At 47.5% G+C, this 139,372-nt stretch overlaps 4 protein-coding genes, 2 long non-coding RNA genes, 1 other non-coding gene and 1 pseudogene across 11 annotated transcripts; 4 read left to right on the top strand and 4 right to left on the bottom strand.

Moving 5' to 3' along the window:
- The first annotated feature begins 27,209 nt into the window (after positions 1–27,209).
- On the top strand, positions 27,210–30,671 carry LOC107973904 (uncharacterized). Its single transcript, XR_001716417.2, has 2 exons — positions 27,210–27,760; positions 30,421–30,671. It is a non-coding gene; the product is annotated as an uncharacterized LOC107973904 (long non-coding RNA).
- Positions 30,672–45,236: 14,565 nt separating this feature from the next.
- On the bottom strand, positions 45,237–46,432 carry LOC107973901 (basic proline-rich protein). Its single transcript, XM_016950393.2, has one exon. The coding sequence runs from the start codon at positions 46,324–46,326 to the stop codon at positions 45,892–45,894; it is 435 nt and encodes a 144-aa protein (XP_016805882.1). The 5' UTR covers positions 46,327–46,432; the 3' UTR covers positions 45,237–45,891.
- On the top strand, positions 46,318–78,318 carry BMP8B (bone morphogenetic protein 8b). The gene is made up of 7 exons (XM_016959777.4): positions 46,318–47,257; positions 60,415–60,604; positions 60,998–61,146; positions 70,680–70,874; positions 71,724–71,803; positions 72,328–72,438; positions 74,932–78,318. Exons 1-7 carry the CDS (start codon positions 46,924–46,926, stop codon positions 75,079–75,081), a joined length of 1,209 nt encoding a protein of 402 aa, XP_016815266.2. The 5' UTR covers positions 46,318–46,923; the 3' UTR covers positions 75,082–78,318.
- Positions 58,583–61,796, bottom strand: LOC134807216 (uncharacterized). The gene is made up of 2 exons (XR_010147067.1): positions 61,490–61,796; positions 58,583–61,377 (listed from the first exon to the last, which is right to left on the bottom strand). It is a non-coding gene; the product is annotated as an uncharacterized LOC134807216 (long non-coding RNA).
- On the top strand, positions 64,129–65,928 carry OXCT2 (3-oxoacid CoA-transferase 2). The gene is given in 1 exon segment (NM_001319874.1): positions 64,129–65,928. A coding segment is annotated over 1 exon segment (1,554 nt). The 5' UTR covers positions 64,129–64,195; the 3' UTR covers positions 65,750–65,928.
- On the bottom strand, positions 71,601–96,654 carry PPIE (peptidylprolyl isomerase E). 5 transcript variants are annotated; one of them, XM_016959782.4, is made up of 10 exons: positions 96,544–96,640; positions 95,216–95,314; positions 94,070–94,113; positions 93,558–93,584; positions 92,188–92,269; positions 91,561–91,661; positions 89,986–90,109; positions 86,420–86,605; positions 82,454–82,596; positions 71,601–71,826 (listed from the first exon to the last, which is right to left on the bottom strand). In XM_016959782.4, exons 1-10 carry the CDS (start codon positions 96,572–96,574, stop codon positions 71,773–71,775), a joined length of 891 nt encoding a protein of 296 aa, XP_016815271.1. In that variant the 5' UTR covers positions 96,575–96,640; the 3' UTR covers positions 71,601–71,772. The 5 variants fall into 5 exon arrangements, with proteins under 5 accessions (XP_016815271.1, XP_054537633.1, XP_063638310.1 ...); XM_054681658.2 differs by having other exon boundaries at positions 96,552–96,593; XM_063782240.1 differs by lacking the exon at positions 71,601–71,826 and adding an exon at positions 72,862–72,996.
- Positions 96,655–111,843: 15,189 nt separating this feature from the next.
- Positions 111,844–111,905, top strand: LOC112207107 (U7 small nuclear RNA). The gene has a single exon (XR_002941578.1). It is a non-coding gene; the product is annotated as a U7 small nuclear RNA (small nuclear RNA).
- A 4,873-nt stretch (positions 111,906–116,778) lies between these two features.
- LOC134807215 (coiled-coil domain-containing protein 25-like) lies at positions 116,779–117,509 on the bottom strand (annotated as a pseudogene).
- Positions 117,510–139,372: the final 21,863 nt, after the last annotated feature.

The raw sequence follows: 139,372 nt of genomic DNA on the forward strand, positions 1-139,372 counted from the left end.
AGTTTGGTGGACTGTAGTACTAATGGCCAGAAACGGTGCCTCGGGCTTCAGCTGCCACCCACCTAGGCTTCAGCTGTTAAGTTCTGTTTGTTTCAATGATATGATTTCTTCCATGGGTCAGCTCATTTGCTTGAACTGTTTTCTTCCCTTGAAATGTCCTTTCCCCTGCTCTTTACCTAGTGAACTCCTGCACATCCTTCAAGGCCCAGATCTGACGTCCTCTCCTTAGAAAAAGCTTCTTTGACTCCTCTAGGGAGACTTAATTTCTCCTCCTAGCAGTTAATACGTAATAGTGTTAACATTAGCTGGTGCTTAGGTAGTCCTATGAGCTAGGCACTGCTTTAAGCACTTTTACACATATTAACTCATTTAATCCTCACAAAGCCCTATGAGGTAGTTTTGTCATTGTTCTTGTTGTCTCTGTCTTACAACTGAGGAAACTGAGTAGAGCAGTTAGGTGACTTTCCCAAGGGCAAGCTGGGATTTGAAAATAGGTGGGTGGCTCCAGAGTCTGTTCTGGCTCATTATTTTGCCACAGCTCATAGCACCTGTTATTTATCTCTTATTCCCACTGGAAAGTAAATTCTGCCAGGATCTGAGTACTATTTTAAGATGATTGCAGAACATATAGTGGGCACCCAATGTATATCGGTAATTTCTGCAAGACACACCTCCCTGTCTAAACATAGACATGGCTTCTCTTTATTGAGTGCTTCTGTGTGTCAGGCATTATATCAAGCACATGCATATGTTATAATGATTCCTTAAAACAAACGGACAAGATAATCTGTTATCACCATTTTATAAACACAGCTTAATGAACAGTGGTTGGCACGGAGTAAACATGCAAATATTTGCTGAGTACCAGAGATAAAGCTTGGTGAGGGCAGCGATTTTTGTCTGTTGTTCACTGCTTTATCCCTGGCACCTACAAGGGCCTGCTGCTTAAAAGCACTTATTTGTGTTTTTGTTTTTTTACTTGAAGTCAGCCTTTTATTTTTATCCAGATTTATTGAGATATAATTGACAGATAAAATTATATATATTTAAACTATATAAAGTGATGATTTTATATATATATATGTATGTGTGTATCTATCTATTTATCTATCTATCCATCTATCTATCTATCTATCCATCTATCTATCTATACCACCATCAAGTTAGTTAACACATCCCATAAACATTTGTTGAGCTAGGATTTGAAGCCAGTTTGGGCTGACTCCAAACTCAATGCTCTAACCACAACCCTCTACTTCTGCAAGGGCATTTCTTTAGGGTTTTTGAATGTACAAATTTAGGGTTTTTGAATGTACAAATTATTTATATCCCATCTACTTCTAAGAAAGAATCAAAGGAAGAAAAGGTTAAAAAAAAAAAAGAAAAGACTGAAGAACTAACTCTTGTACAAAGATGTTTATGGCAAGAATCATGGTTACAAATGAAACAACTCAAACTAACTTAAGTAAAAAGGTGGATTTATGATTGGGTTAATGAGGTGTCTCATCAAATTCAAGGGCAGGAAAGTATCTAGGCTCCAGCCACAACTTGTACTACCCAATCTGAGGCTTTAGAGACTCTCTTTTCTCTGCAAATCAGCTCACTCCTCTCTCACTGTAAACAGGCTTTCTCTACATGGCAGGAGACAGGGCTGCTAGTAGCGCCTGTGTTTCACCTCTTATGGCCTTGACAACTGGGGACAGATTGTGCGGATGTTTTCTCTGGTTCTAAGTTCAAAAGCCCTAGGACACCCCGTACCCATTAGAATGGCTGCTATAAAACAAAACAAAACAAATAAACCCAGAAGATAACAAGTGTTGGCAAGAATGTGAAAAAATTGGAACCCTTTGCACTGTTGGTGAGAATGTAAAATAGTGCAGCTGCTGTGGAAAATGGTATGGCAGTTCCTCAGAAAATTAAAAAGGGAACTGCCATATGATCCAGCAGTCCCCCCTCTGGGGATATATCCCAAAGACCTGAAAGCAGGGTCTCAGGGAGATACACCCTTGTTCTGCATAGCAGTGTTCTTTACAATAGCCAAGGGGTAGAAGCAGCCCAGTTGTCCATCAAGAGTGAATCTAGGCCGGGTGTGGTGGTGCACACCTGTAATCCCAGCACTTTGGGAGGCTGAGGCGGGTGGATCACCTGGGGTCAGGAGTTCGAGACCAGTCTGGCCAACATAGTGAAACCCTGTCTCTACTAGAAATACAAAAATCAGCTGGGTGTGGTGGTGCAGGCCTGTAATCCCAGCTACTTGGGAGGCTGAGGCAGGAGAATCACTCGAACCCAGGAGGTGGAGGTTGCAATGAACCGAGATCACGCCACTGTGCTCCAGCCTGGGTGACAGAGTGAGACTACATCTCAAAAAAAAAAAAGGGGGAATCTAAGGGCTGCACGCGGTGGCTTGTGCCTGTTATCCCAGCACTTTGGGAGGCCAAGGCAGGAGGATCGCTTGAGCCCAGGAGTTCAAGACCAGCCTGGGCAACACAGTGAGAGCCCATCTCTACAAAAAATAAACAGATTAGCTGGGTGTGATGGTGTGTGCCTGTAGTCCCAACTACTTAAGAGGCTGAGGTGGGAGGATCACTTAAGCCCAAGAGGTCAAGGCTGCAGTGAGCTGTGATTGTGTCACCGCACTCCAGATCCTGGGTGACAGAATGAGACAGACCCTATCTCAAAAATAAATAAGAGTGAGTGGATAAACAAAATGTAAGTACATATGATGGAATATTCACCCTTAGCAAGGAAGGAAGTTCTGACGCATGCTACAACTTTGAGGACATTATGCTGCATGAAAGCCAGTCAGGCCGGGCGCAGTGGCTCATGCCACATTGGGAGGCTGAGGTGGGAGGATTGCTTGAGCCTGGAGTTTTGAGACCAGCCTGGGCAACAGAATGAGACCCACCTCTACAAAAATAAAAGAATTATTACCCAGCACTCGGGGATGAGAGGTGAGATGATTGCTTGAGCCCGGGAGGGCAAGGCTGCAGTGAGCCTTGGCGCCACTGCACTCCAGCGTGGGCAGCAAAGCAAAAAAAAAAAAAGCCAGTCACCAAAAGACAAATATGGTATAGTTCCACTTACATGAGGTATCTAGAATAGTCAAATTCATAGAAACGGTATGGTGTTGGCTGGGGGTGGAGGGAAGGGTAAATGGAGAAGTTTAATGGGATAGAGTTTCAGTTTTGTAAGATGCAAAAGTTCTGGAAATTAGTTGCACAACAATGTGAATATGCTTAACACCACTGAACTATACGCTTAAAACTACTTAATACACTTTCATACTGTAATACACTTAACATTACTGAACTATACGCTTAAAAGTGAATTTTACCACCATTTTTTTAAAAAAGTAAAAGTCCCAGGAAAGGGATCCTTTAGCCCAGCTTGAGTCTAGTGCTTATCCTGAGGCCCATCAGCCAGTCTGGAGATGGATTCCTGAAAGGACAGGACAGTTCCCATGGAAAGGATGGAGTGGAGGTGGAGTGATTCCCAGAGGAGAAGGGTGAGCGGGTTGGTGGGAGGGGAGGGCACCTGGGCAGACAAGCATTTGTGTCCACTGTGGAGTTGCTGTCTGCTAGTCAGTAAGACACTTGGTTTTCTAGCAGCAGGGCTGAGCTTAACTAAGTCCATATGCCTTCTGGGTGGTACTTGTCATTATCTTCATCATGAGATATCTGTAGTAGTCGTTCCTTAGAAATTTATGGCCCAGTATGGTTTTAACAAAACTACATATCTTGTTAGTATTTGCCAAAAACATTTGAGGTCGTTTCTACAAATGAAGAAACAGACAGTATTTCAGTGACTTAACACAGGGTTGGTGTTAGTTCAGTTGTAAGGGATTAAAAGCCAGTTTAAACTAATTTAGGTATAAAAGATGATTTGTTGGCTTATGGAATCTAAAAGTCAAACAACTGAGCTTCTCCTGAAAGGACAGGCAAGGTGCAGCTGGGCCTCAGGAACAATTGCTCCCAAGGACTCAGACACTACCAGCACTGCCTCATCTCTTCTTAGCGTGCCGATTTCACGTTTCTCTCCATGCAAACCAGCTTTCTTCACGTGGTCATTGGAAGTTGCCACACCTCACATCTTACAGCTTTTCTTCACTGAAAAGAAGTGGACCAAATCCCAAGTTTAAAAGCCCCAGGAAAAGACGCAATTGAGTAGAGCTGAATTCTGTTGTCTACCCTCGGATTAAGAAGGACAGCGCACCATCTAAGAACATGGCCCTCCCTGTAGAACAGTATGATAGAATGAAGCCAGGGAACACGAGAGTTTTCAGGAAGAGGGCAGGGATGGGATTGGTGCTGAGTAGACCAAATAATAGGTGTCCATAGCAGTGACACAGAGTAGGTGGCAGATGAGAGAAGTCCAGGTCCTCTGACTACAACCCTGACTAGCGCACCGTAACTACCGAGTACTTCCCATGCAAAAGGAAGGCCCTATCTCTGCAAGAACCGTGCATGGTGCATTATCAAGTGTGAGGCTGGGGTCAGACTCTGAGTCACCAGAAGTGAAGTGACAAACGACCTGAAAGCAAGGCATAAAGGAAAACCATTTAAGTCTGTGCTTTCTGCCTGAGCCTCCTTGTTAATATGAAGGGGATCGAGGTATAAAGACTTTTTATATTTTTGAGACAGGGTCTCACTCTATCACCCAGGTTGGAGTGCAGTGGCACTCCTGGGCGCAGGTGATCCTCCCATCTCAGCCTAGGGAGGTTGGGACCACAGGCACCTGCCACCATGCCCAGCTAATCTTGTTTTTTTTTGTAGAAATGAGGTTTTGCCATGTTGCCCAGGCTGGTCTTGACCTCCTGGTCTCAAGCGATGCTCCCGTCTTGACCTCCCAAAGTGCTGGGATTACAGGTGTGAGCCACTGTGTCCGGCTCCAAGGTATAAAGACTTACATAGAAGTTATTTGTGGATTCAAAAATGTCTCTGTGTCTTGCTGGATCTGCATAATGAAGTCAAGTTGCTTGGAGACTGGTGGGTTCCTGATGGCAGACAAAAGCGTCAGCTTACTCTCTCTGAACTTTGGCAGTCAGACTCTTCAAGTGCTTTTTAGAAACTACCTTCTTTTTTTTTTTTTTTTTTTTTGAGATGGACTCTTTCTCTGTTGCCCAGGCTGGAGTGCAATGGCGCGATCTCGGTTCACTGCAACCTCCGGCTAATTTTTGTACTTTTAGTAGAGATGGGGTTTCGCCATGTTGGCCAGGCTGGTTTCGAACTCCTGAAATCTCAGGTGATCCACCCCTCTTGGCCTCCCAAAATGCTGGGATTATAGGCGTGAGCCACCATGCCCGGCAAAACTACCTTCTTACTACATTCGTGGCTTTCTGTTGTTTTAAATATCAGCATGTAAAGGGTGCAGAGAATTCGGTGATCATGTTTCAGTTGTTTTCAAACTTGTTTTTAGCTGTGGATCCTTTTTTTTTTTCCCCTTCTCCCAAGTCATACATGAATTGCAATATATAATATATACTGAACTAGAATGGCTTCAGGTCTGGGTAGGGTGCACGGTCTTCTGGTCCCTCTGATTTAGTGCCCACCCCCTTCCCCCCGCCAACTATGGGACACACTTTGAAAATCTCTGATCCAGATTAGCCACATAATTGAGCAGACAGAGAAATTGAGTCACCAACAGCAACACAAAGAGTTAGTAAGTAGCAGAGCTATGCCTGGAACCCTGGTCTCCTGGTTTAGCAGTAGTGTTCTTTTTACTGGATTATGCCACTTCTAGTTATTTTGAATTAAAAAATAGTTGTATTTTTCATCAGGTACATGGTAAGTTGAACCAGTTCTGGACTAATATGAAGGCAAGTAGAGGACTTTAGGAGTCAAACAGCTTTATAATTAGGAATACCTGTTAATTCAACAGACTTAAATGAGTGCTTATCATTCACTATTCTAGGTGCTGGAGATATATCAGTGAACGAGACAGTTCCTGTCTTCAGAGAGCTGGAGTCTTGCATGCTATCCCAGTGAATATGATAAATGCTGGAATAGAGTCGTTTAGGGAATACACAAGATTTTACCTGACTCATTCTAGAAGAGTCTGGGAAGGCTTTCCTGAGGAAATGGCATCTGAAAAAACATGAGGCCTGGCACCATGGCTCACGCCTGTAATCCCAGCACTTTGGGAGGCTGAGGTGAGGGGATCGTTTGAGGTCAGGAGTTCGAGACCAGGCATGGTGGCATGTGCCTGTAGTCCCAGCAACTCACGAGGCTGAGGCAGGGGGATTGCTTGAGCCCAGGAGGCAGAGGTTGCAGTGAGCCAAAATCAGCCACTGCACTCCAGCTTGGGCAACAGAGTGAGACTCCATCTCAAACAAACAAACAAACAAACAAAAAACCTGAGAATAATGGGCAGGAGCCAGGTAGGAGAGTGTTCGGGGAAAAGGCAGGAGGGGTCTGCAGGACCCAGGTCATAGAGGACCCTGTAAACCATGAATCCTGAGAAAACATCAGACGTGCTTCCTGGAGAGATCACTCTGGTGCAATGCAGAGAATGGATTGGCTGCAGACAGCCTAGAGGCAGGGGACAGTTTAGATATTTAGCAGGTAGCATTTATAGGACTTGATGAAATGTTGGAGGTGAAGGAAGGGAAGGGGTCAGGAATGAGGCTGAGGTTTCTGACTTGAACAGTTGATTAGACAGTGGCCAAGTCCTTTGGCCAAGATAAGAACACTGGAGGAAGAGCAGGTTTGGGTTGAGGATGAGTTCAGTTTGAGACTTGTGGAGTTTGAGGCATCTGTAGAGAATCCTCATGGAACTGGATATTCGAGTTGAGCCCAGATTGCACTCTGGGCTGGAGATAGGGATCTCAGAGTCATCAGTATTGACGGTATTTGAAGCCGTGGAAGATGAGGTCACTCGAGCAGGGGGTGTAGTGAGAAGAGAAACAATCTAGAGCAGAGCCTTGAACATTGACAGAGCATTTTACAGAGCTTTGAGAAGGGAGTGGTCTGCAGGGAAGTGTGTAGGGGCCATGCACAATAAGGAATGAGAAGTATCCATTGGTTCTTAGTGATGACATCAGTGGTAACCTTGGTAAAAGAAGGGTCAGCTGAGGGTTAGAAAATGGAAGCCATATTCCAGTGGTTTGAGGAGTGAATGGGAGGAGAGAAAGTGGTGAGTGTCTAAGTTAGGAAAGGAAGGAGAGGGGGTTGCTAAAGGGAGGCTTGGGGTTGAAGCAGGTTTTTTTTTTTTTTTTTCCCCCTTTCTAAGAGACTTTCACATTTTAAAATGCTAATTGGAAGGAGCTAGTCATTCTAAATACTAGAAAATGGTTTTCTCCTTTTGTGAAGGATTTGGAAGACCATTTTTCTTAATATAATACAGCTCTTCCTTGACACTGTCTGCAGGTGGGGTTACCAAGTCATCCTGTTTGGCTTGGGATTTACTAGTCTTAGCACTGAAAGTCTCATGTCCTGAGAAACCCCTCAGTGGGGGCAAACCAAGATGATCAGTCACCCTTTGTAGAGACCTCCTTCCAGAAGGATTAGGTAAGGCACAGTCTGCAGTTGCAGAGACTGTGATTTAGCTTTTCTCTGAAGATTTAGAGGAGTACCTACCTCTGAAAATAGACCTGCTGCAAATAATAGAAGAAAATGTAGGTGATACCTGATTGAAGTTTCAGTAGGATTCAAAAGATGGTACATAATTCACTTAGAACCAGCAATCCTACAATTGGAATAATCTGGGATAAGAAGAGATTAGGAGGAGATTAAAGACATGGCTGCTGAATTAAAAACTGCATGGAAGCAACGAATGCCAGGTCCAACACAGAAGATCAATTTAGTAAAGAAAACAAACTTCAGATGGTCTCCCAGAACACAGGAAACTGATAAAAGACATGAAAATAAGATAAAAGAGGAGCTATGGAGGGCAGAACAATGAAAGATGAATTTTGATAATTCAACTGAGTGGACTCATGATTAATAGTGAATAATAAGAGTGAGGACATGTTGAGTGCTTGCTCTGTGGCAAGCCCTTTCAAACCCTTTACATGTGTGAACTCATTTAATCCTCATAACAACACTGAAGGATGGGTACTGCTATCCTCCCCCTCCACCCCATTTTCCATATGGCAAAACTGAAACACAGATTAGTAAGACAACGTGTGCAAGTTTATGCAGGCAGGAGATGGGGAACTGGTGAACTCAGGTGGTCTGGCCCCAAAGTCTTTGCTCTGAAGTGCTGCGCTGTGCTGCCTCAGTATAACATTGAAATTAAATTGTTCAGTCATTCATTCAAGTGTTTTTTTGGTGTCTACTAAGTGCCAGGCTTAGCTCTGCTGCTGGGAAAATACAGACAGGGTTTCTGCCCAAATGCAGCTTACATTCTCATAGGGAGAAAGAAAATAATGCAAGTAACAAGCAATAAAGAAAATTTCAGTATGAAGTCCTATGAAAAATGGAAAAACAGGGTAGAGAGTGATTGGGGGGTGTGTGTGTGTGTGCGTGTGTGTGTGTGTGTGTGTGTGTGCTGAGGTGGGCGTTCTCACTCTGTCACCCAGGCTGGAGTGCGGTGGCGTGATCTCGGCTCACTGCAACCTCTGTTGCCTTTCAGGTTCAAGCAATTCTCCTGCCTCAGCCTCCTGAGTAGCTGGGATTACAGGTGCCTGCCACCACGCCCGGATAATTTTTGTATTTTTAGTGGAGATGGGGTTTTGCCATGTTGGCCAGACTGGTCTCAAACTCCTAACCTCAGGTAATTCGCCCACCTTGGCCTCCCAAAGTCCTGGGATTACAGGTGTGAGCCACCATGCCCAGCCTGAGGTGGGGGTTCTACTCCAGATGGGTTGCTCAGGGAAGATCCTCTGAGGAGGTGGCATCACCTGAGTCTGGAATGATGTGGAGTTGGTCATACAAGAAGATGGAGCAAAGGGAGCAGCAAATGCAGAGGCCCTGAGATAGGAATTGGGCTGGGCATATTTACAAGCTAGAAAGAAGGCTAGTGTGGCTACAGAAGAGTGAATGACAGGGTGATTTGTAAAAGACAAAGTCAGAGAAGTAGCCAGGCACTAGATAAGGACTTTGGATTTTATTTTATTTATTTTTTAATTTTTAAAATTTTTTTGAGACAGAGTCTCAACTCTGTCACCCAGGCTGGAGTCCAGTGGCACAATCTCAGCTCACTGCAACTTCCACCTCTTGGGTTTAAGTGGTTCTCCTGCCTCAGCCTCCCGAGTAGCTGGGACTACAGGCAGCTGCCACCACGCCCAGCTAATTTGTTTTTGTATTTTCAGTAGAGGCAGGGTTTCACCATGTTGGCCAGGCTGGTCTCGAACTCTTGACCTCAAATGATCCACCCACCTCGGGCGCCCAAAGTGCTGGGATTACAGGCGAGAGCCATTGCGCCAGGCCTGGATTTTATTCTAATTGCAAAGGAAGGAGTTAAAGAGTTTTCTGGCTGGTTTGTTCGTTTAGCGAGGGGAGGAATATGATCTGATTTACACGCTAAAAGATAAGTCTGGCTGCTCTGTGAAAATAGACTGTAAAGGCATAACAAGGATGTGGACTGTGGAAGCAGGAAAAAGGTTAACGGGATGTTCTGGCTGGAACCAGCGCCTGGAGCTCGAAGTTTTGAGCTGTCTCTCTGCCTTGGGGCATCCCCTCCCCATCTTATCTTATCACATTCACTGATTTATCTTCCTGTGGAAAAAGGAATCAGAGATCATAACTTCATAAAGGAATGACTACCCTGCCTCCTAGCTTATTAGACCAGCGGAGGGCCAGCCAGGCCAATCACACTCCTCCCAGGAATTTCAAATTGCAGCTCAGTCCTAGCTGGGTACACTTGAACAGAGAAATACAAGAACTGTGTTTGGTCATACACACGAAATAACTATTTGTTGTTATGAATGGGTGCACTACAAAACAGAGAAGGCTGATCTTCAGAGAAGGAGAAAAGCAGACAATGCAGGAGGGAAGCCCAGATGAGGAAAGGAGAGAGAGATTCCTGTTGACTTCCCAGTTCCTCGGTCCTGACCCTCCTGAGGCCTAGTGTGCTTCCTTGGGTTCCTGAGATACCTCTATTTCCTTGTAAAAATTTCCATTTTCGCCTAAGTGCATTTCATTTATGTTTACCCCCAAGGCTCCTTGTTCCAGGGTGTGCACTTTCCGGGCTCCTGGCCTCGACGGCCACATTGCTCTCATCTGGGGCTGGTGGAGCCCTTGCTTCCCCACAGCCTCACCAGCTGGGGGCCTTGTTGCCTTGTTTTTTCTAGTTTTATGGGCCTATGAGGTTATCTTAAAGGTAACTGAATTTGCATTTATTTCCTGGTCAGACTATTATTTTCCTAAGATAACTTTATATTCATGTTGTTTACATTTTAAGTGCTTTCTGGGTAGAATTCAGTTTCAAACTTAAATACTCAATTCAGTTTATTGGATAATAAACGTATCTTTTTTTTTTCTTTTTTTGGTTTTTGGTTTTGCATTTTCCCACATTCTCTTTCTTTCCTTTGTTTTGTTTTTATTTTTGTTTTTGTTTGAGACAAGGTCTCACTCTGTCACTCAGGCTGGAGTGCAGTGGCACGATCTTGGCTCACTGCAACCTCCGTCTCCCGGGCTCAAGTGATCCTCCCACCTCAGCCTCCCGAGTAGCTGGGACTACATGTGCCACAATGCCTGGCTAATTTTTGTATTTTTTTGTAGAAACAGAGTTTTGCCATGTTGCCCAGTCTCGAACTCCTGAGCTCAAGCGATCCTCCTGCCTTAGCCTCCCAAAGCGCTGGGATTACAGACGTGAGCTACCTCGCCCGGCCTCTTTCCTTTTTATATTCTACAGAAGATAAAATAGAAATGAATTCATTCATCAAGCATCCTTTGAGTTTTTACTGTGTATCAGCCCTGAGTATATGAAGATGAACATGTCATGGTCCCCTTCCCTCACTTTGCCCACCTTAGAGAAATCGGTTTCCTGGACCCTCCTCTGCTCTTGGGCTGCAAGCCCTCCCTGAATGATCTCATCTACTCTCAGGCTTTGGCTCCCACCTGTTCTGCAGGATGAGCAGGCTTTTTTGTTTGTTTTTTAATGATATGTGACTATTATCCCGTGCCCTTTGTCTTCAGTGCTTGCATGTTCAGTTTGACCCATGGGAAATTCCCCTCAGATATTTCTGTTACTATCAGAAATACCTTGGTGCTGTCCACAGGTATAGCTTGAGTTAAACTGGCTCACACACTAAAAAGCGTCTTCGCATGCACCTGTGGGACAGGGGTGGCTCTTCAGGAGCCAGCAGAGCTTACCCAGAAGCAACTCAGCAGCGCTGAATCTACTTGGACCTTTGGCCTGTGGACTGCCCTGCACGGCCCTGGCAGGAGTGAGGCTGCCTGTCCCAGAAGTGACACATGGGTACTCCTCGGAAGAGTCGATGTGGCTTCTATTCACTGTCAAAGAGGGAAGTGAGTAAGGAAGGGTGCTAGGAGGGTGGTTTAAGTGCCCAACAGCTGCATTTAGGAGAGACTTTTGGTCTCACATCACAGAGTATGAGCCAAAAAAGGAAACCCATGTCCTTGGCCACATGTTCTCCCAGCAGTTTTCAGATTGGAGCCTGTGTGTACTGATCACTCTCAAGTTCTGCCCTAGGTTCCAGACCTTCGTTCTGGATGTCCCATGCACACTTCAGACTCACCATGTCCAAGACAGGACACATTACCGTCCCACCATTCCCCAAACCACCCCCTCCTCACTATCCACAGTCCTGATTGTAATAGTCTCACTGCCAGCCCCATCACCCAAGCCAAAATCCTCGCCTCTTCCTCAACCCTTTCTGGGACCCCTCCCTTTCCTTCTTTGATAACCACCTGGTCACAAAGTCTTAACCATCTGTATTGGCTTCCTATTGTTGATGTAACAAATGCCATTGACCCTTAAACAACAAGGGTTTGAAGTGCATGGGTCCACTTAGACACAGATTTTTTTCAACCGCAGATCACAAATACAGTGTTTGCAGGATGCGAGGCCTGTGTATACAGTGGATTCCACATGTACCTGCCATTACTTCAGGACTTGAGTATATGGATTTTGGCATACTTAGGGGGTCCTGGAAACAATCCCCCACAGATAGTGAGGGACAACTCTTAACCACAAACTTTATGGCTTAACACAACACAAATTTAGGATCGTTCTTACAGGTGTGGTGATCAGAAATCTGAAACGAGTTTTGTGCACTAAACTTAAGCTGTCGGCGGGGTCAGTTCCTCTGGAGGCTCTGGGGGAGAGTCCACTCCCCGTCCTCCAGCTTTTCCAGGTGGCCTGCATTCCTCGGCTTATAGCCACATCACTTGGATCTCTGTGTCTGCCGTCATGTTGCCTTCCTCCTACTCACTGTTGTGGAGGACCCCTGTGATTACATTGGGCCCCTGGATAACCTAAAATAATCTCCTCATCTCTAGATCATTAATTTAGTCACATCTGCAAGGTCCCTTTTGTCATTTAAAATGACAGTCACAGGTTCTGGGGATTAGGATGTGGACATCTTCCACACCATCCTGACCACTTACCATTCCTGAACTCACCTGTTCCAGCTGTCATTGCTCTTCAGGCCAGGTCATCTCCCTTCTAGGCTGTTCAAACAGCCTCCTAATTGGTCTCCACCTCTGGTCCTACCCCCTTCAACCCATGATCCTTCTAATAGCATCTTCTGTGTCTCTTTCTTGATTCTGAGTTTGTACTGACTCCCTGTTATCATCAGGATCCTCCAGTCTGAGTGCCTTAGATGGTGTGTGAGGTCTTCTGAGGTCTTTATCCTGCTCACTCCTTCAGCCAAATCCCCCACCTGCCATCACAAAGCTATTTTCCATGCTTCAAGACAGAGAATAGTGTGGCTTTTAGAGCTCCTGAGGCTTTTAGAGCTTCTTTTTTTTTGAGACAGAGTCTCGCTCTGTTGCCCAGGCTGGAGTGCAGTGGTGTGATCTCGGCTCACTGCAACCTCCACTTCCCAGGTTCAAGCAATTCTCCTGCCTCAGCCTCCTGAGTAGCTGGGACTACAGGCACATGCCACCAGGCCTGGCTAATTTTTGTTAGTAGAGACAGGGTTTCACCATGTTGGCCAGGCTGGTCTCGAACTCCTGAACTCCCGAACTTCCAAAGTGATCCACCTGCCTTGGCCTCCCAAAGTGCTGGGATTACAGGCGTAAGCCACCGTGCCCAGCCTTGAGGCCACACATCTCAGGCTTGGGTCTCAGCTTGCCAAACTGGAATTCTTGGGCCAGTAACTTAACATGCCTGTGCCTTGGTTTCTTCTTTTTCTTTCTTTCTTTCTTTCTTTTTTTTCTTTCTTTTTCTTTCTTTCTCTCTCTCTCCCTCTTTCTTTCTTTCTCTCTCTCTCCCTCTTTCTTTCTTTTTCTTTTTTTGAGACAGGATCTCACTCTGTCACCCAGGCTGGAGTGCAGTGGCAAGATCTTGGCTCACTGCAGCCTCAACCTCCCGGACTCAAGCAATCCTCCCACCTCAGCCCCCCAAGTAACTGGGACTACAGGCACGCACCACCAAGCCCGGATAATTTTTGTATTTTTTGTAGAGAAAGGGTTTTGCCATGTTGCCCAGGCTGGTCTCCAACTCCTGAGCTCAAGCAATCTGCCCGCCTCAGCCTCCCAAAGTGCTGGGATTACGGGCATGAGCCACCGCGCCCAGCACCGTGTGCCTCAGTTTCATCTTTTAAAAGTCCCACAAAAGTTGTGATGATTAAATTAATACTTTAAAAGTATCTATTAAAACAGTGCTTGAGCCCGGTGCGGTGGCTCACGCCTGTAATCCTAGCACTTTGGGAGGCCAAGGCGGGCAGGTTGCTTGAGCCCACGAATTCAAGACCAGCCTGGGCAACAGGACGAAACCCTGTCTCTACTAAAAACACAAAAATTAGTCAGACTTGGTGGCATGTGCCTGTAGTCCCAGCTACTCGGGAGGCTGAGGTGGGAGGATCACTTGAGCCCAAGAGGTCAAGGCTGCAGTGAGCTATGATTGCACCACTGCACTCTAGACTGGGGACACTTTGAAACACAATGTCAAAAAAATAAAAATAAAATAAATAAATGAAACAAACAAACAGTGCTTTGCACATCATTAGCTTTTCCTTCTTTAGTCCTTGTTCTTTCAGTCTCATTGATGCTGCCCGGAGTGCTCTCCCCCAGCCCACCTTCTCGTTTCCCTAGAAATTGTTATCCATCCCTTCCAGGCCTAGCTCAAGCATCATCTCCTCTGCACTGGCCTCCAAGCTGTCCCCCACACCACAGCCAGGTGAGTCCGCTGCTTTCTTCACTGCAGCCTTAAACTCCATCACCCCTAACCAGAGATCCTACTACACTGGATTTTCAATTATTTGATTATGTGTAATAGGAAAACATCTTGAAATACTAGTATTTGTCCGTTTCTTTTCCACACTTCCTTGTATGTGACCCTTTCCCTCGTCAGCCAGAGGCATTCCATTGCCTCAAGAATTAGTATTTTTATAGTAGGAATGCACAAAGGAAGGGGAAAAAACAACATTTAGTTTTTCAACTTCCAAACTAGACCTCAATGTGGTCACCCGCATGAATAATTTTGAAAGCCAAGTGCTCAGCTTTATGGAGAGAAAGGATTTTGAGAACCCAAAGAATGACCCTGAAGGAGGCAGAGTGTAAAGTTAATGCCTTAGAAGTGAGCTGGAAGGAGCCTAGAGGCGTGTCTGCCCCATCCTGCTCACAGGGAGGCTCGTTAGGGATAGCTCATGCTTGGAATAGGGACACGAGTTGATTTTGGAAGAGATCAGAGTGGCCTGAGATGGAAGCAAAGATGTGGAGAGGAGCAAAGTCAGCCTCAAGAGATGCCCAGCAGCAGGGCCGGTGCATTACGGCAGCCGAGCAATACCAGTAAGCATCCGTGGCCTCCAGTTAGCACAGCCGTCACCCGAGCTGAGAAGCCACAGTCACCGTCCTGCTCCTCACTTGCTGGGAAATTTTTCTTTTTCTTTTTCTTTTTTTTTTGAGCCCGAGTCTTGCTCTGTCACCCAGGCTGGAGTGCAGTGGCACGATCTCAGCTCACTGCAACCTCTGCCTCCCAGGTTCAAGCGATTCTTCTGCCTCAGTCTCCCAAGCAGCTGGGATTACAGGCACGCACCACCTCACCCAGCTAAATTTTTTTTTTCTTTTTTTTTTTAGTAGAGATGGGATTTCACCATGTTGGCCAGGCTGGTCTCAAACTCCTGGCCTCAGATGATCCGCCTGCCTTGGCCTCCCAAAGTGTTGGGATTACAGGCACCAGCCAAGTTTTTCTTTTGTCAGCTGCACACTGTTGCCCTTCAATCACCCAGCAGAGGTGATGCCCGCCCATGCCTGGCCCCTTCAGAACCATTTCCTGTGGACACTCACTTTTTCTTTTCTTTTCTTTTCCTTTCTTCTCTTCTCTTTTCTTTCTTCCCCCTCCCCTCCCCTCCCCTTCCCTTCTCTTTTCTTTCTTTTCTTTTCTTTTTTTGAGACAGAGTCTCGTTCTGTCACCCAGGCTGGAGTGTGATGGCACCATCTTGGCTCACTGCAATCTCCACCTCCCAGGTTCAAGGATTCTCCTGCCTCAGCATCCAAGTAGCTGGGATTACAGGTGCATGCCACTATGCCCAGCTATTTTTTGTATTTTTAGTAGAGACAGGGTTTCTCTATGTTGACCAGGCTGGTCTTGAACTCCTGACCTCACCCGCCTCAGCATCCCAAAGTGGTGGGATTACAGGCATGAGCCACTGCGCCTGGCCTGGACACTCACTTTTCATAACAGCTCAGGAGTCTTGTAAACTTCATGAAGAGTGGGATCTTGACACTGTCAATGCTGTGGGAAACAAAGTCTCCAGCACCTGAGTTTGGGAGAAACCAGACATGGAGACGATCCGTTTCACATGACCAGATGCCAAAGCCAGACTGAGCCTCTGCGGAGGCAGCAAGCACTGAGTTGGATTCATCTCTGTATCCTGAGTACATGGCTGGTACTTGGTGATTACTGTATTGAGAGAATGAATGAAAATCACAGTCTAGTGAGGAAAACAGACACATAAACAATTTTAAGACACCCTAAGTGCTGTGACAAGGGACTATAGCAATCACAGAGTGAACAGAAGAGGAAAAGGGCCCAGCAACACTGGGGATCTCCTGCAGCGACACCAGGACTAGCACACTGGTCTCTTTGCTGCCCAGGGCACCATTGGAGTAGATGCCCCTGGGGATGCCTGCCCAGCCCATAGGCTCTCCCTCGGCACCACGGGACTGGTCCCTGGCGGCCCCTCAGCCATGGGCTGTGGGTGCATGACCCAAATTGGGCAATGGGTTCCCTGTCCCATGATCTTGCTGTTGAGATTCAGAGAAGCCAGTGTGCTTCCTCTGGTTACTTGACCTGAGACCTGAGAGCCAGCCATGTATGGCCATGAGAGAACTGGGGGAAGTCGCGCTGCTAAGAGGTATAAGAGTGAAGCAGACATGCAGAAAGAGGGTAGATAGGAGACAGTGAGGCCCAGAGACGGAGAGGAGCTTCCGGGCTTCTCATTCTTCAGATCCTGGTTCTCAGGCCTCTTGAGGTCTGGCTGCCCCTACCCTTGGGTTCCATGTGCCATCTCTGAAGACGTGATTGAAAGCTCTCAGCTGGAGCTTACCTGAGTGAATTTCTGTTCTGTGCCACTGATTCTTGGTTAGCATTGTTCCCACTGATGGTCACCATCACGCTCAAGATCACAGCAGACATTTCCATAGCCCTCACCACGTGCAAGACTGTTCTGAGAGCTTTACATGTAACGACCCATTAAATCCTCGTAATAGTCCCATGAGGTAGGACAACTATCATCCCCATTTTTACATTTTCTTCTTCTTTTGTCCTCGTTTTTCAATAAAGAGATGGAGCTAAAGAGAAGATAAGTAGTAACTTGTTCATGGACATACAGCTAATAAGTGTATGAGCTCATATTCAGCATTGCAGTTTTATCACATTTTATTGAGCAAAAGTTTGTACATATTTTTTAATTGGAAGAATGCAGTTCTAAATGCCAAGCACCAAGAGGGCCCTGAGTGAGTCCCTTCTCCTGTCTAGGCTCAGGATCCTTGCCAGAAGCATGAGGCCAGGTGGGCTGGGAAGCAGCCTGCTCAGCCCGCCCAACACATTTTGCCTCTCACTTTCCCGGGCCTGGCAGCGGAAGCGCGGGAAGGAGCTGCTGGGCCAGGTACAGGGCTTGGCGGCAAAGTGGGTTGTGCAGCGGGAGGCCAGAGCCGCGCCCTGGCACCTGGCAGGCAGCCCAGCCCCACCGTTGAGAAAATACCTACAACAAAGGCATCCTCCCACCAACAAAGGCGTCTTCCCACCAACAAAGGCGTCCTCCCACCACACTGGCCGCCTCTCCTTGTCCCTGCAACTCCTTGGCTGAGGAATCTGACTTCTGGGCCAGGCCAGGTTGGGTCCTTACATGGCCTCAGGAGGCTACAGAGAGGCCTTGGGGCCCAGCCGGGAACACCTTCCTTGGCTCTCCTGGGTGGGCGTCCCAGAGAGTGGTCCTGGTTCACTCCACATTGCATAGACTCCAGGCCAACTGCCACCCGGGCACGGTGCTGCACTTCCTGAGCCTCCGAACACTGCCATCCTCCTCCATGATGTCCGAGGCAGGTGGCTTCACAGATCTAGGTCCTGGAATCCCCCCAGCCAGGAGCTCCCCTTCAGAGCAGTGGCTTGTCTTATGTGCACTCTGGACACAGGTGTGTCTGTGGTGAACAAGAAATGGCCCTGCAAAGGAATTTGGACATAATCCACAATGGGCGTTTGGGAGAGTCAGTCTGGACTGGGGCCTGGGAGAATGAAAAGTCAGGAGCCCCTGAGACTCCAAGAGTGTTGGCGTGGGTCTTGGCGGACGTATCTTAAGCAAAGCACTAGAAGCTCCTCTGAGAGGTCCAGCCTCCTGAGGTGGTAGCCCATGGCCAATTCCATCCCTCCTTCTCCTGAGCAACACCTGAAGGCCATGGGTTTGGGGAAAAGACCAGCTCGCTGCAACTCTTTCATTCAAATAGCAACTGGCCCTGGAGCTCCAGGCCAACATCAAGCCTTGCTCCACCCCTGCGCTTTAGGGACTGTTGCCATCAGGGCACTGCCAACCTACGTGGTGCTCATGATGACTCAGAAAAAGAAGCTGTTTCCTCTAGGCTGATACAGCCCTGCTCCAGCCCCCAGCAGTGCCAAGTGGAGCAGGGTGTGGACTGGCCTTCAACCCCGCTCGCCTCTCCTCTATATGGTCTTGGGCAGACCCATCCTGCACTGTCTTATGCAGGTGCAATGCCTATTAGGATAATCCCAAACATGACCCTGGGCCCCTGATCCCCAGGCCAAACCCCACCCCCTGAACTGGATATTCCCTGGGCTGACAAAAGGAGTTCGGCCAGGGAAGGCTCCTCTTCATTGGCCCAAACCAGCTTCAGACAGCGGGGCAAGGATGTAGGAGCCCTCTTCCCAGCAGAACCCCCGGCCCTGGAGTGGCCCCAGATGAGGGAGCTCCCATCTGTGTGGGTAGCCCCGAGGCTATCCGGAGGGCAGGATGCTGCGCAGGGGAGGAACGGACCTCCATTATGTGATTCTGGGTGGAAGGTAAACAAACCCTGGTTAGGCAGAGGTGGCACAAGCCCACAGCCTTGGGCTCAGCCTTCTGTCTCCCAAGCTCACTGCTCAGTGCCCAGTCCCAGGAAGCCCACAGGCTCTAGGCCTAGTCTGCCTCAATTTCCATTTGTTCCGCCCCCTCATGCACCTCAGGGCCCAGGGTGGCACCAGTGCCCACCACAGAACCAGGCTCAGAGCACACGTGGCACAAATGCTCATGGGATGAATGACTGACTAAAAGAATCATCCAGGCTGGGTGGGCATGGTGGCTCAAGCCTGTAATCCCAGCACTTTGGGAGGCCAAGGCAGGAGGACCACTTGAGTCCAGGAGTTCAAGACCAGCCTGGGCAACATAGCAAGACCCTATCTCTACAAAAAAATTAAAAATCAGCCAGGTGTGGTGGTGGATGCTTGTAGTCCAGATACTTGGGAAGCTGAGCCCAAGAGGTCAAGTCTGCAGGGAGCCATGATTGCACCACTGCACTCCAGCTTGGGCGACAGAGCAAGACCCTGTCTACAAAAAAGAATCATCCAAAGGAAGAGGGCGCTCCTGAGGCAGGTGTGGGCATGGGCACCATAGCCCGTAGCCGCAGCTCCTCCACTCCTGGCTTGGGCCTCTAAGCCTCACTTCCTCTCCCGTAGAACACTCATGAGACACACCTGCCTCGTGTGGGCCTGGGCAGCTTGCTATTACTAATAAAACAGCAGCAACACAGGACGGCTTCACTTCCTGAAACTCCCTCTGTCACGTGCTTTGCATGAATCCTCATACCGTCTCACCAGGGGCGCTCTCCCCGGTTCACCAGTGACTTGGTGACAGCCAGCGTTGCTCAGGAAGCGGCAGCCGTGTCCTTTCTGTGTGCAGTGGGGTGTGGGTTGTGTGGAGCCGCGGTGTCTGTGGAGTTCACAGGCTGGGGTCGGAATCCATGGCCCCCATCACCGCTGCCATCCCCCAGGTGCTGGGGTGACCTGATCCAGGGTTGGGGTCTAAGCTGCTGTGGTGTTGGAGTCTTGGGCTCTGGCCCACGTCCGCCTCTGATTGGTTCTACCACCTGAGCTGGTCACTGTCCCTCCATGGGCCTCAGCTTACCCTATGGTAAAGTGAGAACTAGGAGGTCAGACTCCTTGATCACCAAGATCTCTGACCACAGCCAAGGTTGAGGGAAGCGCAGGAAAACGTGGGTCCCGTTCAAATTCCCGGCCTCTCTCTGCCCCCTGGTGGACACAAACAGCCTAGCATCTCGGGGGAGATGACGGTGGGAACCAAGTGGTTCCCAGGGACTTGAGGGCTGGCTTGTGACCTCTGCTAAGACTCTCACCGCTGAGTCACAGTCCCCATCTGTTAGATGGGGGTGACAATAGAACCAACACTATTAGGATGTTTTGAGGATTAAGTGCTGTGACAAATGGGAAACACTTGCTACTGAGCCACGCACAAAGTGCCCAATAAATGTTAGTCATCACTCTCACCCCGCCTTCTCCCTAACCTCCATATCCCATCAGTCACCAAGTGCTGCTGCTTCTTGCCCCTCTCGCACCCCCTGCATCCCTAGATGAGGTCACATCATCTCCCTCCTGGATTCCTCCAAGGTTCACCACCTTCTCCCCAACCCCTCCAGCCATCCTGTGCCCCCACTCAGGGACCTCAGCTGTCCACTCCACAAGCCCAGACCTGAAAATGCCCCACTGTAGTCAATTGTCCAAGTGCCTCAGCCCTGTCCTCAGGGACCCTGCCCCACCCCCAATCAGCCTTGGTCACCCTGCGCCTTTCTGTTCCCTGTATTCTGACCACACTCAGCTCCCAGCACCCTCTACTCAGGCCCAGTGCCTGCCTCCCAGGCAAGTCCAATTAAGGGATGCCTGATTAGTCTTTGCTTCCTTCCCCCTCCCCTAGCTCTGCAGGAGCCCAGAACCTCCCTAGGCCTCAGTTTCCTTATCTGCCAAATTGGACTGCAGGAGGATGAAAAGAGAGAATATGCTGAAGTACCTGGCCTAGAGTAGCCACTCCACAGAGGCAGGTGCCTGCAGCTGGGATGGAGGGTTCAGCTCTGTCACAGCATATCAGGAAATCATAACCTGCCATTTAGAAGGTGAGGGGTGAGATATAAAGAGAGCTCCAAGGCCCTACTGCAGACCCAACCCTGGCAGTAGTGTGCTCTGAGCAGTGAGTACAGACGCGACCTCCAGGCACAGCACAGAGCTGAGTTAGCCTCCTCCATGTGATCTCTCTCTCTCCATCCGCTGCAGGACCAGGTGTTCTCCACCTGGCTCAGTGGCTCCAGGGAGCAGGACAGGGACTAAAGTGCTGACAGCCCTGACTGTGATTTAGGAGGAGGGAGGCACATGAAATGAGGCAGACCCCTTCTGAACCTCTGTCAGGGCTGGGGTCAGAGATACAGACTGGAGTCCTAAGGGCCTGTACCCAAAGTCTGGGAGCCAAAGAGGGGGAGCCCTCAGTGGTCCTCCAGTTTATTTGGGGAAACTGAGGTGGGAATTGGGAAAATAAGTTCCTTAGGGTTACACAGAGCCTTCATTAACTCAACACATTTTTTCTTCTACTTAATATTTTGGCTAAGTAATATATTCGCGTCATTCAAGAAATCAACTATTTCTTCAAAGAATTGATATCCCTTAAGAAGTCTCAGCTGGGCACGGTGGCTCACACCTGTAATCCTAATAATTTCGGAGGCCAAGGCGGGAGGATTACTTGAGTCCATGAGTTCAAGACCAGCCTGGGCAATATAGTGAGACCTTGTCTCTAAAAAATGAGCAAAAAATTAGCCAGGTGTGGTGGCATGTGCCTGTAGTCCCAACTACTCAGGAGGCTGAGGTGGAAGGATCGCTGGACCCTGGGAGGTCAAGACTGTAGAGAGCCACAATCGTGTCACCACACTCCAGCCTGGGCAACAGTGAGCCCTTGTCTCAAAATAAACAAAGTCTCCCTGCTACTTCTACTTCTATCTTTATTCCATTGTCCACCTCATCCATCCACTGTAAGTCAATTTTATTAGTTTCCTAGGTGTCTATTTCATATAAATAAAGCAAGTATCAAATTTTATTCCACCCTTTTACTCAAAGGAGAGTATACTCTGTTCTGCATCTTGCCTTTTTCATTTAACAATGTATTTTATAGCTTATGTCAGTCCATAAAGAGCTTTCTTGTCTTGTGTGTGTGTGGAGTTTGTTTGTTTGTCAGCTGCCTAGTATTCCATGGTGAGGATGTTCTGTAGTTAATTTCACCAGTCCCTTCCTTAGTAATAGACATTTGAATTGTTTCCAGACTGACGCTATCACAAACCATCCTGTGATGAATAACCTTATGCACACAGGGCTGATGACTGGGCAGAATATCAGAGCATGCTGCACTAGTTTTTGAGTTTTTTGTTTGTTTTTTTGAAGACGGGTCTAACTCTAAATAAGAGTCTGATCTGCTGACCTAGGAGTTGTGCCATCTCATTGGCTGTGGTAGCTAAAGGAAAGGAGAGACTTTTTTTTTTTTTTTTTTTTTTTGAGACAGTCTCACTCTGTCGCCAGGCTGGAGTGCAGTGGCGCGATCTCGGCTCACTGCAACCTCCGCCTCCCAGGTTCAAGGGATTCTTCTGCCTCAGCCTCCTGAGTAGCGGGGACTACAGGCACGCACCACCATGCCCAGCTAATTTTTGTAGTTTTAGTAGAGACGGGGTTTCACCATGTTGGCCTGGATGGTCTCGATCTCTTGACTTCGTGATCCGCCTGCCTCGGCCTCTCAAAGTGCTGGGATTACAGGCGTGAGTCACGGCGCCCGGCCAAAAGGATAGACTTCTAATCATTGTCTCTAGAGCATGGTATCCTGTTGATAAGGAGCATAACTCATAGTATTATAGGGAACCAGGAGTCCGTGTATACACTCGCTGGGACTGTCCTCTTCACCCAGGGACCAAGCAAGGGAAACATGATCCAAGAGGCAGTGTCATTGTCAATAATTATAGATTATAGGTGAGCCAGAAAGCAACCCTCTTCCCTAATAAAAAGATATTCTGGTAGGGTGTAGTGGCTCACGCCTATAATCCCAGCACTGTGGGAAGCTGAGGCGGGCGGATCACTTGAGGTCAGGAGTTCGAGACCAGCCTGGCCAACATGGTGAAACCTTGTCTCTACTATAAATACAAAAAAATTAGCCGGGTGTGGTGGCGCATGCCTGTAATCCCAGCTACTCGGAAGGCTGAGGCAGGAGGCAGGGATGCCTCCAAGTCCCTTGAACCTGGGAGGCAGAGGTTGCAGTGAACCAAGATTTTGCCATTGCACCCAGCCTGGGCAAGAGAGCAAGACTCCATCTCAAAAAAAAAAAAAAAAAAAAAGAATTGGTGGGGGCCGGGCGCAGTGGCTCACACCTGTAATCCCAGCACTTTGGGAGGCCGAGGCAGGTGGACCACCTGGGGTCAGGAGTTTGAGACCAGCCTGACCAACAAGGTGAAACCCCGTCTCTACTAAAAATACAAAAATTAGCTGGGCATAATGGCCTGTAGTCCCAGCTACTCGGGAGGCTGAGACAGGAGAATTGCTTGAACCCGGGAGGTGGAGGTTGCGGTGAGCTGAGATCCTGACACTGCACTCCAGCCTGGGCGACAGAGCGAGACTCCATCTCAAAAAAAAAAAAAAAAATATATATATATATATACACACACACACACACACACACACACATATATACACACACACATATATATACACACATATATATACACACATATATATATACACACACATATATATACACACACACACACATATATATATATATACACACACATATATATATATTCCATGGCCCACTCTCCCCAACATACAAACGTATGCCTCCAAGTCCCTTGGGGTGGTGTTGCGGGTCCATATGGTGGCTGTACAGACAGTGGGTTGCAGCACAGCTGAAGAACTGACCTGGCATCTTTTCAGCAAGCAGTGAACACACGAGTCCCCCTCCTCCAGGGATGGGCAGTTGCATGGCAGTCATGCTCAGGTGCCCTGATCTACTTAGTGGCCTATGTGAATAGTTACAGGACCTGCTCACTGTTACAGGATGATAAGCCTTGAAGTTTGGCACACTTAGCAAGGACTGACAGGAACACTCAGCACCCATGGCAGACTACCTTTCCTAACAGAGACATAGAGATTCTGCGAGGTCTAACTCACACATACTTGAATTCCAAGGATACAAGTGGAGGACAGAAATGAGGCAGAAGTGATAAGTTGAAGAGCACGGCCAAGAATTTTCCAAAACAGGTAAAAATCATCAAACCACAGTTAAACAAGAAGACTTTTGGAGGCTGGTGCAGTGGCTCACACCTGTAATCCCAGCACTTTGGGAGGCTGAGGAGGGCGGAACATGAGGTCAGGAGATCGAGACCATCCCGGCTAACACCGTGAAACCCCGTCTCTACTAAAAATACAAAAAAATTAGCCGGGCTTGGTGGCGGGCGCCTGTAGTCCCAGCTACTCGGGAGGCTGAGGCAGAAGAATGGCGTGAACCAATGGGAGAAGAATGGGAGAACCAATGACGTGAAGAATGGGAGGCGGAGCTTGCAGTGAGCTGAAATCGCGCCACTGCACTCGAGCCTGGGCAACAGAGTGAGACTCCATCTCAAAAAATAAATAAATAAATAAATATAAATATAAATAAGTTAGCCACGCGTGGTGGACACGCATGTGGTTCCAGTTACTTCAGAGGCTGAGGCAAGAAGATCACTTGAGCCCAGGAGGGAAATGCTGCAGTGAGCCGGTGTTTGAGCCACTGCACTCCATCCTGGTCAATGGAGTGAGACCCTATCTCAAACAACAACAACAACAACAAATTGCTGGGCATGGTGGCTCATACCTGTAATCCTAGCACTTTGGGAGGCCGAGGCAGTCGGATCACTTGAGTCCAGGAGTTTGAGACCACCCTGGGCAATATGGTGAAACCCCGTCTCTACTAAAAATATAAAAATTAGCCATGCGTGGTGGCACGTGCCTATGGTCCCAGCTACTCAGGAGGCTGAGGCACAAGAATCGTTTGAACCCGGGAGGTGGAGGTTGCAGTGAACCAAGGTCTCTCCACTGCACTCCAGCCTGGGCAACAGAGCGAAACTCTGTCAAAAATAAAAGAAAAAAGAAAAAGAAAGAAGAAAGGAAAGAAAGAAGGAAGGAAGGAAGGAAGGAAGAAAGGAAGGAAGGAAAGAAGCCTTATGAATTATAACAGGATTAAAAGAAAAGTATACCTATGCACATCAGAGTAAAATGGCCAAAAACCAAAGACAATTTTTTCTTTTTTGATACAGGGTCTCACTCTGTTGCCCAGGCTGGAGTGCAGTGGTACAGCCGTGGCTCACTGCAGCCTCCACCTCCCAGACTCATGTGATCCTCCCACCTCAGCCTCCTGAGTAGCTGGGACTACAGGCACATGCTGCCACGCCTGGCTAATTTTTTTTGTGTTCCACACCCGGCTAATTTTTTTGTATTTTTTGTACAGACAGGTTTTCAACATGTTGCCCAGGCTGATCTTGAACTCCTGGGCACAAGCCATCCACCTGCCTCAGCCTCCCAAAGTGCTGAGATTACAGGCATGAGCCACCACGCCTGGCTGGATGAAATTTTAAAAGCAGTCAGAGAAAAGGGCAGTTTTACCTTCAAAGGAAGACTAGACTAACAGCTGACTTTTCAACAAAAATGATGCAAGCCAGGAGACACTGAATAATATGCAGTTGTCCCTCAGTATGTGTGGGGGATTTGTTTCAGAACAGATTTTATATAAGGGACTTGATCATCCATGGATACCAAACTCTTGATATGTTGCCCAGACTGGCCTCAAACTCCTGGGCTCAAATCATCCTCTACCTCAGCCTCCCAGAGTGCTGGGATTATAGGCATGAACCACTACACCCAGATTGTATTGTGTTTTTTATTTATATTATTTTTTATTGTTGTATTGTTATTTTTTAAAATTATTTTTCCCCAACTTTTTTTTTTTTTTTTTTTGAGGTGGAATCTTGCTCTGTCGCCCAGGCTGGAGTGCAGTGGTGCGATCTTGGTTCACTGCAACCTCCACCTCCCTGGTTCAAGCAATTCTCCTGCCTCTGTCTCCCGAGGAGCTGGGATTACAGGCGCCCGCCACCACCCCCAGCTAATTTTTGTAGTTTTAGTAGTGACAAGGTTTCACCATGTTGGCCAGGCTGGTCTCAAACTCCTGACCTCAGGGGATCTGCCCACCTTGGCCTACCAAAGTGTTGGCATTACAGGTGTGAACCACTGTGCCTGGCCTCCCCAAATATTTTGGATCCATAGTTGGTTGAATCTGTAGATGCAGAATCCCGGTAGAGAAGGCCAATGTACTCAAAGGGCTTAAAGAAAATCGCTGCCTGTCTAGAACTCTATACTCGGCAAAAACATCCTTTAAAAATTAAGGTAACATAAGGCTTTTTCAGACAAAAAATTAAAAAGATAGTTCTTTCCAGCAGCCCTATATTGAAGGAAATACCATAGGGTGCTTTTCTGTCGGAAAGAAAATAACCCCAGATGGAAGCTCAAAAATGTAAGAACGACTAAAAAACAATGAAAATGGCTGGCTGCAGTGGCTCACACCTGTAACCCCAGCACTTTGGGAGGCCGAGGCGGGTGGATCACCTGAGGCCAGGATTTCGAGACCAGCCTGGCCAACATGGTGAAACCCCGTCTCTACTAAAAATACAAAAATTAGCCGGGCATGGTGGTGGACGCCTGTAATCCCAGTTACCCAGGAGGCTGAGGCAGGAGAATCACTGGAACCCAGGAGGCGGAGGCTGCAGTGAGCCGAGATCACGCCACTGCACTCCAGCCTGGGCAACACAGCAAGACTCCATCTCAACAACAACAAAAAATAGATCTAGATGTGTATGTGTCTGAACACACACGTTGACGTATTTCCTTGTTCTGTCTGCTGAGACTGCCTGGAATCAGTGGCACTCTGGCAGCACTGAACATCTTTGGCGCCCATTATAGATGGCATTCTTAGTGCTGGACTAGGGCTCCTTGTAGAAACGGCTGACTGCAGGGCTGGAGCAAGAAATGTACAAGATGAACCTAGAATATCTTGCTGTGCCAGGAAATAAATAAATGCTCAAAGAATTATGAAGACACACTAAAGGGCGCAGCTGCCAACTTGAAGCATCTTCCACTGGCCAAATCTAAGATAGTATGACCTTCAAAATAGGTATCAAGTAATGGATTGTAGTTCATTGAGAAAAATAGGAATCCACGTGTTTATATAATATAAATAGATAAATGAATAAATACATTGGGGAGAATGGAAAGCTCTATTTTGTCATAGAATAAGAATATTAACTAATAAATGTAGAAAAATGTTGAAATTAGAAAAATCTTGGCCTAGAACAGTGGTTCACACCTGTAATCCCAGCACTTTGGGAGGCCAAGGTGGGTGGATCACCTGAGGTCAGGAGTTCGAGACCAGCCTGACCAATATGGTGAAACCCCATCTCTAGTAAAAATACAAAAATTAGCTGGCTGTGGTGGTGGGTGCATGTAATCCCAGCTACTGGGGAGGCTGAGGCAGGAAGACTGCTTGAACCCGGGAGGCAGAGGTTGCAGTGAGCCGAGATTGTGCGACTGCACTCCAGCCTGGGCAACAGAGTGAGACTCTGTCTCAAAAAATAAAAATAAAAATAAAAAAAAGAAAAATCTTCACTTGGCAACCATCGTAGTAATAATTGATTTAGGTTGAAACTGGGTGAAGAAACTTTGATATGGAACAGGATATTTTTATAGTCTCAGAACATCTCCCCACGAAATATTTATTCATTACTCATCACTTAACAAGTATTAAATACTGTTAACTTTCCAGTGGAGAAACCTGGCAGACATCATCTTAGCCAAGTGGTAAACATTAACATCAGCAGTAATGGGACAAGTTGACATTGTGTGACTCCTAATATGGTACACTGAGAAGAACATCGCATCGTTTCTGTGGTATTCCTACCAAAGATGCATAAATCATGAGGAAACAGCAGACAAATCCAAACTGAAGACAACCTACAAAGTCATTGACCTGTATTTTTCAAAAATCATGGCCAGAGAAGGGAAGCCTGAAGAATTGTTCTAGGATAAATTAGACTGAAGAGACTCCTTGGAGGCGACTGAATTGGATCCTGGGCCTGTAAAGGTAATTTGGGGGACAATTAGTGTAATTTGTTGTTGTTGTTGCTTGCTTTTTAGGGTTTTTTGAGACAGGAACTCACTCTGTCACCCAGGCTTGAGTGCAGTGGCGTGATCTCGGCTTACTGCAACCTCTGCTTCCTGGGCTCAAGCGATCCTCCCATCTCAGCCTCCCAAGTAGCTGGGACTACAGGTGTGCACCACCACGTCCAGCTAATTTTTCTGTATTCTTTGTAGAGACAAGGTTTTACCACGTCTCCCAGGTTGGTCTTGAACTCCTAGGCTTAAGTGATCCGCCTGCCTTGGCCTCCCAAAGTGCTGGGCTTACAGGCATAAGTCACCACGCCCAGCCAATTGGTGTAATTTGAATGGAGTTAATGCATTAGTTTATATGGTTAAATAGTAGTATTTTATCAGTATTAATTTTCTGGTTCTGATTTTGTAAGGGTAATGTAGGAGAGTGTAATTTTTTTTTTAAATACATACTGAAGTATTAAGAGTAATGGGGCATAATATATACAATTTACTTTCAAATGGGTTGGAAAAATTACATATACTAATATATATTATATATAAGGGATAGATAGAATAAAGCAAATGAGTAATCTAAGGGAAGAGTGTATGGATGGTCTTAGAACTATTTCAAAACTTCTGCAAGTTTGAAATTATTTCAAACTAAAACGTTTATAAGAAAGTGAATCAATAAAAAAGACATATTATGCAAATACCAACCAAACAATGCTGTTATAACTATATTAATATCAGAAAAAGTAGACTTTAAGGCAAAAATAATTATTAGAAATAAAGAGAGCCGGGTGCAGTGGCTCACACTTGTAATCCCAGCACTTTGGGAGGCCGAGGCCGGCGGATCACGAGGTCAGGAGATTGAGACCATCCTGGCTAACACAGTGAAACCCCTGTCTCTACTAAAAATACAAAAAAGTTAGCCAGGCGAGGTGGCGGGTGCCTGTAGTCCCAGCTACTCTGGAGGCTGAGGCAGGAGAATGGCGTGAACCCGGAAGGCGGAGCCTGCAGTGAGCCGAGATTGCGCCACTGCACTCCAGCCTGGGCGACAGAGCAAGACTCCGTCCCCCTCAAAAAAAAAAAAAAAAAAAAAAGAAAGAAAGAGAGACGGCCGGGCGAGGTGGCTCACGCTTGTAATCCCAGCACTTTGGGAGGCCGAGGCGGGTGGATCACGAGGTCAGGAGTTCCAGACCAGCCCAGCCAACACAGTGAAACTCTGTCTCTGCTAAAAATACAAAAATTAGCTGGGCGTGGTGGTGGGCACCTGTAATCCCAGCTACTCAGGAGGCTGAGGCAGAAGAATCGCTTGAACCCGGGAGGTGGAGGTTGCAGTGAGCCGAGATCACGCCACTGCACTCCAGCCTGGGCGACAGAGCTAGACCCCCTCTCAAAAATAAATAAATAAATAAATAAATAAATAAATAAATAAATAAAGAGAGACACTTCATTAAAAAAAGTTCAACCCATCAAAAGATGAACTAATTCTAAGCCAAGCATGGTGGCATGTGCTGTAGTTCCAGCTACTCCAGAGGCTGAGTTGGGACGATCCCTTGAGCTCAGAAATAAGACCAGATCAGCCTAGGCAGGGAGACATCATCTCTAAAAAAAGTAAAATTAAAAAAAGATAAAATAACTCTAAACTTAGATTCTCCAACAACATAGCCTCAAAATACTTAAAGCAAAAACTGACAGAACTCAAAAAAGAAATAGACAAATTCAAAACCACAATGGGAAATTTTAACATACTTCTCAATAATGGGTCAAAAAATTAGCCAGGTGTGGTGGCACATGCCTGTAGTCCCAGCTGCCCAGGAGGCTGAGGTGGGAGGATTGCTTAAGCTTGGGAAGTCGAGGCTGTGGTGAGTCATGACCACACCACTGCGCTCTAGCTTGGGTGACAGAGCAAGACTCTCAATAAAAAAGAAAGAAGAAAGGAAGGAAGGAAAGAAAGAAAAGGAAAGGAAAGAGGGAAAAAGGGACACAAAAAAAGAAATGTCAGAAATGAAAAGGGAGAAATCACTATAGATCCTACAGATGATGGTAACTCATACATTTCTGGTAGAATTGTAAATGCGTACTAGCATTCTAGAAATCAGTTTGGTATTGTTTACTAAAGTTGAAGGTATACATATCCTGTCACCCAAAGTTTTATTCTTAGGTGTACAGCCAAGAGACACATATGCACTTTTGGGGAAAAAAACCCTCAAATATTTATTAATAGTACAATGTATAAGTGAAAAATACTATGCAGCAATGAAAACAAACTACTGTTTTATGCAATAGCATGGATGATGCTCACAAACCTATTATTGAGTAAAACAAAACAAAAAAAAACTTACCCCCCAAAATATATACTGTATGATTCTACTTACATAAAGTTCAAAAATAGAAAAAAAATAGTGTTTGGTATTTGAAGTCAGGGAAATCAACAAGAGGTGACAAAACACTTATCCTCAGGACTAGCAAGAACAGAAAAGTGTTATTACTCCTAAGCCTAAAGGAACAAGGGGAGAAGATGTCGCTAGAATCCTACATAAGAGATGACACCTGGATGGACTTATGACCTTTAAGTAGAGGACAGGGAGGGATCTGGGGAAATGAATACCCTGATCTCTTTTTCCTCCCATGCTTGTCTTCTGCCAGTGCTCCCCGTTGGTCAAGCCCAATCAGAAGCTGGAGAGTAGGAAGTCCATTTCCTGCAGCTTATAAAGGTTGGCTTCCAGGAACACAGAACAAGATGGAGAAGAATAAATAATGGATCTGGAGGAGAAAACAGAGAACACTGGAGTAGTATTAAATCTGGAAGAAAAATTATTGGATTGTCTAATAAATTTTACAAAAAATGTAGTTATTTGATAACAAAAGTAAACCATATAATAAACTTTTAAATTTTTCCAAGGTATTATTGACTCCTGAAACTTGGCCAGATGGTGCTTGCAAAATTCTATGGGTTCAGGTAAAAAAAGATTACTACAATTAAGCAAATTAATTAAATATGACATTCAAATTAATCATCTTGGCCAGGCACAATGACTCACACCTATAATCCCAGCACTTTGGGAGGCTGAGGCAGGAGGATCGCTTGAGCCTAGGGTTTGAGACCAGACTGGGCAATAGAGTGAGACCTCATATCTACAAAAAGTTTAAAAATTAGCTGAGTGTGCTGGTGCATGCCTGTGATTCAGGACTCAGGTGATGCCACCTCCTCAGAGGACCTTCCCTGAGCAACCCATCTGGAGTAGAACCCCCACCTCAAGCTGGGCGTGGTGACTCAGGCCTGTAATCCCAGCACTTTGGGAGCCAAAAGCAGGCAGATCACTTGAGGTTAAGAGTTCGAGGCCAGCCTGGCCAACATGGCGAAACCCAGTCTCTCCTAAAAATACAAAAATTAACTGGGTGTGGTGACGTGTGCCTGTAGTCTCAGCAACTCAGGAGGGTGAGGCAGAAGAATCGCTTAAACCCGGGAGGCAGAGGTTGCAGTGACCCAAGATTGCACCACAGCACTCTAGCACTCTGTTGCACTCCAGGCAACAGAGCAAGACTCCGTTTAAAAAAAAAAAAATCTTCAGAGCAATGGAAAGGTATCAAAGGATTGCTTGTTGGGGAGAAGTATAACCTTATTTGCGTTTGAAAACAAGTACCCCTGCAACCATCTCCTAACTCTTCTCCCTCCACACAGTCTCATCTCCTGCCAATGAATAGTGCAAAGTTCCAGAGAAGCCTGGAGGGATGGAATTCTGAGCACAGAAGGAGCATCTTTCAGCAGTGAGAAGGAAAGGAGGATTAGGCAGCTATAACATTAGGTGATCTGCTGAGAGCGAGGAGCTAGAAGGGAAGCTTGAAGTCTGAGGACAGTGCAACTAAACATCAAAATGCACTGGAATTGTCTAACGGCATTGAGGTTGGTGACTGAATTTATAGTGTTACTTACACTCCCAGTAGTTCTTAAAAAATGCTTCCTGGCCTGGCTGTAAGCATAAAGGAGATGCATAGTTAGGTTCATCTAGAGTTTGGAGGGTTTGTTTTGTTTTGTTTCTTGAAACAGAGTCAGGCCGGGCACGGTTGCTCATGCCTGTAATCCCAGCACTTTGGGAGGCCGAGGCGGGCAGATCATGAGGTCAGGAGATCGAGAGCATCCTGGCTAATGCAGTGAAACCCCGTCTGTAATAAAAATACAAAAAATTAGCCGGGCGAGGTGGCAGGTGCCTGTAGTCCCAGCTACTCCGGAGGCTGAGGCAGGAGAATGGCGTGAACCCGGGAGGCGGAGCTTGCAGTGAACCGAAATCGCACCACTGCACTCCAGTCTGGGTGACAGAGCAAGACCCCGTCTCAAAAAAAAAAAAAAAAAAAAATAGAAACAGTCTCGCTCTGTTGTCCAGGCTGGAATGCAGTGGTGCAATCATAGCTCACTGCAGCCTCGATCCCCAGGGCTCAAGAGATCCTCCCACCTCAGCCTCCTGAGTAGCTGGGACTACAGGTTCACACCACTATACCTGGCTATTTTTTTTTTTCCCCAGTACAGGCAAGGTCTCTTTGTGTTGCTCAGGCTGGCCTCGAACTCCTGAGTTCAAGTGATCCTCCCGCGTTGGCCTCGGTGCTGGGATTACAGGCGTGAGCCACCATGCCTGAACATGTTTGGAGTTTTGATAGGTTGGTGCTGAGGACAAAGGGAGAGCCAAGGATTTTAGGATGTTTGCTAGGAAGTGATTGAAATGATGGAACATGACATTTAAGCTGGTTAAAGAGGAAAATGGAGGCAGAAATGAGTTGATGGATAGGCAGAAATTGAAGGAGGTCTTGAGGAGGCCTAGAAAGAGAAGTGGCTTGATTGGTGGAGCAAGCAAGCAGGAAAGACATGAATTTGTGGGCCCAACGGTAGTCCGGGGCTTTGACTAGTTGCAGAGGGTTGTCAGGGACATCGGGGCACGGTGAAGTGGGGAAGGATGGCATTGTGATGGGGAGATAAGGAACTGAAAAGCCGGGGGTAGGAGGGGCAGAACCATGGACAATGGTCCTGGACCTTTCTTTGTAGATTAAAACTTTTCAGATGATCTTGGCAGCACTTGTGTGGGGAATGTGTGGAAGAACGAGATTTCACGTTTTGTTTATATTAAAATTTTGGAGACTCATGTTCACCCTGGAGTGGACACTTTTTTTTTTTTTTTTTGAGACAGACCCTTGCCCAGGTTGGCGTGCAGTGGCGCGATCTAGGCTCACTGCAACCTCCGCCTCCCGGGTTCAAGTGATTCTCCTGCCTCAGCCTCCCAAGTAGCTGGGATTACAGATGTGCACTACCACGCCCAGCTAATTTTTGTATTATTAGTAGAGATGGAGTTTCACCATGTTGGCCAGGCTGGTCTCAAACTCCTGACCTCAGGTGATCCACCCGCCTCAGCCTCCCAAAGTGCTGGGATTACAGGCGTAAGCCACCGCGCCTGGCTGGAGTGGACACAACATTTAAATGTATTACAATTATGAGGCCAGGCGCAGTGGCTCACGCCTGTAATCCCGGTACTTTGGGGAGGCTGAGGCAGGTAGATCACTTGAGGTCGGGAGTTTGAGGCCAGCCTGGCTAACATGGCAAAACCCTGTCTCTATTAAAAATACAAAAACTAGCCGGGTGTGGGTGGCACGCATCTGTAATCCCAGCTACTCAGGAGGCTGAGGCATGAGAATCGCTTGAACCCAGGAGGCAAAGGTTGTAGTGAGCCGAGATTGTGCCACTGCACTCCAGCCTGGATGACAGCGAGTCTCCATCTCAAAAATAATAATCATAATAAATAAATAAATATATTACAATTAGGCCCTAGATGTCAAAAGGTCTTTTCAGGACACAAAAGCACTGAAGTGCACAGCCCCTGTAAACTGGCCAGAACCAGTCCGTGGTCGGTGGTCTTACTATCAGGAGAAAATTATTGATATCAGTCTCTTGTCCAGTCCAAGCTGTAGTTATGGCTTGTGGAAACAGTCGTCAGTTAGTGGATGTGCTGCAATTATTTTAATATTGCTTATCTCAAGGCCAGTGCTTATTGTTCTGCTATAGAAAACAAAAAACCTTGTGGCTGTTAGAACTTAGTTTATTCTTTAAGTGTAGGGGGTGGGTGACTTAACCCTTGCCTGGCCTGGCCTGTATCTTTTTTTTTTTTTTTTTTAAATGGAATCTCACTCTGTTGCCCAGGCTGGAGTGCAATGGCGTGATCTTGGCTCACCGCAACCTTCGCCTCCCAGGTTCAAGTGATCTTCCTGCCTCAGCCTCCCAAGTAGCTGGGATTACAGATGCGCACTACCATGCCCGGCTAATTTTTGTATTTTTAGTAGAGACAGGGTTTTGCCATGTTGGCCAGGCTGGTCTCAAACTCCTGACCTCAAGTGATCTGCCCGCCTCAGCCTCCCCAAAGTGCTGGGATTACAGGCGTAAGCCACCGCGCCCAGCCTATAATTTTGTATCTTATTGCCACGAAAGTCTGTTCTGTCAGTCTTATGCTCTCTATTTTAACATCAATGCTGGTCAGCTGTTGTGTCTAAACTACAAAGGGGACTTCCTGTCCTGCCATGGCTGGAACTCCATTCCTAAGTTTTTTCTGGTGTCCCCTTGGCCAAGGGGGGGGGGTCCATTCAGTTGGTGGGGGACTTAGGATTTTATTTTTAGTTTACAGTAGGTAACTTTTGGTGGAGAAGGACGTCATAAAGAAATTTGAGAAATATTTACTTCTGAATAGTGGAAAAACTACATTAAAGTTGGTGGGGCACAGCTTAGCTGGGTTTTAGCAGCACTTACAGACAAATTTATATATTTAAGTACATTTAGTGGAAAACAATACATGTAAAAATAAACAAGCCCCCAAGAGAATGCCAATGAAAAGGAGCAAAATACCGCCACATGTTACAACATAGATTAATCCTCAATAACATTAAGTGCACAAAATGCCACATATTGTGGCAAGCCCCTGCCCACACCTGCCTTGGGAGGCCCTCTTCCTTTGGAAGACGGTTTTACTCATTCATTGCGTAAATCAATTTTTGTGAAATGTCCAGGAAAGGCAAATCTATATATAAAGTAGATTAGTGGTTGCCTAAGGCTGGGGGCAGGAAAGGGGATAAACTGTAAATGGGTGTGATATTTCTTTTTTGGGTGATTGAAATATTCTAAAATTGTATTTTGATGATGGTTGCATAACTTTGTAACTGTACTAAAAATCATTGAATAGTACCCTTAAAGCAGGTGAATTTTATGGTGTGTAAATTATACCTCAATAAAACTGTTAAGGTGACCATTCAGTTTGAGTTGGTGAAAAAAGAGCAATAAAACAAATGCCTAAGCAGAAAGAAAGGACATAATAAAGTCAGAAACCAAAGAAAGAGAACAAATAAAAGGAAAAATATTTTAAGTTTTTAAGAAAAATTAATAAAATACATAAGGCTGTTGAGTTTATTTATCCAGAGGTGAGATAATTATCCCAGGGACTATGAGTTCATTTACAGCTTAAGTAAACAACTCTGGTTTCCAGTAACAGACATGTCATCTAAGCTTGCAGTCATTACATTCTTCACTGATGACAGGACTTGCCATCCCCATTCTAGGATCTGCCTTCTGTTGAGTGGCTAGTACCCATCCCATCCAAGCACTTTGCATGTATTATCTCCTTGCCTCCTCACAATTGCCCAAAGAGGTGGGAATTATAATCATTCCTATGTAACCGGTGGGAACTGGGGCTCAGAGGGATGGGTGCCTTGGCAGAGGTCACACAGTGTTGGGGTCATCTCCCCCCGGGTGCTAGGCTGCCGGTGTCCACCAGGGGGCAGAGAGAGGCTGGGAATTTGGACGAGCCCCACGTTTTCCTGCGCTTCCTTAGCCTTGGCTGTGGTCAGAGATCTTGGTGATCAAGGAGTCTGACCCCCTAGTTCTCACTTTACCATAGGGTAAGCTGAGGCCCATGGAGGGACAGTGACCGGCTCAGGTGGTAGAACCAATCAGAGGCGGACGTGGGCCAGAGCCCAAGACTCCAACACCCCAGCAGCTTAGACCCCAACCCTGGATCAGGTCACCCCAGCACCTGGGGGGTGGCAGCGGCGACGGGGGCCATGGATTCCGACCCCAGCCTGTGAACTCCACAGACACCGCGGCTCCACACAACCCACACCCCACTGCACACAGAAAGGATACGGCTGACGCTTCCTGAGCAAGGCTGGTTGTCACCAAGTCACTGGTGAACCGGGGAGAGCGCCCCTGGTGAGATGGTGTGAGGATTCATGCAAAGCACGTGACAGAGGGAGTTTCCGGAAGTGAAGCTGTCCTGTGGTTGCTGCTGTTTTATTAGTAATAGCAAGCTGCCCAGGCCCACACGAGGCAAGTGTGTCTCATGCGTGTTTTACAGGAGAGGAAGTGAGGCTCAGAGGTCCAAGCCAGGAGTGGAGGAGCTGCGACTCCAGGCTGCGGTGCCCATGCCCACATCTGCCTCTGGAGGCCCTCTTCCTTTGGAAGATGGTTTTACTCACTCATTGCGTGAGCATGGGCCCTGGGTAATGCTGTTACCCCAGCTCTCTAGGCAGGTACAATTATGATCCCATCCAACACACAAGGAGTCAGAGGCCCAGAGAGGTTCCAGGTCACACGGCCCATGTGGAGCTTTGATGTGAACCCCTGTCTGTGTGACTGCAAAGCAGATGCTCTTTTTTTTTTTTTTTTCCCCAGACGGAGTCTTGCTCTGTCACCCAGGCTGGAGTGCAGTGGCACCATCCACTGCAACCTCCTCCTCTAGGGTTCAAGCAATTCTCCTGCCTCACCCTCCCAAGTAGCTGGTGTTACAGGCATGCACCACCATGCCTGGCTAATTTTTGTATTTTTAGTAGAGACGGGGTTTTGCCATGTTGGCCAGGCTGGTCTTGAACTCCTGACCTCGTGATCCACCCGCCTCGGCCTCCCAAAGTGCTGGGATTACAGATGTGAGCCACCATGCCTGGCCAGAGCAGGTGGTCTTGACTTAACCTTTGCTTCACCCTCAACCATCCACCACCCTTTACCACAGGAGGGGTAGAAGGAATGAATAAAGGCTTCAGGTCACTAGGATGTGTCCATGTGCATGGTTATTGGACTATAAGATGTCAGAGGTGCTCTGTACCTACGCCTGCACTCTGCTTGGTCCATTCTAGAGAGTGATTTGAGTACAAATGTCAAGGCCGAGCTTGTCTAACCCGAGGCTCACATGCCACATGCAGCCCAGGACAGCTTTGAATGCGGCCCAACACAAATTCAGAAACTTCCTTAAAGACCATGAGGTTTTTTTGCAATTTTTTTCTAAGCTCATCAGCTATCATTAGTGTTAGTGTATTTTATGTGTGGCCCAAGACAATTCTTCTTCCAATGTGGCCAAGGGAAGCCAAAAGATTGGACACCGCTGGTAGGCATTACTCTTGGTCTTTTTTTTTTTTTGATATAGGGTCTTGCTTTGTCACTCAGGCTGGGGGGCAGTGGCATGATCATAGCTCACCATAATCTTGAACTCCTGGGTTCAAGCGATCCTCCCAGCTCAGCCTCCCTACAGTCAGGTCCCACCATGCCCAGCTAATTAAAAAAATATTTTTTTTTTGTAGAGATGGAGCTTTGCTATGTTGCCCAAGCTGTTCTCGAATTCCTGGCCTCAAGTGATCCTCCCACCTCAGCCTTCCAAAGCACTGGGATTACAGCACTTAAAAAAATTATGAGTCAAGCACAGTGGTCGACACCTGTCATCTCAGCATTTTGGGAGGTTGAGGCAGGAGGATTGCTTGAGCTCAGGAATTCAAGACCAGCCTGGGCAACATAGTAAGACCTCATCTCTACTAAAAATAAAATTAAAAAAAAAATTAGCCAGGCCTGATGACATAGCTGTAGTCCCATCAGGAGGCTGAGGCGGGAGGATTGCTTTAGCCTGGGAGATAGAGGCTGCAATAAGCTATGATTGCACTCCAGCCTGGGTGACAGAGTGAGACTCTGTCTCAGAAAAAATTATAGCAAAATATATAATTACAATTTTAACTATTTTGGGGTGTACAGTTCACGGCATTAAGTTCATTCACATTGTCTGCAGCCATCACCTTGTCCATTTCTAGAACTCTTTCACCTCTCCAAACTGAAACTGTGTATCTATTAAACAGTAAGTCCCCATTCTCCCCTTTCTCTAGCCACTGGCAACCACCATTCTATACTTTCTGTCTCTATGAATATAACTACTTTAAGTACCTCACATGAGTGGAATCATACAATATTTGTCTGGCTTCTTTTATTTAGTATAATGTCTTCGGGGTTCATCCATGTTGTAGTGTGTGTCAGATTTTCATTTCTTAAGGCTGAATAATATTCTCTTGTATAGCCATACAATATGTATTTCTCCATTCATCTGTTGATGGACATTTAGGCTGTTTCTACCTTTTGGCTACTGTCAAAAATGCTGCTATGAACATGGATGTGTAAATATTTGTTCTTTTTGATTCCCTCCCTTCCATTCTTGTAAGGCAAATCTATAGAGAAAGTATCTATATATAGTATACCCAATGGTGAAACTGCTGGATCTTATAGTAATTCTATATTTAATTTTTTTTTGAGACAGAGTCTCACTCTGTCGCCCAGGCTGGAGTGCAGTGGCACGATCTCAGCTCACTGCAACCACCGCCTCCCAGGTTCAAGTGATTCTCTTGCCTCAGCCTCCCAAGTAGCTGGGATTACAGGCATATGCCACCATGCCCAGCTAATTTTTTTTGTATTTTTAGTAGAGATGGGGTTTTGCCATGTTGGCCAGGCTGGTTTCGAACTCCTGACCTCAGGTGATCCACCCACCTCAGCCTCCCAAAGTGCTGGGATTACAAGCATGAGTCACTGCACCCGGCCCTATATTTAATTTTTTGAGGAGCTGCCATCCTGTTTTCCACAGCAGCTGCACTATTTTACGTTCCCACCAGCAATGCACAAGGGTTCCAATTTTTCCACGTTCTCACCAACACTTGTTACTTTCTGTTTTTTAAAAAAATAATAGCCATCCTAATGATTATGAAGAGGTATCATTGTGGTTTTCATTTGCATTTCCCTAATAATTAGTGAGATTAAACATCTTTTTATATGCTTATTGGCCATCTGTAGATCTTTTTTTGGAGGATTTTTTAAGTATTTTGCCTATTTAAAACTGAGTTGTTTATTTTATTGTTGTTGAGTTGTATGAGGTTTTAAAATATATATTCTGAAAAAACTAAACATATATATTCTGGATATTAATCACTTATCAGATATATGATTTGCAACTATTTTCTCCCATTCTGTGGGTTGCCTTTCACTCTGTTGATATTGTAATTTACAAGGCGGGCGGATCACAAGGTCAGGAGATCGAGACCATCCTGGCTAACCCAGTGAAACCCTGTCTCTACTAAAAATCCAAAAAAAAAAAAAAAAAATTAGCTGGGGGTGGTGGCAGGCACCTGTAGTCCCAGCTACTCGGGAGGCTGAGGCAGGAGAATCATTTGAACCTGGGGGGCAGAGGTTGCAGTGAGCCGAGATCACGCCACTGCAGTCCAGCCTGGCAAAAGAGCAAGACTCTGTCTCAAAAGAAAAAGAAAACAAAAAATGGGTCCCTAAAAACAGTGAACTATGTGTGCTTTTCTTAGGCAGCGCAAGTTGGAGGAGGCCCTGCTGTTTTGGGGCCAGTTCATGGATGATTTGCAGGCCTTGGTAGACTAGTTGTACAAGTTGAAGCTGCAGCTGGCTGAGAACCAGGCTGTGTATGGGGACTTTGACCTAGGCATGAACTTCAAGGATGCCCCTACAATGAGGGGTGGACTCGGCTACATGGAGGGAAGGGCTGCTTGGTTGCATACTTAAGTGCGCCTTCTGCTCTGTTAACCCTCTAGGGGAGAAAGGACGCCATGAAAGATCCTGTATGCTGCTGGTCAGAGAGGAGGCTCCTTACTCTGTGTGTTTAAACAAATTGTTGCTGGGATTCTGCATTGCTCACAAAGATTTTACCAAAATTGTTTTGATTTGATTCAGATTTGGCAATGTGTAAATTTCACTTTGAGGTTCCCTCCACTCCCACCCCTGCCCCACCCTCAATCTATTCTCATTTGGTTCACAAAATACTTTTTTTTTTTTTTTTGAGACAGAGTTTCACTCAGTCACCCAGGCTGGAGTGTAGTGGTGCAATCTTGGCTCACTGCAACCTCCGCCTCTCGGGTTCAGGCAATTCTCCTGCCTCAGCCTCCCAAGTAGCTGGGACTACAGGCACATGCTATCATCCCCGACTAATTTTTATATTTTTAGTAGAGACAGGGTGTCATCATGTTGGCCAGGCTGGTCTCGAACTCCTGACCTCAAGTGATCTTCCTGCCTCAGCCTTCCACAGTGCTGGGATTACAGGTGCATCACAAAATAAATTTAATTTCAGGTAGAAATCTTCAAAAAATACCCATTTCCACTGGTTTCTAAAATAAGTGTGAGAACTCTGAAACCACTTTTAAACCATACACAACAATATTTAGTGTACTCTGGGCCTGTCATGTTGTGCTACATAATGTCCTCCTGTTTCAGTAGGATGCATTCTGATGCAATGAATCCATCTTTATCTCTGCTAATGTTCTTTATGTTGAAGTCTAGTTTACCTGATATTAATATAGCCACTCCAGGCTTATTTCTTCTTTTTTTGCATATCTTTTTCAACTCATTTACTTTCAACCTATCTGTGTTTTTATATTTACAGAACATCTCTTATAGAGAGCATGTCATTTGTTCTTGCCTTTTTTTCATTAACTCATCTGACAACTTCTGACTTTTTTAAAAAACAGGGTCTTGTTGTGTTGCCCAGGCTGGCCTGAACTCCTGGGCTCAAGTGATTCTCCCAACTCTCTCTCCCAAGTAGCTGAGATTATAGGCACATGCCACCTCATCCATATTCTGACTTTTTTGTTTGTTTGTTTTGTTTTTGTTAAGATGGAGTCTTGCTCTGTTGCCCATTCTGGAGTGCAGTGGTGTGATCTTGGCTCACTGCAACCTCCGCCTCCTGGGTTCAAGTGATTCTCCTGTCTCAGCCTCCCAAGTAGCTGGGACTACAAATGCAAGCCACCATGCCCAGCTAATTTTTGTATTTTTTGTAGAGATGGGGTTTCAGGCTGGTCTCGAACTCTTGATTTCCGGTGATCTGCCCCCCGTGGCCTCCCAAAGTGCTGAGATTACAGGAGTGAGCCACCATGCCTGGCCCGTCTTCTGACTTTTTTTGTTTTTGAGACGGAGTCTCGCTCTGTCGCCCAGGCTGGAGTGCAGTGGCCAGATCTTGGCTCACTATAAGCTCCGCCTCCCGGGTTCACGCCATTCTCCTGCCTCAGCCTCCCGAGTAGCTGGGACTATAGGCACCCACCACCACGCCCGGCTAATTTTTTGTACTTTAAGTAGAGACGGGGTTTCACCATGTTAGTCAGGATGGTCTCGATCTCCTGACCTCGTGATCTGCCCACCTCGGCCTCCCAAAGCGCTGGGATTACAGGCGTGAGCCACCGCGCCTGGCCCTGACTTTTAATTGAAGCATTTAGTCTACTAACAGAAGGTGACCTGACCCATTGACTAAAGACTCCCCCATGAAGACAGGACTGCCTTGTTATGTTTATTTGTTTCTTTATGACGTGTAAGCACACCCTGGGAACATGATGAACTGGAATTTTCCCAGCAGCACCCAGCCGGAAAGGCAAGTGAGACACCCTTTGGGCCCTCAGCAGTCATTTAATGAGGCGTTACAATGCACCAACCTCATGGTGGCCTCTGGAGCTGACACAGGCATGACCTAGGACCTCACTATAGGATCCTGTAATATAATTAAAAGGTCCTCAGATCACAAATGCAAAGGTTAAATGTGTCGCTGTTAACATGAGATAATCTCCATTCCTGTAGCATGTTTCTCTTTCTTTCCTTCCTTCTTTTCTTTTCTTGTCCCTCCCTCCCTCCCTCCCTCCCCTCCTCCCTTCCTTCCTTTCTCCCTTCCTTCCTTCCTTTTTTTTTTTTTTTTTTTTGAGACAGAGTCTCACTCTGTCACTCAGGCTGGAGTGCAGAGGCACGATCTCGGCTCACTGCAACCTCCGCCTTCCGGGTTCAAGCAATTCTCCTGGCTCAGCCTTCCAAGTATCTGGGATTACAGGCACCACCACCATGCCCAGCTAGTTTTTGTATTTTTAGTAGATACGGGGTTTCACCATGTTGGCCAGGCTGGTTTCGAACTCCTGCCCTCAGGTGATCTGCCCGCCTCAGCCTCCCAAAGTGCTGGGATTACAGGCATTAGCCACTGCGCTCAGCCTTTCCTGTAGTATCTTTCTTATGGAAGCTTTTCTCTGCTTTTTAAAATTGTTTCTTTTCATATTCTATATGCAGTAGGTATTAGCAGTCATGAATTTAACCTTATGGTTTCAGTCATGAAGATTCATGGATTTGCATTTGTTGCTGGTGTGCAAGAGAGCCGGTCACACAGCGAGAGAGTGAGCCCCAACTGGCCACTGACTCCTCACTTTAACACAGCTTGGTGCTTCTGTTCTTCATCCCCGTGAAATAATGAGCACTTCTCAATGGAAGCACTTCTTAATGAGTTCATGAAGTTTGCGAGATCCGTTCCTTGAAGCTGTTGAGAGACTATTGTTTTCAGAGGCTATTTCAGAGAAACAGAGGCTACTCTGTTTCACACATACTTACTGAAACCCTAAATGCAAGCCTCACACTGGGATCCAAAGGTAAATTAAGATGATGGTCCCTGCCTGCAGAAGCTCTCAGCCTAGTGCAGGGAACAAACATGTGAATACATGCCCTTTTATTTTGTAAAAGGAGTGGTTGAGAGAGTGAGGAAGGAAGAAATGGCTCTGCTCATGAAGGTGAAGAGGGCATCAGGAAAAGGAGGTGTTACTTCAACTGCATCTTAAAGGGAGGTAACACCTGACCAGACAGGGAAAGGGGTTTCCCTTCTTGGTACAGGAAACCACATGTTCAGGTGAACAGAAGTGTCAACAGGAGGACAGGTAGGAGGACCACAAGTATTCCCATGGGACTGCAGCCAAGTATATGGGGTTAGCAGCCAGATAAGACTGTGGAGATTGGCCAGGCGCGGTGGCTCACGCCTGTAATCCCAGCACTTTGGGAGGCCGAGGCGGGCGGATCACGAGGTCAGGAGATTGAGACCATCCTGGCTAACACAGTGAAACCCCATCTCTACTAAAAATGCAAAAAAAAAAAAAAAAAAAAATTAGCCAGGCATGGTGGCGGGCGCCTGTAGTCCCAGCTACTAGGGAGGCTGAGGCAGGAGAATGGCGTGAACCCAGGAGGCGGAGCTTGCAGTGAGCCGAGACTGCGCCACTGCACTCCAGCCTGGGCGACAGAGCAAGACTCCATCTCAAAAACAAAAACAAAACAAAGCAAAAAAACTGTGAAGATGGGTCAGCAGCAGGGGCCAGGTGATGATGCCAGACCACTGGGTCCTGGGTGCTTATCACCTTGTGCCTTGCTGGTCCCCAAGATGTGGTCCTCAAAAAACTAAAAAGCTATAGTCACATGCATTTGGAAGAAGCCAAGTTAAGGCTAAACAGGTTTTTATTTATTTATTTATTTAATTTACTTATTTATTTATTTTTACTGCAGGATTTCTAGAGCTTACAAAGTGCTAAGTGCATGAGGGCTCTACCAAGGGGGAAATATATAGCGCAGTGTGTACTGAACCCCTTTTGCAGGAAAGCCCTCAGAATCCTCACCTGGGGAAATTCTGCTGTAAGCAATGAAAGGCCATGGAAGGATTCAGATTTTCATTTGGAAATATGCATTCTGCGGAATGAGTGAGGGCTGGGTGGGGTGGGTGGTGAGATGAGAAATAAGGAGATCAGTGGGGAGGAGGTGCTCCATGAAACACCTGAGTGCAAGGGGCGTGCACAGGCTCAGGGATTCAAGAGGCATTTGAAGGTAGAATCAATAGACTGAACTGCCCTTGGGAGGGAGGGACGTGTGTCTGCGCCAGGGTTTTGGCTTCTGGCTCTGGTCATGTCTTATCAGTCATTGGATATAGCTTCTGGCATCTAGCAGGAAGGCCTGCCCTGCTAATATATTTGGAGTTGGGTGTGACTGTACGGCGGCACTGAAGCCTCAGTGGATGAGCTCATCACCAGGTCGAGTCTAAGGGGAGAACAGGACTGTGCACAGACCCAGCAGACATCCATGTTTTAGAAGTGGGCAAGGAGGAGTGGTCAGCAAGGGAGCAGGCGTCCTTGAAGCCAGGAGAGGACAGGGTTTCAAAAACAAGAGAGCAGTGTGTAGTAACCCTCCACATGCAAGTTACAACAGCAGAGAGGTTTTCATCTATCAAACCAGCAGAGATTGATTTATTTATGTATTTAACAGTTATATCTAGTGTTGGTAAGGGTGATAGAAAATAAGCACCCTCATGCTATTGGGGCAACAGATAATATGTATCAAAACCCATAAAAAGTGTATATGCTCTTTGATTCAAATATTCCATCTCTAGACGCCTGTAATCCCAGCACTTTGGGAAGCTGGGGTGGGCAGATCACCTGAGCCCAGGAGTTCAAGACTAGCCTGTCCAATATGGCAAAACCCTGTGTATACTAAAAATACAAAAATTAGCCAGGCATGGTGGCGCACGCCTGTAATCCCAGCTGCTCAGGGGGCTGAGGCACAAAGACCACTTGAGGCGGAGGCTGCAGTGAGCCAAGATCATACCATTGCACTCCAGCCTGGGTGACAGAGCAAGACTCCATCTCAAAAAAAAAAAAATCCATCTCTAGAAATTCATCCTAAAGAAATCACCATGGATGTGCACAGATTATTCTACAAGATTGTTCATAACAACATAGTATATAATATAAAAATATAAATATATTATCCCATAACATAAGCTTGATTAAAAAAATTATGATAGCAATATGATGAAAAAATACCACGAAGCCAGTAAAAAAAGTGTGCAATAATTAATGGCATAGTGAAATACTGCAATATAACGTGAAGCTAATAAAGCAAGTAAGATCCTGTTTTTTGTATGAAAAAATACACATACATGTAAGAAAAAGAGACATCAAATATTACCAGTGATTATCTCTGGAAACAGGGATTTGGGTGATTTTAAAATTTGTTGGGGGTAATATTTTTACTTTTCTGTACTGACCTGGCATAAGTTCTTAATCGCTGTGTGCCTCAGTTTCCTCATTTGTTAAAAGAGGAGGTTCCAATGGTATGTACCCCCTGACGATGTTCAAAAGTGATTATGAAACTATTTTCAAAAGTTTCTACAAAAGCAAGTTACCTTTGTAATCAGGAAAAAGTAGTTCTTTTAGTGCTCTGAATAGTGTAATAATAATATTTATTTTATTTCATTTTATTATTTACCCTTGCAGAAATTTACTTCTTCGGTAAAAGACAGACTAGGCATGTGTTTAAGGCGCCAGCAAATGACCATTTACATTAATAATTTATTTAATATAGAAATTTTTATTGAAGTGATGACTTCCAAATGTGATTTTTGGGGGCATTATACACTTGCTTCGAGGTTTAATCTTCAATCCACATGGGGGGGCACCATAATCAGTGGTGCCCAGGGCCCTCGTCTAGCCCCTGTGAGGCCCTTTGCAGTCCCTCCCTTGCCAGCCCCTCCAGCCTCCGCCATTTGCCCCGTGGGCTCTCCAGGTTCCACTTGAGGAGCTGCCCCCTGCCCCAGCCCAGCTCTACTGCTGTGTGACCTAGCGTAAGTCCCTTAACCGCTGTGTGCCTCAGTTTCCTCATTTGTTAAAAGAGGAGGTTCCAGTGGTAGGTACCCCCTGACGATGTGCAAGCATCACAGAAATGACACAAGACACACACTGAGAACATGCCTCGCGCGTGGCAAGTGCTGACTGTTACCTGCCATTATTAGGCTCCCCCGCCGGGGTCTCAGGGCCTTGGCACAAGCTCTTCCCTCTGCTTGGAGCACTTTCCTCCACTGACCTTTCCTGGCGCTCCAGGTCAACTCCAGGAGCCTTCCCAGTGCAGTCTAGGTGCCTTCTCCTTCCGCAGCGCCTGAACCACGCAGGAATAAGTGAGGCGAGAGCGCGCCCAGGGAAGAGCAGAGTGTGCAGAAAGGGGCTGAGTTAGTAGAGGCATTTCCGCGGGGATCCTTCTCCTGCCAGGCCTGCACCGGGGCCGTGGCGACTGAGAAGTGCACAGGTGGCTCCCGGGTGCTCCGGAAGGGCCCCAGACCTCCTGGCCCGGCTAAAAGCAGGAGGCGGGAGCGCGTCTCCCCCGCGAAGCTGGATCAGTACTGGCGGCGCAGGGGGCGCAGGCCGCGCAGCGAGGGCTGGCGGGGGCGGCCCGTTTGGGGCGCTGCCCGGGCGCACGCGGGAGCCAGGTGGGGGCGCGGGGAGGAGCAGCTGAGCAGGTGCCGGGAAGGAGGCGCCTGCAGCACGCCACGGCGACCCCCGCACGCGACGGCGGGGCGGCCGGGTGGCACCACTGGCGGGACCAGAACGGCGCCGCGGCCCTAGGATCTCTGCGCCGAGGCCCGCGGCGGGAGCCACGACGGCCATGACCACGCTGACGCCCAGGCTGCGAGCCCCTCGCCCGGGCCGCCCGCCCACCCGTCACGCCCAGGTAGCACCTCGGGGTCGCCGCACCCGCGACACCGGCCGCAGCCCCGGGCCCCCTCGCAGGCGTGGCCCCCGCGCCCAGGCCCCGCCCCCGCCCCCGCCCCCTCATTGGTCAGTCCCGGGGTGGGGGCGGGCGACGCGGACCGCTGGGCAGGGCAGGGCAGGGACTCGCGGGAATCGCACCGCGCGGGTGGCTGCCGGAGCTCGCCCATCGCCCCTGCGCTGCTTGGACCGCGGCCACAGCCGGACTGGCGGGTACGGCGGCGACAGACGGATTGGCCGAGAGTCCCAGTCCGCAGAGTAGCCCCGGCCTCGAGGCGGTGGCGTCCGCGTCCTCTCGTCCAGGAGCCAGGACAGGTGCCGCGCGGCGGGCGCTCCAGGGACCGCGCTGAGGCCGCGGTCGCCGCCCGCCCCGCCCCGCCGCCCGCCGCCCGCCGAGCCCAGCCTCCTTGCCGTCGGGGCGTCCCCAGGCCCTGGGTCGGCCGCGGAGCCGATGCGCGCCCGCTGAGCGCCCCAGCTGAGCGCCCCCGGCCCGCCATGACCGCGCTTCCCGGCCCGCTCTGGCTCCTGGGCCTGGCGCTATGCGCGCTGGGCGGGGGCGGCCCCGGCCTGCGACCCCCGCCCGGCTGTCCCCAGCGACGTCTGGGCGCGCGCGAGCGCCGGGACGTGCAGCGCGAGATCCTGGCGGTGCTCGGGCTGCCTGGGCGGCCTCGGCCCCGCGCGCCACCCGCCGCCTCCCGGCTGCCCGCGTCCGCGCCGCTCTTCATGCTGGACCTGTACCACGCCATGGCCGGCGACGACGACGAGGACGGCGCGCCCGCGGAGCGGCGCCTGGGCCGCGCCGACCTGGTCATGAGCTTCGTTAACATGGGTGAGTGCGGCCGCCCGCGCGGGGACCCTCGGAGTAAACTGGCTGCAGGGGAGAGTGCGCGCATCCGCGGGCGGTGCCGGGCCCTGGCCGAACGGGGAGTCACAGACGGCGGACGCGAACCACAGGGGAGTGGGACTGCCGTGGTTAGGGAAGGTCTAAGGGTCATGGGGGCCTCCTGGGCTGCGGAGTGGTCAGGAGCAGAGTGTGGGGGACTGTGGACTCCCAGGCGCTGCCTTCACCCTGCCCCAAACACACCCAGGAGTAAGAATCAGGTGATGTCTTTGCCCACCTGGGCTGCCCCGGGAAGACAGCCTGGTCCTGGGGAGACAGGTGAGTAAACAGAGGCCGGGATGCTGTCACTGTGATAAGGGAAGTACTGAGGAGAGGGACAAAGTTCAGCGTGGAAACCTGTGGTCACATCATCGGAGTGACCAGAGCTGAGTCGCGTGCCCTGAGTCCACAGCAGGCTCTTCCCTGTGCGGAGCCTGGGTGGGGTGCGGCTGTCAGGGGAGCGGCTGGGGAAGGAGCAGACTCAGCTCGCTGGGGCAGGGACTGTGGCCTTGTCGCCCTGGGCCCAACACCTGGGATGTGATCTGGTATGGGGTGAGTGTCCAGTCCTGTGGAATGGCCCAGTGGGCAGCTGGACCCACTGTGTTCTCCCAGGCAAAGCCCGGCTTTTCCTGTCTGCAAATATCTTGTATCAAACCCTGGAGCTATTTATTCCTTAAGATCTCAGAGATTTTTTTTCCAGTACTAAACTCTTTGGTCTATGGTCATGTAGTTAACTGTTGGTCAGGTCCCCCATCTGCTTTGCCTCCTGTATGTGGCTAGTGACAGTCTGAGGTCTGGGGAACCAAGGACCACAGATCAGCCCAAAGTCAGGGAGCTGTGGGGCTGAGAGGAGGGAGAGGGTCCCTGGCCCCGGCCATCAGCCTCCCTCCACAGACAGCATCATTAATTCTTCATCCTCCCAACAACCCTGATAACAGCCACAGTCTTCATCCCCATCTCCCAGATGAGGACAGTGAGGCTCAGAGAGGCAGCGCCATGCCTAGGGCAGCGCAGCCTCTACACTGCTGAGCCAGGACAGGCCCAGGAAGCCTGACTGTCCATCCAGGGCTCAATGAGATGACATTTCTGTTGTCAGGTCAGGCTTTCAAGGTGCAGAGACCTTTCTGAGGAGTCTGGGCTGAGGAACACAGGGGACTGAGCCGCAGCAGGTTTTGTGGGGCCATCAGCCATTTGCTTCCTACACTAGGGCAGAAGAGGGCATGGCCAAGCCTCTGCTTCCCGCAACCCAGAGCTGGTGGTGGAGGCGAGCAGCAGGAGGCAGCCATTCACCATCACTGAGCGCCCAGTGCCAGGGACAGGACTCTAGCCGGTGGGATCTGGATGCTGCCTTTGTAGTTAGAGGACAGGTTGGGGATGTGGGACAGAGGAGACCATCTGTGAAGCTGGGGCTGGGGCTCTGTCATCAGGACAGGCTGACCTTGGGCTCAGGACCAAGAAGAGTTGTGGATGGAGTCGTCCAAGAATGTCCCCAGGGAGCCGCCCATCAGAATGAGTCACCACCCAGCCCACATCCGACCTCCCCTGGCATCCCCTGGGTCAAGGCATGCACAGCCTGGTGGGGCTATTGCTATTTAATTGGGCAGGGCCTACCCCTGCTGTGTGACCTTAGGAAAGTTCCTCACCCTCTCAGCCTTCGTTGCTCCTTGTAAAATGAGGTGCCTGGTGATCTGTCCTCAGGGTTGTTGTGTGATTGGTAGAGGGGCAGGAGTAGAAAGCCTGTGCTGCTCCCCTCAGAGGGTGAACCTGGACCTGGGCACTGTTGGCCCCAGGCCCTCCCAGCTGTGGCCTAGTTCGGAGGTGACAGGAACATCTCCACATGTCTTATACACATGTAAAACCTAGAAATGGATTCTAAAAGCCAACCAAAAAGTGTTTGTACCTGTTTTTAGAATGAAAAGTAGCATGTGAACTTTCACAGCCTTACAATTCCTCATTTAACTCACGTGAGACTGTTTTGCCAGCCCTGTTTCATGGGCTCAGAGAGGTTAAATAGCCAGCCCAGGGCCACACAGCACATCCGGGGTGACATCCACGGCTGTGGATTTCAAATCCCAGCTTCTTCCCACACCAGCTTTGTGCATTTCATGAAGACTCGGGGCCTCCAGCGCTGCGAGATTAACAAGCAGATCATTGTTAGTGGAAGCCCAGGCTGTGGGTGGGCGCAGCCAGCTGTCAGAAAGGCCTTCTTTATTCTGCTGTGCTAACTGCACTAGTAGAACTCTCTCAGTTAGAGTAGCTTTAACTGGTAATTACTGAGGCTGGGTGGGGCGGTGAGGGGGCATGGATTAGACACATACCAGGATGCTCTCCATGTTTGGAGGCCCCTGGAGGTTGGTGGCCCTTCTCCTGCCTCAGCCTTCCGAGTAGCTGAGATTACAGGCATGTGGGCAGAGGCCACCACGGGATCTAATAGCAGGGTCGCTGTGGTGTCACCGCCCACACGCAGGCTCCCACACCTGCTCCTGCCGGCTCCACCTCTCCTATCAGCTTCATCTGACTCCTGAATAGCCAGGTCTGGTGCCCGTAGGGCCCAACTCTTGATGGCAGCCTGTGGGACCCAGGGGGCGGGGCTTTCATAGGCCTCCCACCATGGCTCAGGTCTCCGTGCAGAGCAGGCGCTTTAGGAAGCCAAGCCTGCGTCCTGATGTTCAGAGCCTGCACTGGGAGGCCAGGGCTGGGGTCAGAGCTGGGGCCCTGCCTGGCCTGTCATCCATATCAGCCTGTAGACCTGGGCTCTCTTGGGCAGGACAGTGATGGAGCGGTTGGATTCTGTCCCTGGTCTCTCTGTGCTCAGGGAGGGGAGAGCCCTGAGCTGGGAGGCAGGACCTAGGTTCTTGTGCTGCCTGGGCCCACCATTAACTCCTGCATGTCCTGAGCCATGGCCCTTCCCTTCCCTGGGCCTCTGCTTTCTCGTCCATTCTACGGTGATGGCATCAGAAAAGCAAGGTGCCTCCCAGCCCTGACCCTGTGGCTCTGTGGCAGAGGCACCTTCTCACAACACCGCCATGCCTTCGCCCCAGTGCCTCAGGGCAGCCCGGCCCCTCCTGAGGGAGGAAGGATGGCAGGAAGGACCACCTCTGCACGCTCCTTCTGAATCCTTCTCCACCCATCTCAGCAGAGAGGCAGGTGCCCATGTTCCAGATTGAGAAACTGAGGCATAAGCAGGACTAGCAGGCAGAAGTCCAGCCAGGATCAGAATGCAGCAGCTTCATTTTTGTCCTGATCCCTTCCTGAACCAGACAGATTTGCTCCTGTGGTCTCTGGTGGCCATGGACAGGGGTGTTGATGAACAGAGCCGTCTGGATTTGGGAGAAGCAGGACTGAGTGGGAATTCAGGACTTGGCCCGGGTCCTGCTCTGCCCTTGCCAGCCGTGTGACCTGGAAGGGTGGCACCATCTCCGTGGGCCCCAGGGCCACTTCCTTTGGTTCTTTACTAGGGACCTCTTTCATTTTCCCATTCATTCATTCAGCAAATAGTTCTGTAGCACCTACCACGGACCAGGCAGAGTTCTAGTTGCTGGGGATATAACAATGAGAAAAGTAAAGTCCCTGCCCTCAGGGAGATGACTTTCTAGTGCGAGAGACACATAATACATACATGAGCCCTAAAGGTAATTGTCGGGTGTGCTAGACAGCAACACCCCATCTGGAAACAGGAGGGGCTGAACAATGGCAGGACAGACAGGGCTAGATTGGGGGTTTCTGACCTGAGACCCACACACAAGGAATTTGCATCCTGACGCCAACACCTGATCTCAGTGTGATCTGGGCTTTCCAGTCAACCTCCCCAAGCCTCAGTTTCCTCCTCTGTAAAATGGAGATACTCATCTTATGAGGCTGTTGTGGGCTTGTGTGAGATGATACCCAGCGATGCCCACGTGCCCAGAACCTCTGCATCTCTTCCTTCATTGGTATCTCACAATTGCCATCACATCTGTGTTTGAAAGAGAGGAGAGAGAGGCTCAGAGCAGATAGGTGGCTTTCCTAAGGCCACACAGCAGGTTGTTCCCCTGCCTCCACATCCTCTGCTCTTCTCCAAAATAGCAGCTGCCTCTCCACACAGCCCAGGGCCTGGCCCACCGTTAAATGCAGTGTGTGCTGCTGAAATGGACTGTGTTGAATGGGAACGTGTGATGTAAACTGAGACTACTGCTTAAAAAATATGTTTTTATTTTCAGAGACAGGGTCTTGCTCTTTCACCCAGACTGGAATGCAGTGGCATGGTCATAGCTCACTGCAACTGCAAACTCCTGGCCTCAAGCAATGTTCTCACCTCAGCCTCCTGAATGGCTAGAACTACAGGTGTGCACTACCATGTCCAACTAATTGCTTTAAATCTTTTGTAGAGGCGGGATCTCATTATATTGCCCAGGCTGGTCTCAAACTCCTGGCCTCAACTGATCCTCCTGCCTCAGCCTCCCAAAGTGCTGGGATTACAGGCATGAACCACTGTGCCCAGCGTTTTCTTTTCGTTCTTTTTTTAAACTGCATACGTTAATGCTCACTGTTTTGCAACTTTGTTGTTTTTCATTTAACAATAAATCTTTTATCCATCTTAAAAGTCAACTATTAGGGTGACTGTATGCCCAAAGGTATTTGTCCTTGCAATAATTGCAGGTGGGTCCCTTTTCCCCAAAGTTCTGTCTGGCCACCAGAACGGTGCACCCTTTCGATCCCTAGTGACTGGTCCTACCCATTTCCGCAGTGTTTTCTCACCCCTGGAGTAAATGATTATGACTGCCCTCATTCACAGAGGAGGAAGCTGAGTCTCAAAGAGTGTAAGTGACTGGCCCCGGGTCCTGGATGCACAGACCCACAGGAGCAGATATGAAAGGTAGATCACAGCTGTAGGAGGGTAGGCCCTGGAAGTGGGGCAGCAGAGTGGTGGTTAGTGACCCTGGAGTGGGGCTCACTGGCTTTCAATTCTGGGTCTACTGCTTAAGAGCTATGAGCTGTTGAACAGATCATTTAAAGTCTCGGCATCTCAGTTTCCTCATCTTTAAAACTGGGATAATAATGCCTGTATCCGGCCAGGTGTGGTGGTGTGCGCCTGTAATCCCAGCACTTTGGGAGGCTGTGGTGGGCGGATCACTTGAGGTCAGGAGTTCAAGACCAGCCTGGCCAACATGGTGAAACCTTGTCTCTACTAAAAATGCAAAAAAAATTAGCCAGGCATGGTGGCACGGGACTGTAGTCCTAACTACTCAGGCAGCTGAGGCGAGAGAATTGCTGGAACCTGGGAGATGGAGGTTGCCTGGGAGACAGAGCAAGACTCTGTCTAAATAATAATAATAATGCCTGTATCATAATACAATGATTAAATAGGTTAAGGCACATAAAAACTTAGCAAGTGTCTGGCCAGGCACGGAGGCTCACGTCTGTAATCCCAGCACTTTGGGAGGCCAAGCGGGGGCAGATCACCTGAGGTCAGGAGTTAAAGACAAGCCTGGACAACATGGTGAAACCCCGTCTCTACTAAAAATACAAAAATTAGCCAGGTGTGGTGGCGGGAGCCTGTAATCCCAGCTACTTGGGAGGCTGAGGCAGGAGAATTGCTTGAATCCAAGAGGTGGAGGTTGCAGTGAGCCGAGATCGCGCCATTGCATTCCAGCCTGAGCAACAGGAGCATGAAATGCCATCTCAAAAAAAACAAAAACAAAAACAAAATTTAGCGAGTGTCTGGCACTGCTCAATAAGTGGCTGTGAGTATTATGAGGGAAGGGCCTGCGGATTATGCCCCATCCCCCAGTCATTTACTTAGGGACCTAGAGCAGAGTAGTAAAAAGCATAGCTCCAGAATCTGACCAGGCTGCCTGGGTGAGATCCTCATTCCACCTAGGCATCCTTGTAGTGGATGCTGTGGGGGGGCTTCCCAGAGCTTCTCTTCAGCATTGAGTCGCTCGTGACCCAGCTGCCTGGAGTGCCGGCTGCTGACAGCTCACAGGGGAGTCCTTCTCTAGGTTGTTTTTGTTTTTTTTTTTTTGAGATGGAGTTTCGCTCTTGTCACCCATGCTGGAGTGCAATGGTGCGATCTTGGCTCACTGCAACCTCCTTGGGTTCAAGCAATTCTTCTGTCTCACCCTCCCAAGTAGCTGGGATTACAGGCACCCGCCACCACGCACGGCTAATTTTGTATTTTTAGTAGAGATGGGGTTTCATCATGTTAGTCAGGCTGGTCTTGAACTCCTGACCTCAGGTGATCCACCTGCCTCAGCCTCCCAAAGTGCTGGGATTACAGGCGAGAGCCACCACGCCCTACCCTTCTCTAGGTATTGATTGACTGGGCCTAAAGAACTGCCCAAGGTTAGGCACCATCCCTGGGGACACCCACCATCCAACAGCTGGTCTATGGCAGTACCAGTGCCCAGCCCCCTTGCCTTAAAGTGAGACAGCTCTAAAGGGCCACCAGCCCCCAGAGCTCCCGGTGTGGTCTCAGTTGTCTGAGGCCTTTGTTGTGGGTGCATCCAAAACTTGCTCCCTTCATTCACTACAAAAAGCAGTAAACTTTCCAGTTTTCCCAGTAAGCTTTCTGACCCAGTGTCTGTTGCCCAGAGAGCCTAACCTAAGATACAATTTACACGATTATGGTCTAATTTATTTAATGCTCTGAGCCTCAGTTTCCTCAGCTGTAAAATGGGAGAGCTACCTCATTAGATGATTAGGAGTATTAAATGAGTTAATCTGTGTAAAATTATGAAAAGAGTGGCTGGTCAGTGCTCAATAAATGTCAGCTTTATTTGTTTTTAGCCCAAGGCCAGCTGGTTAGTGGCAAGACCAGAAGCAAAAGTTGGTGATTTCCTTTAACTGCTGGCTCTATCTTGAGTAGCAGCCGTTCCTTCTGAACAGTCCTGGACCCTGCACACATCAGGGTTCTGGGGAAGTTGATGGCTGCAAGACCTGGGTGTGGAGAAAGTTGACTCATTCAGGGCTTTAAGAGCAGTCTATGAACACTCCTTAGCAAGCACTGCTGCAAACCTACTGTGTGCTGTTCCTCTTCCTGTTTATCTTGGGGGCTAATAAAAGTATAGCCCCAGCCCAACCCAAAGTCTGCTCATTTACTGAGAAAGAGAAGCCCAAAGACAACTCAATATAAATGATCCCCAAATGGGAGAAATGTCCATTCACCCACCTGGCAAACATGGGTGTGAGGGTTCAACAGTTCAGAAGACCGACAAGATCCTTCTCTGGTTTTCTGGGAGACAAACAAGGCCAAAGGAGAGGAGGCATGGCTCCCGGCTGGAGATGGGGTCTCGCTGTGTCACCCAGGCTGGAGTGCAGTGGCGCGATCACAGCTTGCTGCAGCCTCAACCTCCCAGACTCAAGTGATCCTCCCACCTCAGCCTCCCAAGTAGCTGGGAAGTACAGGTGCCTACCACCATGCCCAGATAATTTTTAAACATTTTTTTATAGAGACGAGGTCTCATGATGTTGCCCAGGCTGGTCTTCAGCTCCTGGGCTCAAGCCATCCACCCACATTGGCCTCCCAAAGTGCTGAGATGACAGGCGTGAGCCACTGCGCCTGGCCTCTTGCATGTTTTTGAAATGCCAGTTCCTGAAGTGAAAATCCCATCATGGCTTTTCCTGCTCAGGAGCTTCTGTGTGTCCCTTCAAGCCAGAATGGAATTCACGTTTCCCCAGCCTGGCATTCAGAGTTCAGCGTTCTAGTCAACTGCACCGCTTGGTGTTCCCTTGACATACCTGCAGCTTGGAGAGGTCGTGGATTAGGAGAAGTGAATGTAGACTTTGGAGTCCAGACAGACTTCGACCCAAATCCCACCTTGGATGCTTCCAGTTGTGGCCTTGTGCAAATCAGTTAACTTCTGGGATCTTTAGTGCTCTCATCTATAACCTGGGATGAATAATGTCCCCCACAGGGTTGTCATGGTGCCGCCTTCACCATGGCCCTCGATGGTCCCACTTCCTGAGATGCACAGAGTTCTGTGTCCCCTCCAACACTGTGCCAGTGCTGGTCTGTGTGACCAATAGAATATGACACTAGTGGTGATAGGTCCCTGCCAGGATTAGTCTATAAAAGACCATGGCTTCCATCTCTCGGATGCCTCGTTCTGGGGGAGGCCATGAGGTGAGCAGCCCTATGGAGAGGGCCACATGGTGAGCAGCTAAAGACAGAGCGTGGAAGTGGATCCGTCAGCCCCAGCTAAGTCTTCAGAGACTGCAGCCCTAGCTGACAGCTTGACTGTGACCTCATGAGAGACCCTGATCCAGACCTACCCAGCTAAGTTCCTGGATTATTAGCCCTAAGAACAATGTGTGTTTGTTGTTTTAAACTGCTACATTTGCATAATGAGTTACACAGCCACAGACAACTAACACAGTCAGGTTAGCATGAACAGAAAGGACGTACCACGTGTGCCCAGCATGGTGCCTGACACAGGTCAGTGCTTAAAAAGTGTGACCTGGCACAGCATCTCCCGCCTCTCAGCCTTTCCCTGGGTGACTCTCCAGTTCTCTTCCTCAGTTCTTCCACCCCTGTTGAATATGTTTTCAAGGAAAGTTTTCTCTGCCTCCTTCTTCCAAAGCCCTGTATGTGACTGCGACCGTCACTGAAGCACCTGTCCTGCATTGTGTGCACTTCTCTTAGGATTCCAGTCGCTTTCTGTCTATGTGATGCAGGGGCTCACCTAGCCCCTCTTTCTCCTCCTCCCCAGCAACCCCTGAACAACCTGAGAATAGGGACCAAGTGTGACTCTTCCTGGCACCCCCCATGGTGCACCCAGCCCCTGAGTGGCAGGAAATTGAGGAAAAGAGGAACCCAGCAGGAGGCAGGGAGTGCCAAGAGCAGGGAGGAGCCTGGGTCTGGTCAGGTGGGACAGAGTGGGGCCGGCCCTCCCTGTCTGTGTGCGGGCCGACAATGGGTGCCATAGCTCCCTGGGCCCTCCTCTGGAACCCCAAGTCCCCACAGGGCCCTGCCTGGAGGAAGGTGGCTTCACGGGCATTCTCAGGTGTCTGTTGATAGGAGGGCCTTGTTGACGGGTGACCCCCATCCCAATATGTCCCACTGAACTCCAGGGCCACTCATTTCACACTGGCCCCAAGTGTGAACATCCACATCACAGGCCTCTATTCTGACACAGGCCTGTAATCTAACCCTGGAAACCCTCTGCCCCTCCTTGGCCTCAGTTTCCCCATCTCTGCAGGGTTGCCTGAAGGCCTTTCCAGGTCTGACCAAAGAATGTGCCCACCCCCTGCCTGCTGATGGGGGCTCTTCCGGGCTGAGGCACAGGGTGGGGAGGTGCACCCAGCCCCCCTCCTCCCGGAACCTCTATCCCACAGGCAACAGAGGATGTGTCACCATGACCACTTCTTTCTGGAAAATTCCCACAGTTCATTCTTTCCCGGGATTTCACTGGAGGAATTGCGTCTTTCTTGCTCACATCTCCTGGGATCTATTCTTGGCCTTGGCGGGCTTGATGTGGAGGCATGTGTGGGTGTTCCCTTTTAATTTGGGGTCCAGAACTGTCTGAGGCCTGGACCGGTAATTATGAGAGCAGCACCATTTATGGAAGCAGCCCTTGAAGCAAGCCAGTGATGAGACCCGGCTGGAAATACCTCAGCATGGAGCCCTGGGCCCGCCTCGAGGCGGTGCTGAGATTTCTGGGTGGGAGAAGCCCCTTCAGGACGCAGAACCAACAGGTCATGAGTCCCGCCCTCCCTTGGCCTGCAGAGGCTATGGGGCCCAAGCCTTCTTTTGGGTCTGAAGTGCCCCTGCCCCACCGCCTTTGCTGCCTGTGGGACCAGCCAGGCAGGCCCAGCCCATGCACCTGGGGCTCTGGGGGAGCCGCTGTCCACCCTCAGGGGCCAGGCCGGGAGAGGAGGCAGGTCCACAGCAACGGGAATGTCGGTGGCTTCTGATGGAGTCACATGGGGACATGGTAGCCACACCCAGACTGGCAGTGATACCCAGCCCAAAGGGCTCTGAGTGCCGGACACTGAGCCGCTGTCCTGGGGACAAGAGGCCCTTGGGAAGAAGGGGCCGGGGCACCCCCGCTCTGGGGCCCCGGAACACAGCGGCCGATGAGCTGACATGCGAGCCTCCCATGTCCACCCACGTGGCTCCGTCCCGGCCCTCCAAGGGCTCTCTGTCCAGAGGAACAGCTGAACCAGAGACAGCAAGCCCTGGCATGGGGGCCGGGAGAGGCTGAAAGCCTGACCTGCCTGGGGTCTGAGGACTGGGAGCCTTCTCAGTCGGACTGAGAGGGACGGGGCCACCCGGGGAGAGGAGCTTCCAGGAGGGACTCTGCGGGAGGCATCTGCAGGCAGAAGGCACAAGAGGCCCAAGGGACAGATGGCAGGGCCAGCACAGGGAGGGCCCTGGGACACTCTTCCTGTGGGCCCTTCGGGGCCGGGGAGGGTCTGAGGGGAGATGGGACAGGTCACAGGCCACAAGATTCTGCTCTGAGCTGGAGGATGAGGGTGTCTTTTGAAGTCCCACTTTTTGATCAGAAATAAGACAGATTTAGGTTGTCTGGGTGAGACTAAATTGCCCAGAGCACAAAAATAGCCAGAGCCCTTGTTGATGTTGGGCTGAGGGTCGCAGAGTTTGGCATCTGGAAGCCTAGCCTGGAGTGGCAGGCACAGGGCCCCAGATGTGGCCAGCAGAGGCCAACTCCTGCCCACAGGGCCTTTCCTGGAAGCGTGGGGTTGCTTCCGAAGTTTGCTTTATCCAAGGCTGGAGGAGGAGGCTGAGGGTTCCATCAGCACAGATTGGTGATTCATGATTGTTTATTTTCCCAGGAGCCACATTAAGGTGGTTTAGAAAGCAAATTCATTTGCTGCTTCCCCAGACAGAAGCTGGTTCAGCGTGAGACCATTTGGGGCAGCTTTTATGATTTTGTAGAAAATAAACATTTAGAGGTGCTTGTGGAAACAGGTATAGCTTGGTCTGTTTCCTGTGACCAACGAATTGCTCTCTGCATATGTCTTTTCATATTTTTGCCAATACATCTTTGGAATTCTTGTGTCAAATGTAATTTTGCTAGGTATTGCTAAATTCCTCCTCTACACAGCATTCCTATCAGCAACGCCTGAGAGAATGTTCATGTCTGATCTTAATCTTTTTCCTTCTCAAAGGCCATACGGAGCACCCTATGAAAAGCACCTATTACTCTTGAGCCCATAACCTTTTCTGTTTCCTTCATAGCATTTACAGTAGAACAATAGAAATGACATCCCATATTTTAGTTGCTTTTTGTTTGCATTTTTTGTCTTCCGTTGGACCGTAAACTCCCTGTGTGTGGAAAAAGTATCTTGTTTATTGTTGTATTGCCCAGAACAGTATTGTACATACAGTAAGAACTGAATAAATTTATTTCTAAATTAAACATGATGAATTTATTAGATGAGTGAAAGAATACATTTATTTAGAAAAACTTAATTCAAAGTATTATTTCTGACCAAAAAGTAAGACTTCAAAAGACACCCTTGGGTGCTGTGGGACAAGGCACGTTCTTTCCTTCTCCACCCTGGGCTGGGATGAGCGGCCACCTCCTCCTGCCCACACATGTCTGGCCCCGTCCCCTGCCCCGCACAGCTGTTCGCCTACCCATGGCCGGACCAGGTCCCCACCACGAGGACAGGAAGTGCTCCCCACATCCGCCTCGGCCCGCACAGCCTGGTGCTTTTACAAACCTGACCGTGGTCACTGAGCCCAGTAACCACAGAGAATTTTTAAAAAGACTCACAAACATATCATTGAAATCTCAGTGCTGGGTTTTGGGGAAGGCACTGGGCGGCTCCCACCCCTGCTTTCCGGAAACACAGATTTCTAGAGTTTGAAACGGATGGGAGGCTAAAGTGAGACTGCCCTAAATATAGCGTCCTGGGTATTTTCGGACACCTGGGGAAATGTGGGCTTTATTCCGCAACTGCAGCCTTTGTTTGATTGGCAGGCCAGTCCCTGCCACGGGGCCCTGCTGCCCATCTCACTTCCAGCCTGGCCTCTACCCTTGCCTCCACTGTGTCTTCTAATTCCCCTCCAACCACACCGCCTCCCTGCTGCCCCCGTCCCCTGTGCTTCCCACTGGCCAGAGGCGCAGCCCAGGCTCCTGGCCCGGGATTCGCACCCTCAGCAGGCAGGCCGCAGCAGAGCTCATGTGCCGTCCCCAACATCGCTGACCTGTGGGCGCCTCCACCCTGTGCATGCGAGGTCCCCTCTCCCTAGAGCACCCTCCCTGCCACCTTCTCCACCTACCAAGACCCATCCCACCCTTCAAAGCCAGTTCAGATGCCACCTGCTCAGATCCCATCACCCAGTGAGACCCTCCGACTTCCCCGGCACCTGACTGGCCTCTCCGGGAGTTGTCACTCCTGCCCTGGTTTTTCTTGTTCCTTTCCACATTTCCCTCCTTCCTCTTCCACCTTGTTCCAGAAAGGAAACGTGGGTCTCCTGCCCTCTGCTGTTTCCTGGTGCTTGCTTTCCCTGCCCTGCCCTCAGACCCCTCTGCTCTGGCCCTCTGCCTTGGCTGGCCGGCCCCTGCAGGGCCCGTCTCCCTGACACCATGGCAGATTCGCACTCATGCCTCAGCCCAGCTCAGCCGTCAGCCCTGAGCCCTCCCCTGCCGCACCTCCCATCCAGGCAGTGGGCAGGCTCTGGATGCCTTGTGTCCCCTGAGATGCCGTCAGTTATGTCGGTTATGTCCCTGTCTACCAGGTTTCCCTGCAGGGCCGGGGCCCTTTTCTGCCTTGGGTCCAATGTCCATCTTCCCTTTAGCCTGGAAGTTCCCAGAGGAGGCTCCCTCCTCTGTCTCATCTCTGAGTCCCAGGACCACCCGGGCCGAGAAGGGGGCGCAACGCGAGTTCAGGGTTTGGAGCCTGGGGCCTGCTGAGCACCAGCCAGCTGCGGGGCTCAGGGTGAGCCTGGCTGCAGGGCCTCTTGGCCCTGTCTACACCCCGGGACCAAGCCTGGAACAGACGTTTGCACTAAATGAAGCCGGCCCCACCCAGGCATCCCTGGGTCCCCTCCACCTTGAGTGGTGGGTGGCTGGGGGCGGTGGCTCACACCAGCTCTGCCCCCTCCAGAGCCCGAGCCATTCTGAGTGCCAGCCCAGCGCTGCTTTGTCTTCTAGTGGAGCGAGACCGTGCCCTGGGCCACCAGGAGCCCCATTGGAAGGAGTTCCGCTTTGACCTGACCCAGATCCCGGCTGGGGAGGTGGTCACAGCTGCGGAGTTCCGGATTTACAAGGTGCCCAGCATCCACCTGCTCAACAGGACCCTCCACGTCAGCATGTTCCAGGTGGTCCAGGAGCAGTCCAACAGGTGCCTTCCCCTTGGCCCCGGTGCCCCACCTAACCCCCCACCTCACAGTCTCATGGTCAAGGCAGCCCAGCAGGGAGTCGTGGTGGGCTGAAAGAGAGCCTCAAAGATGGGAAGGATGCTTGGCCCGAGGCCCCTGCACTGTGGGAAGAGCCCCAGTGACAATCCTGACTTCAAGTCCCTGCCCTGCCATCCTGGCTCTGGGGACTTGGACAGGTCACTGGGCCTCAGTTTCCCCATGTGTACACCTCTGTGGGCTGAGGCAATGAGATGAGGCTCAGAAGGGGCACAGCCAGAAGTTAGGTGGGAGACGCTCCGGTGACAGCCCCCAGTGGGCCCTGGAGACACGGAGGCAGCTGTGCCGGCCGCCGGTTAATTGTTCTTTCATGTCCACAGGGAGTCTGACTTGTTCTTTTTGGATCTTCAGACGCTCCGAGATGGAGACGAGGGCTGGCTGGTGCTGGATGTCACAGCAGCCAGTGACTGCTGGTTGCTGAAGCATCACAAGGACCTGGGACTCCGCCTCTATGTGGAGACTGAGGATGGTGAGGCTGGGGGCTCTGCAGCCCCTGGGGCTTCTCTGTGCCAGCACAGGCAGCGGTAGTGGCTTCCTGTGGCCCTGGGTGCCCGGCCTCACCAGCTGTGCCCGCTGCAGGGGTCACTGAGGTCCAGGGCACAAGGTCTGGCCTAGTGGGGGTGCTCCCTCCTCTCCCTCTGCTTCCCAGGAAGCAGGCGGCTCTTCCCACGGAGCAGCCTCCACCTTGGGAGTTTCTGTCCTGGGAAGGGAAGGAGGGGAAGTGGCTGTACCCTCAGGCACTGAGGCCAGGAGGCTGGGTTTGAAACCCAGCTTGGCAGTGCCCTGCCTCAGTGACCTTGGCTGGGACTTACCTTTCCAGACCCCGTCTTCTCTTCCGCAGGATGGGGATTCACGCCCTTGTTCATTCCACAGGTGACACTGGGGAGAGCCTCTTTTATGCCAGACAGTAGGAATACAGAGGCCAAAGTGGGCACGAGATGGGTGTGTTTGAGGCCCGGCAAGGGGGCGCCATGGAGCAGCGGTGAGGGCGGGGGTCCCAGGGGCCATTCTGAGTCAGGGTAAACCAGGGCCAGGTGCTGGGGTTCTTAGCATCATTTATTTTATTTACTAGCAGTGGAGGACGACAGGATCTGATTCAGGTTTTAAAAGAGAACCCTCTGAGATGCCCCCCTCTCGGGGTGGAGCAGAGCTCCCCACCCCTTCCGTGGGCTGCACCCAATGACTTGCTTCCCGAAAGTACGGTGTGGACAGGGCGTGGGGGACCTGACACGCAGCGCCTCAGCCAGGTGAGGAAGGCTCACTGCAGTGACCGGCACGGCGCTAGCATGTGCCCTGGGTGTAAGGGAAGGAGAAGGCCACTGAGCCTCAGAGGGCCCCCTCTGTGAACCCGAAACCCCAGTCCAGCCACAAGAAAACCGTCAAACAAACCCAAAGAGAAGGGCTTTCCGCAGAATACCTGACAAGCGCTTCTCAAAACCGCCAAGCTCATCAAAAAAAGGGAAGGTTGGGAAATTGGAGGAGCCCAGAGGCACCTAAGAAGACCAGCTCAGTGCATGTGGGGTCCTGGGTTGAGTCCTGGACCAGCAACAGGGCATTAGGGAGAAGTTATGAAATCCAGATCGATCATGGTGTTTACTTATTAATAAGGTATCAGTATTGGTTCATTAGTTATGAGAAAGGTACCCTACTAGTGTAAAATATTAGCATTTCCCAGAGGAAACTGGGTCCAGGTGTATGGGAACTCCTTGTGTAGTTTTTTTTCTTTGAGACAGGGTTTGGCTCTGTTGCTCAGGCTGGAGTGCAGTGGCACAATCACAGCTGACGGTAACCTCCAACTCCTGGGCACGAGCGATCCTCCCACCTTAGCCTCTGTACTATCTTTACAAAGTTTTATGTAACTATCAACTGTTGTAAAATTAAAACTTAATATATGCATAAAATAAAGAACCCCCTGACTTCAGTGGAGAGAGCAGACTGAGATGGACAAGAGTGAAGTCAGAGAGACGTGTGGGGGCCCCACAGTGGTCCAGGTGGGCGCTGTGAGCGACTTGTTGGTAGCAGTGGAGATGGAGAAAGATGAGTCGATTTCAGTGTCAGGACATGCTTATAGCTGGCGAGGAGGTGAGGGAACAGGAGGAAGCCTGAATGATGTGTGGTTGGAGCCAGTGGATTTTTTTCAATAGATTTTTCTTTTGGGGGAAAAGATAGATGAAGGGCAGGTTTGAGGTGGGTGGCCAAGGGTTCTCTTTTGGCTGGAATATTACTGACCCCCCTGGGATGTTACTGAGATCACTGGTCCTCATGGAAATGCCATTACAGGGACCGGTGAGCGTGAAGACCCAGGCGAGGGAGGTGCTGGCATGTAAGTGGATTTAAAGCATGGGATGGGACCAGGTCATCTAGGGAGGGAGGGTAGTGATGGAGAAGAAAGAGGGCCTGGCCCAGAGCCCTGGGACCTCCAACATCCAGAGACCTCACAAGGAGGGGCCACAGAGAGCCCACAGAGACCAGCCAGGGAGGGAGCAGGACACCTGGAGGATGAGGTGACCCAGACGCCAGAGTAAAGTGTTTCCAGAAGCAAGGGTTTGTCATTTGTGTACTGCTGTGGGCACTGAAGGCAAGAACAGAGAAGTGACCAAGGGTTTTGCCATCACAGAGGTTGTTGATGACCCAAATATCCGTGGAGTGTGGGTCTGACTGAGGAGGTGGAGGGAGACAGGCAGTGGAGGCAGGAGACAGCTCTTTCCAGAACCTTTGCTGGGGAAGGGGAGCAGAGACATGGGCTGGGGCTGGAGAGAACCCAGGACAAGGCAGGTCCTTTCCAGGTGAGGAGCCGCCTGCACGCTGCTGTGGTGATGCAGTGATTCTGTGCAGAGGGAAGAAAACTGCAAAATTCCGCACAAGTTGGAGCAGGGAGCTGGAGTGGGGGAGGTGGAGAGGGCGGGGGGATGCAGAGGACAAGACTGGGGGCCTCTTCAGAGCAGGGACCCTTCCTGATGGAGGTGAGGGATAGTGTCCCCACTGTCGCAGTGAGGGGTGAACCTGAGCTCTGGGGGGCTGTAGTGGGGCAGGCACTCACTCTCCGGGTTGTCACAGGATTAAAGGAGGGTGCTTGGCACAGAGTGATGCCCAGTGAAGGTGTTCATGAGCGTCGGTGTCACCCAGCGGCGCCTGCTCATTGGACACTTGGTGTCTTTAATGAGCTGGGGAAGCTGGGGGGAAGCTTGGGCGGGGTGGTTGGAGTTTGTGTCTGAGGCTCCACTGGGGCAGGAGGGGACCTAGCCTGTGCCCTTCTCGCGGAGCCTGACCTCAGCTCTGTCCTGCGCCCGGGCCTGTGCGCTGGACACGGAGGACTGACTCGGGGGCCCCCAGCCCAGGGCGGAGCCGGCCCCCTCCCTGTTGCGGGTCGCGGGCCTGGCCTAGAGCCTGCGCCTGGCCGGGGAGACCTGCTGGGAGGGAGTGCGTCAGGGCGCGGGCGCCGCCCTGCTCTGTGACGCGCGGCCCGAGGTGCACGCAGGGCTCACACCGCCTGTCCTGGCCTCCGACCCGGGCCGACTATGGCAGCGCTGCGGCTCCTGGCGTCGGTGCTCGGGCGCGGGGTCCCCGCCGGCGGCTCAGGGCTCGCGCTGTCCCAGGGCTGCGCCCGCTGCTTTGCCACCAGTCCCCGGCCCCGTGCCAAGTTCTACGCGGACCCGGTGGAGATGGTGAAGGACATCTCTGACGGGGCGACCGTCATGATCGGGGGCTTCGGGCTCTGCGGCATCCCCGAGAACCTGATCGCCGCGCTGCTCAGGACCCGCGTGAAAGACCTGCAGGTGGTCAGCAGCAACGTGGGCGTGGAGGACTTCGGCCTGGGCCTCCTGCTGGCCACCAGGCAGGTCCGTCGCATCGTCTGTTCCTACGTGGGCGAGAACACCCTGTGCGAGAGCCAGTACCTGGCAGGAGAGCTGGAGCTGGAGCTCACGCCCCAGGGCACCCTGGCCGAGCGCATCCGCGCGGGGGGCGCCGGGGTGCCCGCCTTCTACACCCCCACGGGCTACGGGACCCTGGTCCAGGAAGGGGGCGCCCCCATCCGCTACACCCCGGACGGCCACCTGGCGCTCATGAGCCAGCCCCGAGAGGTGAGGGAGTTCAACGGCGACCACTTCCTTTTGGAGCGCGCCATCCGGGCAGACTTCGCCCTGGTGAAAGGGTGGAAGGCCGACCGGGCAGGAAACGTGGTCTTCAGGAGAAGCGCCCGCAATTTCAACGTGCCCATGTGCAAAGCTGCAGACGTCACGGCGGTGGAGGTGGAAGAGATCGTGGACGTGGGGGCTTTCCCCCCAGAAGACATCCACGTTCCTAACATTTATGTAGATCGCGTGATAAAGGGGCAGAAATACGAGAAACGAATTGAGCGCTTAACGATCCGGAAAGAGGAAGATGGAGACGCTGGAAAGGAAGAGGACGCCAGGACGCGCATCATCAGACGCGCAGCTCTGGAATTTGAGGACGGCATGTACGCCAATCTGGGCATAGGCATCCCCCTGCTGGCCAGCAACTTCATCAGTCCCAGCATGACTGTCCATCTTCACAGTGAGAACGGGATCCTGGGCCTGGGCCCGTTTCCCACGGAAGATGAGGTGGATGCCGACCTCATCAATGCAGGCAAGCAGACGGTCACGGTGCTTCCCGGGGGCTGCTTCTTCGCCAGCGACGACTCCTTCGCCATGATCCGAGGGGGACACATCCAACTAACCATGCTTGGAGCCATGCAGGTTTCCAAATACGGCGACCTGGCGAACTGGATGATCCCTGGCAAGAAGGTGAAAGGCATGGGCGGTGCCATGGACTTGGTGTCCAGTCAGAAGACCAGAGTGGTGGTCACCATGCAGCACTGCACAAAGGACAACACCCCCAAGATCATGGAGAAATGCACCATGCCGCTGACCGGGAAGCGGTGCGTGGACCGCATCATCACCGAGAAGGCCGTCTTTGACGTGCACAGGAAGAAAGGGCTGACGCTGAGGGAGCTCTGGGAGGGCCTGACGGTGGACGACATCAAAAAGAGCACGGGGTGTGCCTTTGCTGTGTCCCCGAACCTCAGGCCCATGCAGCAGGTGGCACCCTGACGGGACCTGGATCTGGGCGGGGTGGTGCGCTCCTCAGGGCGGGTGCCACCGGGTTCCCCAGGGGAATACATGTCCTCAGCTCTGGGAGGGGTTTGCTACTGGCCTCCTACTTTCCTCCCTAGGTGGACAGTGCTCCTCTAGAGAGCTGCGACTTTAATTAAAAACAACAGGAAAACAGATCAGTTCCTCACTGTGTTTCTCGAGCACTGCAAGGCGCAGGTCTGCAGTGGTGAGGAATGGATGTCCGCTTTGCTCTGTGATGTTTACACAGAGCGTGCACAGCTCAGCGCATTCACAGCAAGATTTCATTCAAGCGCCTCCCTCGTACTTGAACCATGAAATGGAGATAAAAACTGACGAGGGAGAAAATCACTCAACCCAGAGTACACCTGAAGGGACATTTTACTACTGCAGTGAGAAATAGGCGAGCAAAGATGTGAGTTTGTGATTGGAAGACATGCTATCTTCACGAGCTTGTTTTTTCTTTTTCCTTCTCTTTCTTTTTTCTTTTTTTTTTTGAGGCAGGGTCTGGCTCTGTCGCTCAGGCTGGAATGCAATGGTGTGATCTCACTGCAACCTCTGCCTCCTGGGCTCAAGCAATCCTAACTCAGCCTCCTGAGTAGCTGGGACTACAGGCGCACATCACAATGCCTGCTTATTTTTTTTTATTTTTAAAATTTATTTATAGAAATGGAGTTTCACCATGTTGCCCAGGCTGGTCTTGAACACTTGAGCTCAAGCGATCCACTTGCCTCAGCCTCCCAAAGTGCTGGGATTACAGACATGAGCCACTGAGTTGGGCCAATTAACCTTAGCTTACTGTAATTTTTTTTTCTTTTTTAGACAGAATCTCGCTCTGTTACCTAGGCTAGAGTACAGTGGTCCAGTCTCAGCTCACTGCAACCCCTGCTTCCTGGGTTCAAGCAATTCTCATGTCTCAGCCTCTCAAGTAGCTGGGATTACAGGCATGTGCCACCATGCCTAGCTAATTTTTGTATATATATTTTTAACAGTAGAGATAGGGTTTCTCCATATTGGCCAGGCTGGTCTCAAACTCTGGGCCTCAGGTGATCCACCTGCCTTGGCCTCCCAAAGTACAGGCTTGAGCCATTGCACCCGGCCTTCTTGAACGTTTTTATCCGTTATCTGGTATTTCTTCTGGGGCCTTTGTTGTTAAATTTTGTTTCCCTGAAGCCTCCCCTCCTCCTCCCACATCTCTCCTCCTGGGACCTATGAGATGTTAAGCTTCTAGATGTCCGTAGAAGGAAAGCAGGACCATCTCCAAGGGAAGGGACCGGGTGATGGGAGAGACTGAGAGGGGAGAGGCTGCCGGTGCTGAAATCCACCAGAAAGCTTCCTCTATCTGTGTGTGGCCAAAGGCTACAGCCTAGGACAGGAGGAGTTCTAGAACCCTAACCAAGGGACTAGATGAGTTTTCTCAGCTTCATTTGAATTGTTCCTGCATCATTCACACCAGACACTTAGGCCCTCCTCTCTGGGATGGAGGCCCAAACTGGCCACTTGTGTGATGGTCCGTTGTAACCCAAGAGGCTGTGAGGCATTTCCTCCTGAATCTATAGTCTCAAAAACTAAAATTAAGATTGTGCGTGTGTGTGTGCATGCACGCGTGCACACGTGCTGTTGACAACCAAGCCTGGCCTGGTGCATGCACAGCATAAGTGTAGCTCTGGGGGTTCCCAGGCCATTGGGGGCATGTGGTCAGAGTAGTAAGTTCTCACTGGTCAAGGACAGACTTTCCAAGGGGCCCATTGGAGCCTCACCCTGCAGGAAAGGCCAGATCCTGGGAAGGAGAGCAGGGCAGGGAGAGTTGGCGCTCATGGAGGGCACAGACTGGGGGTGTGGAAAAGGGGCCAGGGACTATGGCTGGGGTTGGGGGCTTGAAATGAAATGTCATCTAGTGGGCAGTGGGGTGCCTTTTGGGGCTCCTGGAGAGGGGCACCTGATTTGCCCTGGGCGTCAGTTTCCCAGGAGCAGTGTGCAAAAGGCTGAGGTATCTAGAAGCGGACAAGTGACCCTCTGGGCCTCCAACTCCGCCTTTCTGGAAGGGGCCTGCCCACAGCTGGGCAGCCTGAGAGTCCCCCACCTTGACTGCTTGGCCTTCCCTGCAGCCAGCTGGAGCCAGGGAGTCCTGCCTAAGAATGGGTGGGTAAGAAGCAGAGCTGATGGAGAAGGGAGGCTCTGGGCTCTGGAAGGAGAGGGCTGGGGATGGGGGAGCTTCTCCAGGCCTGCCAGATGCAGGGCTCTGAACCGAGACCCACTGTTAGTCCCCTTTACCACCCCCCATCTTGCCCAGCCACATCCAGCTGGGCCCTGCAGTTTGCTGGAAAAGTATATGACAATCCTGGCTCCGACCCACCTTGCTCTGGGACCTTGGACAGTTGCTGCTCTCTCTGGGCCTTAGTTTCTGCTTCTGTAAAATGGGAACCTGGGATTAGCTGCTTCCAAGGTTCCCTAGTCAGGCTCGCCTGGCCTGTGAGACCTACAGAGGGGTTCCCAGCACCCAAGCCAGGCCTGGCTCAGAGGGGCTTTGTGAGGGTCTGTGGTGTAACTGATCTAATGCGACATTCTGTCCTGTGTCTGGGAGACCCCCCATAAGACCCTTGAACACAGCTGCACAGAAGCAAATAGTGAGGAAAGCCTGCAGGACTGATGGCCTCCCAGGCGCACAGAAGCAAATAGTGAGGAAAGCCTGCAGGACTGATGGCCTCCCAGGCCCCATGGCAGGCAGGGCTCCCCAGGGAGTCACAGGACAGAGCTGCAAGTGGAGCCAGGAGGGCTGCCCTGGGCCCCAGGCAGTCCCCATGTGTCAGCCAGTCTGCAGAGTGACACTCCAGTGCCCGGGCTGGTGACCATCACCACCCCACTCAGGCTGCTCTGTTCTCTCCCCATTGTGACCTCACTTGTCTTTTCCTCTGTGCCCCAGCTCTGTTCCTTGTATTTCTGCTGCTTCCCCATAACCTTGACTCACCGTGACTCAAGCCCTGCCCAGTGGATTCTCTCTGGGCCTCCTTCCCATGTTAGCATCTGCAGCTCACAGCTTCCCTGTCTCAGCAGCTCTTGTCCATGCTCGTGAGAGGGAGGGAGCCTCTCCTGCCAGTGCATTTGTTTGTGGCAGATGATGTCACAGGTCAAAGGTTGGTCTCTGGATTCACTGGTTGTTCAATCAAGTGGCCAAGGGACACCAGGGCTGAGGCACAGCTGCTTAAGGGCTGACCTTTGAGTGGGACTGAGGGTGGGGCAGGCAGTGTCCTTGACCTGTAGGGTGTACTGGAGAACTACGTAGGAATAAATACATCTGTATGTATAATGTCTGTCTAAGCGTATGTTCATCTGTGTGTTTATGCAAACATATGCATGTGTGTACATACGTGTGTACATCTGTGCTTATAACATGGAGGTGAAATGTACTTTCGTGTAAACTGAACAACTGGTACTGTTTAAAGAGACATGAAAATGAGCTGGTAATCATGCTTCTGCAATTCAGTATCAAGAAATTTCACCCATGCATGGAGTGAAGAGGCTCCATTGCACTCCCATCTTTATCATGAAAGCCAGGAAATAACCTACATGTCTATGATGAGCCAATATCAAGTAAATTACAGTATACTACACCAAGGGATTTTATAAATTTGAAATGTTTATTGTGGAGACTTCTTTAAACAACCAGAAAAAGTTTTGTGTTTTGTTTTTTTTTTCTTGAAACACACTCTCATTCTGTCGCCCAGCTGGAGTGTGGTGACACAATCACACCTCACTGCAGCCTCAACCTCCCAGGCTCAAGCAGTCCTCCCACCTCAGCTTCCCAGGAAGTTCACCACCATGCCCAGCTAATTTTTGTTTTTATTTTTTTGTTGAGACAGGGTCTCACTATGTTGCCCAGGCTGGTCTCAAATGCCTAGGTTCAAGCAATCCTCCCACCTCGGCCTCCCAAAGTGCTGGGATTACAAGCGTGAGCCACCTTGCCTGGCCTCAAAAGTTTCTTAATTGCTTTTACAATAGAAAGGTTATTGAAATCCAAACAAGTACAGGATGACACACAGTTTTATTGGTGAGGCTTGGCATCTCCAGGGTTAGTTATCATGTTTTCAGCGGCATCCTCAGTCTGGAAGTGGCTGTGGGGGACAATCCCGTTTACAGGCTTCACTCCTCCTGGGGCTGAGGCCCAAGTCAGATCTCTGTTTCAGCCTTTTCTTTCTTTCTTTTCTGTCCATAAGCCCAGCTCGTGCATAAGAACTCGGGCTCTGGAATGAGACTGCCGCAGGCTGAAACCTGGGCTCTGGGACTTGGTTCAATGTTTCTGCTCTGCCTGGCATCTCCCTTGTGGGCATCAGGGAGACAGTTAATGCCCTGCTCTTGGGCTGTGCCCAGCAGAACAAGCACTCACTAAACCTGGCAGATGCTGCCATGAGCTGTCTCGGTGATAAGTTTGACATTCACACCCCAGAAAGTGCGGGACGGAAGACAGAACACAGGTCTCGGGGTCCTTGGACCAAGGTGGGAGCGCTGGTTCTCGGAGTCACTGGCAGTAGGACTCTGGGTCTCCTGTGAAGTAGGAGCTGCAGGGTTACTGTAAGGACCCAGTGAGGTGATCCATGGGAAAAATCTTCCAACTTGTAAAACACTTCACAAATGTTATTATTTGTGATGCAGCTGTCACTAATAACACCGCCTGCAGCTCACTGAGCACCCCCTCCCACCTCCTCCAAATCTGTGCCCAGGAGAGATGTGGACTGGCAGGGGCTGGACCAAGGACTCCAGGCTTCAGATGTGGAAACTGAGGCTCAGCAGGACCCCTTGGGTCCTCAGCCTCCACGTTCCTGGACCTGCCCAGGCCCCGGCAGAGAGACCGCTGCTGTGTCTGCTGCAGGGCCACTGCCCGTGAGTGACCCCTCTCTCCTTTCTGTCTCAGGGCACAGCGTGGATCCTGGCCTGGCCGGCCTGCTGGGTCAACGGGCCCCGCGCTCCCAACAGCCTTTCGTGGTCACTTTCTTCAGGGCCAGTCCGAGTCCCATCCGCACCCCTCGGGCAGTGAGGCCACTGAGGAGGAGGCAGCCGAAGAAAACCAACGAGCTGCCGCAGGCCAACCGACTCCCAGGGATCTTTGGTGAGGGTCGGGCAGGCTGGGGCCAAGGCCCTGTGGGCTTCTGGCTGAGAAAGGCAGGGCGAGAACCAAGTGGTGGCCCAGAGCCCTCAGGCTCAGGTCGGTTCAAGCTGATGGCCACTCTCCAGCCACCTTTCCTGACACCATCTTTGCCCTGATGCACCCTGGTGACCAGCAGGGTCCTGGCTGTCCTGGCTGTCCTGTCCTGTCCTGGCTGTCCCTGCTGCCCAGAAGGCCCCCTCTCTCCCCCTTGCTCCTCCAGGTCTTTCTCAGGAGCCTCCTTCAGAATCAGCTGCCCCTTCCCTGGGAGCCGCAGCCCCTCATGACCTGCGGTTGTGCCTGGGCACCCTGCGGGATCCTCAGTTGCTTATGCGAGTTTTCTCCCCGACTGGGCCAAGCCCTTCAGGATCAGGGACAGGCCTGACCCAACCCCGTGCCCTCCTTCCCAGGGAGTCGGCCCTTGACTGGCCTGGTCGTGAGCCACTTGAACCTCGGGAATGGGTGTGGCAGGAGAGGGTGGGCTGGAGTCACAGGGGTCTCCAGAGAGGAGGAGGCACAGGATGGCCGAGGGTCCTGCTGGGCTGTTTACTGGAGCATAAAGACGCTCATAGGCTGAAGGACAGGGGAGGACTGGGCACAGTGTCACTCTAGCCATTGGGAGCCATGGCAGGCTTCTGAGCTGGGTCATGGTACAAGCAGAGTTCCAGGGATGGGCTTTATGAGACCAAATGGTTTCCTGTCATTCATTTATTTGACAAATGTGCTCATCAGGGCATCCCCCACCCTGGTACCCCATAGTAGCTGCACACAGCAGGAACCCCAGAAAAGACCTTGCCCCTTCTGTCCCTGCAGATGACGTCCACGGCTCCCACGGCCGGCAGGTCTGCCGTCGGCACGAGCTCTACGTCAGCTTCCAGGACCTCGGCTGGCTGGTAATTGCTGACTCTCCTTGTTTCTGAAATGACAATCACCACCTGTAGATCAGAAGTGAATCTATAGGGAGGACATAGAATCATGGGTGACTTCAATTTTCTTATGTATTTTTTTCTTCTGTGTTTTCCAAGTTTTCTAAAGTGAGAATATGGTGAGAAAGGGTTTTTTTTTGTTCAGTTTTTTGTTTTTTTTTAAAACCATGAAAATGAAGACTGAATCAACCAACTAAGCTGTCAGCATTGCCGCAGGGTAACTGAGACCTCCCTGCATTGGCTACGACTGCAGCTCTGGGAGGCATGGGCAAGGGAGGGCCGACCAGGGAGGGCCGGCTGGGGAGGGGACGCAAAGTGAAGATATGGGGGATGTTGGGCCTGAGCTCCTGCCCAGCCTTTTCTGCCGGGGGTTCCTGGGTGGATTCAAGCCTCTTGGGGGAGACGGCCCTGCAGGGCTGGAGGATGGGTTTGGGCCCTGAGGCTCAGGGAGGGGCACATGGATGGGACTCACCTTCTCCCTTGCCCCCCAGGACTGGGTCATCGCTCCCCAAGGCTACTCGGCCTATTACTGTGAGGGGGAGTGCTCCTTCCCACTGGACTCCTGCATGAACGCTACCAACCACGCCATCCTGCAGTCCCTGGTCAGTACCGTGCCCATCCTGCCCGGCCCTCTGGAGAGGGGTCTGGTCCAGCTGGCTGGGAGGGCAGTGAGGCCACCTGCTCCGCGTCTCAGGGGGCTTTGTCTGCACAGTCAGTAACGTCGCTAACTTCCCACAGCTCTGCAGGAACTGGTCCTTATACAGCCACACTACACGTAGACTCGCACCCAAACACGGACATACGTGAACAGTCGTGTACACATGCCTGTTCTATGCACCGAACAAACTCCTGTGGGACACTTACACACCTGTGTGCAGCGCTCAGAGGCACAGCACATGAAACAGATGTGTACACTGTGTGGGGGCTGTGTGATCTTAACACACGGGCCCCCGAGTACACTGGCAAGTCTGACCGCCCGTGATATGTGCGCACAGTGTGTGGGGTGTGCGTGTGCACTCACCCACCTGTGCCGCACCCCAGGCAGGAAGCTTCTAGATGGTGTGGCTCTCAACCTTTTGGCTTTTCCCCCAGTTTCTCTCTTGGCCATCTGTGTTTTTTCTGGATCCCCTGGCTTTTGATGCCTTGGTGTCTGGGGCAACCTTAAAGGACAAAAGCAGGTTTCTGATGGGATCACTGGTGCTGCTCACTGTTGAGTGCTCTGTGTGTTTGTGGATTCTGGCACTGAGGCTTCCTTCTAGAACTTTTTACCTAGAATCCCAGTTCCTGGTATTGCACAGCCTTATGTTTTCCCCTTAGGAGGTTCAACGGTGATGCCTTGATCAGGTACGGTGGCTCACCCTGTAATCGCAGCACACGAGCCCAGAAGTTCAAGACAAGCCTGGGCAACACAGCAAAACCCTGTCTCTAAAATAAAAATTAAAACACACACACACACACGTGCGCACACAATGCCTTGGTGTGAGAGGAAAGAAATTACCAAAAGCTGCTCTGAGCCTATGATAATGCTTCCTTTCTGGGCAGTCAAATGGTGTTTGCTGGACACCTGGAGCCGCCTCCTTGGAAAGGCCCAGGGATGATGAAGACACGTGGGGGGGCCCGGCCCAGCCACCCTTTATGCCATGTGGTTCTCATGGCTGCATGTGTGGGAGGCACGCGGGAAGGTGACTGCACCTGCAGCTCCCGGACTCCATCTCCTCTGCCCTTGCCCCTGCCCCTCAGGGGCTCAACTAAAGTGAGCACTCATAACCTGCTGGGCAGCAAACAGACAGGCGCTGCGCTCTAGGGGAGGCTATTGGTTTGTTGGTTTGTCCAAAGCAAAACAACTGTGGAGGTGACGCCTCCTGTGAGGAAGAGCAGAGTGGCTGCTCCATCAGTGGGGAGAGACTGGGCCTGGCCTCTCCACAGAAGGAGGGGGCCAGTCAGCAGCTGGAGGAGGAATGTTCCAGCAGAAGGAGCAATTCCAAGGCCCTAAGACAGGAGTGAGCTTGGCAGGTTCAGGGCCAGCAGGGAGAAGGGGCTGGGTGCAGTGAGTGGGAGGAGGGTGGAGGGAGGTGACACCAGGGTGGGCAGGGCCGGCTCCCTTAGGGCCTGGGGGTCTGAATGAAGGTGTTTTATTCCAAGTAACCCAAGAGGCTGTCGGAGCTCTTTAGCAAAGCAGTGTTCTGGTCCACGTCACCCTCCAGAAGGACCTCTCTCTGGCTGCTGGGGGAGGCTGGGATTGGGGGTGGGGGTGGTGGTGGAAGGTGGAGGAGCAGGGGATGAGTGAAGGCTGCTGTGGTCACCTGACAGGTGATGGCAGCTGGACGGGGCAGGTGGTCCAAGGCAGCATGGAGGTGGAGGTTGAGCCAGGGGCTGCTCCCAGGGAAGGGAGGAGGCAAGAGGAGTCATCCAGGAGGCCTCCCAGGCGGGGGCTATGATGTCAGGGCGGGAGGAACTCCATGTTCCGCTGAGGCCCCATTAGACCCCAAGTGCAGAAGTGGCGAGGGGAGCAGGATCCGCAAATCTGGAGTTCAGAAGAGAGGTCCAAGCTGAGCCTGGGGAGTGGAGAGGTGCGGGCACGTGCAGGGCCTTGAAGTGCTGAGGGTGGATGCAGTCCTCTGGGAGAAGGAGCAGCACAGGAGAGGGGCCGAGGCCTGGCCTCCCAGAGCCTGGGGAGGGAGGCCAGGGTGTGGGAGGCAGAGCCTCTGGGGGTCCGAAGGGCCAAAAGAAGAAAGTGGTCCTTCCAGGCTCCTCACTAAGGCACAAACCTGGCCATGCAGTTCTCCTTCCCATTATCCCCAGGAGGAAGTCTGAGCCCTTGGCCTGGGACTCCAGGCCCCTCATTAGCACCCTGCCCACCTGCCCCACACCCCCTGCCATGTGTCCCTCCCTGGGCACTGGGTGTTACTACAGCTCCCACTCCTGGAGCCCTGAGGGCTGCTCTTATTCCTGTTAATAGTTATTATTATTGTGCTGCTCCCATGTGGCCTGGAGATGGCCAGGGCAGGGAGCAGGTGGAGCTGGGGTGGGGCTGGGTGGGTCCTTGGAGGAGGCCACTGGGCTCATGCCCCTGCCTGTGCCCCCTTCCTGGCCAGGTGCACCTGATGATGCCAGACGCAGTCCCCAAGGTGTGCTGTGCACCCACCAAGCTGAGCGCCACCTCTGTGCTCTACTATGACAGCAGCAACAATGTCATCCTGCGCAAGCACCGCAACATGGTGGTCAAGGCCTGCGGCTGCCACTGAGTCCACCCGCCCGGCCCAGCCGCAGCCACCCTTCTCATCTGGATCGGGCCCCTCAGAAGCAGGAAACCCTCAAACCCAGCCAGACCCCAGGCCGGGGCATTGCCAGGGAGGACCCTCACAACCATGTACATGACCCTTTCTCCTTCATGCCAGGCTCCTATGCTCCCCTTGCCCTGCTAGGCATTTGTGTGACTGTCCTGTTTCCAGCCCAGGTGGTCTCAATCATCAGGCAGTGTTCTACCCAAATGCAAATGCCTCTCCCGGCGGCATGTCCTGGCTGGTTCTTTGGGGTTGGCACAGAAGTCCTGTCTGAGGTCCTATCCATGCCCCTTACTGGCTCAGGTCGTGAGATAGATGTGGAATGACCTGAGAGGCACCTGGAGCCCACTGTTGGCCACCTTGAGCTCTTCACCATCCATCACAGGGTGTGGTGTGTGTAGTCAGGGTCTGGTTGGCTCCCCATTGCCTGCCCGAGGTGCAAGGTGGGGTATAAAACTGGATACCCCCTAAAGTATTGTATATTCATGGATCTGAAGCACTGATCCACTGGTCACAGGTAGACATGTGGAGTCAACTCAAGAAAAAGCTGAGTGAACAGCATGATTTAGGGCTAAAGCCAATAGCATTTATCTTCCCTTGTCTTCCTGCTTTGCATTTGCCTCTGCCATCTAGGAAAGACATGTAAGTGCATGGACATTTTACTTTGGAGAAACAGAAAAATCTTGGGGCTTCCAATTGACCCATCTATCTGCCACCATGTTGCCCCACCAGGAGCTCAGCTCTGTGGAGTTTTCCCTTTGCTGAGCAAGCATGTGGTTGCATTGGGTGGCCCAGGATGACAATGCACAGCACAGATGCCATCATTTCCCTTTCCCCTCTGAATGGCAGACATCAGTAATCAATCTGGAATGTTTTTCTTCCAAATCTGAGTGGAATTTTCAAATGATCAGCACAGCCACTGCCAACAGATATGATGTAAAGTGAAACCTGGTTGCCATCTTCTGCCATGCTGAGGAGCAGTCCATCCCTGCCCGAGCATGTATCGGCAACATGGGCAGCCTGTGACCGGGTCTGGGGCGAGGCCAGGGGCCATCAAAAACAGGCTGATCACCAAAGTCAGTGTCACCCTGGGTGCCCAGCAGCCCTGTCCTGTGTCTTGGGCCTGTGAGTCAAAGAAAAGGTCCTTTTCAGGGAATGACAAGTAGTAATTAGGCTGAGTTGGGTGGAGAGGTTTGTCTCAGCCTCTGCTGTTCTCGGAAACTGCTGTTCTCCTTGGAGCAGCCACTGGGAGTTGGAGTGTTTACTTGATTTCTGACTTGCTAAGCCTGTAATTTACCTGCTGGAATAGACAGAGTCCAGCTGCCCAAACTGTGTCATTAAAAGCAGATCCTGCGCCCGCCCCATCCACAGGCACAGCCCAGCAGAGTGGTTCCACCTCCCCATGGGCCCAAGGATGCGCCTCTCTGGAGTTCACGTGCTGCACCCCCAGGGAGGGGCCTGGGGAGAGCTGGTCCAGCAGCAGGGGTGGAGGCTGGGGCCACACTGCGGGACAGCAGCCCCTCCACCTGGACCAGGGAGGGCCTCCATGTGCAAGCGCAGAGGAAGAGACCCTCCCATGTACGCAAAGGGCAGCCCCAGGCTGTCTGGAAGTTGGAGAGTTCCCTATCAGCACAGGGATCTCAGCTCTGGCCTGGAGGTGAAGAGACCTGCCTTGTAGGTGGCTTCCTTATCTGGGCCTCCATTTTCTATCTGCACTTTTTGATCTCCAAACAACCTTCAGCCAAAGAATCTGTCTACCAACTCCTCATAGTGAGCCAGAAGCAGCCTCATAACCCTGAATGTGGGGCTCTGGTGGCTGTCACGAAGCAGAGTTGGCACATAACATGGAACCTGGCCAGGCATGGTGGCTCACACCTGTAACCCCAGCACTTTGGGAGGCCAAGGCAGGCAGATCACCTGAAGTCAGGAGTTCAAGACCATCCTGGCCAACACAGTGAAACCCCGTCTGTACTAAAAATACAAGATTACCTGGGCATGGTGGTGCATGCCTATAATCCCAGCTACTCAGGAGGCTGAGGCAGAATTGCTTGAACCTGGGAGGTGGAGGTTGCAGTGAGCAGAGATCACAACATTGCACTTCAGCCTGGTGACATGAGCAAAACTGTTGTCTCAACAAAATGAAATTATGGAACCTGTTTGCCATCCTAGTATTTACTTAATTGTTCCTTCTTAACATCAAAGATGGTCTTCTAGGCAATTGTAAATTTTAAATTAGCCAGTTATTTTGACAATTAATTTTTTACTCCACCTGTATCTTTAGTGCCCAGCCAATGATCTGGCATAGTTAGGGGTGCACCAAGAATGTCTGTAAACTACCTGAAGGTTTGTAGATATGGAGTACACCTTACCCATTAATCAAGCTGTGCATAGCAGGAACCAATACGAGCCGTGATCCTCCTGGTTCATAGAGAACAATGGAAAAACATAAGGCTTTGTCTACCTAGTTGGCCATCAGACTTTCAGCAACTTTTATCATCCAGATAGTCACCAAATGAAATAAAATAGAAAAATCCCTTGAGCAATGAAACAATTGTGAATGAACACAAAGTCCATGAATTTAATCCTTATCTGTTTGCTGAGCCAAGCATGTGCATCTGCAGCGGGTGGCCCAGGCTGGCAGCACAGATACCACCATTTCCCTTTTCTTTGCTTAGGGCATGGCCTGTTTATCTCGTTGCACCAGATGAGGGTTGGAAGGATGATGGTGGTGGTTGTTTCAGATCTACTGACAGCAATGAGAAATCAATGACAGTTGACAGGAAGAGAGGACGCATACAACAGGCAAAAGAGGAATGCCCAGCAGTCTTGGTCCTTGCGGTGCAATACTGGCCTTGAGGCCAAGTCAGCAGGGGATTCGTAGTCACTAACTTCTAACTGAGGCAGGGAAGTAACATGTTCTGGAAAAGGTCCAAAGAAACAGGAATAGAGGCAGTGTAGCAAGAGGCAGATTTTTGGTGCCAAATAGATTTGAATCCTGGTTCTGCTTCTTCCTTTGTAGAGTATGATATTGGTTCTTTCCTCCCAAAGCTATTATAAAGACTAAATATGTACACAAATCTTTGGGATGTCTGACATATAAATGCTTAACAATAGGTACTTGCTGGTATTATTACAAATGAATTTGCTTATTTTTGAGCCACTTCTATGTCTGTCCATTAAACCAAAATGTGTTCCGCAGGTGATGATGTATTTATTTCAGAGCTGTGCTCTTTATCCTAAACAATCTACACATGGCATCCCTCAGAGGGCAGGACTTGTATTCTTATAGCCTTTAAAGGCCTAGCAAGTGTCACTTGTGGCAGTGGCTGTGAAACTTTGCTCTTGTGTTCCCAGACACTGGGATCCCATGTCCTGCTGAGAGAGGTCTGTACCCACCAGGTGTCTTGGGTGGCAATTTGCATGGGGGAACTGCCCATCCAGGTCAACTGCTTGGCCCCCTTTTTGAAAGGAACCCTGGATGGACACTTGACCCCCTTTTTCAAAAATGTCTTTCACTTCTCAAAAAAATAATGCAGTTTTGGAGGAAAGTGGGATATATAAAAAATAAAATACAATTCAAATCACTACAGTCCCACAAGTCAAATAAACACACTATTAATATTTTTGTGACTTTATTTCTAGGCTTTTTTTCTTAAGATATACAAATACCTATGCTTACATATTACAGATATTTTTACAAAATTGGGATCACACTGTACTATATATGTTTCTTTGTGATGTGCTTTTTCTACTTTAGTTTCCCATCACTGAACTCTACAAGAGTCCATTTTCAACAATAAAAAGTTGGTTCTATAATTCCTTCTTCAGAGGTTGCCGTGAGGCTGCCATGACTGCAACAGATGCTGGGAGCACCTGGAGGCGGCTGTCATGCTGTTGGAGAGGACACTCCAACAGCCACAGCACTGATCCTGGGCCTGCCATCCCTGGTTTCAGCCTTTGTAACTGTTTCAGGGCCAGCATGTGGGGACTCAGATGGGGCTCAACTCTGAATGAGTTAGGAGGGAAATGAATCAGCAAAAGGAAGCCCTGTGCCCAGTCCTGGTGCTGGTCCAGCAATGGGAATGTGGAATGGGGAGGCCAGTTGGGACAGGAGCCACACAGTCCCAGGGAAAGCCGCTTTGCTCTCCAGGCTGCAGGAAAGGACACCCACAGAGCCACTGGCTCCACTTCCCAGAGAGGTCAGAGTTTTCCCGAGGCAGCCAGGCGCAGCTGCTGCATGGTGCGTAGCCGAAGCAGGTGGCCAGGCTGTGGGGCATGCCGCTGCCCAGCTCTGGGGCTCCCCTCCCTTCTGGCCTGGAAGAGCAGGGTCTTGTCTCCTGTGTCTCTCCACACAGGTCCTGGCCAATCATGGGGACCATGACTGTGTCACTCCCCAGGGCTGTGGACCCTGCCGCCACAGATTGAGGCTAAAGCTTAGTAAACCTCCCAGGACTCCATTACTACTGAAGAGAGACAGGCTGGGCTTCTAATCCCAGCTCTGCCAAACCACCCTGTGTGACCTTTGGCAGTCACGCCACTAAAGCCTCAGTTTACCTGTGCAGGGTTCCAGTGTGCATTCAATAACATCTGTGGACACCCAGGTGGAACACTGGGAGAGGAGTCCACACCCAATGGCTCCAAACCTGCTGAGCTTTCAGAACTGCCCACTGGCCTCCACCTCCCCAGAGTATCAGGGAGGAACAGAGTGACAAGGTTGTCACAGGAGTCTGTCCTTTTATGGGAGGCTGGCTGTGCTTTTTCTACACACTCTCTCCTGGTTCTCGTCCAAGCACTGAAGTCAGTGCTATCATCCCCAGCTTCACAGATGCCTGCCTAACACCTGTGACTGACCTCTGATGGCCATTATTTGCACTCAGAGAAGGGGCTGTGCTTTGAGGGAGGGTCTCTTTTGGAAGCTCCATAGGGGTGAGGGGTAACCATGTAGTATATCCCAGCTACGTGGAGCCTGAAACTCAGTCAACTGTAGCAGCTGGAGCTCAGAAAGTCCAGTTGGCACATGGGAGCCAGAGGTAGGGCAGAATGCCACCATCCCTCAGCAAGAGCTATCCTAGGGTCATGAGGACCACGGGGCCTCTCCTGCCTCCTGGCTCATCCAGATCTCAATCCAAGATGCAAAAGCTCAGCTCAGTGGATTCTGAATGGTCTGAGTGACCCAACCCACAGGAGGTGTCCAACAGCTATAGGGCTCAGTCCCTGCTAAAAGCCTTCAGCAGATGAGATTCTTTACAACCGCCTGGCTGACCAGCATCTGGAGGGGGAGTGGAGAGAAGCCAGCTCCAAGAAGTGGCTGCACACAGGAGAGCCAGACTGTGAGCTCAGCAGGGGGTGGGACCATTTGTTCTCTTCAGTGGCCGGCAATCCTGTTTTGTAAAGGCTCAGATAGTAAGTATTTTAGGCCTTGGGACTGTGATGGTCTATTTTGTGTGTCAATTTGGCTAGGCCATGGTATCCAGTTTTTAGTCAAACAGTAGTCTAGATGTTGCTGTGATGATGGTTTCTTTTTTTCAAGACAGGGTCTCCCTCTTGTCACCCAGGCTGGAGTACAGTGGCATGACCATGGCTGACTGCAGCCTCAACCTCCCAGGTTCAAGCGATCCTCCCACCTCAGCCTTCTGAGTAGCTGGGACTATAGGTGTGCACTACCATACCTGGCTTTTTTTTCTCCCCCTAGAGATGGGGGTCTCTACATTGCCCAGGCTGGTCTTGAACTCCTGGGCTCAAGTGATCCTCCTGCCTCAGCCTCCCAATAGTGCTGGAATTATAGGCATGAGCCACCATGCCTGGCCTATTTTTTAGATGGATTAATATTTAAGTCAGTAGAGAGTAAAGCAGATTACCCTCCATAATGTGGGTAGGCCTCATCCAATCAGTTGAAATTCTTAAGAGAAAAAAGACTGAGATCACTGGAGGAAGAATTCTGCTTCCAAACTGCCTCAGAGCTGAACTGCAACATCAGTTTTTTTCCTGAGTCTCCAGCCTGCTGGTCTGTTGTGCAGATTCCAGACTTGCCAGCTCCCACCACTGCTTGAGCCAGTTCCTTAAAATAAATCTCTTTCTACATATATACACATCCTATTGGTTCTGCTTCTCTAGAAAACCCTAATAGAGGGACCATAGCCTGTATTGTGTCTATAGCCCCCTACGCACCTCTGCCACTGCAGTAAGAAACCACCATGGACAATATGTAAATAAATGGACGTGGCTGTGTTCCAATAAAACCTGATTCATAAAAACAGGCAGTGGGCTGGATTAGGCACATGTAGTTTGTTGGCCTCCTGTCTCCTGACAAATAGGCATAGTACTTGGCACAGAGAAGGCACTTTGAGTTATAAAAATTTCATTTTTTAAAATCTGTAGGGTGAAAGTGAACAAATAAACAAATGAACCACTGAGAGTACACTTGCTGGCTGTAAGACCGGCAGCTGGGTTTAGGAGCAGACGCAGCAGAAGACCGGAACTTTCCAGTCTTTAATTTCCGTTGCCCTGACATCGATGCCTGGTGTGAAGATACATCACCTGACATCTAAGGGGATCGGCCCAAGGGAGGAAATGAAAGCTGTGGAAAAGATGCTCTGCTCTCCCCACTCACCAGCCTGCCTCAGAGGTCCAGCTTAGCCACAGACACAATCTCTGACAACTCCCAAGAACTAGCAGGAAGAGCAATATAAGAACTAGGGTTTATTTTAGCAAAGAAAAGACGTAAGAGCCACACTGGTAGTCCCAGGAGAGGCCCAGCAGCAAATGCTGAGAAAAGCCAGTGGCTTTTTGCACAGCCTGCCCATGGTGGAGGGGAGCACCTGAGCTGGCTCCTGGGCCCACAGCTGCGCCTGGGAATAGTCCAGGCTGTGCCTGCAGAGGAGCTGCTCCAAGCGGACCCTGAGGAAGGGCACATATCCCAAATGCTGCTCACTTCAAACAGGCACCCTCGGTGCTGCCTCCTCTGAGGCTGGCAGTTCCTTCCTGGATATGCAGGGTCAAGAGCGGAGGGGGAAGCAGAGAGAGTGCCGCCTCACACGTACTCCCCACAGTCGGCGATGATCACCTTCTGCTTTGGCTTCCCGTCCTTGCTGCCCTGGGCCTTTGTGGCAGAATAGAAGTGAGGGAGTAAGGCCGGAGACTAACAGTGGTTTAGGGATACCAACCCCTGCCTGCCCATTTGCCCACTTCCACCCCGGAACCAGGGCAGCAGCAGCCCCTCCCGCTGGACACAGCCCCTGGCCATCTCTCTCAGGCCACAGAGACTCTCCAGCCCTCCCACAGGGCTGTGCTCCTCGGGCCTGAGTAAGGAGGAGGCCCATTCCTGGCCACATACCTCAATTTGCCGCAAGACATCTAGGCCTTCGGTGACCTCTCCAAACACCACATGCTTGCCATCCAGCCAGTCTGTCTTGTCACATGTCAGGAAGAACTGAGAGCCATTGGTGTTTGGGCCAGAGTTGGCCATGGATAGTAGACCTGAGGGAGAGAACAACCATCAGCTCCCCGAACCCTGGCTACCAGCCCTTAAAGGACGTCTGTGCAGGCTGTTGACAGCCCTTCAGCCAGTCAGGCTCAGACTCGGGGATGCACAGATCACATGCAAATGCGGCCACCTTATCTTTGATTCAGTTAATAGTCAGTGAAATGGTAAGTGAGGTGTTTCAATCACTTTATACTGGTCTGTTCTTTCATTAATTCATTTATTTAACAATTAAGTGTCTACTTGGCAACCAGGTCCCTGTTAAGCCCTGGGAACATTGATGAGCAGAACATAGTCCAAGCTCTGGTGGAGCTCACAATCAGTGGAAAAGAGCCATTCAAAATGACAGCTATGACACAGTGAGGCCTGGTAACATGGACATTTGTCACATAAGAGAATGTACATGTATATGTGTGTGTCTGTGTGTGTATGTGTACATGTATGTATGTGTGTGTGTGTCCACAATGACTCCTAAGTTTCTGATCAAGCGGCTAAGTGGATGGTGGAGTCATTTATTGAAACAGGGAAGAGGGGGAGGAAGAGTTTAGGGGAGAAGGCCAAGAGCTGTTTTAGACATGTAAAGTGTGAGATGCTCGTGGGATATCCAGTGAAGACAACAGGCAGGCAGTTGGACAGGAGTCTGGAGCTCAGGGAGCCATCAGCATGCAGATGCCAGTCTGCACAAGCTTAACTCAGAGATACCGCTGAAAGCCCTGGGACCGGGTGTGACTGCTTAGGGCACTGCTTCTCAGTGGGGTTGGTGTCCTGTCCCTAGGAAACCTTTGGAAATCTGAATTTACTTTTTTTGAGATGGGGATCACTCTGTCACCCAGGCTGAGTACAGGAGTGCATCACAGCTCACTGTAGCCTCAATCTCTGGGGCACAAGCAATCCTCTCACCTCAACTCCCAAGCGGCTGAGACTACAGGCGTGCACCACCACACCTGGATAATTTTTTTATTCTTTTTTCAGTAGATACAGGGTCTCACTATGTTGCCCAGGCTGGTCTCGAACTCCTGAACTCACGTGATCCTCTGGCTTTGGGCTGCCACTTCAGACTCCCAAAGTGTTGGGATTACAGGCATGAGCCGCCGTGCCTGGCCTGAAAGTGTTTTTGACTGTCTGAAATATTGTGGGGGTGCTACTGGCATTTAGCAGGTGGGGGCCTGGAATGCTAGATGTTCTGCAATGTCTGGCACAATGAATTGTCTCATATCCTCTTGGCCCTTACAAACATCCTGCTAGAGGCTGGGCGCAGTGGCTAATGCTTGTAATCCCAGCACTTTGGGAGGCTGAAGTGGGAGGATCACTTGAAGCTAAGAGTTCCAGACTAGCCTGAGCAATATAATGAAACCCTGTCTCTACAAAAAACTTAAAAATTAGCCTGGCATTATGGATGGCGTGCACCTATAATCCCAGCTATTTGGGAGGCTGAGGCAGGACTGCTTGAGCTGGAGAGGTTGAGGCTGCAGTGAGCCATCTTGCACCACTGCACTCCAGCCTGAGCAACAGAAAGAGACCCTGTCTCAAAAAAACAAAAACCAAACAACAACAAAACAACAAATATCCTGTCAGATATTGGTATAGGTAAAAAATGTGTTTACAGTTATCTGCACCTAAAACATAATTCCATTATACATATAAGCCCAAAGTTTTGGAGTGCTTTTGATTTTCCATGGAATCTTCTAGGAATGTAACTACGATGTAAATAAACAGATTACTCTTTACTTTGGACTCTAATCAACTTTATCTACCATTTCACAAAGCCGTATCACCAATAGCATCACTGCTAGTGGTATCCAGTTGACACTCTCGTCTGCATTTCTAACTGCTGCGTTTTAGTACAGGGGCAGACGCCTGAATAATTCACTTTGTGTTCTGACACAGCTGTGCTTAAGCATGTACATCTGGAAACATATTCGATTATTATACAAATTCATTTATTTCCTCTGATGTTCTTCCCTATTATAGTTACAGATGAATACTGATTTTTAAAATAACGATGTGGGTCAGTGGGCTATATCACCTACACATGTCAGTTCAGTATAGTAAAGAGGGGCCCTACAAGCCACCAGTTAGAAAAACGGAGCACAGGGTAACAGGCTTCTGGAGAACAAAAGAATGGGCTCTGAGCCACTTCAGTGTTTAAGGGTCAGGAAAAGAAGGAGACAGCAAAGACAGAAAAAGCAGCCATCTAGGTAAAAGGAGACAAGAAGAGGCAGGAGTCCTGCCAGCCAAGTGAAGAAGGAGTCAAGGAGAACAGAGTTAGTACAGGCTGAGCATCCCAAATGTGAAAATCCAAAATCCAAAATGCCCCAAAATCTGAAACTTCATGAGCACTGACATGATACTCAAAGGAACTGCTCACTCGAGCATTTCAGATTTGAGATATTCAGATTTGGGATGCTCAACTGGTAAGTATAATGCAAATATTCCAAAATACAAAATACTTCTGGTCCCAAGCATTTCAGGAAAGGGACACTCAACCTGTAGTATGAAATGCTCCTGGGAGGTGGGATAACATCTGGGAGGTGGGATAAGATGATCGCCAAGAACTGGCTACTCGTATTTTTGGCAAGAGTGGTTTCAATGGCGAGATGGGACTAGAAGTCTGCCTAGAAGGGATTAGAGAAAACGCGAAGGCAGCAAGTCTGTACCATGTTTTCAAGAAGTTATGCTTTTACTTCTTGAAAAAAGATGGGGGACCAGGGGCATGGGTGATAGCTGGAGAGGGAACAAGAGTACAAGGATGAAGATTTTTTTTTTCTTTTTCGAGACGGAGTTTCGCTCTTGTTGCCCAGGCTGGAGTGCAATGGTGCGATCTTGGCTCATCACAACCTCCGCCTCCCAGGTTCAAGTGATTCTCCTGCCTCAGCCTTCCGAGCAGCTAGGATTACAGGCACGCGCCACCACGCCCGGCTAATTTTATATTTTTAGTAGAGATGGGGTTTCTCCATGTTAGTTAGGCTGGTCTCCAATTCCTGACCTCAGGTGATCCACCTGCCTCTGCCTCCCAAAATGCTGGGATTACAGGACTAAGCCACTGCACCCGGCAACCGGATGAAGATTTTTTTTTAAAGGTTGATAACTGCATGCTTTCATGCTAATGGACTGATCTAGCAGAGCAGGGGAAATGGATTACAAGAAGGGGACAACTTTAGAAGCCATGTTCCTAAGTAGAGGAGAGGGAAAGGATCCAGTCCACAGGTGGAGAGACTGGCCTAGGAGAGACAGCTCATCCCCTGTAATTGGAAGAAAGAGCATGCACGAGTGGAGAGATGCAGGAGGCGAAGCATTAGATGAGGTGGGAAGGTGATGACATGAGGGCTTCAGAAGTGAAGACAGGCATGGACACATCATCTCCGGTTGGGACTGAGCATCAAGTAGGGAAATCTGGTCAGGTTGGCAAGGGTCCCCTTAAGAACTATAGTTACAAATTTCAAGTGGGATTGTTCAGTACAATTCTGTGTTTTTTCTCTAGTTGCTGGGGGACTAACCACAGAGATTTTACTGAGTAAATCTGATGGTGAGGGCAGGGAGAGCAGTGGGGTTGAAAGCATAAGAGCCTGCAACAGCAGACCACAGAATCCAAGCGGGGCTAACAGGAATTGTGGACACGGTTGGGGGATGAACAGTACCTGAATGTCAACAAGCCAACTCCACCCTAGCAAGGCTGCATGGTTCTCCTATGTCTGGTGGCTGGGTCTCCTCCAGACTCTTAGTGTCCGTCAGCCAGAACTACAACCTGTCCTTCCATCCTGCCTGGCCATCCCACCCTTGCCCAGCCTCCCTCATCACCACATGCCAACTGGCTCCTACCTGGTCCCGTATGCTTGAGGATAAAGTTTTCATCATCGAACTTCTTCCCATAGATGGACTTGCCCCCAGTGCCGTTGTGGTTTGTGAAATCACCGCCCTGGCACATGAACTGGGGGATGATGCGGTGGAAGCTGCTTCCCTTAAAGCCAAAGCCCTTTTCATGAGTGCACAGGCAGCGGAAATTCTCTGGAATTGAGAAAGGAAAAAGCGCTGGGGTTAAAAAATAGGACAAAATAAAACAAAACCTCGAAAAAACTTTTGTTTAATGTTCATATTTTTGTTTTAAAATAAGAGATACTCATTATAAACCTTTGTGATACTAACCTTGTAAGGACTATAAGGGATTCTTTTTCCTTGAGACGGAGTTTCACTCTTGTTGCCCATGCTGGAGTGCAATGGCACAATCTCAGTTCACTGCAACCTCCACCTCTTGGGTTCAAGTCATTCCCCTGCCTCAGCCTCTTGAGTAGCTAGGACTACAGGCATGTACCATACACCTGGCTAATTTTGTATTTTTAGTAGAGATGGGGTTTCACTATGTTGGCCAAGCTGGTCTAGAACTCCTACCTCAGATGATCCGCCCACCTTGGCCTCCCAAAGTGCTGGGATTACAGGTGTAAGCCACCACACCTGGCCAGGACTATAGGAGATTCTGATGAAGGGGGATTGAATATACATGTTCGAGCTCTGTTCCCTTCCAAAACCACACTAAATTGGTAGGAAACTGATTTTTTAAAAGAAAAACCAAAGGATCTTAGAAGAAATCATAGGGGCAAATCTTCATGACTCTGGATTTGGTGATGGTTTCTTAAATGTCACACCAAAAGCAGAGGTGAAAGAAAAAATAATTAGATTTTATCAAAATTTAAGATGTGCATCAAAGAACCGTACCAATAGAGGGCAAAGCAACCCACAGAACGGGAGAATGCTTATTTGCAAATCATATTTAACATGGGTTTAATATCCAGAATATATAATGAACTCCTATAATTCAACAACAAAATGGCCAGGCACAGTGTAATCCCAGTGCTTTGGGAGGTCAAGGCAGGAGGATCACTGGAGGTCAAGGGTTCAAAGTTACAGTAAGCCATGATCTCACCACTGCACTCCAGCCTGGGAGTCAGAGCAAGACCCTGTCTCTTAAAAAAAAAAAAAAAAACAATCCAGTTAATAAATAAGCCAAAGATTTGAAAAGATGTTTCTCCAAAGAAGATATACAAATGGTCAACAAGCACATGAAAAGATGTTCAACATCATTAGTCAGTAGGGAATAAAAATAAAAACCACAATGAGATGCCATGTCACACCTGTTAAGAGAAGATGTGGGCCAGGCATGGTGGCTCACGCCTGTAATCCCAGCACTATGGGAGGCTGAGGCGGGCGAATCATGAGGTCAGGAGTTTGAGACCAGCCTGGCCAACATGGTGAAACCTCGTCTCTACTAAAAATACAAAAAATTGGCTGGGCATGGTGGCAGACGCCTGTAATCCCAGCTACTCGGGAGGCTGAGGCATGAGAATCACTTGAACCTGGGAGGCGGAGGTTGCAGTGAGCCAATACCCGGGCAACAATGCGAGACTCTGTCTCAAAAAAAAAAAAAAAAAAAAAAGAGAAGATGTGGAAAAACTGAAACACTCATACATTGCTGGTAGAAATGTAAAATGGTCCAGCCACTGTGGAAAATAGTTTGGCATTTCCTCAAAAAGTTAAATACAGAGTTACCATATGACTAAGCATTTCCATTCCTACGCATATATATCCAGAAGAATTGAAAACAGGGATTTAAACATATACTTACATGTGGATATTCACACAGGCATTTACAATAGTCAAAAGGTGAAAACAATGTGCAAGTGCCCATCAACAAATGAATGAACAAGATATTTATCCAAATACAACGGAATATTATTCAGCCACAAAAAGGAATGAGGCACTGATACATGGTACAAGGATGAACCTTGAAAGCATTATGCTATGCAAAATCAACAAGGCGCGGAAAAGGACAGCTATTGTATGATTCCACTTACATGAAAAATCTAGGATAGGCCAATTCATAGACACAAAGATTAGAGGTTATCAGAAGCCAAGGGGAGGAGAAAATGGGGAGTTATTATTTAATAGGTACCTTTAATAAGTGGTTTTGTTTAGGATGATTCAAAAATTTCGAACAGAGTAATTACTGCTAACAAACACTTTAAAGTGGCTAAAATAGCCAAAAAATAAACTTAAAAAGCAGGGAGGAAGAGACAACAGCAACAAAATTTCTGAAGTTAGAAAACAAAATAGATGAGTCCTAAATGATATAGCAGACCCGAGAAAGCTGAATCTTAAGCTGGTAAAAGCCAAGAAGCAACTCAATTTGCACTCCAAAAGCTCAGAGGAAAGGGTGCAGGTAATCCTGGAGACAGTAAGTTTGGCTGAAAGCCCATTTAAGAAAGTGGTTAATCTTTGGGATCCTTTCCCAGACTCTGCAGCTGGGGGCCACCCCTCCCCAACCTGGTAGCCAGCTGGGGGTCTAGTCTTTGGTAGGTTAAAGCAGAGGGTCTCTGGACTAGGACATCCTACGCATAGTGAGGGCTGAGGTACCATAATGACAAATGGAGATTATGTGAAAGTTTATATACTGAATGTTGAGGAATTCAGCCTTGCCCTCATCTCCCCTTAACAAGATGCAGACACCTGGATGCAAAGCCCCCAGCAGGATGGTCTGGGAGAAAATCAGGAATGATTACACAGAAAACTATGCAAAAACAAGGCAATTATCAATTCCAGGCAAAACAAAATGCTGTGCATGAAAGGAGGTTATCACATGATGCTTACATTGTTAAAATAACTTAGGACCTAACCAAAATTATGGTACCTATACAGGGAAGATGAGGGGGCAGGGAAGGGGATTTTAAAAAACTAATTCTTTGTCCTCTGAAGTAGAAAATCAGAAGATAATGTTTAAAATGGAAAACAGGAAGTAGAAATATAAAACTGTTATCAACATGGAAATAAAAACCAAAACACCTAAGAGTTGAAATCCGCTCCTCTGAGGAGCAGCAAATGGTGTTGGCAGCAGGGCATAGGGACAGCACCAGGGGACGACTGTTTTTTCAAAACAAGCTTTGTGAAACTGAATTGACTCTTTATATGTCTAGATAATAAAATTTAGATTAAAAAGAGAATATAAGTCAATATTTAATAAATTACAAAGAATACTCAATAAAAGCACTAGTTACTTCTAGAATTGAGGACTGGATGTAGAGAGGGGAAAATGAATTTTCAATTTATTGTCTTAAATATTATTGGAATATATGTATATGCTATTCTTTAAAAAAAAGAATACATTATTTACTTGTATTTTTAAAAAATGATTAAAAAACGGTAAGCCAGCACTTATAAAGCTTCAAAAACACCTGCTCTGACTTATCTGTTACTAGATCCCAGGATCTGAGATGCCTCAAATCAACTTAGGTCAGAAGCAATATCAAGGACACAAGAAGTGAAGCAGTAAGAACCTGGGAAAGGCTCACTGCTCAGCCACCAGCGTCCCGCCGTTCTGACCACAGCGTCCTGCTCACCTGCTGTCATGGGCACGACATCAGAACGCAGGAGCATCTGGATGCGGCCAGCCGGCTTGTTCCCAATCTTGATGTCCATGTACACCTGAGGATTTGACCGGGCCTTTTTAGCAATGGGCTCTCCCTAGGTGCAGAAGAAATTGCTAGTTAGAGAGAGCTCCCTGACGCCCTAAGTAGGAGTGCGAGTATTCTACACACCCACCCAGAACACAACTCCAGTGCATAGGCTGGAGCAAGTGCTGACGGGGAAGGCCTTGGGCCCTGATAGGGCTGCAGGAGGCAGGAGCCATGGCCGTAGTACCCAGCTGGATGCCCAGCGACAGGAGGTCTCAGCAATGGCTAACCTGAGCCCCACACACGGGCGTGTTATCTCATCATGCTTGCCCTCAGATGCATCTGCTTCCTCCTCTTGCTTCACAGTTACAGAACAGCACTTTTCTGGTCCATGATCCACAACTCTCAGTATCTTCAAATGCCAGTTCCAGCCCACCCACTGTCCTCTAGTTAGGCAGACCCATCCATGTACCACCTCGTCCCTCTGTGCCTGGCCCTGCATATACACTGGCTGACTACATGGAAGCAAGGGGGCAGCCCTCTTGCTCAGGCCTAAGTGCTCAGAAGACAGTGGAAGGTGTTGGGCCTTGCATTGTGCTCCAAGTAGGTAAGACTAAGCAGAGGATACAGGATGATCCAGGGGGACTCCACTGACTGTGATGGCCACTTTATGAGTTCTGATTTGCATTCAAATTTCTGGCATGGGTCAATGTGTGGATGAATGGTGGCAAATTAGCCAAGATTGAGAACACAGGAAGACAGGATTAGAGAAGTGGAAGAATCCATTTTAGGCAAACTTAAGCTGCCCATGAGACTTGCAGGCAGAAATATCTGAAGCTCAGGACTAGAAAGAGACCATGAAGGTCAACAGCATAACAGAGGCTGCATAAAACTAGAGATAGACTGCTACTGTTTCAGCTGAGAGAAGAGAGAGAAACCATGAGCCAAGAAAGAAATACAGAAGAATGACAACATTCACAAAGTACTCAGAGGAGGGGACGCCCAGGAAGCAACTGTCAGAGACTATGCTGAGAATCAGGGGGAAGTGCCCCAGCAGGTTCTCGTAGGACTGGAGAACCCTGAACCCATGTACAGGTTGAAGGAAGGGACACTACCCTATTCTGTCTCCCCTCCATTAGCACAGGAATAGGAAGACCACGACCCTTGTGGCAAACTCTTCAGTGAAGGAGGGGGACTGATCAGGAGGGGTGAAGAGGGGCACCTCAGCTTCCTCCCTGTCAGCTGATAATCACAAATCCATACCTGAGCAGAGCTGAGACACTCATCACATAGAACACAACATGGACAAGAGACCCAAAGTTTCGCCCTTGAATTCACTCGATATTGACTTTACCAAAGTACTAAGAACTCAATATTGACTTTACCAAAGTACTAAGAATTCATCATTCATTCCCTCCACTTTGATATACATATTGGCAAATTTCCATTAAAACTTAAAAAAAAAAAGTCTCCTGTGGACAGCGCCGGCCTGTCCTCTGGAAGCAGGAGCTTCATTCTCACCTCCTGGGTCTCTGCTTTGGGAGGCTCTGACCCTTCTTCCTCTTTATTCTCTTCAAGCGTCTTCCCAGAAAACTTCTTCAACCAGTCATCATCTGACCAAACTGAAAGGAAAGAATCAAACAAATGTTCATTCAAGCTGTCAGCTTGAACTGAAAAGTAGCTGCTTTGGTCAGCAAAGTGGAAGATGCTATGTGGCCTGTATGCCAGACAATTCCCCACTGAGAACTCCCAGGGGTAAGGAAAGTTCTCATCCAGAATGTCGGCCCTGAAGTCCAGCTCTCAGTAGGGCTAAGGAAAATAGCTATGCCGAAAGCAAAGGTGTAGCCTTTGCTGATTTCAGCCCTTGATGGAGACCCCAGGAATGGAATATCAAGAAAACTGGGAAAGATGAGCTCAGGCAGGAATTTCTCTCATAACAGAAACAATCACTTTGGCTTTGCTGAGAAGCTCAAACTCACTTGTTTCTCTAAAAAGGTGGTGCATGCCCTTCCCAATGTGAACCATCATCTACTCCTATCTACCAGGAAGCAGCATTTAGCATCTACTTCCAAGTAAATAGAGACAAAAAATGCAACTAAGGCCAAACTGCAGAACATCACAGGGAATCTGGAAGTTGCTCCTACTCACCTGGCCTGGAAGAGCCTTCCTTAATTCTCATTGGTTTGGCCAAATTGACACGAATTGTACGTCCAAAAAGCTCAGATTCATTCTGAAAAGATTGAAAATCCAGCTGCTTAAACTCTCTTAGGTTAAAAGAGGGCCAGCCAGCTTTCCATATACTTCTGAGACACACTCATGATTTGTCCTCCCTTAATCCCTGGGCCTCTACCAGTAAGCTATGCAGCCACCCCAAAGCCACCTGTGGGTTTCAGGGAACTCACACCCCTTTCTTTCATAGCAGCACACAAAGACCTGTATTACCAAAAGTAACTCTGGGTTCAGAACACTCCAAAATTACAAAAATAAATGCAGTTTCCCAGTATTTGAGTTCACCTTCAAAAGTCAAGATAAGCTTTGAAATGAAAGAAAAATGATCTCTGACAGCTGATGAATATGTTTGGTGAATGGATAACAGAACAACAAATAAAACAACATCTCATTATCCAAAGATAATCGGTACCAGGAAAGGTCATTTAAGGTGACTCCACTTGAAGTGGTGATGAAGATTTCGTGGTAAAATTGAAAAATTTTTAAAGGTTGACTGGGAAATTACTGTGATGAAACTAAAAATAATAAAAACAAGTTTCTTACAATTAATATTCAGGACTAACTATGCACTAATCGGTAGAAAGAAATGTAACTTGGTAGAAAGAAATGTAACAGGTAGCCAGGTAGCCCTGTTGGCTTGAGCCTGTAATTCCAGCTACTTGAGAAGCTGAGAAGTCTTGAACTCATGAGTTCAAGATTGTTAAAAAAAAAAAAAAAAAAGAAAGAAAGAAAAGTAACAGGCACTGAAGTATTATTTTTCCAACAAAATTCTATCAACAGTATGGTATCTTTGCACTTCTTATCAGACATGAAAACTAAAAGGATCTCAAGGAGGGCACAAATACTAAAGAGCATCATCATTTTTCCCAAGGACCTTTCCAGAATATCCAAATCATTTGTATCAGTGATTTGCACCTGCCATAGTTAAATTTCTCTTCTCAATTGTAAATTGGTCTAACACTTCATGAAATCCTGCTATTTTGCAAAATATGCGGTTACACTGTGCAATCAATTTGCACTGTGTCTGCAAATTATCCTAAACATGGGAGAGCCAGTGAGAGACTGGTCAACAAGGATGATGAGGACTTACATTATTCTGAAATGGCGAAGGAGTCTGAGTAAGAACTAATTTTATAAGTGATCAATTCAAAGTGAATATTTTCACGTGACAATTTTTACCTCCCCATGCAACCTTGTAACTTTGGAAGTCCAGAACACTGATATATGAATAAGGAGCCTCTGTACCACCAAAAAGCAACTTTAGTTAGAATTAAGATTCCCAGCCATACCATGTTGTCGATAGCTGCTGCAGCATCCTGCCAAGGAAAGACAAAGGTACAAGTTTAGGCTTGCAGCCAAATGCTTCTTATGGTGTCTAAACACATGCTCAGTAGCAAAAATCCAGAAAAATGCCACCTCTGTATTTCTTGCCTAGGTTTTGCGTGTTTCTAACAAAGAGCACTTCCTGGCTGATTTTAGAGCTGGTGGTGCAACAATTTGCCATCTAGTTGAAGGCACAAGAAATAATCACTACTTCCAGGCAAGAATGCTCAATGAACAGGGGTGCAGGAGCTAGCTCCTCTGCAGGGCAAGAATGGGAGGGCCTGGCAGGTCTGACATGTTATTCACAGTCCAGTCTGATTATGTGAGAGATGCTTTCCTTAGAACAGCACTTACTTCTGATCTCTCTGGCAGCATCAGCCTAAGGCCCAACAACCTAACCAAATGGTGAAAAGCTTCCTTTGTAATCAGTAACAACATCACAAACCAAGGACTAGACACTAGTAACACAGACTCTCACCTCTGCCAACTCAAATTCAACAAAAGCAAATCCTCGGTGCTTTTCTACAAAATGGAAAAACAAAAACAAGTAATTACTATGTGGGGTAGTGGGAAGAAACAGGATGGTCACAAAGTGAAGTCAGTTACATGTCGTATCCAAACACCAGAAGTTCTATCCAATCACTATTTAGGAAGAAGGAATCTCATTCTTGATTCTTCTTATACAATATTTTAAGCAATAATAAACTTTGTTTTTTTAATGGACATAGCTGAATAGTAAACTGTATTTTTAATTGATAAGTATTCAATTATTCTACGAAAGCCAAACTTAAAACCTTAACCATTGCATGCAAAGCAATTAGAAAAATAAAGTCATTTGACCTATCAATTATCTATCTAAATATATATTTTGCGCATCAACTGTGCATAAAGCATGAATCCTAAAACCTGATAAAGATGGTCAGTCTTTATCTTCAGGAAAATGCTGAACTAACTAGAAAGACCAAGCACAATAATGTTTATCATAGAACTCAGAGACTAGAAGGCCCTTAGAAAGCCAACATAACCTTATCATTCTGCAAATAAAGATTCCCCAGGCCCAGAGAGTTTAAAGACTTTGCTAACAATCATATGCAAGGTTGATGATAAAACTAGGCCTAAAACTATAATCTTAAAAATGACAACAAAGGTAAACAGAAAACTGAACTGTGATTGTGATACCAATCGATGGGAAACCCACCCAGGGGTGCAGAGGCCAAGAACCCCCGCCCTCACCCACCCCCATTATGGGGCTAGGCTTTCCCGCTGCCTCATTTAATAGCACAGCTGCAAGAAGGAGCAGGTGGGATGGGGTACCCATCAGGTAGATTAAAACAACATTCAAATCTCAATGTAGTTCAAACCTATCTCCCTACTGGTCTATTGAAAAATCTGTCTTATCTCAACCCAACAGCTGAAGACTCTGGAAAGTATTCAGAGTTCACAACCACATGGCCTCAGAACATTCCTTCTCCATCGAGATCACTGTCACCAGGCACCTTCCTGAACTTACCTGTAGTGTATACTAACCATATTTAGAATGCATATTTAGAATTGTGATGTGACTTTAATTTTTTAAGGTATTTTCCTAGTAAGAGGATTCTGAACGTGAGAGACACTAACTCACCTGTTTCATAATCCAGAGGAATCTGAATATCTGTGATGTCTCCAAAAGGAATGAACGCAGCATGAAGAACTTTGTCGTCCACTTCCTCTGCCAGTCCACCTGCAAATAAGCCAAGGGCCTTCTGAGCCACTGATCTCCATACTCTTGCAGAAGTCCTTGCAGCCCCGTTAGCATGCTAGCCAGGGGACAGGACCCTTCCATTCAGTTCTTTGGGTAAACAAACATCCCCCTCTCATCTCTGCCCACCCATACTTATGAAAAATATTCCTCTCTTCGCCCTTCTTTCAGATGCTCATCTAGTCCTGGGATTACTGCAATAGCTTCACAACTGACCTCCCTGCCTCCATTCCATCAACTCCACAAAGCCAACTAGAATGATCTTAGGAAAATGCAAATTTGAACCCGTAACTTTTCGCTTACACTCCTTCAAAGGCTTCCCACTGTCCTCAGGATAAAGTGCAAACTCCTTAGCAGTACCCACCTCTCCAGCTTTTTTGCTTTGCTTCCTAATTTCCTGAGTCTCCCGAATAATGACCCACTTGCCCCCAAGTGTCAGGCTATTTCACACCTTTGCGACTCCCTTGCAGTGAACGGCCTTGCCTCTGCTTCGGTTACGTAGCTAACTCCTGCTCATCAGCTCTGGCATCGCCGCATCCAGAATTTGCCCTCGCTTCTCCAGATGGATGGGTCATTTGTCCCGCAGCCAGGCCCATATTATCATGATCCATCCTCACTACAGCGCTTATCAAAAGTGTGCTACTGAGGTAATTCCACTTTTTTTCTGGCTAGTCTGGGAACTCCTTTATGGCAGGGGCTGGGGCTGAGCCGTCGCTGCACTGAATGTTTGTAAAACAAATGAACGAGAGGATCCGGAGGGCCATAATACTCCTTTACCGCTCCTCGGGGCCCGCTGGAGCTCAGCGGGCTAGGAAGTCAGAATAATCATTCCGTCTCGGGTTCACGCACCTGAGGTGTGTGGCAAGGCTGTTCACTGCAAGGGAGTCGCAAAAGCAGAGGCCCAAAGGTGTGAAATAACCTGACCCTTGGGGGCAAGTGGGTCATTTTTCGGGAGACCCAGCGAATTGGGAAGAAAAGCAAAGAAGCTGGAGAAGTGCGTACTGCTAAGAAGTCTGCACTTTTTCCTGAGGACAGTGGGAAACCTTGGAAGGAGTTTAAGCAGAGCCAGAGCTATCGCCAGCACTACCGCCAGAGACTCGGCCTTGACAGCAGCTCGCCGTCCTCCTGGTTCAGAGATGCGTCCCACCCCACGCCCCGACCCTTGGGGGTCGCGTTCACTCTGACTCCGCCTAGCAACCCCTCCTGCTCACCCACGTACAAGACGCGCTTGGTGGTGGCCATCTTGCTCGCGCGCTTTTCCGCCGGAAGCCAGCACTCGGCCCGTCCTCTTCCCCACTGTCCCGCCCCGCCCCCAACGCTTAGCTCTTAGACCCCGCCCACCCTCGCGTTGGTCCAACCGGCATCCCGCTACCCGGATGCACTGGGCGCCTTGTGAGGTGCGCAGTGATAAACCAAGGGCCGTGGTCCTCGCGCTTCTCAGTGCGCACCGTGTTGGGGGAGGGAAACCTTGGCCGAATCAACCCGATTATTATGGGCAAACGATAAACTCTGGTGCTTGGCCATCCTGCGCGTCTGTTTTTGGACAACCTGGGAGCTAAGAATGAATTTTACCTTTTGAAATAGTTGGAAAAAATAAAAATATATATATTTTCTTGTCCGGGCGTGGTGGCTCATGCCTGTAGTCCCAGCACTTTGGGAGGCTGAGGCGGGCGGATCACCTGAGGTCAGGAGTTCGAGAGCAGCCTGGCTAACATGGTGAAACCCCGTCTCTACTAAAAATGCAAAAATTAGCCAGGCATGGTAGCGGGCGCCTGTAATCCCAGCTACTCAGGAGGCTGAGGCTGGAGAATCGCTTGAACCCAGGTAGCGGAGGTTGCAGTGAGCAGAGATCGCGCCGTTGCACTCCAGCCAGGGTGACGAGAGCGAAACACCATCTCACAAAATATATATGTATGTTTTCTTAGCACATGAAAATTATGTGAAATTAAAATTTCAGTGTCCGTAAAGAAAGCTTTATGGGGACACAGCCACGCTCATTCCTTTAAGTATGACTGTGGCTGCTTTCCTACTACAAGGGCAGACGAGCTATAGCCTGCAAAGCCTACAATAATATTTACCATCTGGCTCTTCAGGAAGAACGTTTGTCTACTCGTGTTAGGTTTTGAAAAGAAGGCAAGGGTTAAAGAAAGACACACACACACACACACACACACACACACACACACACACAGAAAGAGGGCGGCTCGACAGCAAACGCAGGCTTTATGTCCAGCATAATAACCTACAGAAGTGGGGAACCAGCCTAATGCCAGTGCCCACCACTGCTTACAGACTGGGCAATTTATAGGTATGGGCGGTAGGGGTCTGGGCAGTATGGGTTGCTGCCTAGCAGGATATTGATATAAAGATGTTCTCATGATGAGGCGGTTTGGCCCTTGTTCCAGTGGGATGTCATCATGGTGTCCCTTGGACCTTTGCCCAGGAAGATATGAGAGGGATGTTTCTTTAGTTGGGCCTTTGTCTGCCTTGTGGTCGGGTGGTTAGGCAGGATGTTTCTCACAGCCCAAACCCCTGTGAAATGTTTCACTTTGACCAAGGTCTGCAGAATAGCAGGGAGCTTACAAAATGGTGCAGTTTAGAGTAACATCTTGGACTAAACCTACTAATACATAAATTACAGGTTGACATAGTGGTAGGAAATAATGGGACCATCTATTTTATATGGAGCAGGGGGTTAAGACCTTCCTGAGGTGACATTTAAGCTGAATTCTGAAGGAAAAGAAGCCAGAGAGAGGAGGAGGCAGCTTCCGCACACTCAAGGAACTAAAAGACCAGAGCCTGGGATGGTGGGGTGGAGGGCATATCAGGTGGGAAAGGTAGGCAGAGGGCCACATCATGAGGGTGCTGTAAGCCTTCTGGAAGATTTGGGAGCTTTGAGAAGCTGCTGAAGTTACAACAGGAGAGTTACATGCTCACATCATTTTAGACAGTGCTCTGACACTAGGCCCAGGATGGGTTGATTGGAACCCAGGAGACCAGGAAGTTAATGTAGTAGACTAAGGAAAAGTTGATAGTGGCTCTGTTCCTCCAATCCACTTGTCCAGGGTGATTTTTTTTTCTTTTTTTCTTTGAGACAGGGTCTTGCTCTCTTACCCAGGCTGGAAGGCAGTGACATGATCATGGTTCACTGCAGCCTCAACCTCCCAGCCTCAAATGATACTCCCACCTTAGCCTCCTGAGTAGCAGCTGGGAGTACAGGTGCACGTCACCATGCCCAGCTAATTTTTTTTTTTTTTTTTTTTTTTTTTTTAGAGACAGGGTCTTGCCATGTTGCCCAGGCTGGTCTCAAACTCCTGGACTCAAGCGATCCTCCTGCCTCGGCCTCCCAAAGTGCTGGGATTACAAGTGTGAGCCACTACACCCGGCCTAGGGTTATCTTTCTTCAAAATAAACCTAAATTCTCTAGAACTCCCTACCTAAATCACTGATGCTGCTAACAAGGTCCTTGACAAGGGGTCCATGCCTACCTCAAGTCAACCCTGACCTCCACATCAGTTCCTCACCTACTTACCATGGGCTCTTTTTCCTTGCCTCTGCTTTTGCTCATTGAGTTCTTTCTTTTCTCCATCTGGAGGCACCCACCAGTCCTTGTCAGAGGTCCTAGTTAAGCTTCACTCACCCAAATCCCCTATAGACAGAGTCCATAGTCCCCAAGTTCAGAAGTCAATTGGAATACACCCTATAACTATAGTCAGGTATGTCTCTCTCTCCCAGTAGATGAAGGTATTTGACACCACGGCCTGTACCCATTGTATTCCCAGAGCTAAGCAGTGGCTGCGCACACAGCTGACCTTACCAACCTCATGCCAAACCAGGGAGTTGATGCTTATAGGAATGAGGCTGTGAGATCTGATTAGGAGAGCTCTTTGTGTACCCATCACTATTCCAAAACAAAAGGTCACTCTCAGGAAGAATCTGACCAGGCGTCCTTTATGTGGTGTGGTATAATAAAAAATAGATACTTGGTCTTTGTCCTAGTTCCTGGCACAGAGCTTCTAAAATCATTGGAATATCCTGAGTGCTGTGTCTTTTGTTATTCATAATGAGCCCATTTTGACCCTGCCTAAGTTTGTGCTAAGCAGATGACTCAAGGTAGAACCCCTAGCTCGCTTCAGGATGGGGGTTGGTCATCAGAGAAACCAACCATGTGATTAGAGGGTTGGGACTTCCAGCTCCCGCCTCCAACCTCTGAGGAGAGGAGGGGGTTGGAAATTGGGTTCAATCACCAACACCCAGTGGTTTAATCAGCCATGCCTAGGTAATGAAACCTCATATAAACACTCTAAATGCGATTTGGGGAGTTTCCAGGTTGGTGAATACATTGATGTGCTTGGAACACAGCATGCCTAGAGAGGGCATGGAAGCTCACCAGCCCCTCTCCATTCCCACCTTGCCCTGTGCATCTCTTCCTACAATCTTTACAGCCAAGTTTGAATGCATTGTTTGGATAAGCAGGAACAAACGTCTCCTGTGGGGAAGATAGTTCATAAAAAACCAAACGGAATCTCAGTAACCTTGGTGTCTGCGTCAGCACCAGCTTCTGGCCCTCTCTTCTTTCGTAGGCGCGTGGGTCACTCACTCAGCACCTGCTTCTGTTCTTGGGAAAGTGCTGCCGCCAGCATGGAGGCAGTCAGGGGTTCCTGGCCTGCACATGGACAGCAGGCTGGGGTGCCTGGGAACCAGGAGAAGCAGTGGGTTAGCACCCAAGGAAAGGACAGCACTCGATGGTGGTCAAAGTTAGGACACTCCAACCACTCGACACCTGAATGCTACCATTCAGAATCCAGGGGAAGGGGAGAAGTAACGGTTTTTGACCAAATTCAGCGCATTTTGAGGGGAGTGGTGGTGATATAAAACTATATAGATTCTCCATCGCGCTCAGTGCCTCACGCCTGTAATTCCAGCACTTTGGAAGACTGAGGCGGGTGAATTTCTTGAGCTCAGGAGTGTGAGACCAGCCTGGCCAATATGGCAAAACTCTGCCTCTACTAAAAACACAAAAATTAGCCAGGTGTGGCGGTGTCTGTCTGTAGCCTCAGCTACTCAGGATGCTGAGGCAGGAGAATCACTTTAACTCAGGAGGCGGAGGTTGCAGTGAGCCGAAATTGTACCACCGCACTCCAGTCTGGGTGGCAGAGTGAAATTCTAACTCAAAAAACTAACTATGAAGCTGAGTGTGGTGGCTCACACCTATAATCCAAGCAATTTGGGAGGCCGAGGTGGGCGGATTGCCTGGGGTCAGGAGTTCAAGACCAGCCTGGCCAACATGGTGAACCTCTGTCTCTACTAAAAACACGAAAATTAGCTGGACGTGGTGGTGTGCATGTGTAGTCCCAGCTACTCGGGAGGCTGGGGCGGGAGAATCACTTGAACTCGGGAGCCAGAGGTTGCAGCAAGCCAAGATGGCACTACTGCACTCCAGCCTGGGTGATAGAGTAAGACTCCATCTCAAAAAAACATCCAAACAAACAGAAAAACTGCATAGATTCTCATCATATGTATAATAACATGCAACATAATTAGAAAGGGAAGGTGAAAAGAGCCCATCCAGAGCACACCTACTCTTCGTTGAGCCTGGTGCTAGGGAGATATTTCCACAGATATTTAGTTGTCACAAACTTGAGATAGAGATTATCTCCCCATTTTACCCAGGCCACCCAGGGAGATCAAGCAATTTACTCACATTAGCAAAGTAATAACTGAGTATTTAATTTGTTGATTGAATATATAAAGCTCCAGTAACTATCTTTAGCAGTACAGCTTTTTTCTAAGGACCACATTATCCCCTTTGGAGGGATGCCCAGAAGTGACTGGATCAAAAGGTGTAAATACCAAAACAGTTATAATTATTATATGCCATAATGCCTCTTTCATTAAATGCTCTAGAAACATTAGCATATGATGTCAGTGATGAGCTCCAGTCTAGAAGTAGGTCCCTGAAGGCAGCAGAAAGGCTTCGTATCTTTTCATGTGGCATTAAGGTTTGGAAATCGCTTTAGAAAGCTTTAAGTAGGTGAAATGAATAGGAGTGTGGGAAGCATCATTCTCCTGTATTTCTGAGGGGAGCATTTAGACATCATAGTCACACTTAGCACAATTTGTATTTGCATTTTCTTTTTATTTTTTTGAGACAGAGTCTCACTCTGTTACCCAGGCTGGAGTGCAGTGGTGTGATCATGGCTCACAGCAGCAGCCTCAAGCCTCAACCTCCTGGACTCAACCTCCTGCCTCAGCCTCCCGAGTAGCTGGGACTACTGACTAGCGTGCACCACCACACCTGGCTAATTTTTCTATTTTTTTGTAGAGATGGGGTTTTGCCACATTGCCCAGGCTGGTCTCAAACTCCTGGGCTCAAGCGATCCTCCCACCTCAGCCTCCCAGAGTGCTGGGATTACAGGCATAGCATAAGCCACAGTGCCTGGCTGCATTTACATTTTATTTTTTAAAATATTCAAAACTAGAGGACACATTTACTTTTTAAAACCCCTTCTCTCCAACCAGAGAAAGAGCATTTTGAAAGCGGGACCATGTCAGTTTGCTTACCACTGTAATCCCATACCACTGCACAATTCCTTGGTATTTAGTAGACTTTTAATACCTGATGAATGAAATACAGAAAACCTTCTTGCAAATAAAGTTGAAATGGAAAATTCTATTCTTAGCACATTGGGTGCCTGGGCTCCGCTACAGAGGCTGAATCACAGGCCGTGGGCTGCCAACATCGGAGGTGTATTTATACAGAGCAACAGCACAAGGAGGAGCAGTGAGCGTGAGTGTGGTGGCACAGGTGCTACATGCCGCACAGCTGCAGGATTCCCAAAGAAAAGAACAAACCCAGTTCAAGTTCGTCACTCTTAGCAACCGCAGTCTCCAAGAGTCTTCCTTGATTCTTAACTGAGTCAGTGTTTGTATCGTGGAGACTGTTTGAGGGACTAGAAGCTAAAACATTCTATCTGCCACTCAGTGACACTTTTCTTCACTGATAGCAGGAGGGACAGATGTCCAAGTCTGCCAAAATCTAGGGCTGTTTTTCTGCCTTACACCACAACTTCATAGGGCTGCATTTACCAGTGCTCTAAACTCTAGTGTCTTAGGTCTGGCAGGTTCCATATTCTAAGATAGTGGTCCTAAAATATGAAACTGCATCAGAATCATTGGAGGGCTTGTTACAACACAGGTTGCTAAGCGCTACTTCCAGGGTTGCTGATTCAGTCAGTCTTGAGTGAAGCCAAGAATGCTCGCTTCTAACAAGTTCCCAGGTGATGTGGAAACAGCTGGTCTGGGGACTATACTTTAAGAACCACTTTTTCCAAGAAAGGAATGATATGTTAAAAGGCAGTAGAAGCAGCCCATTCTGGGTGCAAACAATACAGAGGTGTGTTGTCTGGACAGAATTTTAAAACACTAATAAAACAACTAAAAGGGCAGTCACTTTTGACTGGGCACGGGGGCTCACGCCTGTAATCCCAGCACTTTGGAAGCTGAGGCAGGTGGATCACTTGAGCTCAGAAGTTCAAGACCAGCCTGGGCAAGGTTGAAAATCCTGTTTCTACAAAAAATACAAAAAAATTAGCTTGGCATGGTGGCATACACCTTTGGTCCCAGCTACTTGGGAGGCTGAGGTAGGAGGATCACCTGAGCTTGGGAGGTCAAGGCTGCAGTGAGCCATGATCATATCACTCCAGCCTGGGTGATAGAGTGAAACCCTGTCTCAGAAAAAAACAAACAAACAAACAAAAAACAAACAAAAAAAACCAGGTGCAGTGGCTTATGCCTGTAATCCCAGCACTTTGGGAGGCTGAGGCGGGTGGATCACTTGAAGCCAAGAGTTTGAGACCAGCCTGGCCAACATGATGAAACTCTGTCTCTACGAAAAATAGAAAAATTAGCCAGGCATGGTGGTGCATGACTGTAATCCCAACTACTCAGGAGGCTGAGGCACAAGAGTCACTTGAGCCTGGGAGGTGGAGGTTGCAGTGAGCCAAGATTGCACCACTGCACTCCAGCCTGGGCAATAGAGGGAGACTCTGTCTCAACAAAAAAAAAAAAAAAAAAAGTCAATCACTTTTTATTATCATCATGCTCATGCAACTCTGAACAATATCAGTCACAAAACACTCCTGAAAAAAAATCTTTCAACTGTTTCTAAGTTGAAATAATTGCTATGGATGCTCTTAAATATAAATCAAGTTAGCACATTTTATAACTTATCCTTAATAAACACTGTATTCTATACAAAAATTAATTTGGGAATCTTACTATGCAGTTGGTCTCTAAGATACTTTGACTGAGCTACATATGCTTATTTAGAGGGCAAGTTCTTACTGATTCAGAACAGTTTGAGTTCCTTCAAGATCACTGTGGTCACAGTTTGTGTCTCTAAGCCTTGTGTTACTACAGATTGCATTTAAACAATAGATTTAAAATGCAAGAGAATATGGTTGTATGTGATTTTTCTTTTCCAAGTCATCTTTTTTTCCAGGGTGAAGTTTTAGATGAAGTTTCTAAGACAAAATATTTGCAAACGGTGGGACTTGGCCTTGAAAAATGTACAGTAAAATAGTAAGCTTTACAATTGTCACATGGATTTGGCAATTGTCTCCTAGACAAGATGCCAAAAACACAGCAACAAAAGAAAAAAATAGGTAAATTAGACATCATCAAAATTAAAAGCTGTTATACATCAGACAACACTGTTAAGAAAGTGAAAAGATAACCCACAGAATGGGAGAAAACATTGGCAACTAATGTATCTGATAAGAATCTAGTATCCAGAATATGTAAAGAACTTTTTCAACTCAACAATAGAAAGACAATCTTATTAATATACATGCAAAGGACTTGAATAAACATTTCTCCGAAGAAGATAAACAAATGGCCAACAAGTACATGACAAGATCAACATTGGTCATCAGGGAAATGCAAATCAAAACCACAATGAGATACCACTTCATATCCATTAGATTGGCTATCCTAAAAAATTAAAAATAACAAGCGTTGACAAGGATGTGGAGAAATTGGAACGCTTATACATTGCTAGTGAGGATGTTAAATGATATTTTGATTTGCATTTCCCTAATGACCAATGTTGATCTTGTCATGTACTTGTTGGCCATTTGTTTATCTTCTTTGGAGAAATGTTTATTCAAGTCCTTTGCATGTATATTAATAAGATTGTCTTTCTATTGTTGAGTTGAAAAAGTTCTTTACATATTCTGGATACTAGATTCTTATCAGATACATTAGTTGCCAATGTTTTTCACTGTGGAAAATAGTTTAGCTGTACCTCAAAAAGTTAAATGTAATTACCATATGCACCAGCATTTCCAACCTAAATATATACCTGAAAGAACAGAAAACAAATGTTCACACAACAACTTCTACACAAATGTTCATAGCAGCACCATACACAATAGCCAAAAGATGGAAATAACCCAAGCATCCATCAACAAATGAATGGATTTTAAAATGTGGTATATCAATATAGTGAAATGTTATTCAGCCATAAAAAGAAATGAAGCACTGATACATGTTAAAACATGGATGAGCTTTGAAAACATTACACTGAGTGAAAGAAGCCAGACACAAAAGGCCACGTATTATGTGATTCCATTTACGATAACTGCTTAAGCACAGGGTTTCCTTTTCGGGGGATCAAAATGTTCTGGAACTGTTACTGAAACACCAGGGGTTCTGTCTAGGTCCTGCTGCTCACAGCACAGAAAGCCAATGACTGAGAAAACGAAGGACAAGGCTTTAATCAGGTGCTGCGGCTGAGAAGATGGGAACTCAGTATCAAATCCAACTCCCTGACTGACTAAAACTAAGGATTTATATAGCAGGGGAGAAATGTAATGATGTGTAAGAAAACAGAAACTGGGGAGGGGCAAGGAAGCAAACATGATGAATGAGGGGTCTGGCATCTCATTGTTGGAATGTGGTGATATGGTGACTTTTTATTCTTTGATACTTTTTTTTTTTGAGAGGCCTGAAAGTTATTTCCTGGTGAAGAAACTCAGATAAAACAAATGTTAAGTTTCAAACCTTAAGACCAGAAGGGTCAATTCCTATTTATGCAATAAAACTATCGATGGGACTAATGGGTCGGTTCTAGAACTAGATAGTGATGAGGGTTGCACAACATTGTGAAAGTACCAAATGCCACTGAATTGCACACTTTAAAATGGTTACAATGGCAAGTTTTGTGTTGTGTGTATTTTGCCACAATAAAAAGAATTGTCGATTGGGCAGGACTTCTAGTGATGGTGGAATGAAGAGTTCACAAACTCTCTCATGAAAAACAACTATAAAACTGGACAGAATTGTCAAAGACAGACATCTCAGGCCTCTAGAAATTGACAATGCACACAACAAATTGAGAAGTGTTTATTCATGAAAAACTGCTGAACTTCAGATAAGAACAGTGGGAATCTGTGGTGTTTTTGCCTGGTACTCTCACCTCTCCCCTCCCTGTCCAGTATGGATGGCACAGCCATGCTACCAGGGCAGAGCTGGTTGTGAAAAACAGCAGCTTTGCTGCTGCTGGAAAGGGCTGACTTGATTTAGAATAGAGAACAAAAAACATATGCCAAGTAATATTCTCAATAAGAATATCAAGCTCAGTGGGAATTGAACTGGGAAAGCCATAGCTCTGCTAGCCTGAGGTTGCAGTCCCACTAGGCAGCCAAGCTAGAAATTTAACAAGGAGATCCCGGAAACAAAAAAACTGAAGAGGGACTGGATGAGCTCTCCCCACATCCCTGGCTGGTTGGAAGGCTGCGCCACACATGTACAGGCAAGGCCCAAGAGGGCTTTAGCTCTGCATACATTCCTGGCAGACTGGAGACTGTCCACACAAAGGAAGTACCAGAAAAGCCCATTGGAAAGAAAAACCTGGGGAAAACTTGAAAAGTGCCCAGACTTTGAAAGCACTCCTCAACCCACACACAGATTCACAGGCAAAGAGTGGAAGGCTTGCTGGCACAAAGTGTTTGAGTAAAACCTCTGACTAATCATTGGTTTACCACTGAGATATTCAGACACAAGGGTGCCCCCTAGGAAGCCAAGATTTTTTAAAAATAAGAAGAATTAGAAAACAAACAAACAAACAAAAAACAAAAAACACTTGAGACAAACAACTCTAAAACACCCCTAAGAGAGACAGGTTCTGCAAATTTAATCCAGCCAAGTTTCTAAAAGGCGAAACAAATAATAAACAAACAAATAAAATCAGCCAGGTGTAGTGACTCGTGCCTGTAATCCCAGCATGTAAGGAGGCTGAGATGGGAGGATCACTTGAGCCCAAAAGTTTGAGACAAGCCTGGGCAACATAGTGGTGATACGGAAATGCTGGTAAAGGAAGAGCATAGTCCCTTTTTATTTATTTATTTATTTATCTATTTATTTATTTTTGAGACAGAGTCTTGCTCTGTCGCCCAGGCTGGAGTGCAATGGCGCAATCTCTGCTCACCGCAACCTCTGCCTCCTGGGTTCAAGCAATTCTGCCTCAGCCTCCCGAATAGCTGGGATTACTGGCGCCCGCCACCACGCCCAGCTAAGGTTTTGTATTTTTAATAGAGATGGGGTTTCACCTTGTTGGCCAGGCTGGTCTCAAACTCCTGACCTCGTGATCCACCCGCCTCGGCCTCCCAAAGTGCTGGGATTACAGGCGTGAGCCACCGAGCCCTGCCCGAGCATAGTCACCTTTAAATGATACGGAATGGGGGGACGGAAGTGCTGGGTAGAGGAGGGTGTGGTCCCTGGCTAGGGCTCCACCCCCATGAACGAGGGTGAGGACAAGCATTTTTGTTTTCCTGCCCAAATGCTGCATTTCCGAAGACCACCCTGACCTGCCACGCCCCCATCCTCTGCCTATAAAAACCCTGAGACCCTAGCCGGCAAACACACAAGCTGCTGGATATGGAGGGGAGCAGATCGGTGGAAGAACACAGAGGCTGCTGAAGGTAGAGAGGCACACAACAGCAGAGGAACACACGGGTGGCTGGATGCCAAGAGCACTGCACCAACAGGAACTGGTATGCCCACAGTCCACCGACTGGCAGAACAATGCAGAGTGTGATTCTCTAAGTGCCCGACTCCGGGGGGAAACCATCTCTCTTCTGGGTTCCCCATCTGCTGAGAGCTAGTTCCACTCAATAAAACCTTGCACTCATTCTCCAAGCCCACGTGTGATCAGATTCTTCCGGTACACCAAGGCAAGAACCCCAGGATACGGAAAGCCCTCTGTCCTTCCGACAAGGTAGAGGGTCTAATTGAGCTGGTTAACACATGCCACCTCTAGACGGCAAACTAAAAGAGCACCCTGTAACACAAGCCCACTGGGGCTTCAGCTGTAAACATTCACCCCTAGACACTGCTGTGGGGTCGGATCCCCGCAGCCTCCCCGTCTGTACGCTCCCCTAGAGGTTTAAACAGCGGGGCATTGAAGAAGTGAGCCACACCCCCATCCCATGACCCCATCTTTACAAAAAAAAAATTAAATTAGTCAGGCATGGTGGCATGCACCTATAGTCCCAGGTTTTCAGGAGGCTGAGGTGGGAGGATTGTTTGAGGCCTGGGGGTGGGGGCTGAAGGCTGCAGTGAATAGTGATTCTGCCAATGCACTCTAGCCTGGCTGACAGAGGAGACCCTGTCTCAAAACGAAACAAAAAACTAACCTGCAATAAAAACAACCCTCAGGGGAAAAATCAGAATCCAGAGTCACTACAGCATATTATTTTAAAATCCAGTTTTCAACAAAAATAATGAGACATGCAAAGAAACAGGAAGATGTGACTCATACTCAGAAAAAAAAACCCGTCAATAGAAAATTGTCATTTTTCAAGACCAGGTGTTGCATTCAGCAAACAAAGACATCAAAACAGCTATTATAAATATGTTACAAAATTTATAGTAACTATGTTTAGAGAAATAAAAAAAATTAATGTCAAAGACTCAACAAATAGTAAATCTCAATAAAGAACTAGAAGCTATAAACAAGAATTAAATGGATATTCTAGAATCAAAAAGTACAATAACAAATGAAAAATTCACAAAATGAACTCAGCAGCAGACCTGAGATGTCAGAAGAAAGAATCAGTGAACTTGAAGATAGTAGAATAGAAATAATCTAATCTGAGGAAGAGAGAGAAAGATGAAAGAAAAGGAATAGAACCTCAGAGATCTGTGGTATATCATGAAGCATACAAACCTATGTCAAAGTGTGATGTCTATGGAAGTCTCAGAAAAAAGAGAGAAAGGGGAAGAAAACATACTTGAAGAAATAATGGACAAAAACTTTCCAAATTTGAAAATTCATCTACAGATTTAAAAAACCCAAGGAACTCCAAGTAAGAGAAACATAAAGAAATCCACATTTAAACACATTGTCATCAAACTGTGTTTTTTGTTATTTGTGTGTGTGTGTGTGTGGTTTTTTTGTTTGTTTGTTTGTTTGTTTTTTGAGACAGAGTCTCGCTCTGTCACCCAGGCTGGAGCGCAGTGGCGTGATCTTGGCTCACTACAACCTCCACCTCCCAGGTTCAAGCGATTCTCCTGCCTCAGCCTCCCTAGTGGCTGGAATTACAGGAGTGTTCCACATAGAGAAATCCTGTCTCTACTAAAAATACAAAAATTAGCTGGGTACAGTGGTCCACACCTGTAATCTCAGCTACTGGGAAGGCTAAGGCACGAGAATCGCTTGAACCTGGGAGGCGGAGGTTGCAGTGAGCCAAGATTGTGCCACAGCACTCCAGCCTGGGCAACAAAGTGAGAATCTGTCTCAAAAAAAAAAAAAAAGTCAATAGATACATTAATATAGTACACTTAAAAAATGTTTTAACACAAAAGAAGGCAGTCAAGGAAGGGCAGAGAAACAGGACAGGATAAATATAGAAAACAAATAGAAAAATGGCAGTCATAAATCCAGCCATACCAATAAATACATTAAATGTGAATAGACTAGACAGAAAAAACAGACTGTTAGACTAAATGTTTTAAAAAGCAGGATTTAATTATATATTGTCTATCAGAGACACATCAAATTCAAAGACAGAAGTAGGTTGAAAGTAAAAGGATGATAAAAGATGTATCACATGAACAGGAATCCTAAGAAAGCTAAATTGGCTGTATTAATATCAGACAAAATAGGCTTTAAGATAGGAAATATTACTAGAGATAAGTATAAAAAGTACTCCTGCAACTGAGTAATAAGAAGACAAATGATCTAATTTAAAAATGGGTGGCCAGGCACGGTGGCTTACGCCTGTAAGCTCAGCACTTTGGGAGGCCAATGTGGGTGGCTGACCTGAGGTCAGGAGTTCGAGACCAGCCTGGACAACATGGTGAAATCCCATCTCTATTAAAAACACAAAAATTAGCTGGGCATGGTTGCAGGTGCCTGTAATCCTAGCTACTTGGGAGGTTGAGGCAGGAGAATTGATTGAACCCGGGAGGCGGACGTTACAGTGAACCGAGATCACACCACTGCACTCCAGCTTAGGCGACAGAGCAATACTCCATTTCAGAAATAAATAAATAAAAATAAAAATAAAATAAAAATGGTCAAAAAATTTGAGTAGACATTTCACCCAAGGAGAGATGAAGAGACAAAGAATTGATGAGTAAATGAAAAGATGCTCAACATCTTTAATCATTCGGTATATGCATATTAAAACCGAAATGAATATGCTACTCACATCTGTAGTCCTGGCACTTTGGGAGGTCAAGGCAGGCGGATTACTTGAGCCCAGCAGTTTGAGACCCGCCTGGGCAACATGGCAAGACATGTCTCTGCAAAACACACACACACACACACACACACACACACACACACACACAAATTAGCCAGGCGTGGTGGCTCTGTGGTCCCAGCTCCTTGGGAGGCTGAGGTGGGAGGATCTATTAAGTCCAGGAGGGTGAGGCTGCAGTGAGCCATGATCCTGCCACTGCACTTCAGCAAAAAAAGAAAATACACTGCTGATGGGAATATAAAATGGTGCAACTACTTTGAAAAGAGTTTGACACCTACTAAAATTTTAACTCTAACTATGACCCAGCAATTCCTCTCCTAGATATCTACCCAAGAGAGATAAAAGTATATGTCCACACACAGACTTGTCCATGAAATGTTCATAGCACAATTGTTCATAAATAGCTAAAATCTGATAATAATGCAATGTCCATCAAGTGGTGAGTGCATAAAGAAAATATCCTCATAATGGAATGCTACTCAGCAAATTTAAAAAGGACATGCTACACCATGGCTGAACTTCAAAAATACGTTGCTGAGTGAAAGAAGCTAATCACAAAAGACCACATATTGTGTGATTCCATTTTTACAAAATTTCCAAAAAGAGTCAAATCTATAGATGGTGAAAGCAGATCAATAGTTGCCTGGGGCTGGCGGTGGGAGCAGGGACTGACTACAAACAGGAACAAGTAAACTTTTTGAGATGATGAAAATGTTCTAAAGCTGGATTGTGATTTATAGAGTTACTAAAGATCATTGAATTATACATTTACAATGGATGCCCTTCATGATAGGTAAATTACAACTCAATAAAGCTGTTTAAAAATTAATAACTTTCAACTGCTATACAAAATTATGGAGGTGGGCATTAATTATGGAACAATAAAAGGCAAGGAAATGGATATTTGCATAGAAAAAAGAAGCCCAAAGAGGAATACTGAGAGAAACAACAAAAGATGCTGCTCACGCCTGTAATCCCATCACCATGGGAGGCCAAGGCGGATGGATCATTTGAGGCCAGGAGTTCAAGAAGTGCCAGCCAACATGGTGAAACTCCATCTCTACTGAAAATACAAAAATTAGCCAGGCGTGGTGGTGCACACCTGTAGTACCAGCTACTCAGGAGGCTGAAGTGGGAGAATCACTTGAACCCAGGAGGCAGAGGTTGCACTCTCAGCCTCCTGGGTTGAGTTGCTGAGATCATGCCACTGCACTCCAGCCTGGGCAACAGAGCGAGACTCTGTCTCAAAAATAATAATAAAAAAAGATGTCGGTCTTACACTACCAGAAGAAATAAAAATGATAATGTTTTTACGACTGAATTGTTTTCACAGAGGTCTGGACACTCATTCTAAACAAATGGATCAAATAATGTTAATGTTCATCATGATTTAGCAAACTTCTGATTTTTGCAGGAGAAGTGAAACCCTTTTATTTGAACCAAATATGACATAAATACTTGATAAATTTTCTGGTAAATATATTTTAATGGAATTTTTTTAACTGAGGAGACATTTGAAAGTTACTTGAGTAGGTTCCAATGAATAAATACATGGACAGAATTTTAATCTCTGGAATTTGTGAGATGGGGTTTTTACGAGTCTTTGACAAATTTGTCCTATGTTTAAGACTTTTCCTAAGTATTTGTACGTATGTTGCTTCATGTGAAACAACCTTTTTAAATTTGAAATTAATAAAATGGGTTTTTCAATCAACTCTGAGTGAAGATAGAAAAATTTATCTGTGTTATAGCTTTTTAAGAATTTGTCTAGCAGGTTTTCCATTTTTTACTAGAAAATCCCCCACAAAAAGAAAAAGAAAAATCTGTCTGTACTGTCTATTGAACATAAGGCTGCAAAAAAGATAAATTTAGACACAGTCATTGACAAATTTGCAGAAGTTAAGGCTCAAAAATCATAATTGTAATATTAATTACCATTACAGAACAAAATAAGTAGGTTTTTTCCTTTTTTCAAAAAACACATTAAGGTAATTAAAATTATTCATTAATTACTCTTTTCCTTTTTGTATTGTAATATTCATTTGTATTGGCATTTATTTATTTATTTATTTAGACAAAAGTTCTTACTATCTGCTTTTTAATTTATGGGACTTATTATTACTACTATTATTATTTTTTTGAGACACGGTTTCACTCTTGTCGCCCAGGTTGGAGTGCAATGGCGCGATCTTGGCTCACTGCAACCTCCGCCTCCCAGGTTCAAGTGATTCTCCTGCCTCAGCCTACTGAGTATCTGGGATTACAGGCGCCCGCCACCACCCCCAGCTAATTTTTGTATTTTTAGTAGAGACGGGGTTTCACCATGTTGGCCAGGCTGGTCTTGAACCCCTGACCTCAGGTGATCCACCCGCCTCGGCCTCCAAAAGTGCTGGGATTATAGGTGTGAGCCACCATGCCCAGCCTATTATTATTATTATTCATTTTATTTCATGATTTTACTGAAAATGATTTTGTCATATGAAAAAGAGGGACAGTAAAAAAATTATCCATTCCAGGTGGCAAATAAGCTAGGTACTCACTTGGGTAAAAGTGAATGAAGAAATTCCTACACTTATGTATGTATTCAGTCATTCAGTCGTTCAAGAAGTATTTACTAAGCAAATGTAATACACCAGGAAATATTCTAGGTGCTGAGGACACAGGAAATCCCATTCTCATCGAGTTTACATTCTAGTGATTCACTCAAGAATCCTGTATGGAGCTCTCCCATTCCATACAAGTGCAGTGGTGTGTTGGAGCTGGCTTGCATTGGCTTGTGAGAGCCAGGTGTGTGCATCTCTTTCCAACTCCCTATTCAGTTATGTTATGCTAGTAACTTCGAATTGGCCATGGTGGGAATATTTACACCATGGAAATAGGCAAAAGCTATAAATCAGGGCTTTTGTTTTGGAGTCAGTTGCTAAATATTTACCAGCCTACCACTACAAGTCACTCAGTCAGAGAGTTCTTCCCTGATTAATCAATTTATAGAAGCCTGCCCCAGTTATTCTGTCACATGCCCCTGTGTTATTTGCTTTATAGCATTTATTACTACTGGAAATGCCCTTGTTCCATTGATTTATTCCACTGGTATTTATTGAGTGCCTACTATATGCCAGGAACTGTTAAAGTACTTGAGATCTAACAAAACAGAGATCTATACCCTTGTGGGGCTTACATTCTAGCAGGGGCAGATGGACTTTTAAAAACAATGAGCACAATAAGTAAATTATTTGGAGTGTTAGAAGGTGATAAGTTCTGTGAGGGGTGGAGAAAAAGTAGAGAAGGGCAAGAAGGATCTGAGTTAGGGACATGAGTGATGATTCTAAATGGAGAAGTCAGGGTGGGTCTCATTGAGAAGGTTATATGGGAATGCAGACCAGAAGTAGGTAAGGGAATTATCTGTATAAACAGTATTCCAGACAGAGGGAAAAGTCAGTGTCAAGAGCCCACACTGGCCTGGCCTGGCAAGTTCAAGGAATAGCAAGGCCAGTGTGGCTGAAGTGGAGTGAGCTGAGGCAAGTGGCTGGAGAGATGAGGTCAGATCATGTGAGGCTTTGTAGGTGATTAAAAGATCAATGTGTTTGGACTGTATCTGGGCTCTCTACCCCTTTAGGTTGGTCTGAATTGACTGTACTCTATTTAATTTCTGTAGTTTAACATTCATTCGTTATATCTGGTATTTTATTCTTTTTTTCAGAAGTATCTTGCATGTTCATGGACATTTATTCTTTCATATGAACTTTAGGACCTGTTAATCCAGTTACAACAAAAAATCCTGCTGAGTTTCTATTGGAATGAATTTAATTTGTAGGTTTATTTTGGGAGAGAAGTGATACCTTTATAATAGTAAGTATTCCCATCGATATCTCTCCATTTATTATTTTATTCATATTCTTTTTATATATTTAAAAACATTTTGTATTGTCCTCTATGAAGGTCTAGTATATCCTTTATGAGATATAGTCCTAGATGCCTTAGAGTTGTTATCAACCCTGGGAATGGTATATTTTATGCCTAATACTCTTATTAGTTTAAATAGTTTTTCTCTATATTCTCTTGGATTTTCTCATTGACTGTAATATCACCTGCAAATATGGATAGTGTTCTCTTTTTCTATGTTAACACTTCTTGTTTATTTCTCTTATTACATTGGCTAGGAGCTCCAGTATAATGGTGAATAATAATGCTGATAGCAATCTTGTTCCTGACTTAATGGAAATGCTTCCAAACTTTCAAGCATAAAGTTTATGTTTGGGGTAGATACCCTTTAACAGGTTGAAAAAGTTCCCTTCTATTCCTAATTTGTTAAGGGTTTTTTAAAAATTATGAATCCACATTTAGTTTTGTTGAATGATGTTTTTTGCATTTTTGAGAGGATTGTATGATTTTTCTCCTTTATCACTTAATTGGCAAATCACAGGGAAACATTTCTTAATGTTAAATTATGCTTCTGTGAGTAAAGGGAAAATTAATATCAGGCTGGGGCTGATGCAAGCCTGCCTGACACTGACCTTGGTCTTCCACAATACTGTTTCCTTGGAAACTGCAGAGTTAACATAAACAGGGGATGTTGTGTATGCTGACTACACAATTGTGTGGAACTGCGCATGGGTCTGGAGGCATTGTCAGTGAGCATACAGGTCATGAGCGTATGCAACCGGGAATGGCAGGAAATATTGGTGAGAAATAGAGGTTTCAGGTTATTTACTTATTTATTTATTTATTTATTTAAAGAGACAGGGCCTTGCCTGAGACCCAGGCTGGTCTCAGACTAGGCCCAAGAGATCCTCCTGCCTCAGCCTCCCAAAGTGCTGGGATTACAGGTATGAGCCACTGCGCCTGACTAAGGCTTTAGGTTCTATGAGTCAAAGTGATCGCTGCACACCTTGGCTAGCCCGTGGCAGCTATAATTGCCCTGTGGATGAATGACAACAGGACATGTGTACTTGGGTAGCTGCTGGGCCACCTGGTGAGATAAAGATGTAGCATCTGCCATATCTTCTGCCTTGTATTCTAGGTTACAATTTATTTCTGTCTCATGAGTCTTGCTGTCAACTTGAACCTATAATCACAGCTGTAGTCTGTACCTTCTTTCCGGGATTATATTTAGCACAATTATGGAGCAGTATTTTAATTTTACCTCTAGGGGGCAGTCATGGATCATAAATTGGTATGCTGTTTTAAAAACCCATCTAGAATAAACTGCCCTTTTAGGTTATGTACTTTTTTTTTTTCTCTCATTTTTACAGATGAAGAGACTGAGCCTTAGAAAATCTAAATAATTTGCTTAGTTCACATAACTTGTAAATAGCAAAAAGCAGATCTGGGATTTTTTTCAGATAAAAAATTATACTTTATTATAACTTTTAAAATTGCAGAACGTCAAGCTGAATATCATTAGACACGTACACAAAACCACTCATCTCTAAAGTCATCTTCTAAACCCTATCAAAATTTGGCCAATGAATCATGCCTCAGGGAATTTTCCAGTTCAACCCCATACACCAACATGGAATATTTGGAAACACTAGCCTTTTGGTTTTGCCCAGAATTCCAAAGCGCTATTACAGGTGGAATATCTGCGGCAGGAGGTCATTCTTGCTGCTGTGGGTGTGAGTAAAATGTCCACCTGTATGCCTCTGGTCCTGCAGGCTTTGTTCTCTTTCTTCTTGTTTTGTCTCCTTCTACAGGGGTTCCCTTACATACTGCAATCAAAAGACATCTTCTGCTCAGAATCACAACAGATAGTGAGTGGTTCAAGTGAGAAGTAATGTTATATAGTAAGTTACTGAATCTACAATGAGAAATTGAACTCTGGGGCTACAACTCAAATATGATTTCAAGGTAAAGAATATAATTACTTGGCTGGCTAGTGAAATGCTTATTTCCTTCTAAAATCATAATTGCAATATGGACTTCTGCTTCATGCTGCATCCCAAGGCACAAATCAGGTAACCTACATCTGCCAAATGATCAACAGAGCATTCCTTCCTATTTTACCTTCAATGCTGAGAAATTACTCCAGAGCCCAGAAGTTGTTGCATAGGTGGCTTGGGTTACTTGGTGCTCAGGCAACAACTGCCACAGGCCCCACCTTGATGAACACCATCAATTTCTTTAAATATGATGATACTAAGATGGAGGAGGGCCTGCTCAGAAGAAGCAAGGACGTAAAAGCTGGGACAGACTGTGCTGTGGGTCACTACACTAACAGACCCAGATGACACGATGGAACGTGAATACTGAAGCTGACAATCTTCTGAAAATCTCTTTTTCAAAACCCATACGCCCTTTTTTCTAATCGGGAAATCAGGGACAGGGAAACATTCGCATAATTACCCACCAACATGTTCTTCTTAACAGAAGTGAAGATTATTTTAAGAATATGAAAAGTGTTTCAAGACATCTGTTTTCAGGGATAGATCACAGCAACAGAAGTACTTTTCAGAGTGGTTCATTTTAAAGTCAATCTCAAGAACAAGGGCAGCCAGCTTTCACAAAGTACCAAGACATGTTCTGGCAAAAACATTTTTGCTTTAAGTTATATGCTGTCAAGTTCAACTATTTTATACATATCTGATCCTTTTCTGTCAGCAAAAAAGGTACAATTTTTTTTAAACTCCAAAATCAATAATTTCTGGGTAGGATGAAGGTAGAATTTTGGTTGTATTTTATACTTCAGAATACAGATGAAACCAAAAGGTCTGCAATTGTCTCTACATTCACATCTTTCAAAGGTCCTTTTCTCCTTTTACATGGATTCAGTTGAATCATTGCCATCCTGATTTGAAGACATATTTTCAACTTTCATTAGTGGTAAATAGCTCCTAAGTTCATCCATTTCCCTCTTCTTCATTTCTTCTTTTTCTCTCCTTTTCATTTCCTGAATTTGGGCTGTTTTCTCATTCCTCTCTTCACGATCTCTGCATTCTTTCTCTGCTGCTAGGTCTGGGAACCGCTCCACTTTGGTCTTTTCTAATCGGTTCAGGATCTCATTTACTTTTTTCTCCCATGTCACAATTTTTACATCCTTCTGCCTGTGAAAACCTATGTGCCCCACATCCATGTCAGCTGTTTTCTTCAGGTTAGACTGCGGCGTATATACCACATTAACGTTCATCTTGCAGCCTTGAATGCTACTGGCTTTCACAAGGTGGGCACAGTCCATCAGCACTTCCTTTGGAATGTCTTCTATGTTGTCTCCCAGATATTTTCAGGCCAGCCGTGCTTGATCAGATCTTCATTTTCATATTTATCCTTTCCCATGTAAATAGTGTACTGGGATGAATTAATGCTGCTGCTGGTGAAGTAGAACACCATGGTCCCGGCGGCGGTGCAGTGACTCTACCGCCCAGCAGCAGCGCTCAATTCACCCATATCTGGGATTTTAACCTACATCTATTTGCCACTAAAGTACATGCTCTTAATACGCACAGAGGAACGCCCTCCTTCTCTCTTCTTCCCTCCTTTCCCCTCTCTGTCTCTTTTTCTCCTCGAAGCAGTCCAGCAAAGTGGTTAAATGCACTAATTCTGAAGTCAACCTGCTTGACTAGGAAGGATTGGCCCATAGGGGTACGTAAAGGTTAGAATGGCAGCGGGAAATTGATTCACATGAAAAATAAATTACCTACCACACCTACCAAAGTCTGGCTCTATGACTTACCAGCTATGTGACCATGGGAAGGTTACTTAATTCCTCTGTGGCACAGGTCCACCTGTAAAAGTGAGATGATAAAGGAAATTTTTGCTAAGCCTTGAGCATGTGTAGATGGACTTACACCCTGCTTGACTCTGAGCCTGGATGAGTAATAAAATGCAAAAATCAATCAGTTGGGGTCCCAGAAGAAGGCACCAAAGCAACTGCTTCTGGGAAAATTGATCAGAATCAGAAAAAAACCCATAACAAACAAACAAACAAAAACCCTAACCTGATGAGGAACTTCTTGTGTTTGCGATTTGTGCCTCAGGTGTTTATTTGGATTCAACTTCGTAGACTTACTGGGTCAATAAAGTTTCAAAAAAGCACAGATGGAATTGGGGCTCAGTTCCATTACAGTCAAATAATCCTGAGAGGACAAGCTAAAGACTTATTTAAACCAATCACCTCTCCTTATGAAACTGTGTGGCTTTTGCCCGTAGAAGCCCACCCTTGCCTTTGGACTGGGTGTCAGTCTTCATGAGGCCTGCTCTTCCTTGTATACTACTCACCTAAAAGTAAACCCTTAATGCTTATATGAAAGAGTAGTCAACATCACTGATCATCATAGAAATGCAAATCAAAACTACAATGAGATATCATCTCTCTCCAGTTAATTAAAATGGCGTTTATCCAAAAGTCAGGCAATAACAAATGCTGGTGAGGATGTGGAGAAATGGGAAACCCTCATACACTGTTGGTGGGAATGTAAATTAGTACAACCACTATGGAGAACAGTTTGGAGTTTCCTCAAAAATCTAAATAGAGCTACCACATGACCCAGCAATCCCACTGATGGGAATATACCCAAAAGAAAGGAAATCAGTATTTCGAAGAGGTATCTGCACTCTCATGTTTATTGTAGCACTATTCATAATAGCCAAGATTTGGAAACTACTTCTGTGTCCATCAACAAACAAATGGATTTTTAAAAATGTGGTACATATACAGTTGAGTACTATTTAGCCGTAAAAAAAGAATGAGATTCTGTCATTTACAACAACATGGATGGAACTGGAGGTTATTATGTTAAGCGACATGAGCCAGGCACAGAAAGACAAACTTCACATGTTCTCACTCTCACTCATTTGTAGGAGCTAAAAATTAAAACAATTGAACTCATGGTGATAGAGAGTAGAAGGATGATTAGCAGAGGCTGCAAAAGGTAGTGGGGAGTGTGGGGGGAGGAAATGGGGAAGCTTCATGGGTACAAAAATAGTTAGAAATAATGAATAAGATCTAGTATTTGATAGCACAACAGAGGGACGATAGTCAATAATAATTTAATTGTACATTTAAAAATAACTAAAAGAGTATAATTAGGCTGGGTGCAGTGGCTCACGCCTGTAATCCCAGCACTTTGGGAGGCCGAGGCGGGTGGATCACCTGAGGTCAGGAGTTTGAGACCAGCCTTGCCAACGTGTTGAAACCCCCATCTCTACTAAAAATACAAAAAAAATTAGCCAGGCATGGTGGCACGCGTCTGTAGTCCCAGCTACTCAGGAGGCTGAGGTAGGAGAATAGCTTGAACCCGGGAGGCAGAGGTTGCAGTGAGCCTAGAACACGCCATTGCACTCCAGCCTGGGCGACAAGAGTGAAACTCCATCTCAAACAAACAAAAAAAAGTATAATTGGATTGTTTGTAACACAAATGAATACCCCATTTACCCTGATGTAATTATTACACATTGCATGCCTGTATCAAAATATCTCATGTACCCCATAAATATATACACCTACTATGTACCCACAAAAATACAAAATAAAATAAAATACTGTTAAAAAAAAAAAAGGAAACTCTCAATGCTTAGGTAATTGTCCTGAGTTATTCTTTAACATTTAATCGGAAGACCCAATCGTGCATGGCCGAACTTTGTATTGGATCAGGCTTCCTCTGCCTTACCTAGCAGTACACTCAGTTTAATACTCACTACATATCAGTATTTATTTTGTCTTTTATTAGGGAAAATAGTTCCTATCTCATAAGATTACTTTAATGATGAAATGAGATGACACATGTAGAACAAAGCCTGAGGTGGCAAGAACTTACTAAATGTCACTGTCATTAATTCAACAAACATCATTTATAGCATCTATTATATCAGACACAATTCTCCATCCAAAGGATGCTAAGGTGTTTGTATCAGGAAGGGTCTAATCAGAAGACAGAAACCACAGCAGTTATTTGAGCAGAGAAAATTTAATATAAAGAATCCTTGTCGGCCCGGTGCAGTGGCTCATGCCTGTAATCCCAGCACTTTGGGAGGCTGAGGCAGGTGGATCACAAGGTCAGGAGTTCAGGACCAGCCTGGCCAATATGGTGAATCCCCGTCTCTACTAAAAAATACAAAAATTAGCTAGGCGTGGTGGCGCGCACCTGTAAACCCAGCTTACTTGGGAGGCTGAGGCAGGAGAATTGCTGGAACCCAGGAGGTGGAGGTTGCAGTGAGCCAAGATCACACCACTGTACTCCAGCCTGGGCTACAGAGCGAGACTCCATCTCAAAAAAAAAAACAAAACCAAAAACCAAAAAACAAACAAAAAAAAAGCTTAGCCGAGGGGCCCTGCAGAGCTGCACCTCAGATCTCTGAGGAAGAGGTGCCACTCAGCTGTTGGAGTTTCTGAATGAAGCACAATAAGGCTGCTCTGCAAATGTTGGGAAATTTGCAAACTGGATTCAGCAACCTCCACAGGAAGGAACTGCAGCTGATGCAAGGCAAGCGAGCCCCGAAGTGGAGCTTAGCCCATGAGGGTTCTTGGCTTTGCCCAGGAAAGAATTCAAGGGTAAGCCAGAGATAGAAGAAAACAGCTTTACTGAAGAAGCAGTGTTACAGCTCTAGTGGTGTTACAGTGTTGCAACTCTGTGACTGCTCCTTCTGAGCAAGGCTACACTGGAGGCGGAGAGCAGCAGCTCAGGGCAGTTTTGCAGTCATATTTATACCCACTTTTAATTGGATGCAGATCAAGGGGCAGTTTGTGCAGAAATTCCTAGGGAAGGCATAGTAATTTTGGGTCATTGGGTCATTGCCATGGAAAGAGGTGGTAACTCCCTGGTGTTGCCATGACAATGATAAATTGACATGGTACATGGTGGGCGTGTTTGATTGGAAAGCGGCTTCCACCCCTACGCTGTTTTAGCTAGTCCTCAATCTGGTGCAGTGTCTGAGCCCCATTTCTGGAGTTGAGTCCTGCCTCCTACCTCATTGTGGCCCAGGTGAGGAAGTGTAGCTAGGTAATGCTCACAAGTTCAGGAAGACCAAGGAAAGAAACCAATTCCTTCCTCCTTCAGCCTTGCAGTCTCCCTCTTGTACTACCCATCAACACAGCCTAACAGAAAGCCTGCTTTTGGCAATGCAGAGATACAGTTTGCAGAGTCCCTAACCCAGCTTCATGGTGCAGAGTACAGAAGGATGAGTTGAAGCAATAGACAAGAGCTTAAGAACCAGCATAGTCCATTGGTTCAGCTATTCAAGATCCATGTGCACATATTTTTACATCTTTCTCTATATATGTCAACTTTTCAAGACAATAAAAACAACCGCCTTTCTGTCTAACAAGATACAACTACCTTTCATATAAACAAATCCTCTCCCCAAAAATGAAGAGATGCAAAGTTGCAATAATTACTGTATCCATTTTTGGGAGACATTCATATCATCCACTTCTAAGACATGTTAATTACTTCTCAAATTTAGTCATAGTCCCAAGTGAATATTCAGTGGAGCTTGTCATTTCTTTCTATAAGCACTCTAGTGCATTCAAAAGAATCCATCCCACATCCCAAATAGTTCTTGCAGTCATCATCACTGCCATAATGACCAAGTGAAACAGCCACCTTGTCCCCCAAGGCACTTGTAATAGGCACTTCATCACAATCAACCACAGGCAATTATGTGATTAATCATAATGTCACTGTATGCCATGGATTGCTAGCATGCCATTTTCCATTGCCAGTGGAGCTCAGCACTGAGTTCAAGCCCAAGAACACATTAAAGTAATATCACGGCAGGGTGCCGTGGCTCACGCCTGTAATCCCAGCACTTTGGGAGGCCGAGGTGGGAGGATCGCCTGAGGTCGGGAGTTCGAGACCAGCCTGGCCAACATGGAGAAACCCCGTCTCTACTAAAAATACAAAATTAGCCAGGCATGGTGGCGCATGCCTGTAATCCCAGCTACTCAGGAGGCTGAGGCAGGAGAATCGCTTGAACCCGAGAGGTGGAGGTTGCAGTGAGCTGAGATCACACCATTGTACTCCAGCCTGGGCGAGAGAGCGAGACTCCATCTCAAACAAACAAACAAACAAAAACAATAACAAAAAAAACCACACACACAAAAACACATTTTTGAGGAGTTATTTCTTGGGACCACTCCTGAGACCAATTTCTCAAGCAGCTATGGTCCAATGAGACAGAATACCACCATGTGAACAAAGAGAATTGAATATAAATAATTGCTAACTAGATATAAAGTTGTGAATGAAGTCACTAAAAGAGAAGAAAAAAGAAAAAGGAAAACCACCAAATTTGAGACCAGCCTGCACGACATAGTGAGACCCTCTCTCTACAAAAAAAAAAAAAAAAAAAAAAAAAAAAGCTGGGCGTGGTGGCGCATGCCTGTAGTCCCAGCTACTCAGGGTGCTGTGGCATGAGGATTGCTTGACCCAGGATATCAAGGCTGCATTGAGCTGTCTTCACGCCACTGCACTCCAGCCTTGTCAACAAAGCAAGGCCCTGTCTCTCAAATAACAACACACCAACATATTATGGATGAGTAGCTACCACCTCTAAGACTGAGGGAACTGGGAGAAGAGGTTTGAATTATTAAAATTTGTAAGTTTAGAAGAAGGGACTCCAGAGCTGAAACTCATCTCTGAGGATGGGTGGCTGCTGCTTGGATGATGCTGGTGCCTTTGAACCTGGAAGAGGGTTCCATGGGGCTGAGACCCAGGCCTCTTGGGGATAGTGCACTGTCTGGCTGGTGCTGGTGTCTCTGAGAAGACCACATTGGGGCTGACTCTGCAAGTGGTGGGAAATTGCAGAGTTAATTCTGGAGAGAATTGCAGAGCAACTGGTCTCAGCTGCTGCTCCAGGAAGGCGCTGCTGCTGCCAGGGAGTAGAATAGAAGCTTTGCTGGAGTGATGCTCGCTGAAAATACAGGCCATCAGACAGCCCACAGGAAATTCACAGGGAACCAACGGAAGAAGTAAGTTTCTTCTTCCATCCCCATCATTGCATGCGCTCTCTCCCTGTGTATTAATCATGTCTTTTTATTTTCTTTTATTCGATGTTTTGACAACTTGGGGCCTTACTGATCCTGCAGGGACTGTCTCTCCCTCGCTAGCTAATTCCTAAAGATAGTAAACAACTTAACCTAGAGCACTCCTTTCTTATGCAAAGTAACCCATCCAGAGCCCATAACCACAACTATCTATGCTAACCAAGCCTCTCCTAAGCTGAGGTCACTATCCGCCTGCCCTAATGACCCCAGGCCCCGGTACCAGACACCTAAGGACAGCTTCTTAGGAGCCTGTTGAAATTATTCAAACAAGCCAATTCTAGGCCTACTTACCCTACCTTGGCTGTTCTTTCCAATGAAAATCACAATAAAAACTCTTGCCCACATTTTCCCCTTGTTCCTTCTGCCTCCTGACCAACCCCGGGGCTTCTCTGTGCCCCTACCCCGACATCCATGGTATCTCATGTCTCCCATTTCTAGGGAACTGTGAGTAAACCTCTTCCTTCATGACATTCCCTTCCAAGTCTGCTTGTCTTACAATACCTGATTAAAACAAATGCAAATCCGGGTTCCATTAAAACACCCTGGAGCATCCCCTATTGACAAAGCCTAACAGCCAGCAAAGCAGAAATGTGGTTTTCAGAGTCCCAGCCCAGCTTCACAAAGCAGGTCATAGAAAGGAGGGTTTGGAGCAGAGAGATGACAGCTTAATCGCCAGCACAGTGTGCAAGTTAGATAACGTCCTGACTGTTAAATGGGTTATAGTCCAGGCATTCATGACTAGAACATACCAGAGTAGAAAACTGCACCTTTGAGGCATGACTCAGCTGAGACAACACACAAAGAAGCCCAGCGGAGGGGGACTGGGAGTGCTGGGGCTGGAGGAGGGCTTGCCATGCAAAAGGGGCCTATCGGAAGCGACTGCACTAAGGCAATATCCAGCAAATTCCAAAGGAGGAGAGGGAGCCAGCTACGCAGATATTTGGGAATCACTCTCTGAGACAGGACAACGCCTGCCTTCAAGGAATGGCAAAGGGGCCATGTGATGTTAATTTTGTGTTAATTTGGCCAGGCTGTGGTGCCCAGTTGTTCGGACAAACAACAGTCTAGCAGTCTAGCTGTTGCTATGAAGGTAATTTTTTGCATGTGATCCACATTTTTTTTAAGAGAAGGTCTTGATCTGTTGTTGCACAGGCTGGAGTGCAGTGGCACAATCATGGCTCACTGTAACCTCGAAGTCTCGGGCTCAAGTGATCCTCCCATCTTGAGCTGGGATTACAGGTATGAGCTGCTGTGTCTGGCCTGTGATCAGCATTGAAACTCATAAACTTTTAGTAAAGCAGACTCCCCTCTATAAAGTGGTTGGGCCCATCAGTTGAACTTGGGGCTTTACCCTGCATGGACTGTCTCTCCCTTGCTAGCTAATTCCTAGAGATTGCAAACAACATCCTAGAGCACACTTTTCTTATGCGAAGTAACCCATTCAAAGCCCATAAACACAACCATCTACTCAACTGGTCTCTCCCAAGCTGAGGTCAGGTCACTATCTGCCTGCCCTAATCACCCCAGGGTACCAGACACCTAAGGACAGCTTTGGAGCCTGTTTAAATTATTCGAACTAGCCAATTAAAAATAAATACTGAGGGGCTGGGAGCAGTGGCTCATGCCTGTAATCCCAGCACTTTGAGAGGCTGAGGCAGGTGGATCGCTTGAGCTCAGGACTTCGAGACCATCCTGGGCTATGTGAGGAAACCCTGTCTCTACTAAAAATACAAAAATTAGCCAGGTGTGGTGGCTCATGCCTATAGTCCCTGCTACTGGAGAGGCTGAGATGAGAGGATTGCTTGAATACAGGAGGTTGAGGCTGCAGTGAGCTGTGATGACGCTACTGCACTCCAGCCTGGGCGGCAGAGTGAGACCCTGTCTCCAAAATAAATAAATAAAGACTGAGATATGCCGAGGAAGAAGGATTTCTGTCTCCAGACTGCAACATCAAAATTCTGTTCGAGTTTCCAGCCTTCTCACTTGAGAATGCAGCATCAACTCTTCCTGAATTTCCAGGCTGCCAACCTGCCCTGTGGATTTCAGACTTGCCTGTCCCCATATCACACAAGCCAATTCCTTAAAATAAATCTCTCAGCTGGGTGCGCTGGCTCACGCCTGTAATCCCAGCACTTTGGGAGGCTGAGGCAGGTGGATCACAAGGTCAGGAGTTCAGGACCAGCCTGGCCAATATGGTGAAACCCCGACTCTACTAAAAAATACAAAAATTAGCCAGGCGTGGTGGCGCGCACCTGTAAACCCAGCTACTTGGGAGGCTGAGGCAGGAGAATTGCTTGAACCCAGGAGGCGGAGGTTGCAGTGAGCCAAGATCACACCACCGTACTCCATCCTGGGCTATAGAGCAAGACTCCGTCTCAAATAAATAAATAAATATAAAATAAATATCTCTCTGTCTAATGCATCCCATTGGTTCTGTTTCTCAAGAGTGCTCTAATACAGGCCAGGGTCGCAGAAGGGAGGGAAGGATGGGGCGAGGATGATGAAATGGGGCCAGAGGTAAGGTGGGGTGGGGAGCCAGTGGTGGGCCTGGAGCTGCTGGGAGGTTTAATTGACTCACAGTTCCACAGGGCTGGGGAAGCCTCAGGACATGTCCTTCTTCACATGGAGGCAGCAAGGAGAAGTGCAGAGCGAGGTGGGGGGGAAAGCCCCTTATAAAACTATCAGATCTGGTGAGACTCACTCACTATCACAAGAACAGCTTGGAGGTAACCGCCCCCATGATTCAATTACCTCCCATTGAGTCCCTCCCACAGCACATGGGAGTTATGGGAACTACAGTTCTAGACAAGATTTGGGTGGGGACACAGCCAAACCGTATCACACATTTTAGGTAATAGGAGTTACAGGGCCAACCCCTGCTATGGCGATTATAAAAAGGGCTTATGTAACAGTTGTCATGGTGAGAATCACCATGGATGTTTGCAGCTCCAGATCACACACCAGGTGAAAATCTCTGGTGATGTGTAACTTCAGTAAATAACCAGGTAATGTTGATTCCCTTGATAAATGGTTATTAAGGTAATCAGCATTAGCTGCTGTAACAAACAACTCCAAAAAGGTAAATGGCTTAACTTCATAGAAAGTTGTTTCTCATTCATGTCACAACCTGAGGCAGGTTGGTGAGGGCTTTAGTCTACACAGTCATTCAGAGACCCAGACTTCTTCCACCTTAGGATTTTGCCTTCCTGTCTATTGTTGAAGTCCACTTCACTCAGCTGATAAATGGAGGGGAGAAAGCATGATGCATGAGAGGTTTGTATGGGCCAGGCCTGGAAGAGACACACATCACTTTCATTCACATTCCATTGGTCAGATCTCAGTTACATTCCATACCTCAACAGCACCGGTGTCAACATCAACAGCCAGTGTCAAACACCTGATGATGTGTGTGACAATGTCCCCAGATGATTTTAGCCCTCAGCTGTCAAATTTTCCCAGCCGAGGCCCTGGGCATGGGGGAGCAAAGATAATCCACCTATGTCCTAAACAAATCCCCACAACTGTGTAAGGACTAATCTCTATAATAAATTCCCTTTTCCGTGTTTCTACTTGTCTGATTTAATCCTGACTGATACAAATCATGAGCTTTAACAGAATGTAATTGCCATTCTGAATGGTTTAAGTGCCACACAAGTTGAGCAACTTTCAACTTTTAATCACATTTGGGCACCTTTTCATCACATTTACTTCACTAGCACTTATCATCTACTCATAATTTTTGTTGAAATAAGAAGTCTGTTTTCCTTCTAGAAAGACAAGTTATTTGGTTTATTTTCAATGAATTATCTATAGCATCAAAGTCATTTCCAGGCTGTTGTGACTTTTACATAGTATTGATTTTCCTTATTAATATATTCTTAAAAATTTGTCCCCCAGATTCAGATTTTTATTTATTTTTATTTTTATTTTTTTGGTAGAGATAGGGTCTCATTCTGTTACCCAGGCTGGAGTGCGGTGCTGCAATCATAGCTCACTGCAGCCTTGACCTCCTGGACTCAAGCAATCCTCCCGCCTCAGCCTTCTGAGTAGCTATGACCACAGGTGTGCACCACCGTGCCCAGAGAATTTTTCTATATTTTTTTTTTGTAGAGATGGGGGTCTCCCTATGTTGCCCAGGCTGGTCTCGAATGTTCTGGCCTCAAGGGATCCTCCTGAAGTGCTGTGATGACAGGGGTGAACTACTACGCCCAGCCAAAATATTTTTATTTATGATATTTAAAAGGAACAGTTACCTAAACACTGTTGTCTCTTCATCCTGGGTGTTCTTTTTACAATTTTCCTGTAAGTTCTGGATCTTTTAAGGAAACAAAACCCCGCACACTTAACTATAAATATTATTTGGAGCAAAAGTAATGCGGTTTTTGCCATTAAACATAATGGCTATTAGTTTTGCACCAACTTAATATAATGCACCAACAATAAAACCAAAGTCAAGGCTAAGTTATTTAGAAGCACTAATAAGTGAGCAATTTGAGGATAAAGATAAACTCATGATTTCTCTAAAGCACAGAGTGCCCCATAAAAAATGAGCAATGTAGCGTGTGCTGTTTGCCGTGACGTGGGCGAAGTGGCAGATAGTGCAGCTAATGTTTCTGAGAAGTTGCTATTTTAGGAGGCCCATTTATCAATGTTCATGAATGTGTCCTAATGAGTTTATGTTATATCTTAGATTTATAAATAATTAACTTTGCTATTTATTGCAGTTAGTATTTACCATTTGCCAACTAACATGTTACTATTAATATTTTATCAACTGTCCCAATCTCCACCGTCCATACCTATTTAGCAGCCCTGTTCAGCACAATGCCTGTGTCTGTGGGCGGCAGAACGCAGGCAGAATTGCATAATTTAGTTAGAGGTCTCTTCCCACCTACAAATTCTCCTTTCAGAATACAAATTATAGCAGTATTTTGTTTGTTCTTTTCAAACAGAAAAAACATTTCCATTACACAGTCGAACCCTGTGTCCTCATCCTTTCCATGTTTATTTTATCCTGGGGGCCTTTTCTTTCCCATCCAATGCTCCTCACACCACATCCCACAGGTCTCACCCAACCTCATTAACTACCTTGCTTTGACTTCTTCTCCTTTGGCCTCCAGTTTCCCTGAAACTAAATCACAGGGCAACAAAACTCCACACATTTACTCTAGGTATTACAATGTACCAACAATAAAACCAACTAGTATGTTACTATTTCAATATTAAATACAAAAACACAATCAACAAAAAATACAATCACAGGTATCACAAGGTGTTTGTTTGTTGGTTGTTTGGTAGAGATAGGGTCTTGCGCTGTCACCCAGGCTGGAGTGCAGTGGCACAATCATAGCTCACTGAAGGCTCAAACTGCTGGGCTCAAGCGATTGTCTCACCTCAGCCTCCCAAGTAGCTAGGACTAATGCCTAGCCACAGGGTGAGTGTATGCCAAGCTAATCTTTGTAATTTTTGCAGAGACAAGGTCTCTACAAAAATGAGCACCCCAAGGTATGGCCAAAATAATTTGGGTGAGGAACATTGTCAAAGAGAAATCACCATTAGCCTACCATGGCTCTATGAAGCTGTCAACAATCCTCTCCTGGGGAAGTTCTGTCTTACTATTTGCATCTAGATCATACAAAAATGATTTCAACTCATTTAGAAATAGATTTTTAAAACAAAAAGAGAAAAAATAAAGTTGAGTACCTACCTCACAACATATTTCAAAATAAATTCTAGATCGATCAAAGATCTGCATATACAAAACAGGCCAGGTGTGGTGGCTCACACCTGTAATCTCAGCACTTTGGGAGGCTGAGGTGGGCAGATCACCTGAGGTCAGGAGTTCGAGACCAGCCGGGCCAACATAGTGAAACCCTGTCTCTACTAGAAATACAAAAATTAGCCAGGCATGGTGGTGTGCGCCTGTAGTCCCAGCTACTCGGGAGGTTGAGGCATGAGAATCGCTTGAACCTGGGAGGCAGAGGTTGCAGTGAGCTGAGATCATGCCACTGCACTCCAGCCTGGGTGAAGAGTGAGGCTCTGAAAAAAAGAAGGAAGGAAGGAAGGAAGGAAGGGGTCTGAATATACAAAATAAAATTCTAAAAATACCAGAAGAAAATGTAGACATGGATAGACTTTACTATGTAAAATGAGAAGTCTCTGTATACCAAAAAAAAAAAAAAAAAAAAAAAAAAATTCCTAAACAAAGCTAAAAAACACAGACTGAGAAAATATGATAGGCAAAAAATTACCTATAACATATAAGGATATACTAATTAACAAGAAAAAGATAGCCCAATTGAAAACTGGCCCAAGGGTATACAAAGGCCAGTCACAAATAAATAAGAAAAGTCAAAAATTAAATGAAAAGATATTCAACCTCAGTAATTATCAGGGGATATAAGTTAAATCAAGACAAGATATAATTTTTTATCAAACTGGCAAACTTTAAAGATAGATGGTACCCAATTTGAGCCAAGATATGGGAAATAACCAATTTCATATTCTGCAGTGGGTGTGTTTACTGATAGCAATATTAGGAACCAACCCTACAGAAGAGATTCAGTATACGTGCTTGTTCACTAAAGCAAAGTTTCTGACAGTGAGACATGAAAGATAATTATAAATATCCATTAATAGGGGAATGATAGAACGAATCAGGAGCAAGCTCAGGGGATGTTTGTGTGTTTGCAAGGGAAACAAATGGTCTGGAAAGAAGGAAAGAAAAGACTCCAAACTTAACTAGAGATGCCCTTGAGGAAGGCAGCAGGATTGGGTAGAGTGGGAGGGGAGGACTTTTACTTTTTATCCTATATTCTCTTTTATTGTTTAAATTTACTACAATGAACACGCATTTTGTAACTAGAAAAGAGGAAAAAGAAAACGTAAAATTAAAATTTAAAATATTATCGGCCGGGCGCGGTGGCTAACACCTGTAATCCCAGCACTTTGGGAGGCCGAGGCAGGCGGATCACGAGGTCAGGAAATCGAGACCATCCTGGCTAACACAGTGAAACCCCGTCTCTACTAAAAATACAAAAAAATTAGCTGGACTTGGTGGCGGGCGCCTGTAGTCCCAGCTACTTGGGAGGCTGAGACAAAAGAATGGCGTGAATCCGGGAGGCAGAGCTTGCAGTGAGCCAAGATCGAGCCTCTGCACTCCAGCCTGGGTGACAGAGCGAGACTCCATCTCACAAAAAATAAAATAAAATAAAATAAAATATTATCAAAATTTAAATGTAAAAGTATTAATCAAATTAAAAATATGAAACTGTAGCAAAGCCGTTGCAAGACAGGCACTCTCCTACACTGCATCTTTTCTGGAGTGCAATCTGATAAGATGGCTTATGTCAATAACCTTAAAGATGTTCCTAATACCTGGTAATATGAGATAGCTTTGGGGAGGAGAAATGGATGGCTGGAGGACTTATGGGGAGGGGAGGTGGGGGGAAAGGACAGAAATCTCACTATGCACCCTTTTGTACCTTTTGAATTTTATACCATGAGAACATACTTCATGTTAAAACACTTGATGAAAAATTTATAAACAGTTCATATCCCCCAATCCAGCAGTTTATCCTTCTACAATTTATCCTAGGAGTAAATAATAAATCTGAGCTAAGGCTTATCCACAAGGATATTCTCCATGCCATAATTTCTAATAATAGAGAACTGTTAACAATTCAAAATCCAACATGAGTAGATTGATTAAATAAACTATGATGCATACATAAAGTGGAAAACATAGTTATTACAACAATTTTTTAAAGAAAAAATTTGTATATTGTTTTAGAAAGATGACCAAAAATATATTGAGAGGAACAAATTGAAAATTATATGTATATGTATATGTATATATACATGTATATGTATATGATGTACATATATTTAGATAGGCCAGCAGAAGGACAGATGAATACCTAGATACGTAATCTGAAAGAATCCACACCACAATGTTAACAGCATTTTGTGTCTTAGTAGTAGTGTTATTAACATTATTAATATTAGACAAACACTGAGAAACTGCCCTTATAAGGCAATGACGATCAGATGGAAGATTTTAAAAAGTAATACAATTGAACTTAATGAGAAATGAAAATTTAAAGGTTAAGAAGACTCTCAGGGCAAAATGAGTAAAGTAAAAGCTCTAAGATCATTAAACTCAGAGTTTTTCTTTAAGTGGCAAAAATATTAAAGAAGAAACATAATAAATAAATTAGCACAACCAAGAGTTAAATATTCAAAAGACAGAAAATAAAAGTGGACAATTCTAAAGACAAACAATTTGAATGATAAAGTTACCAAACTAATATAAAAACTAAAGTATTTTAAAGATAAAATATTAAACATAGGCCAGGCACAGTGGCTCATGCCTGTAATCCCAACACTTTGGGAGGCCGAGGTGGCCCTTTAGGTCAGGAGTTTGAGAACAGCCTGGCCAACATGGTGAAACCTTGTCTCTACTAAAATACAAAAATTAGCTGGGCATGGTGGTGTGCACCTGCAATCTCAGCTACTGAGGAGGCTGAGGCAGGAGAACTGCTTGAACCCGGGAGGCAGAGGTTGAAGTGAGCCAAGGTCGCACCACTGCACTCCAGTCTGGGCAACAAAGCGAGACTCTGTCTCAAAAAAGAAAAAAATTAAACATAAATCCCCAACATGATTGTAAAGAGGAGAAACCTCTACAGAAAATCATTCAAGGAACTTAATCAGCAAGAAAGGTATCATAGGTGCGACTGAGAATAGAAAAAAATTCCCTAACTCCAGGGGCCCAGTGCAAAATAAAAACGTGGGGCCCCTGATTAAAGAATTATTAAGAATTTCAAAATGGCATCAGCAGAGCATTAAATTAAGTGGAGCCCTGTGTGGCTGCACAGGTTGCATGCACATGAAGGGGTCTGTCCGGGTGCCTTTCTGGGCTAGAACAACTGTAGAAGTTTGGAAGCCGGGAAAGCTCAGCTCTGGTTGGATGGGAAGGAAAGGGGCCAAGATCTGAAAGGCTAGCCCCACCCTGGCTGCCCCTGCTGACCAGTTTTCCATCTTGAAAATGTGCACATGTCCTAACCGCAGTTGGACAGGCCTGATGATGGTAAGTGTGGCAGCTAACATTTACTGAATGTTAGTATGCCAGATATTAACTGCTTTGCATAGATAATGCTTTAAAATCATTACAATAACCCCATCCCCAAAAAAAATCCTCAAGTCCTACAATAACCCTCATAGCCACATACAGAAAGTACTATAAATGAACTAGTTTTAAAGATGAAATAGAAACTCAAAGAGATTTAGTGGTCTGCCTGAAGTCACATGGCTGGTGAGTATGGAGCCTGCTCTCTGTGCATCCTTGGTCCATGATCTTAACTGCTATTCTAATCTCCCAGGTCCACAACACATGAACCCCTACTGTACTCATGGCCTTGAGCACCCAAAAGGTAGGGCAAAAAGACTGGATTCCCCTGGCTGGGTATAATCTCTTAATGTCCCCTTGGCTTCTAACACATGCACCTAAGGATCCCTGTCTGGCCCCCAGCACCTGTGAGTCAATCAGCCCATCACAGGTCCTAGTAGCAAACTGGGCATCTCTGGAGACCACAAATGCTGAGATGTGGATGCCCTCACCAGGATGCATCACATTCCCAGCCATGACCTGGCCCTACTCCCACCACCTGGTCATCAGGAATGGATTCCATTTTCTGGGCTATCCCCATGTTCTGGTCTCTGGAACTTTTCATCCCCACAGACTCTCCCAGGAAGATACCCAGCTATCCTCCCTATCTAGCTTTAGAACTGCAAATCTCAGGGTACCAGAAAGAGTCCCCCCATGGTCTGAAGCATGTCTATATGCTCTCCTGGGGCTCTATTTCTGGCCCTTTGGTTCTGTGCTTTGTGAAATGAGAATAATAACAGCAAAAATATATAACAGTGTATGTGCCAGACAATGTCCCAAGCACTTAAGATGATACATTATCACATTTAATCTTCACGACGATCTTGTAAGGGAGGTTCTAGTCTTAACCCAGTTTTTGAAGTCAGCAAACTTAGAGGGAGGAGTGACTTGCCCAAAGTCACAGCATGAGTGAAGTGGGTGATGCAGCTGTGATAGGATTAAAGTCCCCGACTTTCCATCTCATTATCTCCTTGTGTGCCCTCCCTGCCCTTGCTGGGATAAAACACCACAAGGAAGAGCCTTCTCCTCACTGCCCGGCTCCCTCACCCACCTTCCCTTCAAAGGCCTCTATGGCCACTCAAAGGCCCCTTCAAAGTGAGGCCACAGTCCCCTCTGCTGGCAGCTGCCTCTCACCGCACCTCCTATCTCTGATCTTGCATGGCCCTTATTAGTTGAGAGGTGTTTGGCTGCGAGCCATAGAAACCAGCTCCACCTAACTTAAGGGAAAAAATGGCGGGAAGTTGGAGAGGGAAAGCTGGCATGACATGTTAGAAGGTTCATGGGGGTGTCTCAGGGGCTCCCAGAAAGGGTTGAACAGCCAAGAAATTGTCACAGAAGGGCAGGCCTAGAACATCCCACAGCAAGGGATCATAGAGCTTTCTTCCTAGAACACTGCCCAGAGCATGTGATTCCACTGTGATGATAATGAGATTTCCTTCTTCTCCATTCAAAATTCCACACTCCCAGGAGACAACATCTGATTGGCCCAGCTTGAGCCAGGCATTTTCCGCCAAGTACAGACTGAGGCTGCAGGTGTGTGTGTGTAGGTGGCCAAACAATGGGGCAAGCACTGGTCTGAGTGGCTGAGCATCCCAGGGCCAGGATGAAGGAGGGGGCTCTGTGCCAGGGACTGGCGATGGCAGACAGAAGGAGATCAGTAAGGAAGCCAGCACCTGGATCAAGAGTGCCGATTCTTGTCGCTCTCCCACCCCTCCCCACTGTTAGTCCAAACCGCACCATTTTGTAAGCCCCCGCTCCCCCCTCCCCCACCATCTCGCAGAACTTGGTCGAAGTGAAACATTCCATGGGGTACGGACTGTGAGAAACAGCCTGCCTCTTATCATATTCTGCTGGGAGAAAGTGCAAGGAACACCACATTCCGCCAGAACAAGGGCCAAAACCGCCTCAGCATGGGAACACGTAATCAACATCTTCCTGGGCAGCAAGCCATACTGCCCAGACCCCTCCCCCCCATGCTTATAATTACCCCAGCCTGTAAGCAGCGGTGGGCTCTGGCATTAAGCTGATCCCCGGCCTCCACAGGTTTTTGCAATGTACCTGTGTTGCTGTAGAGCTGCCCTCTCTCTCTGTATGTCTTTCTTTAACCCTTGCCTTCCCTTTAAAAAACCTAACACCTTAATCCAGAGCCCACAAGTTCAATCACTTTTAGTTTACTGAAATTCTTCCAAATTAGTTAAATTTTCAATTTCACCTTTGACCCAAAGCTCTCTCCCAGCCCCTATTCTACGAGGGGCAGACTTACAGCTCTGGTGGCTGTGGGCAGGGACGGAGCATTTCCACACCTACCCCCTTCCTTGTGATTGCTTCTCTGCTGTGGGTTTTAGGAGGAGGAAGAAAGGAAGAAAAGGATTTCTCATGTGACTGCCAATGGTGAGTTGGGGCAGGCCGTTTTCTGTGGGCCATAATGTCTATTCCCCTGCATGAATAACCACACATCAGTTGCTTTCGTACCCAAGAGCAGGGGTGATTTTCTAAATACTTAATAGCCAGAATGGCACAGGCACCAACCCGGGTGAACAGTCACCTGCCAATCCCTGAGCAGGGTCCTGAAAGCTCCCTGCTGTGCCAGGTCAGAGGTAGGGGACAGCAGGGACTCCATTAGGTACTTCAAAAGTCCTGGGTGCTCTAGGGGTGGGGGCAGAGTGGCTGGGGTGGCAGGAAGCACTTGGGGAAGTGGCTGTTTGCAAGCTGATATGGAAATGTTTCAATATTTTAACAATTGGTATGGCAGTTGAATTTTAGCCTTGCCATCACGAATCCAACTCACTGTCTATACACTCAGCTGGCAGTGAGGTTTCTATAGATCCTGCTGGTGAGATACTCAATCCTAAGCCATTCTTTTAGGTATTGATGGTCCCTTGAAACATAACTACATTTTTCTGTAGATCTCTAGCGGGCAGTATGCCATGTTTCTCTGCAGGAGTTTTAAAAAACATTCAGCTCCCAATTTCGTCTGGCCTCTTCACCCCCAGTTTCAGGGTCTATAGCTGTGCTGTCCAATCTAATAACCACAACCTACATGGATTATTTAAATTAAAATTAATTTAAAAATTAAACTTAGGCTGGGCACGGTGGCTCACACCTGTAATCCCAGCACTTTGGGAGGCTGAGATGGGCAGATCGCAAGGTCAGGAGATAGAGACCATCCTGGCTAACATGGTAAAACCCTGTCTCTACTAAAAAGACAAAAAATTAGCCAGGTGTGGTGGCACGCGCCTGTAGTCCCAGCTACTCAGGAGGCTGAGGCAGGAGAATTGCTTGAACCCAGGAGGCAGAGGTTGCAGTGAGCCGAGATTGTGCCACGGCACTCCAGCCTGGGCGACAAAGTGAGACTCTGTCTCAAAAAAAAAAAAAAATTAAACTTAGTTTCTCATTTGCTCTAGTTACACTTCAAATGCTCAATAGCCCCATGTGACTAGTAACTACCATACTGGATAGGTTGGGTACCAAATTCTTCCATCATTGCAAAAAGTTCCACCGGTCACCACCGGGTTATAGGATCTACCTTCCATAACTCTCAGGAACTGACCACTTAAGGGCCCAGTCCTTACCCGCTCCAACTGGCATTTCCACCACACCTTCTCTCCTCAGTGCTTCTTCCCACCTCATCCCACCCTTGCCATTGCAGTACAGAGGCAAACTGATGCATTGTATGGGTCAGCTGAGATACAACCTGAAAAAGACTTCCTTTCCTGATGATACCCCAAAACTTAATGAGCTAATTCTTAGGAGTCCCCCTCCCAGAGATTTGGGGAAGGGAACCATTTGAATACACCCGCAAGAAATGAGAGGAGACTACAGTCTGTCTCCCTTTACAATCATAGTACCCCTGTCTCAGCCCTCTACAGAAATCTAGGGTGGTGTAGAGAGATTGTTGGGCTAGTTCTGAAGTTGAGCATCTCTCCACAAACACTTTAAGAAGGTGGCTGAAACTACAGTCTTCAGCAATCTGAATTTACAGTACCAGTCACTTGTCTGTTTGTTGTCAACACTATTCTCATCCTACTATGCTTCCCTCTGTATAGCAAGGGGCTAGAAGCCTGCAAACTACATTTCTCAGATTCCTTTATCAACTGACTTCCCATTAGGTTCTGCCAGCAAGTGGCTCTTATGGGAGTTTGGAAAGAAGAAGGGAGAAGCCTGTTTTTCTTTCTCCAACAGTGGAAGGAGCAGCAGCAAAAACAATGGGCAGACTCCTAGCCCTCTTCCAGTGGCAGTGGTGGCAGGCACCCCAGCTGCCTTGGCAGCATGGCTCTTATGACCCCCAGCTCTGGCAATGACAGCCACAGCAGCAGGTGACTTCAGACTTCAGCACTGCAGCATCAGTGAGAGTGTGAGCTCCTGGCTTCTTGCAGGGCAGTAGTGGTGGTGGTTCCAGTGGCGGTGGCTGCAGGTGCTCCAATGGAGTTAGCAGCAGTGCAATGAACAAAGGCTCTGGAGAGCATCATTTTCCCTTTTGCCCCCCGCTCCCCGCAATTAGAAATCTAGGCAACCTCACCATCTGCATTTTGCTCCTCCAGCCCTTGTAACACTTTTAGTGGCTTCCTGCAATTAGAAATCTCAGGGCAACCTCGCCATCTGCATTTTGCTCCTCCAGCCCTTCTAACACTTTTGTATCAAATCTCTTATTATAAATTCCCTCTCCAATCTAATAGAATGGTTTTTGTTTTCCCTGGAATGTAAGAAGTGACGTGTGCCACTTCTAGAGCAAAGCCGTCAGAAGCAGATGTGCCTCCTCCACTCTGTCTTTCCCTTTTCGCTGGCTGGAGGCCCTAAGGGATGGTAGCATCTCAGGGTAGAAGGAGCCTAATCCCCAAATCCCCACAAAGAAGAGAACCACCCATCAACCTGACACTGACCCTAGACTGTATATAAACAAAAAATAAAATTCTATTGCATTTGAGTCATTGTATGTTTGGATCTATTTGTTATAGCAGCTTAGTCTTTGTCCCAACTAATATAGCACAGTAACAACCATGATTTATATGTTCATCTGTGTATCATTCTTACTCGTGCCATGGAACTCTGCTAAGCACTTTATCCTCATGAGTCCTCACACAAGTAGTTCCCATTATTATTCCCCTTTACAGACTAGGTAACTGAAATGCAGACAGAATTTGTCCAAGATCTGTCTGACTTGAAAGCCTATGTACTTGGAGATACAAATATATATCTCGTTTTCTGCTTGCTGCCTCTCTCTACCCTAGTCTACCCTGCTCTGTGCCCCAGGAGCCTGCATATGAACTGCACTACTGCACTAACTAGGCTTCTTTGCCCCCTGCCTTCCTGTTGGGTTTGGCCAATGGGAGACATAGTAGGAGAGCAGCACAAGGGAACTGAAGGAGGTCAAGGTATTTTTTCCACCCACCCTCAATCTCTCTATACCAGGCCATGTGTTGGCAAGGGCTGTGTTACTCTGCCAAAAGCCACAGCTCTCTCTAAAAAGCTATCTCCTATAATAAACAGCTCTGCCCCCTCCCCTCACCCATTGAGGCCTGGGGGTGGTACTGGATCTCCACTGTTGCTAGCTTCACGGTGCTTGGCAATACCTCATTGATTTCTCTCAACCATACTGTACCGTACCTATGTACATAATTCCCTTATTGACCTTTCTTTAATTATCCCTTTGAGTGCCACTTGTTTGATAGTACAGCTTGTATGTGTTCTTATAAACTCTAGGCACCTCTATTGTTTTTCTCCACCAAGCATCTATTCACACCTTTCTTGGAAGGAACACCTTCCTTCCCTAGTGTGGTGGCAGGGGCATATGCTTTGGGAGGACTTGACTTGGCTTCCCAGTTCTGGGTGTAGGAAAATGACTCAAGCCTGCCCAATCTGAGTACTGCATACCCCTGTCTTCAGCGATTGACCCTGAAATTAGCATGGACTCCAAATCAGGCCAATGAGAGCCAGCCCAGGACTTTGGCTGCAGTGGGAAAGAGAAGCTCTCTTCTTTTCTGTGGGACTCCAACCTGACAGTATGTTGGCCTGGAGATGCCCACAGATATCTTGTCTTTATGTGGATCTCGAGAATTAAGCCAACACTCAAGAGAGCAGAGCTGAGCCTTGGAAAGAGGTCAGGTATTAATTACGTTGTTTAAGCCCTAGAATCCAGCCAGCCCTAAAGTCCAACCAATTTCTGTTTTTTTTTTTTCTTTACTTAAGCCATTACATTCTCTTTTTGCCTAACCCATCATAGGGCGGATTTTCTGTACCTTGCAACAAGTCATAACTGACAAAGAAATATATCAAATTAATATGTGTTCCCTGAAAGCAAACATAAATCACCTCTAGATAACCTAAGTTTAAAACATAAATCTGGGGAAGAGATGTGGGATGGCTTACTGACTCAAAGGAAAAGCAGAAAACGGGATTCAGATAGCAGGAATGAATAGACAGGGTCATTAGGGCACTGCTCTGGAATAAAGCAGTGCTAACTATCTACATCCTTGAGTCACTTTACTCAAGATTCAGATTTGCTTGGGGGAGAGAGAGAGAGAAATAGAGAGAAGGGGAGAGAGAGAGAGAGAAAGCAAGACACCTGAGCTGATAGTTTCCACCACAACTGTACATAATAGGGTGCTATTACTATACACTGTAATTCCTCAAAGTAAAATCTGTGCTAAGCACTTTGCATATATTAACTCATTTTAATCCTCAGAGTAGCCCTATAAAATAAACACTATTTTTGTTTGTTTGTTTGTTTGTTTTTGAGATGGAGTCTCACTCTGTCACCCAGTCTGGAATGCAGTGGTGCCATCTCAGCTCACTGCAACCTCCAGCTCCCGGGTTCAAGTGGATTCTCCTGCCTCAGCTCCTCAAGTAGCTGGGATTACAGGTGTGCGCCACCAGTCCCGGCTAATTTATTTATTTTATTTTTTGTTTGTTTGTTTGTTTGTTTTTTGAGATGAAGTCTTGCTCTGTCGCCCAGGCTAGAGTGCAGTGGCACGATCTCGGCTCACTGCAACCTCCGCCTCCCGGGTTCAAGCAATTCTCCTGCCTCAGCCTCCCGAGTAGCTGGAATTACAGGTGTGTGCCACCATGCCCGGCTAATGTTTTTGTATTTTAGTAGAGACAGGGTTTCACCATCCTGGCCAGGCTGGTCT

The sequence above is a fragment of the Pan troglodytes genome, chromosome 1 (genome assembly GCF_028858775.2).
Source record: "Pan troglodytes isolate AG18354 chromosome 1, NHGRI_mPanTro3-v2.0_pri, whole genome shotgun sequence".
Lineage (NCBI taxonomy): Eukaryota > Metazoa > Chordata > Mammalia > Primates > Hominidae > Pan > Pan troglodytes.

Bases quoted from the DNA above. Each gene is read 5' to 3' on its own strand.
- LOC107973901 (XM_016950393.2), bottom strand. From the start codon at position 46,326: ATGGCCGTCGTGGCTCCCGCCGCGGGCCTCGGCGCAGAGATCCTAGGG.
- BMP8B (XM_016959777.4), top strand. From the start codon at position 46,924: ATGACCGCGCTTCCCGGCCCGCTCTGGCTCCTGGGCCTGGCGCTATGC. The intron at 70,875-71,723 runs GTGAGGGTCGGG...CTGTCCCTGCAG, and splicing joins CCGACTCCCAGGGATCTTTG to ATGACGTCCACGGCTCCCAC. The intron at 71,804-72,327 runs GTAATTGCTGAC...CTTGCCCCCCAG, and splicing joins TCCAGGACCTCGGCTGGCTG to GACTGGGTCATCGCTCCCCA.
- PPIE (XM_063782240.1), bottom strand. From the start codon at position 96,574: ATGGCCACCACCAAGCGCGTCTTGTACGTGG. The intron at 93,585-94,069 runs GTGAGAGTCTGT...TTTCCTTGGCAG, and splicing joins TTGAATTTGAGTTGGCAGAG to GATGCTGCAGCAGCTATCGA. The intron at 86,606-89,985 runs GTGAGCAGGACG...TCTCAATTCCAG, and splicing joins TGTCGTGCCCATGACAGCAG to AGAATTTCCGCTGCCTGTGC.